Raw genomic sequence first — 117295 nt, 5'->3', positions numbered from 1 at the left:
GGAGCAGATGAGAAAGCGTTTAGAAGAGCAGATAGTGTGGAAAAACAACAGATATTTAACGGATGTATTTTAGGGGATAGAAAAGTTACACACAAGAAAGCTGTATTTCAGGGCCAAACAGAGTGCATTAGAGCTTATCCATCAGGAATGTCGATTTAAAATGGATTTTAAAAATCAAAATTGAAAAAAAAAAAGAAGGAAAATGTGAACAAGAAGCCTGCTAAAAGAACTTCATTGGATTACTCTAGAACTACAAAAGCCAGGAATCAGAGGGTTAAGATTAACTTATTTTCTTTTGGCTAGGGATTTCAGTAGTCTCCAAACACGGCGATCTCACATACCACATACTTCATGCTGCAGTAATTAGAGACACAGAGCTAAGGATGGAATTTCAGCCTCTTATTGGGGCGGGGGGGGGGGAAGAAAAAGAAAAAAGAATGAAGAAAAAACTGCCTTCTTGGCTGGTTATGCTTTTACTGGTGTACTACGCTTTTGCAAATATTTCCATTGTGCCAGCCTGATCCTTCATGACACATATTATTTATGGTTCATTTGGAAGAAGTGTAAAATATTAATTTGGATAGCCTCCCTGCTACGTTAAGGTTTTAGTTAGCTTTTTAAAGGCTCATGTTGCTTTAAACCATTTCACACATCATCTTTTTAAGATATGCTGTGTAGGGTAATTTATTCCAGCTGCTCTTGAGGGTTTGGGTTGAAGTGTACGCATATGTAGCGGCTCTCAAACACTTCAGAAATCTTCATCCTGTTTCATAGAATCACAGAATGGTTTGGGTTGGAAGGGACCCTAAAGCCCCCCCAGTGCCACCCCCTGCCCTGGGCAGGGACACCTCCCACCAGCCCAGGTTGCTCCAAGCCCCGTCCAACCTGGCCTTGAACCCCTCCAGGGAAGGGGCAGCCACAGCTGCTCTGTTCCAGTTGAGGTTCAACAAGGGCAAGGGGAGGGTCCTGCACCGAGGGAGGAATAACCCCCTGCACGGGTACAGGTCAGGGGTTGACCTGCTGGAAAGCAGCTCTGCAGAGACGGAGCCGGGAGTCCCGGTGGACAACAAGTTGCCCATGAGGCAGCCATGTGCCCTTGTGGCCAAGAAGGCCAATGGTCTCCTGGGGGGCATTGAAAGGAGCGTGGCCAGCAGGTGGAGGGAGCTCATGCTCCCCCTCTGCTCTGCCCTGGTGGGGCCACATCTGGAGAGCTGTGTCCAGTTCTGGGCTCCCCAGTTCAAGAAGGACGGGGAACTGCTGGAGAGGGTCCAGCGGAGGCTACGAGGATCGTCAGGGGACTGGAACACCTCTCTGGTGAGGAAAGGCTGAGAGCCCTGGGGCTGTTTAGCCTGGAGCAGGCTGAGAGGGGGTCTCATCGACGCTCAGCAAGAGCTAAAGGGCGGGTGGCAAGAGGATGGGGCCAGGCTCTTCTCAGTGATGCCTGGGGACAGGACAAGGGGCAACGGGCACAAACTGGAACACGGGAAATTCCATCTCAACGTGAGGGAAAACTCCTTTCCTGTGAGGGTGGCAGAGCCCTGGCACAGGCTGCCCAGAGAGGTGTGGAGTCTCTGCTCCGGAGATACTCCAAACCCTCCTGGAGACGCCATCCTGTGCCACCTGCTCTGGGTGACCCTGCTCTGGCAGGGGTTGGACTGGGTGATCTCCAGAGCTCCCTGCCGACCCCGGCCAGTCTGGGATTCTGGGATTGATTGCAACTGCAAGGATGCAATGCAGTGCCAGACTTCAGAGGCAGCAAAAAAACACCCCAAGAGAAACAGAGAGGTGAGGGAGTCCGACTGCAGAAGTGGAGGAAAGGTACCTGCCCCACAGCTTCCCTGGAAGTGCCCACAGCATCACTGGCAGAGCACAGTGCACCCCTGTACCCATCCCAGTCCACATCCTTGTGCTCATCCCTGTCTGCATCCGTGTGCCGATCCCTGTGCTCATCCCCGTGTTCATCCCTGTACCCATGCCTGTGCGCATCCTTGTGCTCATCCCTGTCTACATCCCTGTGCCCGTCCCTGTCCGCATCCCTGTGCCCATCCCTGTGCTCATCCCCGCGCTGGCGTGTCCCAGTGTGCTGTTGGTGACTGCTGTCCCACCCGTCTGCCCTGGTCCCTTTTTTGGGGTCCACGACTGAGCCGAGTGCATGTGAACGAGCATCTGCCCGAATGCACGTGGCATTGCTCTGGATCTACGGGTACCAACGCTAAATCCGACAGCAACATGATCCCACCTTTTCAGTGTGTTTTGTAAGTGAAATTACTCCATTTCTACATCTTTAAATCACTGAGGGTAGAATTGCACCTTGTGTTTTTAGCATGCTGCGATGAGGATGGTGGCGATAGGAACCGGGAGCTGCCGGGCCTTAAATTCCAGTGTTTGCCAAATGCACACGGAACAAGTCTGTAAGGTGTGATGCTGTTTGAACTCGGTGCTAATTAGTCTCCAAAGCCATGACTCAGAGCGAGTTAAATCCCTGGTTGAAGTCACAGCAGCACATAGCAATCACGGACTTCACTAATTAACAGGCTGTGAATAAACTTCTGCAGGTAGAGTTTAGCCAAGATCAGCTAAGCCCTGATGAAATAACTTGTCCTTCTCGCCTCTGAATGACAGGTTCACAATCAAAAGCGCATTAATTCCCAGCTCTGAAGGGAAGTATTTTTTTCTGATGAAAATGAGTCCCTACATGAAAAATGATTAATTGACCACAGGCGTCTCGTTACTTATCCTCAGCAATTCCCCCCACCTTACTTCATTTTTTGCTTTTGGGGTGTTTGGCTCTGTTAACACACCTGCGCCAACGTGAGCGGTCGTTATTGCAGGTTGAAGAGTCAACGAAATTTAACAACCAGTTCCCCAGATATCAACAAAATAATTGCAGCAAACTCTATTCCCGTCACCTCTGAAACTGGAAGTGCAGCAGCTCAGGACGTGATGTTCTCAGCAGGGAAAAGCTGTGCTAAAAAGGCTGCCTTTCTGTAACGGCAGGTTTCTTATCTGCGATTGTTTCACTGCAAGGCTTGTGTTTAAACATGGGCTTGTTGATTAATAACTGCTCTTAATCAGCACACAGACTAGATATTAAAAATGTCTTTTCTGCTTTCTACTTGGAAGCGATATAAACAGCGCCTGTGAACAAAACTTTCCTCTGCTTCTCAACTGATTTGGCAGATAGGACTGAACAGCAATTAAGGTGTTGATTTTAAGCAGCTAACGGGGAGAGAGCGTTTGTTTAGCAATCTGCTTAAAGAAAGCTGAGATGAGAGCTGTGGTCACAGACAGACAAAACAAAAACTGTCTTGAATTTCAGGTCTAATCACTGTTGCATCCACATGTTTGTGTCTGCCCCAGCTCTCAGCGGCAAATTAACTTCTTCAGTGCCTCGTTCAACCAGCTGCTGCGACGCCGGGGAGGAGCACGGCTTCTTGGGGCTGGATCAGGCCCTTTTTCCCTTTCCCCCATACCTCTGGGCAGAAAAGTTAAAGTTTTAGACTCCTGATTTGGGAAAAAACGCCCTGCCTGAAATTGCCTTAATGCGTTTTCCAGTGAGCAGCACCAGTTGCTGTTTTGCAGGGACCGAGAGGGGGCTGGGGCATCAGTCTGACACAGATATTCTCCTTTGTTTCCATACACTGCCGGGTCCCGAGGCAGCTTTCACGTGCAGCGAGGCCCCTCGGCTGGGCTGCCCGCGGCGAGGATTCTGGCACATGGGTGGGTGACTGTTACAAAATTTAGCATCTTGGGTTCTGGCAAACAAGCTGCCCCAAAAACCGCCTGTGGCATTCTCCTACCTGCCGTTATTTTTGGGCTAGCTTCTTCCTCTTTCAGGCAGGGAGAGCGTCACCGAGCGCTGCCATGCAAGAGCATCCGCAGGGGAAGCTGCAGCTGCACAGCTTCGGTCCAGAGCGTCGTCCCCCTGTGCTGGGCACTGGTGAGGCCCCACCTCGAGGGCTGTGTCCAGTTTTGGGCCCCTCACCACAAAAAAAGACATTGAGGTGCTGGAGCGAGTCCAGAGAAGGGCAACGGAGCTGGTGAGGGGTCTGGAGCACAAGTCCTGTGAGGAGCGGCTGAGGGAGCTGGGGGTGTTCAGCCTGGAGAAGAGGAGGCTGAGGGGAGACCTTCTCGCTCTCTACAGCTCCCTGAAAGGAGGGGGTAGCCAGGGGGGTCGGGCTCTTCTCCCAAGTAATGACTGATATGACAAGAGGAAACGGCCTCAAGTTGCACCAGGGGAGGTTTAGGATTGATATTGGGGAAAATTTTTACACTGAAATGGTTGTCAAGGATGGGAAGAGGCTGCCCAGGGAAGTGGTTGAGGCACCATCCCTGGAGGTGTTTAAAAGCCGGGTAGACGTGGGGCTTAGAGATGTGGTTTAGTGCTGGTTTTTGTCAGAGTTAGGTTGACGGTTGGACTGGATGACCTGAAAGGTCCCTTCCAACCTGGGCGATTCTATGATTCCATGATTCTGTCCATCCCCACGTCACCCGAGGACCATGGGGTGCTTGGAGCCCCAGCCATTGCGGAGCTGGGACCCTCTTTGGTCACTGATCCACCCTTGATAGAAAACAGTACATTGCTCATCCGTCCGCCCACTGCCGTGCAAAGAGCGATGCGCACACAGAGGCTGTAACGTCGCTCCTTCCTGCCCAAGGGAGGGCATGTGCAACCACACCAACGCGGCTGTGCTTTGTGTCCAGCCCACGCCTGGGTGGACATTTCATTCTGTAGTGAAACGGGATTAAAGATCCTCTCCCTCTCCATCTTTCTCCTTTTCGCCGTTCCCGCCCTGTGTCAATGGTTCAGTTGTGTGGGTACAGTTGTTCATGGGCTGCAGGTTGGAAAAGGTCAAGTAATTAACCCTGTTCCCTGGTAAAAACAGGTTATTTTTAGCCCCACTTGGCTAATTGCAAGACCATACGCATAGCTGAATAAGGAGGCGGCATCTCCATAAGAGAAGTGTCAAACTTCACTCTTTGTCCCGATCTTTGTCCCGATCAAAGTGACCCCAGAAAGCACAAAATGGGGTAGAACCAGAACCCCCTCCGTGTACCTGGTACCGACAGCGGCACACACACCCCGGCAACAGCGTGCAGGCAGATAGGAAGGCATTTTATGCCGGTACGTGTTTATTAAAACTCCTGCTGAGTCCTTCCCCTGACTGTAAGCCAGACGGTTTAAAAATAGGTGGAAAAGGAAGCTGATGGTCTGAAGAATTGCAGGGCTTCCAAAGGATGCCGGGAAGAGGCGAAGCCTACTCAAGCTATCAATAACAAACACTCTCAGGCAGGACAGAAGCTGGTAACAATGATTTTCCTAAGAAAATAACTAAAAAGCAAGATATGCAAAAGCTTCTGTTATTTAAGGAAACGAAGCCTCAGATGGGATTTTTTTCCAGGCAGGGCGTTTTATTTGTGGTCTTGCACCTCCGGCTTGTTCCTGGGCTGGCCCGGAGGGGAGGCAGGGGGGAGCTGGGGCATCACTGAAAATGGGGTACAGCAGGGGAAAATGGGGGGAAAATGAGGGAAAAACAGTGGGGGGGAGCACGCAGCTGTACTGGCTTGCTGCTGCCCGAGCCCGGCTACGCGGCTGAGTCTTTTTGTGTGTGCAAGGCAAGATTTGAAAAGCCATGCTTCAATAAATCGCAGATCTTTTCCAGCCACCTGCAGAGCACAGGAGGAGCTCCGGCCTTTCCCGGGTTCCTTCCCACGCCTCCCGGAGGAGCGCCTGCCCGACACTCCCTGACGGAGAGTTTGTGCTCGGTGTCTCGGTCCCAGATAAGCCATTATCATGGGTCACGGCTCACCGCCGGTGCCGAGTGTCAGCAGATAAGGCCTGCAGAGCCCTGGCACCCAGACGCCGCCCCCGCTCCTCGACTGCTGCCCAAGGGCTGGGCACCGCTCCGCAACAAAGCCCCTGTCCTTGTTTCCCACCAACCATCCAAAAACAATGCCCCACGTTTCAAGGGTTAACTTTTTTCTTCAGCATTTCAGTGTCGGGGTGCCGGGCACTGCAGTCCTGACCCCTGGCCTGTGCCCGCACGGGCCCTTGTGGGCCCCTTCCCCAGGGCACCGCTGGCCACAGACCCCGCAAGGGGTGGCCCCAAGGCTGGGTGGCTTTAATGTGGGTGACACAGGCTTAGTAAGTGTAAGATTTTCCCTGAAAGCGTCTTTAAAAGCTTCCACTGCATTCATCAATTGCATTATTTCTAAATTTCTTTTTTTTCTTCTTTTTTATTTTTTCTTTTTTCCCTTTTCCATTTTCCCTTTTCCATTTTTCCTTTATTCGTTGTCTTTTTTCTTTTTCTTTTTCTTTTTCTTTTTCTTTTTCTTTTTCTTTTTCTTTTTCTTTTTCTTTTTCTTTTTCTTTTTCTTTTTCTTTTTCTTTTTCTTTTTCTTTTTCTTTTTTCTCTTTTTCTTTTTTCTTTTTTCTCTTTCTTTTTTCTTTTTTCTTTTTTCTCTTTTTCTTTTTTCTTTTTCCTTTTTTCTCTTTTTCTTTTTTCTTTTTCCTTTTTTCCAAGTTAAATTGTGCTCCAAAAATCACCCATGTCTTCCAGGAGCTCTCATCCGCTGGCAGCGAGAAGTGAGGTGTGTACGCTTTATATTCATAGCTGCAAAATTCCCTTTCTTGCTGCAAGAGATCCTTTGCCCAAAAGGATGGCGTGTCCTTTCATTACAGCGGCGCCCAGCGATGCAAATCCACACCTTGGCCTGTGCCAAGGCACTGACAATAACACTGCCCCGTAAGCCCCATTCTGCAACTTTTTGGTGAGCGGTATAGGAACGGCGTTAGCATCCCCTAAACTGCATTTTGCTGTTGGAAAACTGCTGACAGTGGAATAAGAAAACACCCCTCGAGTGTAAATTTGAGAGCTCGTTTTAATACCCTGGGAACAGGCAGGGCTGGCAGGGTGCCAGAGGAGGGAGGCCCCTCCTGACACCAGAGGACACTTTATTTTTTAATAAAGAAGTGGTATTTGCTGAAGTGGATTGTGAGTGGGTCCCTGCGCTTTTGATTCCCATTTTTTAGCCTGGGATTTTACGCTCAGTTTTGCAGTTTTCCTGGAAGCGTGTCTCAAATGCCCTTCTCAACCCTGGGGTGGCTTTGGGGCCCCTCTGGTGTCATGGGGCTGCTTTCAGCTGTTCGTCACTTGTGAAGGTTCTCGTGGAAACCATCTTAAAACTGTTTGAGAGCAAAACTGTGGGAAGATGGGCTTGGGAATTGTCACTCTTCCTTCGCTTACCTCCTTTTGCAGGGAACCAAGAGGGCATGCTGATGTTTGTCTGCAGCTTTCCATCCCCGCGGCAGTACAGCAGCTTCATGATAACTTGCCCTACATGTATTTTCGTATTTTATTGTTATATAATTTATTTAATTTCAAAAAGTTGTATTTTTTTAAGGTATCTTAGGAAGAAGGATGATTCAAATTTGTACGTGGGACTTCCACAGAAAGTCACGCTGCATTAAAACAGAAAAAAAGGGCTCGTGTTCTCCCTTTCTGCTGAGATGGTGGATTTTGCTGCAGTACATCTGTGCCTCAAGAAGGAAGAAAAAGTTAAGGAAGAAAAAGGAAGAAAAAGCCAAGGCAGAATTAATAAAAAATGGTTAAATGGTTGTGGAGGGAGGACAGGGCACTCTCCATCAGGTGTTACCTGTTCACATGCAGCTTTGAACCTTTTCTGATGTGCACATTTCAGAAAAAAAAACATCCAATTATTCGGACAGCTTTTGTGGTAGCAGAAACTTCTCCTGCTGCTCTTTGATTACTTTTCTCCTTGCACTGCTTCAGTTTCCAATGCCGTCCACAATAGAGCCGACTTGGTGATAACGTGTTGTAGTCATCTCAAAACGCTACTTACAACCTCTGGCGTTTTCCTTTACAAACAGTGGATCAGCGGCCCCTTCCCACCAGCTGAGCCGCGGAGCGCAGGGGGCTCCGTCACCCTTTGCTTCGTTCCATTAATTACGCGTAATCCTGGGGCCAGCCAGGCTTCCGTGCCGCAGGGCTGGGGAAAGGCAGGGGGATAACGCGGGGCCAGCCACCATCTCCCGTCGCTGCTGTGTTGCCCCCAGGGCTGTCAGCCCTCCCCCTGTGAAACACAGGACGCTCCATCAAACCCCCTCCTGCCCCGAGCTGCTGCGCTGGCCGCCAGAGACACCACCGTCACAGCCCCCCGTCCCTGCGGGCTTCCTGTGGGTAAAAAAGAAATACCTACAAGAAATACCTGTAAAAAAGAAATACCTGTTTTATACCTAATATACAGGCTGAGAGAGTTGGGGTTGTTCCGCCTAGAGAAGAGAAGGCTCCGGGGAGACCTTCCAGCCCCTTCCAGTCCCTAAAGGGGCTCCAGGAAAGCCGGGGAGGAGCTGTTGGCAAGGGCATGTAGCGACAGGACGAGGGGCAATGGTTTAAACTCGAGCAGGGCAGGGTTAGATCAGACATTAGGAAGAAGTTCTTTACACTGAGGGTGGTGAGACACTGGCCCAGGTTGCCCGGAGAGGGGGTGGAGGCCCCATCCCTGGGGACATTCAAGGCCAGGCTGGATGAGGCTCTGAGCAACCTGATCTAGTTGAAGATGTCCCTGCTGACTGCAGGGGGGTTGGACTAGATGGCCTTTAGAGGTCCTTTCCAACCCAACACAGTCTGTGATTCTATGATTTTTCTTCTTCAGTCCCCTGCACCCAGGGGAGAGGGCAGAGATGCAATATTTGCTAGGACAGCCATTTCTTTCAGAAACTGTGAATGCAGCACAAGGATGGCGGGTTCTCACTGGCTGCCCTCGTGTCTCTCAGTTCCCCTTACATGAGCAAGGGAATTTCGAGGAGGGCAGCCGGGTGGTATGCTTATTCTTTGCAGTCTTCCAGAAATTCAGCTGTTGGCTTAAGGTTTTCTCCAAAAAAGTAGCTCAACTCCGCGGAAACTCTGTGCCACGCTGTGCATTTTTTTCTGCAAGATTCCTGCATCATGTGTTTATCCCCTATCGCTCTCAGCCACTTTTCATCTATGGAGTGTTAAAAAAAAAAAAAAAAGAAAAAGAAAATAAAACAATTCCCATAAAAATGCCATTAAGATGGAAACTGCATGCATACAGAAAATGTGGCAGAGAGGACAGTGTGTGTTTTAACATTTTGCAACTGGCCATGAACCCTTGCCAAAGCCCGAACTGGCAGATTGTGTGATTTAGTGGCACCAAAATAAAACCCCACTTTGGGGTGACTTTCACAGAGCAGAATAAACAAACGTGCGAAAACAAAAATTAAATATTAGCACTCCACGAAAAGCTCACTTGCATCCAGAGGTTACCGATGAGAACACCGAGCCTCCAAACATTATCGCTTTTGAAATAATTATTCTGAACTTAATTATGGCTTGTGCATCGCCTCGGTTAGTCCTTGCTCAGGACAGCAAATGGCTCTGGCAAAGAAACATCCCCCACATTAAACCCTTTACTCTGCCAACCTGTCCAATTTTGTACGAGCAGTCAACAAGTACCAGCACTTTCTCTGGTATTTCTTTAAATTTTTGGGGGTGGCAGGCTGCTTACAATATGGACACAGACTCTGCAGAACATTGCTGAGAACAGTCCAAAGTTTGTGGCATTTTGCCACTCCTTTTTTATGAGAACACGTTACTTCATGGCCCTTGACATTTCCGCTGTTTAAAATTTGTTTGCGCGCTGCCAGAGAGAAGTTGTGCGAGTCCAAATCTTGTACTTTCATTGGATTTTCAGTAGGAAAGCCCTTATTCCTGACTCCTTGTGAAAAGCTGCCTCTGACTTAAAGCGGTGTAATAGCAAACGTGTCCCCCAGAAAGCTGTGGTGCAAGGGGCCAGGTCCAGCTTTCGTGCTCAGACGATGAACTAATGTCCATCTCCAGTCCATAAATGATGTTTTGCCCCATAAAGTACCTGCATGTCCTGCGTGCTCTGGAGCTTCTGGAGAAGGTGGAGGACAGGCCACCCCTGTGTCCCCTCCAGTGAACCCCCAGAAGGGAAACGAGCCCCTATTGCCACATGAGAGATGAGCTGGTGCGTGCTCTGAAGGGGACGCTGGGGCCGGGGAAGGGTGTCCTGTGCAACATACGCGGTGGCTTTTCTGACCTTCACAGCAAGTGTTTCCCAACAGCTCCCCGCAGGGTTTGAAGATGTCCCAAGGACTGGCCGACTTGGCCACTTTCATCAACACAGTTACTTTTCAATATTTAATTTTTTTAAACTCACTTAAAAGTGAACTTACTTTACAGTCTAAAGACTTGCAAGGAGACAGATAATCTCAAAGACAAGTCTTCTAGGTAGTATATGTCAAAATATAACTTCACCAAATTTGGGACGATTAGTAGCAGATTCTGATAAAGTCTGGAGCAGGAGGAATGTCCCCACCTCTGTCCTGTACAGCAATGGTAGTTTTCTTTGTCTAGTAAATAATAAAATGTCTGGCAACTTTATACAAAGGGATAGAAGCACAGCCTTTCTGTAGCGTAGCAGCATTTTCTAGAAGTACCCATTCAGGGCGCTTGCTGGGAGGCGCCGATACTGCAAAACACTGCTGTACTGGTTGAATACCACGGAGCTTTGGGCAGGGTGGGAAGCGGCGGTGCCCTGTGACACGGAGACAGGAGATCACCTGCCCGTAAAACGTCGCAAACGCATGAAGAACGGGAACCCGGGAAGATTTAGCCTAGATGCGCAGCTTCAGCAAGAGCCAGCAGAAGAGCGTATCCTCGCGAGCGGGGTTTTAGCTGGACACACAGCACAACAAAGGCCAACACAGCATTTGGCACAAGGTACAGTTGTTTCTGCAGGTTAGTATTTGCATACGGCTGCTGCTTCTGCGAGAGCGGCTATTGAAGCGTAAAGGGGGAAAAAAAAAAAAAGGCATTTGAAGCTTCTTGGAGCCACGCTTCACGCTCTGCTTGGCAGCTGTGACGTGCCGGTGAGCTGGAAATGACACAGCGGGCACTCGGAGAGCTCCGTGGTTTCACAGCCGCCGAGGACCAGCGATGCGCAAGGCGTGGACGTTTGAGCATCTCCAGGATGCCCGGCGTGCGGCACCTCCAGCAGCACAGGAGCCCAAAACCATCCCCGGGGCCATGTCCCATGCCTCTTGCTGCTTCTGGAGGGCCACCTCCAGCCTGACGTGAGCACCTTCATGCATGCAGCCCTGACCATCCTCTCCCTCAGGAGATGCGAGGAATAGGTGGGCACTGGCTGTTGCAATAGCAGTCCCATGTTCGAGCTGCCGGAGATACGCGGTTGTTGCCGCGGTTCCCTGGGAAGCATCCCTGACTTACACACAAAGCAGCACTTCTTGAAGAAATGCATCCTTGTTTGCTTCTGGGCTCTCCTTGGTTATTTTTCTTGGCGTCCTGTGGAAAAGAGCCATCAGGGACTGGTGAGCTGGCGATGCATCCGCAGGCAGCCACAACACTCAGGGAAAACAGAACGTGCTTGCTAAATTGGGGAAAATACACCAGTAAAAAATGAATCTTAAGGCGACAGGCTGAGCTGCCTGTTAGTATTCACCTGGCATGAGCAAACTGCTCCGGAGCCACCCGCCGTCTGCTTTGTCCTTTGGGTACTTATTGCTACAGTTGTGCTGACGGTTGCGTTTGTCGTTGTTGCTGTGAAATAAGGATCTGCCACTCCTGGATAATACCGTTTCTTCCATTCTCAGGGTTTTAGCGGTGGTCTCTTAGCCCTGGCATGAATATCGACCTGGCGTCTGGCAAGAACCGCAGCTGCGCCCAAAGACTTGGAAGCACTTTTTATCCAATAATATAAATGTGGGCAGTGAGTCTTCCCAAGGAGGACAGATACCACCAACCACTCCTACTTTTCTTTGGTAAGTACTTTACTCAAAATATTTTTTAATTAACTTTATGACCTGTTGTTTGTACCGTATCTGTGTCAGTAGTCTATAGCACCAGTCTTTTAAGCTGATATGAATGTCCAAATAGACTGCAAATGTGGATTGATCTCCTGGAAGTGCTACAGTGCTTAAAATAAAAATCCTTACATTCACTATCCAGGTTCTTCTGTCATCTTCTCCAGCCTGTCTGCACAGGCCGATAGCAGAAGAGCAAGGGCTGTAGCCAAGTTTAACAAGCGCATGAAGAAGCCATGTCTCTGCTTATCAGCAGACGTCTCGCACAGAGCGACCGTCTTCTCTTGTCATCCTCCGCGGTGTGATAAACTGCAAGACAGCCAGGGGCAGGGAGAGGTGGTGAAGGACGGCCTCTCTGGGTCAGGACTCCTGTAACTGCATGGCAGCATTTCAGGATCTTGTTCTGCTGTCAAGGAAGCATGGAACATCACCTCCTCGTCCTCCCTCCTTCTCCTCCTCCTCCCTCCCTTGGTTTAGAGATCAGTAGACATACACACATACGTACGTACTTCCCCTCACCCAAGGCCGCGTCTCGTTTTGTCTCCTCCGCTGGTATGCCTGTTGGTGTTCTCTTTCTCGCCTTTTCGATGGCAAACGGCAGCAGCTGATGTTGAGGCCACGTGCTAATGAGGGTCTATTAAGCAGAGCTCCAGGCATCTGTTGTACTGGCCACAGCCAGCACGTACTGTATGAGCTGGAGCACTGGTGAGGTGGCCAAAATACCCTTGGGGACTGCAGTGGGGGTGGTCAGGCTCCTGCTGATGGCTAATGAACCGCCTTGTGGGGCTGGGCGCTTACAATAAGCTGCATGGACTGAATTTTTTTTGACGCGTCTAGAAATTGTCTGTGGAGAAGCAGAGGAACCACCAGGATGGATAAAACAGTGATTGGTTAAATCCAGTCTGCCACCTCGGACTATGAGCTCGTGTCAGCTGCTGGGGGGGAAGGCGTAACAGTGAGGTGTGTGATGTGAGACACGAGATGCGAGATGTGGGGTGACGTGAGATGGGGGCTGCTTGTGGGCTGGTGCTGGACCGAACTGGGGCTGGGTTCTCAGTAGGGCCTGAGGGGCAGGAAAATGCAGAGTTTTCAGATAGAAATCTCATGTTTGCTTGAAAGCCAAGCAAGAACTTTCATTACCTTCTTATTTCTCTGTGTTACAGAAGAGAGCTGAGGAATTTCCCAAGACAAAACAGACAAGTTGAGAAATGTTTCTGCTTTCTTTGTTAACAGTTCAAACATGAGATGTTTCTCTTCCTGCCTCTCTTTTAGCCCCATCCAACCCTTACTGGGGCCACTGGAGAGGGTGGGAAGGCTCCTGCAGTGGTTCCTGTATCAGCTTCTACCTCTGCTCCATTCCGGGGGTACTTCGCTTCCAGCAGCAGAAAGTGGGGACATTTGGTGGTGTTTCTCCCCACTTCTGAGTGTCTGTTTATAATTAGCAGCATTTCCAAAGGCTGCGGTCAGCTGCGACCAGGTGATGGAGGTTCTGCAGAGGTGCAGCCACCCGCATTGCCTCCATGGAAGGAGTCCCGTCCTCGGGATGGGGCAGCAGGAGAGACGAGAGGGGACCTGGCAGCTCAGGCACTGCTTTGGGTGCAGGACACGGGCACGTCGCTCCACGCTCACCTCCAGCCTTGATCCTGAGCAAACATCCTCGTCTCCTGCATTTCACCTGTCTGTGAGATACAGGTGTTATTCTGCTAATTAAATTAATGAGCAGTTTGAGGCAAGGACACATATACACGTGGGCTGGTGCAGCTTCTAGCACAGCGTATTCCGGATCTCAGCGTTATTTGCCACAGCATTGCTCACACCGGCAGTTACGCAGAGCAAAAGCCGCCGGAGTACTGCAGCTGCACGTTTTACCCACTGTTTTTAAAGCAAAGTCAAGGTTTTTAACAGGTGAGCTCTGATCCTATTGGTTGTCATCGATGAGGCCACCCCAGGGCTCCGACCTTCCCAGACCTGAGCATCTCCCAAAGCATCTTCTTGGTGTTCCTCAGCCCACACGTTAGAAGAGGCGAGGGCAGGGCAGGCTTTGCCCAAGTCCATGCACTGCGAGCGAGCGACTGGCGCTGCGTCAGATTTAACCCAGTAGTTTTGAGTGCTGTCCCTGTCGATTACTCAAATACACTTTATTCATGGGCACCCTGACTTTTCTGGAACTGGCAGCTGCTGGAAATTTGTTGAAGAATGAACTTGTTCTCACAAGAGCTCCTGCTGGTTGTTTGGGTTTTTTTTTTGTTTGTTTGTTTTTTGTGTTTTTTTCTAGGTGGTGTTGCTAAATTTGGACGTGTTATTGATAAACATCTGGATTGGTGCATTTGTCTGATCCGGACCTCTGAACCTGCTGAGTGGGTGGCACCTCTGCTGAGTTTTCATTGTAAAAATGGGAAAGATCAGCAGATTTCCAGCCGTAAAAAGAGACAGGGCATTGTGTCACCGCCACTCTGCAGAGAACGTTTTTGCTGTTCACTTCAGAATGAAACAGTGAGGAGACATCGTTCCACCCTTTTCCCATAACCCTGTTATGTCATTTTTATGTACTATGGGTTTTTTTTCCCATGAGTTCTCACAATTGGTGCTATGAACATTGTATTTTAATGGAAATTAATGGCATTTTTATTATGTAGTTGACCAGGACACCTGAACAGGAGGAGAGAACAGGAGAGTTTGGATGTTTAGCCTGGGAAAAGGCAGGGAGGACCTGTGCTTTGCTTTCTGTAAATACACAGAGCTCCACGCCAGGAGGGCAGAAGACCTGAGTGAGCTGGCGAGACTTGTGGAGATGGTGGTGGCAGGAACTGCTTTCACAGCCGGGATGCTGCGAAACGGCCTTGGAGAGGACCCAGGGGGTTCATGGATGTGGATGGTCCGGGGTGGTGTCTGCAGGGGAGGCAACAACCTTCTGCCGTCCACGGTGAAACATTCGCGGACGTTCCCTCCTCTTTATCGCTGCTGCAGGTGGAGATCGGTGGGAGCCTGGTCAAAGAGCTGTGAGATGCGGACAGGTAAAGCTGCCTCCGGGTTTCACCAGGAAATTAATGGAACAAATCTTACACCAGAGCAGTGCGCACCTTGGTAGCCAGTTCAAATGGAATATAGGCAGGGCTTGTCAATTATTTGATATTTCTTCCCTCTCAGGCAGAAACGTGTACAAGCTCATATTCTTTAATGTGTTGAGCTGATCTCAGAGTAAATGGTGCAGCTAATACTTGTTTTGCACCTCCTCAGCACTTTGTTTGAGGTGGGAAAAAAGAAAAAGGTTGGAAGTGTAGCTGCCTGACATGAAAGTTACCTCCAGTACCTGCAAACACGGACACTGCCCAGAGCTGCCTGGCTCACTCAACCCACAAAATAAACAACTAAAGGCAGGATTAATGAAAAAAAAAAGGAAAAAAAAGTGTGTCATCATTCAGAAGAAATATCAAAGCATCTAATTTTAATTCTCATTCATAAAACAATGTTTTTAAGACTACAAAGGAACCAAGTCATGTTATTCACCATTCAAAATCTGAGCAGCCTGCGGGGGGATTCATACAGTGTATTTGGAGCATGGCTGTGTCTCTGCCCCCCCCAGCACCCCCCGGCGGTGCAGGGTATCCGCAGTCAGAAGGACAAGTCATGGGGCAGCACGCAGGCCACCAGCTGAGGTGGAGGAACCTCTGCCCAGGGAGTGGAGGGATTAAAGAAATGCCATTGTCACCTCTCCCAAACCCCTTTCATAGAATCGTGGAATGATTAGAGTTGGAGGGGACCTTTAAGGTTCCATCTAGTGCCACCCCCTGCCCTGGGCAGGGACACCTCCCACCAGCCCAGGTTGCTCCAAGCCCCGGCCAACCTGGCCTTGAACCCCTCCAGGGATGGGGCAGCCACAGCTTCTCCGGGCAACCTGGGCCAGGGGCTCACCACCCTCACAGCCAAGAACTTCTTCCTCAGATCTCACCTAAATCTCCCCTCTTCCAGTTTAAAACCCTTCCCCCTTGTCCCATGGCTCCCCTCCCTGCTCCAGAGTCCCTCCCCAGCTTTCCTGGAGCCCCTTTAGGGCCTGGAAGGGGCTGGAAGGTCTCCCCGGAGCCTTCTCTTCTCCAGGCTGAACCCCCCCAGCTCTCTCAGCCTGTCCCCACAGTAGAGGGGCTCCAGCCCTCCCAGCATCTCCGGGGCCTCCTCTGGCCCCGCTCCAACAGCTCCGTGTCCTTCTGCTGTTGGTGGCCCCAGAGCTGGAGGCAGCACTGCAGGGGGGTCTCACAGAGCGGAGCAGAGGGGCAGAATCCCCCCCTCACCCCCCTGCCCACGCTGCTGGGGATGCAGCCCAGGCTGCGGGGGTTCTGGGCTGCCAGCGTGCGTTGCCGGGGCGTGTTGAGCTTCTCACCCACCAACACCCCCAAGTCCTTCTCCTCAGGGCTGCTCTCAATCCATTCTCCACCCAGCCTGGATTTGTGCTTTCCTACGTGAGCTGGCAGTTTCCGCAGAGGATCCTTCCCAGCCCTGCAGACGTGGGCACCTCGCAGGCGGACAAGTTGCAGAGCCCGTGTCAGGGGCATCTGCGGCTCCAGCCGACACTGCTCCAATGCTCAGAACCCCTGTGGTTCAGCATCCCTGGGTTTGTGCTTAAATTTGGAGCTGCCAGTTGCAGATCAGGTTTGCAGAAGCTGGGGCTGATGGTTCAGCCAGGCAGGTCGCGATCAAGATGAAGGGCTTGTTTTGTCTGCCCCTTGCGAAACTATGCTACAGTTTGGCTGAAAGTTAACATTTTTAGGACAGCTGGCCAGCACCGGTCAGCAGACAATGTAAATCTGTGCTCTTTCTCTGTGGACCTTGTGCTACATCACTTTCCCCACGCGCTGTGTGTGGTTTGTAAGCATTCGCTTGACAATTTCCATTAAAAGCAAGAGAGGAAGGATGGTGCTGGAGGTTGCGCGCAGGGTGACCCGTGCCCCTGCTCCGCAGCGGACCTCTCCACAAGAGCAGACAAGTTGTTTAGGCTGTGGGAGATTTTTTTGACGGGGATGCAGATATAAGGACATCCATTTTTCACAACACGCAGTGAGGAAAAAGTGGAAGAACTTAACTACCAGGCTAAGGTGACTTTTTCGAGCGCCGTAAAGGCTCTGTGGTGTGGAGCTGGTCGTGCTGTATTGCATCTGTTCCCTGTCCGGGTAATTGTGCTAATGTGGATGTGGGAGTCTTTGAGGGCTGATAAACGTGATTATCCACCCAGTGTTCAAAGAGAGATAACATCAACTCACAAATAGTACTTCGTATCCATTATTTTCTTTTTTTTTCCGTTCTCCAGGTTGTTTCTCAGATATGCTACAGACTCCTCACCCAGAATACGCTCTGCACATCCTCATCTTCAATACTTTTAGCACCTGCGTGATGCTCTGTGTTGCTCCCACCTCGTGGCCATGGCACAGCGGAGGCTGGTCCCTGCAGGGCTGGAGGGCAAAGGGACACGCTGCATGCTCTGGCTTCTCCTGCAAATGTCCTGGATGACTTCTCTCTGACCTGCCACTAATGTTCATCCTTCCTCATCATTAAATCTGGGTGTACTGGTTTTTCACTACTATAAGCAAGCGCAAAAGCAGTTAAGCAAAGAAGAAACTCCTTTAAGCTGTGGTACCTTAACATCCATGTGCCTCCTTTTGATACTAAATTATGTTTTAAATAACCATGGCTTTCCTTTTGACTATTTCAGTGAAAATACTTGCAAGGGTATGTTACAGCAGGGACCGGCTTTCTGTTCACAGCAGTCTGTCTTCTGCCTCCAAGAAAACCATCTGCATGTGCTCGAGTAGCGAGTATGATGGTGGGAAGAAAAGACCCTTAGACAAAAACATTTGTCACACTGCAGTGATGAAATTTGCTTGTTTCACCCCATCCCTGGCCTGGGATAGATGTAAGAGTCTCGGAAATCATTTCAGTCCCCTGAAGTTTTGCATCTTACAATCATAGAATCACAGAATCTTCATGGTTGGAAAGGACCTTTGAGATCATCGAGTCCAACCACACACACACAAAACCCCTACAATCTCTGCCACTAGAGCATGCCCTGAAGTGCCACATCTGATCGCTTTCAGAAAATTTGATGCTGGCAGTCTTTCATTTTTACGTTATCCTTGTGCCATCCTGTCTGCAGAGACCTGGCATTGCAATAACGTCCTCTTCTGAAGGCAGCAAAGGCTTTTCATAAGAAGAAAAGATAATTTTGCTGCCTGACACAGACATTAAAAGGAATATTAATTAAATCTGCCTCGAACCTAACTCAGGTACTGGGAATTGCCCTCCCATCGTCCTCCCAGTTATTGTAGGTGGAATCTGAAGTCCTCTAACTGCAATCGGAATGTGATGTGCTCAAGGAGCTGGAGAGAGGGTCCAGTTGTAGGACCAACCCCTGCTCTCCTGTCACTCCTGTGGGTAAACTCATTCCGCCTTTAGCATAGGAGTGCAGGGAGAGAGGGATCAGAGAAACTACAAAGCTTTGTTGCTCAGTTTTAATAAGGATCTAAAGTTAAACTATAAGACTTGAGCAAGCCCACGTTCAAAAAAGTAACTTAATTAGGTTTTTGCATCATTTCTGAAATATGAAAGCTCTCTTCAACCTGCCTAAAATAAACTCCATGAGCACCACACCAGAATTTGAAGCTCTTTGGGAAAGGACACTAAAATTCTTCTAAAAGGACAGATTTCTTTCTTGTAGGCTGATTTTGATAATTAAAGAATGCATGAAACACAAACTGCTCCACTATTTTGTTTTGGGGGCTCTTTGGGGGCTGTTGTTGACTTGCCTTTTATTGTCTGTGCTGTTTCTAATTTTAAGATCTCAGGATCATTCTCACAAACTTGAAATGAAGTCTGTCTCTTAAATTTATGATATGGAGAGCTGCAAGGAGACGAATGGGATTAAGTATACACATTTGGAACTGAAACAGTTCCAGTACAATGCATACCCACCCTACTCTAAAGCTGAAAAATGAAGGCAATTCTTAATGAATCACTTGACTGCCTGATGTAAGACACATCATGCTTGGAAAATAGCTCCTTGCTCTCTCTCTGCATCAGCACCGCGTTATATTCCAGATCCACAGTTTATAACCATCGGGAATGAGCAGTCTGTGCTGCCTGTGGAGGTCTGTGAGTCTGCGCGCAGAGGAGACAGGAGGCAGGAGAAGCTGAATTAACTCTGCTCTCCGATGCAGCCAGCGCTGCAGGGGCGAGAGGGGGGTGAAGCGTCCAGAGGTTCTCATCAAGGCAGACAAGGGTTACAGCTTGGGTGACCAGACTAAACTGGGGCAAAACATTGTTTTAGGAAGACGGAGGGCACAAGCCACCCCTCCCTTGCTGGCAGTGGGTAGCAGAGTGCTTCTCACCTCGGAGCTGAACTCCCACGAGACGCTTCTCCTTACACTTGGGGCGAGTAAAAGAGAGGGGTCAGAGTTTTTTCAAACAGGAGACACAGATTACACCTTAGAGATGGGAAAGCATTTGCTGATGCTTCCTGTTGCCTACATCAGTGCTACAGGAGGCTGCTGGAGCTGCTGATGGGGTTATTTCACGTTGGAGCTGCCCAGCAGGACACTGAAGGCTTCCCTCCAGAGCGGGCGGGAGTGGGCTCCTTCCCAGGAAATGCTGCATTGCCTGGATTGGCCTTTGGGTGCATCCACTTTTCCCAGCCAACAGTGCAGGGAATCACATATCTCCTCTGGCAGCAGAGAGCTTGCTCAAAACATCTGTGCTTCACCTCCATGGCATGGCGGTGGCATCCCAGGGCAGGTGTGAACCAATGGAATTTCCTGGGGAAAACGAACTTCAGAGCTCGGTCCATGCTTATGGGTCGTGAGAAATAACATAAGATCAAGAAGACGCCAAACATGACCAGGAGGACTGAGGGTGGCCTCACAGTGGGGCAGCTGCCTTCAGTAGCGTCCTAGGACCCAAGCACAGGAAAAGGAAAAGCAATAAGATGCTCCTGTCTCCCATCTGTGTTGGCTCCTACGCCTCGGCAAACAAATCTGAGTCTCCGCTTGCCTCTGTCCTGCTCTGCAGGTGGCCTCCAGGAAGGCCGTGTGTCACCTGAAGGACCAATGTGTGATTTGGGAAGAAGTGATGAATAAGATGGTGCTTGGATGTCCCATCTCAGATACAGACCTGGACCACCCGCATCTCTGGGAATCAGGAAGGAGGACACAAGAAAAGTCATCCGGTACTTTCTGAGCCAGTGACCATGTACCAAATACCATTCAACAAGTGTAATAAAACAGAGAATTTGCAAACTTTAATTTTTTTTTTCTAAAGCAGGACTGTTCAGTGCCTGGTCTGCAGACTTCTGGAACCACTGGAGTACTTTTAGTGGATTTGTGAGACATGCCTAAGTAAGAAAGGCTGTTGTCAGCAGGCTTAACTTGCTGTGCAAGGATCCATAGCACCAGCAGAAGATTTTTAGGAGTCTTCAGACTGGAAAGGGCTGAAAACTTTTAGTAGTGGCCAGACCCAGCAGGGGCTTGCTGTGAAACTTGCCAGCCCACCTGCAGCATGCATGACGTCTGCTGGTGGCCGGTGGCCAGCGTTTGCCAGCAGCAGTGACTGAGAACCTTTGTGAATCTTTGTCGTGACAAAATCTACAGCAGCGGTCGCTGAAGAAAGCATAGCATCATCTGAATAGGAACAAATTAATATCATTAACACAGTATTGATTCATTGTAATGATACATTTGTGGCAAATAATAAGTAGTGCTGTGGCCAGTTCTGGGCTCCCCAGTTCGAAGACAGGGAACTACTGGAGAGGGTCCAGCGGAGGCTACGAGGATCATCAGGGGACTGGAACACCTCTCTGATGAGGAAAGGCTGAGAGCCCTGGGGCTGTTTAGCCTGGAGAAGACTGAGAGGGGGTCTCATCAATGATCAGCAAGAGCTAAAGGGCGGGTGGCAAGAGGACGGGGCCAGGCTCTTCTCAGTGGTGCCTGGGGACAGGACAAGGGGCAACGGGCACAAACTGGAACACGGGAAATCCCATCTCGACGTGAGGGAAAACTCCTTTCCTGTGAGGGTGGCAGAGCCCTGGCACAGGCTGCCCAGAGAGGTGTGGAGCCTCCTGCTCTGGAGATACTCCAAACCCGCCTGGAGACGCCATCCTGTGCCACCTGCTCTGGGTGACCCTGCTCTGGCAGGGGTTGGACTGGGTGATCTCCAGAGGCCCCTGCCGACCCCGGCCAGTCTGGGATTCTGGGATTCTGGGCCCCACCCCAGCAGGGGGGAGTGAGTGAGCGGCTGCGTGGTCCTGGTCGCTGGCCGGGGTGAAACCACGACATGCTGCTCTAGCCTTGACAAGAACATGGAGACCTAAAACGCGTCAAGGGCTTACTTGTCTTTCATTCCTCTATTCAGAGAAAGCAATTCCACTGCAGCGCGGAAGCTTTCCTTAACACCCTCCTATCTCAGGCTTGGCCAATCCATAGAGACATGACCCGCGAGCCCACATACACGTGGATGTCGCCACGTCCAGCACCTCTGGCCTTCCTGTGGGGCTGCCACCACTGGTGGGGCCACTCTCCACCCCTGCCGGCGCCCCGAGCGTGCCTGGGCCAGGAACTGCCGCTCTGCTCAGCACATGGTGGAGAAGCAACGGGCTCCGGCATGGCTGATTCCATACCTGGACACCCCCGATGTGGCCCCTCCAGCTCTCGGGGGGGCTGGGGCTCCATACGGTGTAGGGGTGGCCCGGCAAAGTAGGTCCCCGTGGGTGTCTGGGGGACAGCAGGGCAGTGCGGGATGGGGAAGAAGAGCCCAAACACCACATGAAATTCCACAGTCTTTTTATTAACAGCTGGGAGATGCAGGCATGCCGGCTGTGCTCCACCTCCTCTACGCCCTCCGGAGCCAGGAGCACGGCGCTTGCAGGCAGAACCTGGAGGGAGGCTCTCTCACGACTGCCTTCATCATCATCAGGGTTTGAGCCGCCAGGGAAGACACGAAAATGCTGCCGTCGTTCACCGCGCCTTCAAGGGCTGGGGTGGAAAGGAAGAGAGCCGAGGTCAGAGCCCAGGTGCACAGAGACCTCTGGACCCCTCCGGCCAGGGCTCCCCTTGGCCCCCCGGCTCTTCCCGCGGCCAGGAGGGAGCCAGAGGCGTTGGCATCAGCCAGAAGGTGCTGGCCACCAGCGCCCCACGTGCCCCCGAAATGTCTCTGTGCTCTGCCCACACAGGGAGCAGAGTCCTCCCCGGCCGGGGCAGGGACCGGAGCTCCCTACCAGGGGCTCTCCTGCTCCCCGCCAGCCCCGGCAGACACCCCACTGCCCTCGCTCACCGTCGCAGATGACCTGGAGCTCCTCCTGGCGCCCATCCCTCAGCTGCCGCCCGGCGAGCCCTAGGCACACACAGCCCGTCACAGACCCTGCTGGCCTGCCCGCCCCAGCAGCCCAACTGCCCCCCACCGACCCCACGGGCCTGGCCACGCGCCCGCCTGCCCTGGGGCCCGGCTGAGCCCAGGCCGGTGCCCTGAGAGTGAAGCCCAAGGCGGCGGCCAGGGACCCCGCAAGGCTGCCAGCAGCTGCCCCTGCGTGGGTAGGGGTGGGAGAGGGCGGCAGGGAGCCCCGTGGGCGCCCGGCCCCGCATGGGGCAGTCGGGGCTCTGCAGGCGCCCGGTGCATTCGTCAGCAGCCGTGGCTGGGGCTCAGCTGCCACGGGGCAGGGAGGGACCCGCGGCGGGGTTGTGGCTCACCGATGAATCTGACGGCCGCCTCGCGCAAGGGCTCCTGTGGGCTCCGCAGGTACGGCAGGCTCTGCCGCAGGTAATCCCCCGCGCCGCGGCTGCTTTCCGCCAGCTGGAGAGAGCAGGAGGGGACAGGGTTGGCCCAGAGCCTCCCCCTGCGCCCAGGGCTGGCCTTCCCTGCCTTCCCCTGCTCGCGCGCCCAGGACGCCGCAGCGGGCAGGGGCCCAGCTGGGAGCTCCAACGCGTGGGGGGAGAGGGGCTTCTCCAGTCTGGCTGTGGGGCTTCGAGGCCGCCCTTACCAGGCACTCGCCGAGCCTCCATGGCTGCTCCGTCTCCAGCAGCTTCCTGAGCTGCCTGCGCTTCAGGAGCTTGGCCGCTCCGAGCAGGGCTTCCCGAGAGGCCTGCAGAGCAACAGAGAGTGGGAGATGGCCCTGCCGCCCAGGGGACAGGACTGCCAGGGGGTCCCTGGGCAGGACAGGGGGGTGGCAAGGGTTGGGGGTCCAAGGCCTGGCCTCAGACACCTGCAGGCGCCCCTGGGAAGCCCAGGGGGGCTCCAGTGCTTCGGTCTTCGTGGCCGCGCACTGCTGCTCTGCTCCGCTGGACCGAGCAGGGCAGGGGTAGGACACGTCCCTGCCCACCTCCTCAGCTGCTGCCAGCTCTGCGGCTGCAGGCAGCGGGGGGCTCGGAGCCCTCCTCAGGGCCCCAGGTGCGGCACATGCCAAGGGCTTAGAAATCCCCACCTGAGCCACGCTCTGGTCCCTGTCGTGCAGGTGGAAGAACAGGGGCATCATCAGGCTCCTCCCCACGTCCTTCCTCGTCTGCTTTTTGTGGCTGCTGACTGCCACCCCCATCGCATCTCTGCAGAGGAGGATGGAGTGCTCTCGCACGTCGCTGGACTCCTAGGAGGAGAGAAGGAAGAGGGGAGGACCTCAGTCCCGCTCCTCCAAGCCCACGGTGAGGAGACGAATGCTTGTGGCTCTCCCTCTGCAGTGAGGAGAAGAACTCTCGGGCCAGTGGGCACGCGCGCAGAGGGACGCGCCACCCCGGGCCAGGCACACGTGCGCCCCCGGGCATGCTATCCAAGCCTCCGCTCTCCCGCCGCCTTACGTTTTCAAAGAGGGGCGGGAGCGTCCTGAGCAGCTGCAGAGCGATGGGGCCAGCCGTCTGCCTGTCCAGCACGCGGAGCATGTTGCCGAGGACAGCCAGGGCCCCTGTCGTGACGTCGCTGTCACCGTCCTGCAGTCGTTGCGTGACCTCTGGCAGCAGGCCTTGCAGTGTCGCTGCCTACGAGAAACACACCGTTTCAGTCTAGGTGAACCTGCTCTGGCAGGGGGGTTGGCCTACGTGGTCTCCAGAGGTCCCTTCCAACCCCTATAATTCGGTGATTCTGTGGTTGTGTTGTGTGACGCAATCGAGCACCGCACCGGCCGACCCACGCTGCGTGTGGAGGGTGCGGGGCCAGTCGGGCAGAGGTCTCTGCGCGTGCGGAGCAGCCCAGGGCCTGGCCTGAAGCGCTCACGGGCCGCTGAACGGGGCAGCAGGGACAGCGGGCAGCGCTCCCGCCGCTCCCGATTCCTGGCAAAGCCCGAGCAAGCCGCTGCGCGCACCGCGCCTGCAGCCCAGCCCCAGGCGGACACCCGCACTGTGCCCGGCGGCCCCTGCCCACCTTCTTGGGTCTCCCGGACAGCGTGACGAGGCTGCTGACTGCCAGCCTGCGCAGAAGCACCTCCTCGCTCCTCAGGTGGGCCTGGAGGAGGGACAGGACCCGGGCATTGACGTGCTCAAAGTCGGTGTACTCCAGGAGCTGAAAGGCAATCGGCAGCAGAGTGAGAGCCCGGCACAGCCAGCAGAGCTCCCGGACGGCTCGGGGCAAGGCGCCAGGGCCGGACACAGCCCAGGCGGGAGGCAGCAGGGTCCGCAGAGGGCCCTGGCCGCCTCCCCTCTGCCCTCTGCCGCACGCAGGCAGCCTGCCTTCCCCCCGCCTGCCCTCAGACAGGCAGCGCGTGCCAGCAGGCCCACCTCCACGAAGACCACCATGGCGCCGACGTCCTGCACGGCCCGTCTCTGGAGGAGGCCTTTGACCGCCTGCTCAGACAAGGTGGCGCAGCAGTCCGGTACTTGATGCCGCAGCACCCTGGCCCGGGGAAGAAGGCATTGGTGGCACCGAGCTGGGCAGGCCAACCTCTCTGGGACTGCGCTGAGAGGTGGGCGTCCCACTGCCCATGAGGACGGGGATCGTGCGGGCGGCCCTTCCCTGCCAGGGGAGAAACGCCCGGGCAGGCAAGGGCGGCTGAGCAGGCTCTCACCTCGTCAGCATGGCGACGCCGCTGTGGTAGGTCTCAGCACTCTCGAGCATGTCCCAGGCCCCCTGACTCCCGATGACTTCAACCAGGGAGGCATCGCCCAGGCACTGGAGGAGCTCTTGCACGGCGCTCACTGCGCTCCTGCGGGCAGAGGCCCCTGCCAACCCCGGCCAGCCTGGCATTCTGTGATAATAGAATATATAGGCAAGGTATGTATTCATATAAACATCTACGTATATGGGTATTACCTTCTTAATTTAAGCATAGCACTGGTTTTGTCTGTGGATACATAGGAACCTGCCAAATGTACAGCTGCCATTCCCTAGGTGCGTGTTGCTGGTAGCGTGGTGCGGAGGTTCTGTGCCTGCGAGAGGGAGCACCGGGGCACCCAAACAGAGAGGAGTCTGTGTGCTGGCGGTTGCGGGGGTTCTGCAGTGCATGGGAGCTGGAACTGTTAGTGATTGTCACAGGTTTGCAGTGGATTTATCAGGATGTGAGAGTCCTCTTTGCATTGTAGTTTCCAGCAAGCCCTTTGGTAATCTCCCACTTAAATGCAAACCCCCCAAAAAAAAATAATCAAATCAAGTGCTTTTGGCACTTCCGAGACATTTTATTGTAAATATTTTTAACTTCCTCCCTTGATCAGGGGTCTTTCTTTTCTTCCACTTTCTCTGTCTTTTAGGGGACTCTCAGTGAAGGGTTCATTGTAAAATAATTTTTAGCAATAGCATGGAACTAGATGTGCTGGAACACCCTATACCATTGTGAAATAATGTCATGTTCTTGATGGGAGGGTGTTGCGTGAAACGGGGCCAAGCGGTTTTGGCAGAAGATAAACCCCCTTGCGTTCTAACACTCCTCACCGAGGCGGGAGGCCAGGTGCGGCTGGGTTTAAATTCTGAGTGATGCCCAATTCAGCACTATCAGTCCAATGGCGTTTAACATGTATTAAACTATTACGATTTGGATACACTAATAGTGGACTGCACCTTCAGTCTAGTCGTGCTCCTGAACTAGCACGGCCTCTCTCAAGTTTTGGTCGCGTTCAGTGAGAAAGCGGAACAACCAGCTACTGAAACAGTGCAGTTTATTTAAACAACAGATATACAGGTTCTTTAGGATTGCCGGTGATAAATACACTGTCTGCAAAGCACGTGCAAACAAAGATATTGCTAAGTATACAAACGCGCGACAAAATTATAAACAATACAGCCTGGCTATAAATGTAGGGTAGAGATTCTCTAGAGAAATTTCTAAGTCCCCGAGAAAGCGCTCGGTGTAATCGAAGTCTTACCCAAAGGCGTCCCTATGGGGGGGAAGAAAGGCTCAGCCCGTCGACTGCCTTCACTGGAAATCAGCGGTGGAATTCTTCACGATGGTGTCTTCCCTGACATCCCCTCTCTCTTGGGCTATTTTTATATTATTTTTTTATCTTCAAAGTGGAGTTTGAGTGACTTTAGTCATACGTACTTTTATTATGATTAATGTATTCAAGGAGGAGCGTTCACACCTCGGGGGCGGATAGCCTCCGGGATGGAGGTGTGTTTTGGTACATTGTGGTGAGCAAAGTTCGCACAAAAGGACAGCATTTCATCAACATTAGATGAAATGTTGGCTCGGGTAGCGTGTAGGCCGCTTATCAGTTCCGTAGTACCGTCTTGTCCCCATATCTGCTATTTGTCACAAGGGAAGGCCACGGAACAAGCGTGTTCCGTTCCATCCCTCGTGTAGTTTCACGAACAACCTTGTGCAGGGAATCACAGATGTGGCATTCGTCGTGTGCTAGCTGCGGCTGTATTCTACCTCAGAAGCCTCTTGATTTTATGACTTTCCTTCATGTGTGAACAATGCTGTATTTTTGTATTCTTGGCCAATTTAGTAATTATTCCACAGAGGGCAAGGATCCACTAATGTCTTTTATGGTCGTAACATCATTGCCGTAGCCTTCGTCCTTCAGTGATGGCAGACCACCAAGATCCTAACCTCTGCTCCATGCCTACTTCTGATGCTGTGCTGTTGTTTTTTTTAATTTAGTACCCTGAGGTGCCATTATTTAATTAGACTGCAATGCCTAAGCCTCAAAAGACTGACCTTGCACCTGGAAACATTGCAACTTCGTGTTTTCATGCATAATTTCAGACTTTGCGAATATTCTGTAAGTAAGCAATAATTCCTCCTACTTATAAAAAGATACTTAGTAGTAAGGCTAATTACAGCCTTTTAAATTAATTCAGACAATGCAAAAAAGAGAATACGAAAACAGGCTCAGAATGGGGAGTGAGCGTTTGAGGAATGGCAATGGCTTGCCTGATAACTCAGATTCATTAGTTTCTTTAGCTGTGTGCTCTCCTGGAGCCAAAAGCAACCCAGAGAAGACAGGCAACCCTGGGAAACCCTGACATGGAGCCAAACTGCGATTTATTTTCTCTCCATTCTTACACAGTGTTGTAGAGAATGAATGAATTTCCAATGGACGTTACAGAAGATCTTGGGTTTAGGAAGACAAAGCAATTTCATAATGAACTAAGGTTGAGAAGATCCTCTAGATAGATGAAGGTATCGGCAGTCTACTTCAACTGTAGCTTCAGTAGAATTATTTCACCTTATCAATTATGACTTATCTCAGATTTGTATAAGATACATGCAGCAGTGTCGTGCACACTCCATCATCCCCCAAAGGAATATTCAAAAGCTGTCTTTAAAATACAGTGCATCACACAGGTATCTTGCTGCACATGCAGTTTCCCATTACTCACTGGCCAATATTTTATACGACATGCAAGCAATGTAAAATATTTCACTTAAACATGGTACGCGGTTGGTGGGGCGTACTTCAGTCAGAAGACTCCCTTGGAGACAAGAATATCTTTATCACAGCAGGGAGGTACTTTCTGGCCCCCAGGCAGAAAATCATGTAAAAAAAAGACCAGTTAAAAACAGACCGCTTCTTGACAGATTAACTTTATGAATTAGTGCCCCTTCTATTTTCCTGTGTGCATATACCTATACACAAGCAAAATTATACGTCCTATAGAAATGCCTTCCTTAACCATGATGTAATCAAATCTCAGGCACTTTGAAATGTGTCTAAAGAATAACATTTGGGTATGTGAGCGAGAAGAGGAATTTTCTTTATTCTGTGTCATTCATATAAACACAAGCCAAGATTCCTTCTTTGTTTTTCAAGTGATGTAACTGACACACAAACGCAGGTGAAGGGAATGGCTGTCTGATTCACTGGCCAGACGCGGGAGCAGATGAGTCAACGCATAGTCACCTGGGCTGCGAATCAGGGCAACTCCTACAGGAATGAGCCCGATGGACGTGCTGGGTGGGCGATGAAGGAAATCAACACTTGGCTGGCTGGAACAGCCGAGCTTCTGATCTCAGTGTCTGACTCGCAGCTCAGGCTGGGAGAGGAGAGCAAGGAAGGACAAGGACAGAAATCCCTTCCTGCCTTCCAGCATCTTCCACCTGCACTTCTGCAAGTTCTGTATGAGCATGGCATATGGAAGTCAGTCTTGGGCAGCTCAAGGTCCTTCACCTTGTCCAAACCCCTTCGCACCCATCTTCTTCAGAAATTGGGCAACATCTGAACAAGGTCGGAAGGAGCCACATGGACTAATGCTATGTCAAACGTAACTCGTGCTCGGTATAGATAGGAGCGATGTGAACACTGTGAGAAGTTTGACATCTACATGTTGTAACTTTAGACACTTAGCTGCACTTTGAGACATCTACTCTGCAGCTGGTGAGTGGGGAAGGCAGCCTTCCAACTGAAATGCTTTGGATCCCTTTACATAGAGTTGATGGTCTACAGGAGTCTCGCCTCCAAATTCAGGTACCTCCTGTAGATGGCTGAGGTCACGCATCTCTGTTCATTGTCCAATCTCCACATATTTTTATAGTACCTGTGTTTTGGGGTCTCTTTAGTGAGGGGTACCTTGTAGCAGGAGATACTCAAAGCAGTTTCCCTATCCCTTCTCTACAGGATTTCTGCACTGGCTCAGAAAAAGTAAAATCAAGTAGACAGTTGAGAATAGTTGAGCCAGCACATCGAAATTCACACATCATGGACTTGTGAAGGACATGCAGGGCCACACACCGGTTCCTTGGACTAGACTGGGAGCTTCAGTGCTTAGCTGAATGCTGCCAACATCCCCATTCACCTCACTGGGCTTCTGTAAGGAGGTATGTTATTGTTTTCTCAGAGGGCTGAACAACAGATCTCAATTTGGGAGCAGGCAACTCTCATCTCCTCTTCATAGCAAGTCGTGGACACACAGACATGGGGTTACAGAGACTTGCCAAGTGTTTCTAACCAACCCTTCTTGCAAATGGCGTGATGTTACCCAAAAGCACAAGCACCTGGGTTCTGCAATATGTTGTCTTGCTGTGAGCACTACCTGTCCAACCCAAGGTGCAGTTTTACTAATTCAGCTTTTTTAGAAAAAGTTCTTCTCTTCTGGAAGCAGGGAAGTTAAGGTTCCACAAGATAAACTCTCCCAGGAGACACAAGTGATGCAAGACTCCTCATGTACTTCTACAGGATGACAATAATTGCCACATGAAATAAGATTACAAGAAACAGAAGTACTTGATGCCAGTTCTTGGTCAGTAGGATGCACTACGTCTTGGTTTCCATCCAAGGTTATGATGGTTGTCCCTACTATCAGCCTTGGAAAGATTAACAACCTGTGGCCTAAATGGGGCCATAGTAACTCACCCATCATAGTTAAATTTCTCGGGAGCAATGAGGGTATCCTGTAGGATCCAACAACTTCTACCATCTTTATTGTAAAACATATGGCTGTTGACAGAAACCCTTGACTGCCCACAGAGAGGGGGATATTCACTTCACCAGTTCATAATTGTAGGGGTTGCCCCAAGCAATCACCAGCACAATAAGAATTTTTTCACCCTCCAGTGAAAAACTGAACATCCCCGTGTTTTGAAGCACAGAAATGGAAATGGAGATTTTGTGGGGTTAGTCTTGGCCTTGCCCTTGAATGGCTTAGTACACTTTTTGCCTGATATATTAATCCATCTGTGACTAAATATGCTAATCTTTAAATAGTTTCAATACAGCAGAACTGTGTTATTTCATATTTGTAAAGAACTTGAAGGTTTTCACATGAAAGATCTTGTAAAATCTTCAGTGAGGATACCTTAGTTTGTATCACTTGAGGAACTGGTTAATACATCAATTCCTATTTATCACCAGTCTTCTGGAATGTCAGAGCTAACAACTTGCCAACATCCAGAAGAGAAGCCTAAGGAGCAAACAAGGCATCTGCAGCTGAGAAAGCACTATCACAACAAGGACAAGGTAGAGCATGCATTTTCCAGGTTCTTGTTATCTCAGCTGGCCAACTGGGGAGCCAGGAGATATGTGCACCATCATTTAACACTTTCATACTGTTTTAAAGGTGATGCAAGGGGGTTAAAAGCCCACTCATCAGCCTCACAACATCATCCCAATTGTCTTTGTCAAACTCCCTGTCTACTACTTCCTTTAATCTGTCTCCAAGATACTTGGATCCATTGCTCCATGTGTATCAAAAGGTGTACCTCTGCTCATCAAGGTGGGACATTTTTTACTAGGTTGACAGGATGGCCAGGGTACATGTAAACAAAACTAATGGATAATTTTTATTGGGTCAAGTGAAATAAATGATTCAGTTGCTATGACAGCTCTGGGTTTGTTTGGCGAGCACTGGAACAGCAAACTGTGCTCACAATAGGAAAAGGTTAAGACCAGTGGAAAATTAGACAAGATTTCTTGGCATTTCAGCAAGCAACAGTAAACATCTGGTGAAGTAAAGCTGGTGAGCGCAAGCCATGTTCTTTGGTGTAACACGGCCTTCTGTGTCCCCCGTGTCCCCGGCCTGGGACAGGGACAGGGACAGAGACAGAAGGGACAGTCCGCATCAGCCAGTCCAGTCTCCCCTCTCACTGACACCCAAGGAGCAGATGCCTGGTTCAGAAGGTTCGTACTACCTGGTTCATACTACCAAACAGCCCTGGTCGCCTGGCGAGACATGGGCTAATGGGGAGAATCACAACACCTCCTTTGGAGGAGAATCTCCTGCTCTTTAGAGGAAGATAAAGACACCTTCAAGGAGAGGGAGAAATGAAATTGTTTTCCGTCACCTGCAGAAGGCATGAAAGTCTGTCAGGCAACGAACCCAATGATCATGTTTTCAGCACACCTCCCCTCCAGCAAACTTGATGTGTTTGACCCAAAATGCATTCCATGGATTCAGAGGATTCCATGGGCTCAGGACCGCTCTTGAAATGCAGCACAAATGGGCTCAGTGCAAGAAAGGTCTTCAGCTCCTGTCTCTTGACTTGTAACCTTCTACACATGCACCATGTAGATGGGGTTTTGTTATTAAAAGGTAGCTCCTGTCTGAATACCCCTCCTTTCTGTGTTGTTTTCTTTTTTCTTTTTCCTTTTTTTTTTTTTTTTTACATTTTCAACCTGAACACTGTGATAAAATATGTATTGCATTGCACATTGTAGTTTCTGAAAAAAGTGTTCAGCTAAAAGAACCAAAATATCAGGAAACATACTGACTTTTATATACACATCTATAGAATTTCTGGTTTGCTTGGTTTGTAACAGGAAACAAAATTCCCACTTTTCCTATTGAAATTGTTGCATATTGGGGGAATTCTTTCATCGAATGACTTTAAGCTTGTTTCTAAAAGATGTGTTCTTTACTCCAGTGGTAATTACTTTTCCTTGTGAGGACCCCCAGTTTTCTTTTAAGTAAGTAGTGAGAATTCAGTGACCATAGGTAAAAGTATGTGTTGAACGTAGCCAGTGCTCACATAAAAGACGCATTCAATGTCACACATGCTCCTGATGAGTTTATAAAAGCAGCAGAAGATGATGGATGCTTTTGCAGATAGGACTTTGTATTTAGTTTGATATACTGATATGTACCTGAATAAAAGTGAGTTTAAGAATTCGCTTAAAAACACCAGTGTTTGAAAATGAGTTATTGATACCGTAAAACATTTGTGCAAAAAGAAATATCTCCAGTGCTGTAAGTAACTCATATGTGTGAGCCGATGCAGGCAGGACGCAGGAACAACCACAAAACCATGGATGAAAGGCCAAGAACAATTTTAATCTCGATACCTCGCAGATTGGGGAATCTCTGAAGCAACACCCGGGTAGAGGCACGCAAGCAGGGACCGCGGGCATCCTTGTTAGGAGGCTCCTTGCTAGCAAGAGCGCACAGGCTCCTGTTCTTGCTGGCACTTAGAAGATTCAAACAGGCATATTTTCCCACGGTGCTTTGATCTTCTTCAACAACAGGCCAGGATTCTCAAGCGGCTCGATAAGGTGACCCAGAGTCTATCTCAGACCTGGCTATCTAAGCACAAATGTTTTACTTGCAAGCACCTGAGACCGCATAACAATTAGTGTGATACATGTGTTTCCCAGCACCCCAGGTGCGAGTCACTTGACCGTGTTTACACTGCTCCTCGCCGATCTTCCGTTGCTTTCTCACAATATGGTATCACGCCCACAGGCACGTGTTTTTCTTCTGGGCTAGCTGGGCCTTGATTTTTATTGTATTATCGGGTAAACCCTATCTTCAGTCTTTTCGGGAGGATGAGAAAGAGGCATTGCATTACGATGAAATCTTTCATTGTGTGTTTTTCTAGCATGTGTTTTGTCTCCTTGACTTCTGTCTCATGCTTAAGTCGTTGGAGGTTGTCCTTCAGAGGATATCACAAAAGCCTGGGAAACATTTATCTCAGTTTGGGTGCCCAGAAGATTGCAAACACGCACTTAACAAGGTCTTGTAAAGTATTTGGTGTCTCTGTCTTACCTGGAGTCACAAAGAAAATTTCCTCTTCATGAAGGACAGCAGCCACCCAGACCTGGTACCCCCCCAGCACACACAAGTGTCCTTCTAACAAGTTACCGGTAACTTCAGGGAGCCCTTTCTGTCTACCTGTCTTCCCCAGATATTCTGCTTGTATTAAGTAACCTCTCCTAAAGCTTCTTGCTGAAGTTGTTATATTTCTGCAATTTTTTTTTAAAGAATCTGCACTTCTTTATAGGAAGGAAAGTTCCCCGCTAGCTGAATTCACAGTTTTTTGTAAGAAAATAAAGTAAAATTCTCAGAGGGTAAAGCCTAAATATAGTATGAATTAATGGTCATTATGATGCAGATGGGAGAACAGCAATATGCTATTTTCTTGCTTCAACTATGTCAGTTATTAAATAACAGAGAAGAAGCAACAAAGTATATTGAATAGCCTACACTGAAGAAACAGAAAATGCTTAAAATAACAGCTTGCAAGTGTCCCAGAAACAGCAAATTTTTTGTCAAAAATATTTCATGAAGTCGTATGACCAATGAATGGAGGAAGTGAAATCACAGCACTTTTCTGAAGGACTTCAAAGTTTAAAAAAACATAATGACTAATGCTACTATATCTGTTTGTCTCTGGCTTTCTTCTGCACTTCTTTCAAATTAAAAGAAAAGCAAACAGAAAATGCCTTGTGCTCATACATTTACAGCTGGCAGAGAGGGAACATCATAAAACAGTCAAGTGCCTGCTCTCCGACTTTCCTCATTACTCTGCCTTCTCCCTTCATGGCCCTGGAAAGCCCAATTCACAGCCAATTGTGTCCAAAGTCGATCCATCGGCAGCACAGATTTTGAGTTTCCAAATATATCCCACTGACATCTGTACTGATGCAAGAGGCTCCTCTCAAGCCCAGGGACAGACCCGTGTCTACAGCATAGCCAGGAAAGTGGAGCGACGCGCTTCAGGCCTTCAGGGTTTGCCACGGAAAGTGCTCAGCCCTGTCGCATGACTCACCAAGAAACTTGTCTCTTCATTCAGCTGCAAAATGTAGGAGGCCTTCTCTTCAGCACACATTGACGATCAACATCCCATTTTAAATCCACTTAAAAACAGAACAAACAAAAAATTGAAGCAGGGCTCAGCTGCTTGTTTGTCATACTGAAACATGGAAATTTCCACGTGGATTTTGGGCAGTGACTGGTTGTGGCCCCACTTTGTGGTGTATTTAGACTTGATAAAACGCAGGTCCAAATGAGTAAATGCAGCAATCTCCTCCTAAACCAGCCATGAAACCTACTCTGCCTAGGAGAATACTTTCAACCTTGTCTAAAGGTTTTGGACATAAACCATCTTGCATTGGCATAAAAATGTCCTTCGCCCCCACACTTCCTCTTGTCTCATTGAAGTGAATTTGCTTTGGAAGGGACATTACTCTGTTCAAAACAAGCAATGCTCCTGTAAGGTCCGCATGGGCTTTAATGAACTGCACTGTTTGTGGTGGTCAATCTCATTGTCTTGTGTTGGAATCCATGGCTGCCTCAGGGCTTTCCCCTTGTGTGTGAAATCTCCTCTTCTTTGAAAGATGGAGGAGAACCAAATCTTGGTGTCCCTGTGCCTGTGAAGGACATGGCTTCTTGCTCCCATCTTTTCAGCCCAGCATGGACACACCAGGAGAGCCACTGTTCCCTGGTGCTAGCAGAAGTCCATGCTCAGTGTCCCCTTCCCAAAAGTCTCTCTGGTATATCTCTGTCCTTCAGTATAATTAAATGCGGGTAGCTAACAGAGAAAAGACTGATGTCCAACACAAGCATTTCATGTAGAAGAGGCCTGACTTGATGCCACGTGTTTAGTGGCCCCGTCAGAGGAGATGCTCTTTTTGGAAGTCACCTAGTTATTCCCATTCCTTAGAAGTGATGTGAGGAAACTGAATGTGCTCCTTCCCCCAACAGAGTGAGGAGGTCTAGAATCTCCTGATGTGACCACCAAAAAAAAAAATTCAGTAACAGACCCAATGGTTGTGATATCAGCACAATGTTTGTGATATACGGAAACAGAAGTGCTTGGATTCATTAAAAAATTGAAAAAATTCAGTGACTAAGTTAAAATGACTAGCACCATAAATATCAATATATAATAATATATAATAAAAGTTGATGTGGCTAAAAAGTTAACTAAGCCAGTTAGAACAAGCAATAATGTCTTCCTTATGCCTTAGCAGGATTCAAAATTAAATTAGAAATTAGGAACAAGTATGTTTGTATGTTAGTCAGGTTGATATAAAATATTAAAGAAGGTGAGACAGGAATTACTTTCATCTCAGTGTCACTGGGAACCTCTTACAGGTCACTTAGCTAGATACTTAAATCAACCTTGTCAAGGTCAAAATAACCATGTATGTCCTCTGCTGATATTTTAGCCAAATAAAGTTGTGCTTTTCATTTCTTCTTGAGCAGAAAGACAGCTCTTTGTCTTTATGTCTACCAAGTACATGTTTTACAATTCTAGCACAGAGAAGGCTTCAACGAGTGCAAAGATGGTCCAGCCTTGGCCTGCAGAACACTTTCCAAGACTCCTATAAAGTTTTAGTGGGAGTGCTTTGGTCAGTGTCATAGGAAACAACCTTCCTTATCTAGGGTACTGTCAGAAGCTGGCAAATGCTGATGGAATTGCAGCACATTATCCTGTCTTTCCTGGTGAAATACAGAGGAACATCGCCATCAACATGGAGCAACAAGCAACACGTCTTTCTGGGGCATTATTAACGGTCTGCCAGTTATTTCTGCATCGCTTTCATTGGTGCCATTTCCTATGCTAAGAAGATTAGAGCTCACTCGGGTCTGCCCACCTGTATGCCCATCACACCTACATTTTGCAGAGCTCCGAAAAATGTGCTCATGTGTGTAAGATAATTTACGTTTCAATAATAAATCACGTAAATTTATAGAAAGGTAGTTTTTTGTTTGTGAACTTATACAAATCTTTGGGTATTTCTAAGAGATGGACACAAGCTGACTGGGCAAAGTGAGTTAGAAAACAGCATGAAGGTAGCAGATGCCATTTAGCAACTAAAATATGCAAAATTACATGCTAACATTGTGTAAGATTCAGCGGTCCCCAAACTGGAGCAGACTGATCCAGTCCCACGTTCTGGTGAGAACACGCCAGGAAATGAAGAGAGCACAAACAAGAAAACACAAAATTGCAAGACCCTAACTCTGCATCCATCACCCATCATCTAAGAGTGGCTACTTGGCTTCCTTTGGAGCCACTTAATGAGGACTGAAAACCATCTCGCACTGCTCTAGTAAATCCATGTGACCAAGGGGCTCATAGTTTTCTTAGGAATAACGACAGCAATACGTAGCATTATAGAACACCTGCATTTTTTATCTTTTATTGTAAAAAAATACGCTTTGGTGGTTTTTTATATTATGTAAATAGTTTTCTTGACTGAAAATTAGACGTTCCTAAAGAGAACTTTCCCAGTTGCAACACTGTGGTTGCACAACAGTAAATGCAGAGCTTTTTTCTGGAAATCAGAAATTTTCTGGAAAAAATTCTGTTGTCGTGCAGAAATGACTATGTGATAGAAGAGCCTAGGTTATTATTAAGTGTGCGCGCACAGTGGGAACTTGCTGTGCCAATACCCTGTTTTGACAACATACAGCTTTCAAAACAGATTGTTCACTTCAGTTCTTTCATAATGTCAGTATTTGTCAAACAAATTGCTCTGCTATTTATTCTGTTTCTATTGCGGTTCTTATGAGGGGCACAGAGGATTTCAAAATCTCTTTTTTTTCTGGAAATGAGCCAGCTTCTCTGCCAAATTGTTCAGCCTGGAGAAGAGCAAGCGCCGGGGAGACCTTTGAGGCCCTTCCAGTATGTGAAGGGGGCCTACAGGAAAGCTGGGGAGGGAGTTTTTACAAGGGCATGGAGTGAGAGGAAAAGGGGTAATGGCTTCAAACTGGAAGTGGGGAGATTTACATGAGATCTGAGGAAGAAATTGTTTGCTGTGAGGGTGGTGAGCCCCTGGCCCAGGCTGCCCAGAGAAGCTGTGGCTGCCCCATCCCTGGAGGGGTTCAAGGCCAGGTTGGCCGGGGCTTGGAGCAACCTGGGCTGGTGGGAGGTGTCCCTGCCCAGGGCAGGAGGTGGCACTGTGTGGTCTTTAAGGTCCCTTCCAACCCAAACCATTCTGTGATTCTATGAAATATGCCAATGCCAGCTTTGGGGGTACAGGACAGCTGGTGGGAAGAGAGGGAGCAGAAAGGGGCCTTCAGTTCACCCAGTTCCAGCATGTCTTCTTAAGTGTCTATATGCTTTTTGTTTAGAGGGGACAAGTACCACCAACTCACTTCTTAGACTCCAAAACCCCCTTTTCCCCAGCCAGGCAGATGTAGAAGAGGTTTTACCTGGCCAGGCAAAGCTCCAGACCCATTGCCCACCCTCCAAAGCATGATTCCACGGACAACCCTTCACCCACATACTCCTCAGAAGCCTTTCTCTGCATTCCTGTTGTTTTATGTAACATGAAGATAATACTTTTTTTTAACAGTGGTTTGGGTGTCCACATACCACCCTCTTTGCTTCAGTCGGTGCAAACATTTTTCTGTGGTTTTGAGCCACTCTTTAAAACAACAGCTCCTGGCTTTGCCTTTTTGTAGCTGAATTAATCATTATGCACCGTGGTAATGACCCCTGGAGAAAAATTGCGTATGAGTAGCAGGGAGCCAGGAGAGCTGACCTCTTTCATAAACATCTGACAGTTATCTGGAAGACCACCAACACCTCGATGGCTTTTAGGCTCCTCAGAAGTCACTGCTAAATGGCACCAAAGTCTACCAGAACATCCACGTGGCAGGCAAAGCATGTTCAGAGGAGAATATTGCATGAAACAGTGCACTCTGGAAAGTGTCGCTGAGTTGAAGTCACTCTGAGCTTGTGGCAAAAACATTTTTTGTATTCGCCAGAGATCTTTCCTAAGAATATACTAGACAGGTTTGAAATATTTAGGCTCTCTCTGCAATGAATGAACGTCTGGCTTCAGTTTTTATAGGTTCAGTAGTCATAACTTAATTCTGCAATTTAACCACCCAAAGAGTTTGTTGAGCACATGTTAGGCTGGAAGTAATTGAAAAACTGATAAACAAATACTAGAGGGGTTCAAAAACCCCTTTCTCTGCAATCAGCTGCTTTGCACAGACTCTTCCATGTATGAACCTGGTAAAGGCATCGTTGGTTTTTTTGTTTTCAATTTGCAATTCTGGCAACATTTTTTGCAGATTTGGAGTAAAAGTTATTGAAAACAATAATACTGAAGGTTGAAAAATTCTAATTAAAATTGGGGAAAAAAAACCATTGGCATTGGTGGTAGCCAAGAGTACAGAGTCCCAGTGACGCAGCTGGACGGGGTGAGGAGAGCAGCTGCTGAGCCCACCCCTCACCACGGGCTGGAGGACACCAGGGCGTACGGAAACGCCTGGGCAGCCCAGCCATGGGGGATGATCCCTGGCCCAAATCAGCTACTTTGAAGCCAATTTTGGTGCTTACGCGAGCTGCAGGTATGCTTTTGATGTCATCAGAGGGTCTGCCAACCCTGCCAACCAGGGTCCTCCTCTTTTCTCCAAAAGGTCATAAGCTCCAGTAGGTATGTAAAATTAACTTAGTCTATACAGTTTCCAGCAAAACTCCCTTGCCCCTTTCCTAGAAGTAATTCTCTGCGGCAGCAGTGATGTGATAACACAACCCCTCAAGCATCTCCAGGAAAAGAGAAGAACTTTATTTCTGGAAGCCCAGACGTGAAACAATTTTTGCTGTTTCTCTGCTGACATAAGTGCATTAAACTGTTCAAAATGAATGATAAACCTCTTCAAGTACAGCTGTAGGTAAATATGTCCATTACACTTCTTTTGGAAATAATGCTTGTATTAATGTGGGGGGTTTTGACTGTTAATTATCTGGGGCAAGTGTTTAATGGTATCGTGGTCCTCACTGGGAAAATCACTGTAAAGTTCCATGTATTTGGACTACCGCAACAGAAAAAGTGCTTGAAATCAGATGCTATCAGTCAGCGAGGTACGGCAACGCTCCTATTCAAATTCCAGCAAATGGCTTTCGAGGCCGCACGGCATGAGTGGCAATGCCCGTGTGGGTAAGCCCAGCCTACAGCTCCTCTCCAGCCCTGCTCTGCCAAGTTCCAGCAAACTGCACGGGCGCTGACGAGCTTTAGCAGCCAGACTGTGCCCAGCACTAAAAAAATCCCCTTGACTTCGGTGAAATGTGAATGAGGCCAAATCGCTGGCTTTTTTGGTCCTCTGATCTGAACTTGGCGGTGATTAGAGTAATTCCGCCCATGAGTAAGTGAACTCGTTACTTTTAACCATGCTGAATGACTGCGTTTCAATGTATGTACGTGTTTCTCTCTGCTTGTGAAGTTTTGTGATGGCACCCAGAATCCTGCTGCCTACAGATGGTATAAAAATCAGCTTGAGAGAGAAGATGACATTCAATATTTTTCCTATAGATTTTTCCTTTCTTTTTTTAGTCTATCTTCCATTTTATTTTTTTCTGTTTGTTTTTTTTTTTTTTTCTTATTATTTTTACTCATTTTTCTGGGCCATCAGAATCGAACACATCATTGTGGTTAAGGAGGTTGATGGCACCTGTGTTTTTTATTGGCATGATGCATCTATGTAATACTCACCATCTCTTTCAAACTCCCAAAAAGGAGGTTAAAAGAATCCTCACATTTTTAAAAAGCTGCTCACCTGATGGTAAATGCACTGCAATTTGATACTGCGAGGGATTAATGAGATCGAGCTGGGTGTGGAAGGCGGAGGGAGGGAAAGCCGCAGCCCATGGGGAGAGCGGGGCTGTTCTGGAGGGCCAAGGGGGTTGCGTGGGTGGTGTGTCCTCCAAAGGCACTCGCAAGCGCCCCAGAGACGGGGCAAAGACAGTTATGGAATAAATTCTCCCTTAAACGGAGCTTCGTCCATACCCTGTTTAATGGCTACGTCGTGACATGAGGCATTCTTTAATTTTGTGCATTGTAGCTACGGATTCAGTGTATGCCTCTCTTACTCCCAGACTTTAAAGCCCTTCGCAGCACGGTGTATTTTGGCTGCGCGAGTTAATACTGCACACATAGACCCACCTCGCTACAGCACGAGCCAACATCCATTCCCCTGTGTCGCCCCGAGGCAAAAGCAAGCCCTGAGAGAAAAGAGTTATTCTCTGGGCCCTGACAACCTGCAACATTCCTTTTTTTCCTCCCTTTGGAGACTCTGAATAACAATAATCCCACTTCTCTGCTACAGAGGACTGGATGTTCCCTGAGGAGCTGGAAACAAGGAGATTACTGATAGATCATAGCCTCATAGAATCATTTAGGTTGGAAAAGACCCTTGGGATCATCGAGTCCAACCATCAACCCCACTCTATAAAGTCTCCCCTACACCACAACCCCCAACACCACATCTAAACGAGTCTTAAACACATCCAGGGATGGTGACTCCACCACCTCCCTGAGCAGCCTATTCCAGTGTCTGACCAAAGATGGCAGAGGGTGACCAGCCAAATGCACTCCATACCCATAGCTGAGCTGGGAACTGGAGAAAAAGTCTGGGATTGCTCCCGGGATGGATCAACGTACTTGGACTCTGTTGGAATAAATTCCCTATGCCTTCCCAAACAAGAGTACAAAATACTGATACCGTGCACACAAATCCCCTTTAGCAGGGGAGTTGGACTAGATGATCTCTAGAGGTCCCTTCCAACTCTGAAGATTCCGTGATTCTGTGAAATCAAAACACCTTCTGCATAACCAGCATTTTAATAACCACATTGCACCATCGGAATTGTGTGATGTCGGGCACCAACTCCTTCTTAATGCAGTTTCACGCACAGAAGTGTGCAGCTTGATGGAATGCAAAGAAAAGTACTTACACACCATTTTTCTGTGCAGATGGATTTTCACAAGTTAATTAAGTCAGGTGTATGCTCAAAAGATGGTTTCCAAGACTCTAGTACATAAGAGTTTATATATGCAAATTGAGGTATGCAAAGCTGAGATCCTGGTAGGCTTATAATTTCCTTATGAATGTGCGTTCACCTCAATATATTTTTAACTCCCTGGGGTAACAGCAATGTGCACATTAGTGTTCACAACATACCGATCTAAATTCCTTTTCCTTTTTTTCCTTTCTTTTCTTTTCTTCTTTCTTTCTTTCTTTTTTTTTTTGTTTTTTTGTTTTTGTTACACGTACAACAGATGGCAGAAAGTTCTTTGTCCTGATTTCTGAAGTACACCTGCACTCATTTACAGCGGCAGTCAAGCTGTGTTAAAAGATTTCACTTCTCCTTTGGTCTGCCTGATTGGCATTTATCTACCTTGGTGGCTGATAGAAAGGGAATACAATGGGTTTTCATTTGTTGTTGTTGTTGTTGTTGTTTTTTGTCATTTGGGGTTTTTTAGGAGGACACTTCATATATACAAATAGGCTTAGATACAGCTAATAAAAAGTGAAACCTCATAGAAAACTGGAAAACAGTTTTTGAGTTCTGAGTTACTGTATTTCATGGACTCTTTAGTAAAACATACAGGGAAAAGAAGTTAATCTTCTCACGTGCAGTTTTCCACTCACCTTGCTTTGTAGAGTGAAAATAGAACAGAAAGGTCCTAAAAGAAATGTTAATCATCCTCCTCACCAGCTTTAACATGTACCACACTGCATTTGGCAGGTACAGCGTTAAAGCAATAGTTCTCTAAAGAAGTCAGCACATGAGTCGTACTAAATCACCTTCTGCAACAGCCAAAACAGGTTAATCCCTAATTTGATAAAATTCATTCAGGGCTATTCCCAATAATGATTAAAATTGTGCTGAGCAACTAAAAAAATTAATTTCCTGTTTTAAACATACTGAGCAAAACCAGGGAAGCCCACCGCCCCTCACTGGCTGCAATATTGATGGATTATGCAGGAAAAGGGGTTGGGGCCAAGGCTTCCCTTGTCAGTGCCAGAGAAGATGGAGTTCCAGCAGGCCGTGGCGAGTTAAGGGCGAACCATGGAGTTCCTAGTTCTGAGGGTCTGCGGTGACCACGGGGGTGGCACAACGGGTTTGTCCTGGCAGCGGGGGTCGGGACGGGAGGGTTTCGCCAGCATGGACATCTCCGTGCCAGGGAGACACGTATCTGGTGGGTGCCTCCTGTGCCCTCGTTAATGCAGTAATAGGCGTCCCGGGTGAAGAATGGCTGTCCTGATTTCCTCCTACAGCAGCACCCTGCCCGTCTGGGGACATGGGAGAGTGCTCAGGCTGGAGGGGACCCACCTTGTCGAGCTTTTCCCCAGCTGGTGGGAGCAGCAAAACACATGGGTCATGTCTGACCTGCTGTTGAAGAGGTTTCACAGCACGCCTTGCCGCTAGAAAGCTTTTCCTGATGCTTAACCGGAACCTCCCTGCACTCCAAATCCAAAGCTTCTTACCCGGACCACCACAGACAGAGAAATCAGATTGCTGTCCTTTCCTCTGCAACAGTCTTGGAGGATATGGAGGCTTTTTGACCATTTCTCCCTTCTCTTTCCTCCAGGCTAGACAGACACATTTCTTCCAGTCTTTCCTTCTAGGTCATGCTCTCTATATTTCTGACCGTGCTTATGGTTTTATTGTGTGACCTCTTCAGCTGGCCCATGATTTGCTGCAGATGCAGAAACTAAAACCACAGAGGGTTCTCTAGGGGAGGAAAGATCACTCCAGGTACCTTGCAGGCTACGTCCCTACCTGTGGAACTCAATGAGGACAGCCGTGTTTTTTTCATACCGCGTCAGACAGCAGTCTTCAAATTGCCTGGTAGCTGCCGTATCCACCTCCAAATAACCGTATTCCTGCCAGAACTGAGGAACTCTAGCTGCCAGCTCTCCTGGGACTCACTCACTAGCAGTAAGAAAAGCCTAAATATTTGTGGTGGCCACAACCCTGGCTTTCCCAGTGCTCTGGTCTCTGACAACCCTAGGGTCAGCCCCAGGCAGGTCGGGCCATCTCCATCCTTGGAGACCTTCAAACCCTAATGGACACAGCCCTGAGCAACCTTCTGGAGGTGACCCTGCCCTGATCAGGGGTTGGGCTGGGCCACCTCCAACCATCCCCACTGAAATAAGCACCGCACAGTCCAGGCTCTCAACAAGCAGCACCTCATCCCAGCAAGTTGACAGGGAAAGGAGGGAGCTGCCTTGCTTGGGTGACACATGAAGCCACAATCCTTTCGCTCACCTCAAGATGCTGGAGAAGACGAAGTAAAAGAAGAGCATCTTCACTCAGGCAACACCCAGCATGTGCCACCACTTCACTGAACAACTGCAAAATGCATTCCTGCAGCTCCGGCATGATGCATCAGGTCTAAGGAGATAAAGGGTGGGACTAGGGGGAGGCAACACAAAGAAATGCTTGGTAAACTTTTTAAATATTTTTTTTTTACTTGTGTTTGGAAAAATAGATAGAATCATAGAATTGTTTTGGTTGGAAAAGACCTTTAAGATCATCAAGTCCAACCATTAACCCAGCCCTGCCAAGTTACCACTACCCCATGTCCCTCAGCACCACAGCTCCATGGCTTTTATATCCCTCCATGGATGATGACTCCACCACTGCCCTGGGCAGCCTCTTCCAATGCTTGACAGCCCTTTCTGTGAAGAAATTGTTCCTGCTATCTAATCTAAACCTCCCCTAGCACGATGTACAGGCATGGAAGATCTAAGCCATCGCATTATCTTTACTTCTTGCTGCTAAAACCCTCGTTAAGGTGTTAGATATGACACTTCTATACATTTGTATGCAGCATGAGCTTTTGCCAGACTTCACTCACGCATGATGTTAAATTTGTGCCTATTTGTAAGTTCTGTACATCAGCTCATAAATGCTGTGACATATGCTGATCTGAAGGACACAGGATGAAAGTTGCAATGCATTATTCATCTAAGCGAAATAAACAGCCTCCAGGGTTATGAAGATGAAACCCAAAAGATGTGAAAACATTTCATTAGGTAGTTCAGTGCAAAAATATGGAGTGATCCATGGCAGCCTTCACTGAGTGGGTGTTTTATCAACAAACCACTTAAACATCTCGTTCATATGACAGCTTTGAAAGTTACAGTAACCACACTGGAAAAATAAACAATTAAATTTTCAAACCCAGCATTTCTGTACATAAGAAGTTTTTGTAAGGTAATTCTAAATAAACTACTTAATTTTCAAGGCTTTCCCTAACCAGTGGGTTGCTTACTGTCATCTTGTGATCATAGAATTATAGAATCATAGAATGTGTTGGGTTGGAAGGGCCCTCTAAAGGCCATCTAGCCCACCCCCCCTGCAGTCAGCAGGGACATCTTCAACTAGATCAGGTTGCTCAGAGCCTCATCCAGCCTGGCCTTGAATGTCTCCAGGGATGGGGCCTCCACCACCGCTCTGGGCAACCTGGGCCAGTGTCTCACCACCCTCAGTGTAAAGAACTTCTTCCTAATGTCTGATCTAACCCTGCCCTGCTCGAGTTTAAACCATTGCCCCTCGTCCTGTCGCTACATGCCCTTGCCAACAGCCCCTCCCCGGCTTTCCTGTAGACCCCCTTCAGGGACTGGAAGGGGCTCTAAGGTCTCCCCGGAGCCTTCTCTTCTCCAGGCGGAACAACCCCAACTCTCTCAGCCTGTCCTCACAGCAGAGGGTCTCCAGCCCTTGGATCATCTTCGTGGCCTCCTCTGGACCCACTCCAATGGGTCCGTGTCCTTCTTGTGCTGAGGGCTCCAGAGCTGGACACAGTACTCCAGGCGGGGTCTCGCCAGAGCAGAGTAGAGGGGGAGAAGGCCCTCTCTGGATCTGCTGGCCACGCTTCTTTTGATGCAGCCCAGGATGCGACCGGCCTTCTGGGCTGCAAGCGCACGTTGCTGGCTCACATCCAGCTTTCCATCATGGAATCATAGAATCATAGAATTGTTGAGGTTGGAAGGGACCTTTAAGATCATCGAGTCCAACCTTTAGCCTACCCTGACAAGAGCCACTTCTAAACCATGTCCCTCAGTGCCCCATCTACCCTTTTTTTAAACACCTCCAGGGATGGTGAATCCCTTTAAAATCCCTTTAAATCCCTTTAAAAAAGTCTAACTTGCAATTTCTGGGGGTACATCTTGTTGCTGTTATTTTCAGGATATGTAGAAGTGTCTAAGAGTGATACTAACACCAAGGGGCTGCAGCTGAACATAACTGCAATGGAGATACAGATCACTGTTTCTTGATATATATGCAAAATGACAAGGAAGATTTGCTAAGGTTACCGAGCACTCACAGAAAATGTTTGTGAAACATTTGGCTGCATGGGAATATCTAAAGATTGTTATAATTGGTTTGAAAGTCTGTGATTCCTGTTTCTTTTCTGTACTTTGCACAAAAAAAAAAAAAAATTGAAATGGCCCTAATTCCAACATGCCTATTGCAACCAAACTGTGCTAAAAGACTTTGTAAAAAAAATTGCCCATTGTCTCCCCCCATAAAAGCAGATGTGTAATGGCTGCAATTCACACAGGCTTATCCTTTTAGTGAGGAACCTTTGGCTTTGACAGAAGACAGCAAGCCGTGATCTGAGCAGTCGGGTAGAAACCCAGCAGCAGAAGGATGTGTCCAGCCTCGGGCAAAGCACGTCTTCAGGAATCTTCAGGATTCGTATCATCTGCGTGTTTTTATCCTAATGTAAATGGTAATGTAATACTACACATGTACCATTTTCCTTCTTCTTGCAGGTTTTTTCTTGATTGGTATCTCGTGGTAATTAGCTTCATAGTTTGTTCGTTGATTGCTTTACAAGGTTTTTACTTCTAGCACGGTAAACCGTTTTTTTCTTTGCCATTTATTTGAAAACCTCTAGGTTTTGAAATACAGGAAAACATAAAGATTTACCTATTTTTTTTTGCTTTGACATTCCTTACATTTTTCTATCCCCTATCCTTTATGCCCAGTTTTTAACCAGCTGCTTCTCAAAGAATACTTTTTGGAGTAATTTCCACACTGAAATATGTAGCGTATGATGTGCTGAGCATGTCTAAGGGCAAAGACCAAAGACCAAAGACTAAAGACCATCCTGCTTCTGCACTTGCTGAATGAAGATTTCTCTTCCCGTCTAGTTTACTCCAGCTCCACGATTTGTTTCATTCTGAGCGTATCTACCACTTTTTTTCCAATTACTTACTATTAAAATGAAGATGCAGAAGCCCTGCAAGATCTGTCTTCTTGGAATCTTATACTCCATTTTGGAGAAATGCCTCTATTTCATTTTCTTCCAGTGTCTGAAGCATTGTCAGATATAAGCATTGCACCAAATCAAAACAAAACAGTTCAGGAGAAGATTGGAAACCTGTTTAGCCTCATGCAAGAGAGTTTCAATTTCACACCTTGGAATTCACCCTGATGAGCGGTTGTCCCTGTGAGGGCGGAGGGCTCATGCCCTTTGTGCACCAAGCACATTATTATTTCCATAGGCAGCTTTTTTCGCTATGTTTCCCATGGCTGAACCTATAATTTTTCCACAAATTCCCAGGTCCCTCCTGGCCGTTGGATCTCTCACAACACATTTTGCTCAAGTTGCTGTTGCTGGAGAAGGTGAGATATGGCGACTGTATGGACTATGTGCATTGTCGCCTCCTGGACGGACGATTTCAAATGTTATTAAAATGCTGTTGTTGATGAGGCTGTCTTGATTCTTGACAGAATAAGTAATTCCATGTGAGATGTACAGAAATGACAGTCATGACTTTACAGTGGAATGCATGAACAGATGAGCTTTCTATAACATAGGAAGGGATTATTTGGTCTCATTGGGACCGAAGTGCCGTATTTTGGGCAGCAAATGCAAGGATACGTACCGTAAGAAGAGACTTTTCACAAAATCGATGAGGATGGTCAGAGGTTTGTAAAATACGTAGCTTTCCCATGCCTGTCTTCAGAACAGCATGTCCACGGCAGCCCCCGGAGAGGCATCCTGTGGGGGAGCCAACGCTGGGAGACTCTCGAGGTTCTCCCAAACCGTGTTCACTAGTATTTCTCTGATACGAGTGATATTTCAACCAAAAGATGAATCCACTCATTTAAACGTTAAGGCAGCTATATCACCATATAATTCATTACCTTCACTGTTCATGTAAATAAAGTGTGTCAAAGACATCGAATTTTAAGTCTGGATTCCATGAAGGACCAGTTCTTGAACTGAGCTGCCCCCAGGAAATCATTTTTCTTGTTATGGTTGCTGTAGCATTAAAATTGTACTAAAGTGCCCTTAGCCTGCGAGTACTCACTGGTCTTACACAGAGGTTATACAGTAAGAAAGAATAAATATCTTAAAGTTTTCTTCAAAGAGTGTTAGAAGGTGGTATAGATTTTTAAAAAAAGGCCTCATCCTTCCCAAATAATTCATGCTTGTGTGCCGTAAAAAATTTTTTCTCCTGAAGTTGCCTTTTTTTTCCAATGCGGTTGTAGTTCTGGGCTAAATCCAAGCAAGACATGGAATTCCTGAGCCAAAATACACAGGGGAATATCAGACTAGAGTAATTTGCAATCCAAATCCCTTTTTTCCTTCTTTATCAGAAATGTCTTGCTGGTCACAGGCCATATACTTCAGGGAGCGATCCCAGTATGTTGCTTTCACAGTTAAGCAAGTAATTTTTTTTCCCTGTGCGAAACCTGAGTTGATCTTTCGGCGGCGGGAGGTGTCCTCTGCCGGGTGGGGGATTGCGTGCGCCTTTGCACCCCCCGGCTTTGCCAACCCCTGGCACGTGGTTGATGCAATCTGGCAGAATCCTGCTCTACGGGTCACCTCCGGCATGGTCGCAGGCAGCGAAATAGCCCCCCCCAAGCCATCCAATTACTGAAGAGGGAATAAAAATTAACCATTAAATCATTAAGGCAGGTTGCCGTTTTCATCCCTTGCTATTGACTTGAATTGCCTGAAACTGCAGCCTAAATTCCAAATAGATCTTCTGGGTATTTATTGGGGGAAAAAAAACCAAAACCAAAACCAAAACCAAATTATTAAGCACTTTCTAAAATTAGTACTTTAAAATGGCATCCAGGCCCCAGTAGTTAGTGCTGAAGTAAGTATAGTGCTAATAATAAACGAGTCAGTTGGAAAAGTAAATTTTGGCACAAAACCATTATTAAATAGACAGGCCAAATCAGTTTAAATAAAGGTACATCAGTATTGTTACAAACTTGCGTCTCAGGGACTTTTCATCAGTTTATAGATAGTGATCTTTGAAAATTACCACCCCAATAATCTGCATCATTAAATGACACAGACTTGGGGAAATAGCTGTATTTAGTCTTGTTCCAGGAGAAGGTATTTGCTGTTTGGAGGGAACAAGGGGGTGTTGCGCTACGAGAGACAAGTCCCTGGCTCCAGGAGGGACACACGTGCCGCACACGTACACGAACCTGGGCAGCTGCTCGTGCTGCCCTGGAGTCAAACCATTTTTTAAATGAGTGAAGCATAGGATAGCTGTTTCCAAAAAACAACTGGTTTTAGCTGTTTCCAAAAGGAAGAGCTGTCAGCAGCTGGCGCAGCAGAGTTTGCATCAACACCCTCCGCGTTTTGTGGCTTCGTGGGTTTACAGCTCCCCTTGAATACTGGTGTTGGCATCAGGCCACATTAATTATGTTAAATACAGTCATTCCTTCCTGAGGCAAAAATCACCTTGAAGTTGTTTAAAATTCTTGTGGGTACTTAAAGAGATGCAAATTCTGCTGCAGAAGGGCAGCTTGGGCAGGGGTGGGGAGGACGGGGTGGCTCTGGGGTGGACAATGGCTGTTGTGGCGGGTGGCAGGGGACAATGGCTGTGGTGGTGGTGGCAGGGGACAATGGCTGCAGCGCCAGGTGGCAGGGGGAAAATGGCTGCAGTGGCAGGTGATGGTGGGACGGCTGCGGTGGCGGGTGGCAGGGGATGATCACTGTGGTGGTAGGGGGACAATGTCTGTGGTGGCATGGGACCATGGCTGCGGTGGTGGTGGCAGGGGACATGGCTGCGGTGGCAGGGCCAGGGTGGCTGCAGTGGCGGGCGGCAGTGGATGATGGCTGTGGTGCTGGGGGACATGGCTGCGGTGGCGGAGGCGGGCTGTCCCTCCGCGGCAGCTCTGCTGACACACATCTCGCGCAGCAGTGCCGCAGCACGATGCCAGAGCCACCAGAGACCCCGTTCTGGTAGGCGAGGTGCAGAGTACAAGGTACAGCCCCAGACTCCTACAGAAACCCTGTCAGCATCAATTCCTCATGGATCTTCACCAGATCCAGTGTGCAGGAACAGCCCCTTCCAAACCTGAGGGGGGATCTTATCAACGCTTATAAATACCTAAAGGGTGGGTGTCAGGAGGATGGGGCCAGGCTCTTTTCAGTGGTGCCCGGGGACAGGACAAGAGGTAACGGGCACAAACTTGACCATGGGAAGTTCCACCTAAACATGAGGAGGAACTTCTTCACTTTGAGGGTGGCAGAGCCCTGGCACAGGATGCCCAGAGAGGTGTGGAGTCTCTGCTCTGGAGATACTCCAAACCCGCCTGGAGACGCCATCCTGTGCCACCTGCTGTGGGTGACCCTGCTCTGGCAGGGGTTGGACTGGGTGATCTCCAGAGGTCCCTGCCGACCCCGGCCAGTCTGGGATTCTGGGATTCTGTGACAGGAATAGGGTTGGTGGAGGGTCGTTTACTTCCTATGGCATCCCTTCAGGAACTGCTTTATGAAAAGGGATGTATTGTATCACAAATAAATTATTATCACAAATACAAGTCTTGCTATGGCACATCACAGAGATGCATTGACTCTTCTGGGATCTCTTTTTTCATTTCTCCTCACTGCTGCTTCCCTTTTAAACACTGCCATTCTCCCTGAGCAGCTTTTCAACTCCCGACAGTCGAGGAGAAATAGAGATTTTCAACTTGCATCTTCTGTCCACAAAGCCTGGAAGTTTACCAGGATTTTCCAAGACGTAAAACCTCTATCCAGAGCTCCATTCCAGTTCCTGTCCTAAGAAGGTCTCACATGGGAAAGCCTACCACTTCCTAAGACCCAGAGAGATTCACCTGCCATTCAATTTACCTGGCACTATGTCTAACCAGTCAATCTCTTAAAATAAGCTTCCTGCTAATTATTGGGTTTTTTTCAGACACTGCCACAGAAAGAAATAGGCTCTTCAGAGAATAAATGACAGAAAGCTAAGGGAAAATTCAGCCCAAGATAACAACTCTAGACTGCGTAGAAGCCAAGCAAGACAGCTTTAATTGTGTGAGAACACAGCTACCACGAACAAAGCACCTGCCGCTAGTGAATCAATTGGAAATGACTGTTCTTACAAGTCAATAGTTCAACTATGGGCCAAACGACAGAAAACTGTGTGGACTCAAATAATGTAAGAGCCATTTTCATAATGTGTTCCATTTCTACCCCATAATTCCATCCCAAACAAACTGTCAAAGCAACAAGTTGACTTCAGACACTTGTCTAAATAAACCTCGTGGAAGCTGGAAACTTGCTTTACTGCCTGGACTTCCATCTCCTCTGAGACTGAGACACCAAATCCCGGCGCTCCACCTGCCTATTGCCTTCTGCCAACCACAGAGTGCAAAACTCATGTCTGCACCATGGAGAAACAATGCAGACTACTTTTAACAAAATTATTTGTGCTTTTTTCTGTGCCACGGTCAGGGACAGGGCAGGAAACAGAGATACAGCATGAAGATACCATTTGAAGCCCCGATGACAGCACTTCTCCCCAGACAGAAGTAGGAGACAGCGTGGTGGGGGTCTGAACAGGGGAAGTTCTGTCAAAGAGAAGAAGCCAACATTTCATTTTCCATTGAACTTAGGTAAACCCTGGTCATGCAGAAGTCTCTTCTTTAAGGATATTCGAAAAGTAACTGCTAGTAGTTTGAATTGAGGGCCTGGCTACTTATATATGAAGAAAACAAAAAAATGAGGAACGGTTCCCAAAATGCCTCCAGCAGATTCCAGTTGCAGGTTTCTTTGGAGCTGGTTCTGCCTGCACTCATCTCAAGAGGCATCTCCTCTTCTGCCAGCCAAGGCGTGGACCTCTAGTGTGTGCTCCGTGAGAGGGCAAGGGCGTGGGAGAGCACAGTGCACCCGCATGGAGGTGGGAAGGTGTCCACCCCAAAAAGCACTCCCTCAGCTGATGGCTCTTCCTTCGTTAGCACACATTTGTATTGATGTAAAATCAGTTTTAGTGTTAAAAGTCATAACTGCACATACAGTTTTTGCTGTACTACTCGCCTTTTAAGGGCCCACAGGGAGCTGAAGTCTTTCAGGAGGAAGGACTAACGCCGCCTCAGCAGTGGGGAATCTCCCCAGACATCCCGAAGGAAGAAGCGCAGTTTCAAACGACAAGTTTTGCAGCCCAAGAGTCCTCTGCGCAAAGGGGGACAAACGCCGAGGTACTCTAGGAGGACGGTGCCCTCTAGAGCATTTGGGCTGAAATAGGTGTTGAGTTCAGATCAAGAGTTAACGTCTGGCGCTAACCCCTCACCGAGAGTGTGACCGACGTTAAAAAGTAATCTGCCAAGGGAAACGTATCTGGGACTTCTGCGCATCAATCACATCGTGCTGCCACACCAGTTCCTTCGGAGTTTGTGTATCGGCCCTGGGTTTTGCATCAGCAGAGTCGATGGTCTCTGCCAAAACAGCTGCCAGGTGCAGGTATTTTCACTCCCAGGTTGGCTCAGTGGAGGTGAAGCAGGGATTGCATCCAGCGCATCAAAACCTGGGCTTTCAGATAGCGGTGAGGTGGCCTGACTTGTCAGCTCTCTGCAAGTCAGCCAACTCGCTCACCACCTTTTGTGGCTGAGAAAATGGCTGTTGAGAATTCCCCCCCCCCCCAGAGGATTTTGCACATCAGTTCTGCTGTATCAGACCTGTTAGGAGCATCTTGGAAACAGTCCAGCTGACTGTTCAGCAAGGGCTTTATTTAGCCCTTGGTCTGTAGCCATGCTCATCCATATGACATGGCAAAATGAGAGCTTTGCGTTCAGAGAGCACGCGGGCTTTTGTGTGTGAACTTCTCTCCAGCACCTTCTCCAAATGCTGTGGTCTAAAGGGCCTTGTACCCAGGGAGCAGCCGCCAGACACTGCCAGGTAGATCTCTCCTACGCATCTCCCGTTATTCCATTTTTTCAATTAAAACCTTTAGCTTTCACATCCCTGTCCGTGCTGTAGAGGGATGGCTTGGTACTCACTGCAAGGTGTTCTCTGTCCAGAGGATTAAACGTATTTTCTCCAGCACAAGGTTTCTTCACTTTCCCCTTAAAGCTCACAAGTCCTCATTTCTCTCTTTTTAATCAAAAGATTTCTTATTTCTACAGACTTCTGTTGTCAAGTTTACCACATTTCCTGGTGCAAACACAGCACGCAGCTGTGCCCTCTGTGCAAGTGTTGTTCCCTCACCTCGAGGAGCCCCAACAACACAAACACCCTCCTCTGGTTCCCCAGACATTTACAGAGGTGGATCTCGCCCGGACTCAGTGCGGCCGGCGTTGCCGGCTGGTGAGGGTGAGGATGGTCTGCGCCAGGGCTGGCACCACTTCCCAAGATGCACAGCAGAAGATGCACTTTAAACAGTTCATTATATGCTGCCTTCGCCTGACAGCCTTCTACTGACTTCTTCCCCTGTAGTGACTGGTGCACAGAGCTGGTAGAGAGGTTTTTACACTCTCCAATGACTTTGCTCTAGTTCTCTCTGAAGCAAATGCTATAGATTATGCTAGCATATGTCACAACACTGCGATGTATACATTGGGGTGTATTTCATAGCTGACATGTGGACACAGCACATCTTGAAAAGATCGCAGGCAGCCAAACGTGTCTCTTGAAGGATGAGGGCAGCACCTCAGTTGTACATTAACTATTTTAATTAGGCACAGCACCCCCTTTTGGTCCAGCTGTTTATGACATAGCAGAAAGAGTTAACAGACGAACCTCCAGGACATGCAGGTAGGTCAATCAGTAACTCCAACGTGGACATTTAAGATCGATTTAATAGCACCTGCACTGCATTTATCGGCATTAAAAACTAATAGTAAAAGACGACTAAAAAGTGTGACCGTGGCTCTGGTAGCCTCGTCCAGCCCCAGCTGCAGAGTGGTTTCGGTGGACCTCAGCATCTCGGTGCCACCATCCACGAGGTGGAGCTCCAGCCGCTGCCGAGAGCCCTGCAGGGACACCGCGCCTTGCAGGGTACCCCGGGGTTTTTTCCTCCTCCCTCCCGCAGACCTGCAGAGCTGTGGCTGAGTAATCCATTTTCTTATTAAATGAGAGCTTATTTCAAAAGCAGGCTTGAGGCGTTTCTTTTCCATCTGTTTTTCTGGCTCCAGCAGACCTTCAATCGCAGGACCTCTCAGATACAAGATACAAAACCGAGTGCCTTTGTAGAAAACGGGGCGTAGTTGTGAACAAACGGCGTTAGGTCAGCTTGGCTTTCCCCTCGCGCTGAAATATGGCAGAAGGTAGAGATTATCGGTAAATTCAGATGGTAGATAATGACTGTGAATGGTAATTGACACAGGGAAGACACATGTTCAAGAATTTCAAGTGTTTTGCTGAGCATTTTTAAGCATTTTCAGCCAGCCAATTTCTGTAATTGTGGCAGGAATGTAAATGTCTTTCCTGCAGCCCTGGCACAAACAGGTCGTGGTAACTTTAGACGATTGGAAACAAAATGAGTAATTAGAGTAATCTCACCCACCTTTACAAGGGACAGTTTGTTCAGATTTTTGCTTGTTTTTCTCATAAGGCTGAGATTAGCAGAGCTGATGTCACCTGAGGCAAGCCAGGATCCTCAGGTCTTCACATGTTGCTTTTCCCGACAACTATAATTGCTATCAAACAAAATTAGAGACGGTTTGGAATCTAGTGGGTAACCACCACCCTGTGCAGCTCCAGCACCCCTGGGTGGCCAGGATGAAGCCGGGCGGTTTGAGGGAAGCCCCTTGTGGGCTGCTGGGCTGTGGGGATGCTCAGTGCCAGTGGCGCCCTGGGTGCCACCAGGGACCCCCTCATTCCATGGACACGGCAGAGGCAAGACCCTGCGGCGGTGTACGCCCTACCAGGCGTGCCTAAATTCCTCTGCTGCTGTTTGGATGGAGGTGATGAGAGACAGAGGCTGCGGAGCCTCCTGCTCTGGAGATACTCCAAACCCGCCTGGAGACGCCATCCTGTGCCACCTGCCCTGGGTGACCCTGCTCTGGCAGGGGTTGGACTGGGTGATCTCCAGAGGCCCCTTCCAGCCCCTGCCAGCCTGGGATTCTGGGATTCTGTGAAACACTGTGTTTCTGTCACCGGGCTTTGACCTCCCGTTATGGGAGCAGTGACTCAGTGAGGGAAGGCGATGCCGTAACACATGAGGCTGCAGTATTACCGGCAGGGTGACGTCCCCATCAGGGCTCATCAATTAGCCTGCTAATTCACTTCCATTTTCAACTGCTGGAAAACATGACAATTTATTTCAGCCTGTGCAGGAGGGCACATTCTGCCCTCCGGACAAGACCTGCTGCCTCCCGCGCCCTGGCTCCTTGTCCCACCTAATGACCTCTGCTCCTCAGCTGGTGTTTCAGCTCTCACCCCGCATCCTGCTGCGTGGTCCAGACTGCATCACTGGCCGCTATTTCACCCTGACCCCTGTCATGGCTCATGGTAGACCTTTGGCATCTGTTGTGCCTGATCCCAGACGTTCTCAGGATTGGTTTCTGGCCAGGGAATGGTAACTCACACCTCGGCAGCTCCTGCTGAAGCCTCTGGCTGAGACAGTCCTGAAGGACCCAACTCACCCACTGCTGGAGCCCAGCTTTTGGTGCACCAAGTCCTGCCGGACCCTGGCTGAACGCGCCGGCAGGAGGTGTTCGGGCACCTCTGCAGTGCGAGCTCCCCCGTACAGCTGTGGGACCAGGTGGAGCATTTTGGGAAGTAATGCACCAGAGACTTGTGCCTCTGACCTCCCAGAGCTGCTCAGCGCAGGACTACAAAACTAAGCAAAGGGATGAAAAAGCCTCCGCTGAAACCCAAAATAACATCAGCTAGATGGGACGCTGGAGAAGGAAGGCAAACACCTAAAAGCATGAGTATAACAGATACTCATGTCTCCCACACCTGTACTTATATCTTACATCTTATAAGATGCATATCTCAGGATCGAGACAGGTGAAACGTGTTCTAAATAAGGAGTTACACTATGTGTTCACACATGAAGAAGTGTTGCTTGAATTTCAGTATTGATCAGTGACATTTAAGCAATGGTACTGAAAAGCTGCCTCTGGCTGCCTGACCAAATCCGATGGCATCTTCCTCTCCACACCTGTACCCGTACCCCTGCCCATGCCCTGCTATGGTGTCGGCGAGGGCGGGCTGGCAGGCAGGGCACGTTTTAGGAAGCAGAAGAGCTCGTCTCCCCACGCGCACCAGGGAGACTGAAGCTGGGCTGAATGCCCCTGAGACCCAGAGCCACAAGAGGTTTAATCCCCATGAGCACCATTGACATAGAATCATAGAACCATAGAATCTTCATGGTTGGAAAGGGCCTTTGAGATCATCGAGTCCAACCATACACACACAAAAAACCACAAACCCCTACAATCTCTGCCACTAGAGCATGCCCTGAAGTGCCAAATCTAGATTTTTCTTAAATACCTCTAGGGGTGGTATTTAATGTGCTTGGACGAGCCAGGGCACAGTCTCTAAGGGGTGGTGGGACAGAATAAGGGTTTTTCCTCCTGTCCCAGGCACGAACCTCCACTTTGTACCTCGGTCTGGACTAAGCAGATCCCTCCATGAGCCAATTCAGCAGCAAAACAACGATATTTGTGGCTGCTCCTCCCCAGCAAGGCTTTCAGATGGGAAGGAGGGACAAGAGGTTGGTGGGTTGAATCACGGCATGGTTTGGGTTGGAGGGGACCTTAAAGGCCACCCAGTGCCACCCCCTGCCCTGGGCAGGGACACCTCCCACCAGACCAGGTTGCTCCAAGCCCCGTCCAACCTGGCCTTGAACACCTCCATGGGGACATCTTCCTTTCCAAAAGCTGAAGCCTTGCCACCTTGGAGGAGTCGCTTTCTTTGTTGCTATTTTTTATTTCAAGTTTTGGTGTCTCAGCCCCAGAGAGCAGAGGAGGAGCACAGCACTGATGCGACCCCATGCTGCCAGAGAGCTGAGCCACCCTAAGGGCTGTTTACGTCTTTTACTCAAGGACGTTGCACCTTACATCCATTTATTTATTTCTGTGTGTTCTGATACAGTTTTTAAAATGGGATTCTTGCAGGTCAGTGTCCCCATTTTCAAGGCAGAAGGAGCAGCTGAGTCCCCATCGTTGGCACCAGGTTGGGGATGGTCGAAGGACCTCATCCCACCTGCAGAGAAGTTCTCGGTGCCAAGTCCCAGAGTTTCTGGCCAGCATCGGGCACTTCCCTCTAAACCAGGATTCAGTGGCTTTGTTCCCCAGCAGCAGGATTTAAGGCTAAACCCTCTCCATGATTTTCTGCTCGGTGTAACGACCCCAAGACACCCAACCTCTCTGCCCTGATTCTCCTCCTGCCTCTAATTTGATGCTGTGGTTGTTGCCTTGGGAGCCGGCTGATGGAGAGCGAGCCGCTGAGCATCTCAACGTACAAATTCCTAGGATCCAGCCCTAATTTATCCAGTTTATAACTACCTTGTTTTCATGAGGATTTCTCCTCCTACCACCTAACTAACTAAGAACAAAACAAATCATTATTTTTCCTACAGACTTCAGAGCGGCACAACCCTCTGGAAGAAGATGGTTCTTTCCGGCAGGTTTTTTGAGGGATGCACTCAGTGTGATATCAGGGCATCTCACTGCTGAGCTCCAGCGTAAAGGTGAGCCACTGCAAACGGAACAATTAACTTTCAAATTCTCAATAACTGGGTCTTGCTCTGGAAACAAAATCTCCTGCATGTTGTATGCAGCACGAGTGGCTATAAATTTTCTGTTTGTTTTCTTCCTTGTTGTTTGTGGTTGTGCTAAATAGCAGCACTTTTTACCTAACTCCATGTATAGAAAACTTCCATAAACCTCTAATTCTCCTTACTTATTAACCTATTTTTGATATCCCAAGATGAAATTTTGAGAAGATTGATATTAGTTGAAGAGATCACCTCTTTAGCAAGAACAGGTTGCAGGGCAGAGATAAAAAGGTTATTAGTCCCATCTTCACGCCTGCCATATTAGTCAGCAAAACAGAAGTTTTGATCCAATAAAAGTATGTTAATACATGCAGGGACAAAGTGTTTTGCATGCAGAAAAACCTGCTCAGAGGATGAGCCCACTTTGTACGTGACATACACACACAGTTCCTTCGTACCCCATTAACTGACGAGCATCGCCTCCTCTCTCGTGCAAGTCGGGTTTTGTTTTAACTGCTGCCCTGATTAGTCAAAGCCTTTGAAAGTCTGGCACAACCAAGAAGTTGCAAATAAATGTGGGATTATGGCATTGATTCAAAGGTAATTCACTTTCACACTTTCTTACACAGTAAGGCTAAAAAAAAAAAAAAAAAAGAAAAAAAAGGCAAGCCTGCAAGTTTTCTATCAATTTTACCATTATGTGGAGGGAGCTCCCTTGGGAACGGGGCACCAGAGCCCAAGGTACAGGGAAAAATGTTTCAGCTGGCGGGAGACTTGTTCGCCTTAGAGAAATATGGAAGGGTTAACTAAATCATGGTACTTATGCACGTAAGGAAGTCGGGAGGAACGCTTCGTGCAGCTAATGAGGAGGCGGCAGTCATCCTCATTGCAAGGTCACGCTTTAACTAGAAACAAAACATATGGTCTCGAAGAGCCGAAGGAAAACGTGCGATGCTACAGAGCAATTCTTTCCAAGGGTCACAAGGCGATATGAAAATTAAAAAATGATTTTGCAGTTCTTCCCAGCAATATTATTTTTTCCTCCATTCGACTGACGGCAAAATCGAGACTACTATTGAATTTGTATGCTGTAATTATTACATCAATACATAAGATGATTTAGTAAATAAAAAGAGCAAGAGGTTTTCATGCTATTAGTACTTTATCGTTGACTATTTCAAGCTTTTATCAAGTAGTGGTAATCAACCTTTATTTGCTTAATAATTTCTTATCCCAAAGTGTTGATTTTATCAAAATTACCTTCTCAGTAAAGGGTGTAATTTTCTGGTGGTAAAATGAAGGATGTTCTCAATACTGGTAATTGTCCAATTATTTTGTACGACTTCTATGTTTTAACAAGCTCAGTATGTTTCAAAGCAGCCTGAGCACTCTGCACGGTTTGTAAGCATGCTAAATAGGAAGGCACCTGGCAGCGTTTTAATTATACACGGTCCTCTTGCTAACTAGAAAAATAAGACCTGAGAATGGGTTTGTTGGTTGTTTTTTTTTCTGAGTGTGAAAAAGACATCACATTTTCACACCCCAGATCACAAAACAAACATTATTCAATCCACTTTCCACTCCAAAAAACATGTCATTTATTAGTGCCTACCAGAGCACAAAGGAAGTCTGGTGAAAAGAGCTCCATGGGGACGGCTACCACCAAAACCACGATGATTCTGGGTTCAATGTTAAAACTGGAGATGTGGTGCCACCAATACACTGTGTACATGTGTATCCACGGATAGATGCTCTGCTGATGGAGACGCCTACCCTGGGAAGGCTGGTCTTCCCCTCGGGCAGGAGGAACCATAGAATCACAGAACGTGTTGGGTTGGAAGGGACCTCTAAAGGCCATCTAGTCCAACCCCCCTGCAGTGACCAGGGACATCTTCAACTAGACCAGGTTGCTCAGAGCCCCATCAGAGGAAGAGGACTCGTGTGTTGCTTACAGCCTGGTCACTCCCACCATGTCGTGGACATCCCTGAGCTGTGAGCATCGGGATGTCCATGTGCGTGGACAAAACCTTCCTGCACTTACTCATCCTGAGCCACTTTTTTACCCTTTCTCCACTCCCTCCATGGGATTTTTTGCACTGTTACGTAGAATGGCAAGGAAGACGTGTAAGGGTTTGCAGCTGAACGTGCTGAAAAACGAACAGCCATCCAAAATCCTTGTTGTCCTCTGCTCCCGTGCTTCTGTGAAAATACTGCATCTGCAGCAGGCTGGGCTTAGGAAACAGTACTGCGTGCCGGAAAATCGTCACAGAGGATCTTTGTCGCTGGAAAGACGGGATGAGTCTTAGCACAGAAGTAAAACACAGACTACACACAGTGATTCCTGCCACCAGCGATTTAGATGGCCAGAACCTCCTGAGCAGCAAGAAATAAGTGCTGCCTGACAATATTATTGATTTTCTTATTTTGAAAGTATCACCGAATAAGCACTAGAGGGCAAGGTTGAAAGAGAGCAAAAAACAACCAGATTTGGACTGCAGTGGAATACTTGACAGACTAATGAAATTTCCTTCTGATAAATTAATGTAAATTGGGCTTGGAAGGAACACTCTCATTTTAAAGTTGGCTGAAAGACCGTAAAACAAAATGATAAGTGACAATATAGCAAACTGAGGAGGGTTTGTTTAATACGACGGCAAAGGGATAGGTGTCAGGGCTCATTCTATTTAACATTCTCATTAATGATCCAGAAGAAGAAACAAGGAGTGTGTAATGAGATTTGATACTTGGGAGGATTAGTTAGCACTGGTGAGAGCTGGAAATTAATGCAAAGCAAGAGAGAGCGGAATCATGGGCAGAAAACAACAAAAGGCACAAAGCACGCGGGCGGAAAACAAATTTAATAAAGAGAAACCTGAGGAAACTGCAGCCAGAGGAAACAGCACTGCGGTGAGAGGGAACCGAGGAAGCGGTAACATGGGGAGCAATTGCATGGAGAGGAGGAGAGGAGAGGAGGGGAGAGGAGAGGAGAGGAGGGGAGAGGAGAGGAGAGGAGAGGAGAGGAGAGGAGAGGAGAGGAGAGGAGAGGAGAGGAGAGGAGAGGAGAGGAGAGGAGAGGAGAGGAGAGGAGAGGAGAGGAGAGGAGAGGAGAGGAGAGGAGAGGAGAGGAGAGGAGAGGAGAGGAGGGGAGGGGAGGGGAGGGGAGGGGAGAGGAGAGGAGAGGAGAGGAGAGGAGAGGAGAGGAGAGGAGAGGAGAGGAGAGGAGAGGAGAGGAGAGGAGAGGAGAGGAGAGGAGAGGAGAGGAGAGGAGAGGAGAGGAGAGGAGAGGAGAGGAGAGGAGAGGAGAGGAGAGGAGAGGAGAGGAGAGGAGAGGAGAGGAGAGGAGAGGAGAGGAGAGGAGAGGAGAGGAGAGGAGAGGAGAGACCAGGCTGTGCCAGGAAGGGGCTGCAGCCGGGGACGCGCAGGGAGCTCGGCCACCTCCACGCCTTGGGGAGCATCGTGGTGCTCAGCTGCCCTGTCCCCCTCTCCTCGGCCGCTGCTGGGCTTCAGGAAAGGGCAATAAAGGTGGTGGCAAAGGACCTGCGCGGCTCGATTCCCGCGGAAAGCCTGGGAGAGCTGCAGCGTGGCTGCTGTAGCGCAGCTCGGCAAAGCCACAGCTTGTGAAGGACGGGGGGCACGGCCATCACCCACGTCGGGGCGGCCGTGGGAAGGCAGGACGCAGCTCCAGGACGGCAACCGCGGCTTTGCCTGTCGGGTGAGGGAGTCGCAGCTCCTCCCAAATCACGGGGGCCATAGCATGTGTGGGAATTCCCACACCTGGCAATAGGAGAGCAACCTGACTGAATTCTAACAAAGGTGAAAACCTACAAAATCTTGTAGAGTTAGCAAGATGGCAATGATGTGACATTAATACCTGCTTGAAAAAAATCTTCCTTACACAAATAACGTTTCTAATTAATCTGGGCTCAGAAAGGCAGAGTGACGGCGTGGGAAGAACGTTTCTGAGCAGGTTTAGGTGGCTACAGACGCTGGTCATACAGGTCAGGTCATGCAGGAGGCAGAGTTAATGCCTGCGGACGCCTTGGAGGCAGACTGCAGCCCCTCGCCACACCAGATGAGCAGCTTTCCATTAGCCAGCACTTTCTGAATCCCCTGGAAAACCTGAATCCTCTGGAAAACCTTCAAAGCGAGCATCCCTCTGTAACATGGGTGCCGTTCTTCAGCTTGTCTGCCACCACCTCTTGCAGGGTCAGACCTTGCGGATTTGCAGACGATGGCATCTCTCAATGCAGTCTCGTGCATTGCACGCTGGTTTTCACAGGCACGTGGCCAGCACTGGCGGCTGCGGGGCTTTAATGAGCTGTAAAAGGAAGGGCATTTGGGATACAAAAACTCATGGGCGGTTTGCTCGTTCAGGGTTTGAGCCAAAGCAAGAGTTAGGTGTTGTTTTCCCATTTTATTATCCCTACCCCATCATTAAAAACTTTTAAAAAATTCGGGAAAAATTCAGTAACTTTTTCCTGACGGGGCTGTTGGATAATTCCAGTGAATCACAAATTCGTCTCCAGCACACCCTGCTCTGAATTTCAGCAGGGCCATAGCAGCTCAGCAGCATGAAGGGAGCATCTCTCCAGGTACCCCACGTGTCCGGGCAGCTGCAACAAGACTTTAAAAATTCCTAAAAACTCAGAAAAGAAGGCAGGAAGCCCACAGGGTATTTTTTGTCTCAACAGAGCCACACAGAATAGAAATTGAAGCCCATAAGAAGTAATCCATTCCAGTTCACAGGAAAAATTAGGCACCACAGAGTTAATTCCTACACATAACACAGGCAAAGAGGAATCCTCTGGTGCCTTTGACTATTTGTAATGTCAGAAACACGTGGCTGACAGTCTCCTGTCCCGAGGCTCGGATCCCGCCAGGACCAGCTGGGAAGCTTTGGGGTGGTACCGGAGCGGAGCCTGATGCTCTCCCAGGCTGGATGGGCTGAGACCGTCAGCCCCAGCAGAGCTGCCCGGGCAGAAGCCCGAGAAGCTCAGCAGACCCAACTTCTGCTCTCCCACCCATCCCTCCACTCCTGGGCCTAAACTCCCCTTTTGCTTTCCATTGGGAGCGGGACCCTGCTGCAGGGGGCAAGGCGTATCGCCCCGCAGCTGCTGCGCTGCACGGAGGTGAGCTGGTTTCTGTCTAGCGACAGTCTGAGGGAGGCTCTTGGGGCTTCTCCAGCTTTGGCATGAGGTCTAGGACTCTGTGCAAAGGAGGTCCTCGCAGACACCCAGCCGCAGGCAAAACCACTGCTCTGGTGGGCTCTGGGGAAGCGAACATCACGCTACCACCTTCTTCTTCCCCAGTTTACTCTCGCTGCGGGACATGCTGGAATCCCTTTGTCCACGGTAGGTGCTGCACAGCACTGGCATGAAGCGCTTCCCACAGGTCATCAGAAGCCTGTAGCTGTCCCCATGTGTCCATTTTCAGATGATCTCTGGACAGAAGAAGGGACTCAGGCAGTGAAGGAGCTGCCCATCCAAAACCTCCGACTCTGCAAGGTGGACCCTGCCCTAGCAGAGGCGCAGCAAAGGCAGTGATCATCTTCCCGTGACTGGACGTTGGTGGGATATGGGTTCCTCTGCCTGTCCTGAGCAGAAAGCAGAGCTGTGTTGAGGAAGGTGCTGAGCAGCATCCAGGGAGCAGGAGCTCTGGAGGCTGGCAGCTCCCTGCAAAGCTTGCAGCCTTTCGGCTCACAGCAAAAGAAAGCAGGTCATTCTTGCCAAGAACATTCCTGAGGCTGATTGTGATTCTTCAGAAAACAAAATCATTTTCTTTGCACATGAAGGATCATGACAAGAACACCAAATGTGAATGCCATAATCTTTGCCACTCCAAATTGTAAAGAACAGCTGTTGGGTAACAGGACACAGACGAGGAGTTGTGATTACTGAGATCACTGCCAGACTGGCTAGGAGCTATGTGCACTGAGAAGACTCTCCCAAAGCACCCCACTGTTGTCTGACACCTGTATCCTGCTTCACCCTGCACGTCTCTGCATTCTGCTCCCCTCTCCAAGTGGGGACAGTCATGCTCCACCTCTGCTCTGCCCCGGTGGGGCCACATCTGGAGAGCTGTGTCCAGTTCTGGGCTCTCCAGTTCAAGAAGGACGGGGAACTGCTGGAGAGGGTCCAGCGGAGGCTACGAGGATCGTCAGGGGACTGGAACACCTCTCTGGTGAGGAAAGGCTGAGAGCCCTGGGGCTGTTTAGCCTGGAGAAGACTGAGAGGGGGTCTCATCGACGCTCAGCAAGAGCTAAAGGGCGGGTGGCAAGAGGATGGGGCCAGGCTCTTCTCAGTGATGCCTGGGGACAGGACAAGGGGCAACGGGCACAAACTGGAACACGGGAAATCCCATCTCGACGTGAGGGAAAACTCCTTTCCTGTGAGGGTGGCAGAGCCCTGGTACAGGCTGTCCAGAGAGGTGTGGAGCCTCCTGCTCTGGAGATACTCCAAACCCGCCTGGAGACGCCATCCTGTGCCACCTGCTGTGGGTGACCCTGCTCTGGCAGGGGTTGGACTGGGTGATCTCCAGAGGCCCCTGCCAGCCCCGGCCAGTCTGGGATTCTGGGATTCTGTGGGGACTGTCCTGCCCAGCCTATCTGTCTCATCCAGCACAGCTTCATACTGGGCAGGCTGTGTTTATCTTCATGAAGCCAGAGTGTTATTAAGCAGAGAAAAGCATTGCTGTGGAGTCACACATTACCTAAACCTAAAAATGTCACAAATAACATTTTAATCCTGCTGAGGGGCTTCCAAGCAACCTTTTTTGTCAGCAGTAGCAGCCAGGGCATGCCAAGAATAACCCCGAATCGGAAGGTTTTTGAACAGCAGTCACACAGATGGCACAGCAAGCTACTAAACATGCCATGTGTCTGAGGATGACTCAGCCTTCCCTTTTTTCAGGGTAAACAAAAGGTGATCTTGCCTCTCCTGTGTTACTTTTCCGGTTAGCTGAAGTGATAGTGCTCATCCTTCTCCTGGCCATCTGCAGGCTGGAAAAAATGAAAACCTGGGACAGCTGGTGGAACAAGGGAGTGGTGTCACTCTGCTCTCCTTTGCTGTCTACGAATATGTATGAAACATTGTCACTGAAGGAAAAATAATGCTACCCAAGAGAGGAGTTAGTGATGCTCATCTTTATAAGGTTTATGTTGTTTCATACAGAGATCCATGACTGCTGGTATGTACATGTTATAAGTAATTCTAGAGGAGAATGACCATTACTTTCAGCCTGGGTAGTTCTCTTTCACATCACACAGCTCTTGGCTCATTTACAGCTTTCTGGCCCTGAGGACGCCCTTGTTTCAGGTTGGGGACACTCTGGAGTCTTCTTTGGTACCTGCAAGGGAACCAATACATTCCTGCATGTTAGGGGACCTGCCAAGCTGGCACACAAAGTGTAGAACCTATTGACAGTAACGGGAATTAAATGCATGAGAGACTGGATTTTGTCGTTAATTTCAACGACAACAATGTGTCGTTGCAACAAAAAATGCACTGAAATGCAAAGCACAATGTTTCTATTTTGTATGCAAAAGTGATGAGAAATGTTTGGACTGCTAGAATGTCTTGGTGAAAACATATACCAGTAAAAAAGACTGTACATTTAGATTGGATCTCAGGAAGAAATTGTTTGGTGTGAGGGTGGTGAGCCCCTGGCCCAGGCTGCCCAGAGAAGCTGTGGCTGCCCCAACCCTGGAGGGGTTCAAGGCCAGGTTGGACGGGGCTTGGAGCAACCTGGGCTGGTGGGAGGTGTCCCTGCCCAGGGCAGGGGGTTGGAACAAGATGGTCTCTAAGGTCCCTTTCAACTCTATCCGTCCTATGATTCTGTGCAATATGGGCTGGGGTTTAAAAAATCCTCAAGGATTTAGGTACTTGGATGCCATTGAAAGGTGAAGGGAGTTGGGCCCCTACATCCTCCTGTTTCCTTTCAAAGTTTCAGCAATGACATGCTCCTCCATCAGCACACCTTTGCTAGAATAATCTGCTGTGGTCACGCTACAGGTAGGTGTGTGTAGGGTTTGTGAACAGTGCAACGCGCCGAGCTGGCACAGCGGCCACCAGCTTTGCTGAGAAAAGCAAGCCCTAAGCATCTCTAAAGGTAAGCACATGCTGACAAATGTTCCTAAAAATGCATAATGGCTTAGGTTCCCAATATAAAATTACGGGGGCAAAGTCAAGGAACTGAGCTGATTAACACAAACTGCAGAGCTGATGAACCCTGGATATCTGCAAATGCTGGGCTTTGGATTCTATAATTAGAATTCTGTTCGGAAAGGGAGACATGAGAGATCAAGAAAGCAAGGAATTTTGTTACAAAACAAACCATATCTGACTCATCAGCATGAGCAGCAGAAAGATCTTTAAAATTTGTCCTTTGAAGCCAGGGTGATGCCACTGAGAACTGCTTGAATAAAGAGAATGGAAAAGCACAAAGTTCACTCTTTCCTGCCTGGATTTGTTTCCAATCTGTCATCTCTCTCTCTTCCTTTCCACTGCTATGGAATAACACCCAATTCCAGTTATTTTCAGCTAGTTTCATTTCTCAGGTACGTGAGACCATTTGGAGTGAGCCTACAAGGACAGCAGCGTTATTAAAAATGTATGCCCAAGTAAGTAACAGCACGTGTCTTCAGGCTGTTCTTCAATCCCAATGCATTTGTACCGCACCCTAACATGAAACTGAATTAATTATTACAATATGCTGTGGTCTAGCTTCTTCTCAAATGGATAGCATTCTCTGACCTTCCTAAGAAGACTAACGTCACACAGATTCGAAATGTCCCAACATCTGAAGCGTTTAGTGAGAACATGAAGTTACCCTGTGCGGAAGCAAGGCTCCAGACGTGCAGGGCTTGCTCGGGGCTCTGCGGGCCTTTGTTTCCCTGATAAAGAAGGGCTGGTGTGCACTTCCCCAGGGAAAAGTGATTCACCATGCCAGGCAGAGACCTGGTAATACCTTGCCATGTGAGCAACTCATGAAACCCAGCCGCACACGGTGCAGAAATCCAGGCATGACTCACGACACTTAATATAGAACGGCAAGAGGACCTTTGCAATCATGAAGCAGAACTTTCACATCACGTACCCCTACTCCCTGCAGAGGTACCAGGGAGGAGGAATCATTTCGACTCGCTCAGTCGGGTACTTGATCCCATGCATAGGCTTGCATGGGACAGCAGAGTGATTCAAGAGCGGGTAAGATTAAGCACATGCTTAATGGTCTTACACCACTTGCAGCACGTGCTTAAATGACTCGCTAAACTCAAGAATCCCCATGGTTTCCTGATTTGATTTTCCTCGAGCCTGGGGGGTGACACACAGTCTTCATGGAGAGCAACCTTGGACTGGAAGGGGAAATCCTTGTAGGTTTTCCGTAGTGACCACTGGCCTGGCGAGCCCCGTCCGTGGGGATGCTCACCACGGTCAGCCCAGCGTCCCACACGCTGCTCCCGCTGGGCTCGGCAGGGCTCAGCGCCGACGGGAGCAAGGGACGAGGACGGCACTGACACTCCTGACTTCAGAGATGTAACTCCAGCGCCCGAACCAGGCGTGTGACTGGGACGTGAGCTGCCGCCCGCCCCTGAGAGTCTCCTCCCCAGCGTGACTCAGAATCACCTCTGAATCCTACCAGTGCTCTGAAGGAGACTACTTCTATTACTTTTATTGGAGATCCACAGAAATATTCAGAGTACTAGGAATACTCTTCCCTAAAGAATTTCGAATTTGACCCTCACAGCCGTGAAGGAACTTTGACTGCAGTGTTTTCGCAAGACACCACGAAGATCCAGCATTTACAGTGTGTGATACACCACTTACCCGTTGTCTTACCAGGCCAGCTTTATTCAACTGTCTAAAGCTCCCTACAGAGTCACGGCTATTTTTTGCATAACAAGAGCAGGACTGTTTTTCCACTAGTGCAACTGCAGAAACACAGAACTCTTTGGCAGCGTGCACCCCAGCTGTTAAAGGATTATCAAATGAACAAATCTCCCTTCCTCCTCTGCCCCTCCCCAAAACAACCCGCACTATCAACACTGCTGGGATCCAAAATCTGAGCTGAAATTCTGCTTTAAACTCTGTTCTAGCAAATTAGCACTGCAGCTTCTTGCTGTTCCTGCCGAGAGTTGCTACCTTCTGCCGCCAAAGAGAGCTTACACGGAGCCATGTAAACACATACACAGTTTTTTTTTCACGTAAAAGTATAAGCAATGAGTTGCATTGACTTCAGAGAGCCTGACGTAACTCACCAGTTAAGCGGTGTTTTTAATATTTACAGGCATTTTCAGAAAAGCTTCATTGAAGTATGGTGCATCGCTCTAAAGCAGGGTAACGGAAATCCACTGTGAAAGAGGTGAAATTAGCAGTTACGATTTTTTCTAAATCCTCAGTTTTTAGCATGTCCCTCACAAACTGTGAATTAGCGTGAAGGTAACTGAGTTCCCCGTGGAGCGGCGGTACCGAATGTTGCCCTGACTTCGCGGGTGCCTGCGATACTCTGCCATCACACCGTGGCTATTGTTGCGCGCAGGACTAATTGGCTGCGCCTAATGGAGCTGGCATACGGCTCTGCTCCCTGCCTGAGCTTTACAGCGCGCTGCCGCGGGAGCGCTTCGTGGACCAGCGCACGCAAAGCTGCACGTCCTTCGTCCTAAGTGCATTTCCTTATCTGAATATACGGCACCGCATTATGCCGCGTGTTTATGATTGGAGACACCGCCTGGTAACATGGGCACAGTCAAACAAAATGGTACATGTAATAGCAACCAATTCATTTGTTTTAGGGAAAGAATATGACAACAGAAAGAAAGAGAGATATGCTCGGCTACATTTGATCGGAGGTAGTCAAATAGCTGAAATGATACAACCATTAAGATATATTTTCCTGATAACTACCCATATTCATATATTATCTGTTTATTCTTCTGTGGTATCTTAGCAGAACTTGGAACATATTTGACCTATTTTTTTCACTGGGCATTTACTGCTTTGCTGGAAGCAAAATTTCTCATTCTTTCTGGTTACGTTATCCTCATAAACTGCAATAAGAGAAGCAATATTTCTAATGAGTCTTTGTGTCATTAAATCGAAAAATGTTTACTGAAATGATTCCTCTTAGCTCCTAGTAGGGTTGCAATTTGACCCTTTTCGGTCTGCAGTCAGAAATACTAGCTACCAGAGTAACGGATTCAGAGCAAAACACGCATTTCTGGAGTTGTCCCTTTCTGAAACGCTGCTGTGAACGGCACGGCTCTGAGGGGCTCTGGAAATGGACCTCCCGAAAGGAAAGATTCGGGAAACAGAAAGGCTGTGCAGATACTCTGTACCTGCATACACAAAGGTGCTGTTGCATAATAATGGCCATATTTTTTCCCTGTGATTTTTAAACTATAATTACTTTCAGAGCGCAACTAAGCGGGGGCCCAGCTTCCCCTAGGTTTGTAACGCACAGAACGCTGCAGAGGTCGGTTTGCTGTTGCAGGAGGGATGGCACTGCTCCTGCTGTGGCTCTGAGCGCACGGAGCTGAGCGTGGCCATCACCGACGCGCGAGCTGCAGGAAGAGACCATCATCAGCACTCAGACCTTCCCCTTTCCCATGAACACGCTCCTTCCATAAGCGGACTACATCCACTCCTAAGAGTGGGTAAGATACTACTAGGATAATTCTAGTATTGTGTGTGCAAAGTCCTCTTTCCTCTCTTAAAATAATTTTCCTTTTACTGAAAATGTTTATGATTGTGTCCAGATTGAAGTGACTTTGGGAGAGGTAAGAAATAGGACACTTTTCAAAACTAACTTCCCAAGTTTGGAGCGACAAGATATGGCCAATCAGAAACTCCGCTTGGGCAACCCAAAACAGCTAAAGCTAGAAAGCTCAAATGCAGCCTGGCATTTAAAAAGCAAGCCAACTTGAGGGAAAATCCATTGTTTAGTGTGGAACCTTGTTAGTATTGCTTGAATGTGGACTTAGATTTCTTTTTTTATGCTCCTTCAGAATTCTATTTTCTGGCGCATTTACTAAAAGCATTTCTTCTATGGAAATGTGGCTTATTGAAAGCACAGAAAGTGTTTTGATTATCCTTACAGCATTTGACAAAGCAGGTTTTGTTAATTGAGCAGTACTTAGTTGAGACTTGAGAAGCAAACCAAATCGGAGTAGAAGTGTGATCCGCAAGCCCTCAAGAAGTTACAAGCTTTGGCGAGCAGGCTCGTTCACCTCCGCACAGTTTCTGACCAAACACAAGGGGTTTCAGAGAGACAGGCGCATCTTCCCAGTCACGTTGGGGCATCAGCGCAGGTCGGAGCAGCCCAGGGAACACCCCGAATTGGGCTCACGGTCCCCACAGAACCCGCTCCTCCGGGCGGACCAGCAAACGGCGGCCCCTCAAACACAGTCCTCCACAACTATTCCAGTGTATAAGGGTATACAGGGGCTTGTTTCCTCACTGGCTTGGAATGCGAGTAGTAGTGGAGAGAAAAAAAACCCAAATACTTTAGCTGCTGTTGCTTTGATGCAAGGAAGTGAAGACCTGTGCATTCAATATGACCCCCTGGCCCCTTCTGCTGTATTATTTCATTACAGGGCTTTGGACACAGACATCTGTATGTGAAATAGGCAGAATTTTGTAATTCAGAGCCACTTAGTCTGAATTACAGACAGTGCTGCCGTCACTGACGGCCACGGCAAATCTTACTTTGGCTGCAGTTGGGAGCGGTAAGGACTCCCGTGCTCCTGGTGAAGAAATCCTCTGCAAGTCTTCATTTTCAATAAACCACGCATTTTGTCTACCCAACCCCTGGTTATTTCCTCAAGACATTTTTAATTCTAAACTGTATTTCCCGGTCCTTTTAAGTCAACAGCTTGACTTTATCTTACTGTTTTCTTTACAAATGTTAAGACCACACACTGAGCTCTGCTAACACACTGTATTATGCTACTAGTAGACAAATTTTAACATCACATCACATACATGTTGCAGTTGCTGTTGGAACATGCCTTTTAAAAAATACCTTTATTGGATGAAATTGTCTCTTTCGCAAGAAAAATCTGGTTCTTCAATATAATTTATTATGCCTTTTAAAATTCTGTCTGTTCAATAAAATCTTTGCTATATTATAAATACCTGTAACGAAAATATAATTTAAAATTCTGAGAGAAAACATTTTTTTTTCCTTTTACATTTTTCACAAAACCCACACAGGCACCAAGGAAAGACTAACAATAAAAATAATTTACTCCTGTACAATCTACTCTGGGTTGGAAACATTCAAGAGAGAGATTTTAAACTCGTCCTCTGATGAGACTTTGGCTACAACATGGGAACTGATCTCAAAACAAAGGTGGGTCCTGTGTTTTCCACCCATTTTACCTGAAAACTGCTGTCAAGGGCTGACTGGGTGTTGCTAGTACTTTCCTCGCTGTAACATACCTGAATAGCACTGGCTAAAAATCGCTGTTATCTGAGGGAACCAGACTCTCAGCTTCACTGCACAGGACTGCAAGTGGTCCCACCTCACCAGATGGGAATAGTTATCACGGAGATTAACTCCCAGTTCTGAAAATTAAACATCGGTGGAAAAAAGTTAGTGCTCTCAACAGCGGCAATTACAAATTTTTATGTTTTGCTTGTTCAGTAGTTCTGTACTGCCAGAAAGCTTGCGTGTTGACGGGACGGCAGACGAAAGCTTTCCGATTGGGACCACTTGCAGGGTTTTTTTAATGACTTCTCATTCTAAGCAAATTTCTTAGTAGAGAGGGAGCGATTCAGTATAAGAGACATTCAATGGTGGCATTGTTATCTTTGAAGTATAGACTAGAAATATGGAACAATTCTTCAAATCAGCTAAGCTAACCCTATCTAAAGCTAGCAAAAAAGCAGACTAAGCCCAAGATAGGCACGAAACCATCGCAAAGAATGAAGAAGCAGGGATTTTTAAACCTTAAGTTTGGCAAGACAATTTTCAAAGCTGTCTTTAGAGCTGTCTCTTTTTCCATAGAAGGAGACTTAAGTACTGTTACAGTAAATAGACATACCTTTAAAATTACAGAATTTAGTGTGAAGTTTTAAAAATCTCATTCCAAACTGATGAATTATGAGCAGAACGCTAAATTCCTGTCTTAGAGACACTTGCATCGTTTTTCAGTAATAGACAGTGAAGGAGAATCAAATGTTTCTAGAATGTCTGAAACACACATTTCAACAGCAGATGAGACAGAAAGAAAAGTAAAATCCAGTCAGCACTTGTTTGAATTATCTTTAGCACTGCAGTGTGGCATATATCCCCTGGGAATCTTTATTTTCTTGTTCTAGATCCCCTTCAGTTTTTGAGTATCCAACACTGCATTGTTTGGTTTTTTAATTATGAAAAGCAAAATAATATGTCCATCTTGACTGACTTTTACAGTATGGGTGGAAAACTGTTTGTCTAGTACACTGCTAATGTCAGGGGGCTGCCCGCCCTTGCTGCTTTCTGACAGCCAGCTGTTTCCTCCTCTTCCACCTTCTCCTTCCTTCTGTTCCTCTCCTCCACATTCCACACACTCTTTCCCTTCATTCCAAGTCCTTCCTCAGGGTGGGTTTGGTTTTTTTATCTCACACCTCTCCCCATCCATTTTGTCTTAACTTCCTAGATACTTGGGAAATGTTGACAATCTACCACAGTCCCTCCAAGATCCAGTCTTTAGGTGGACTTTGCTGGTACAGTTATCCTTTCTGTTCCACTTTGGTCACAGCTCAAGGAAAGGACAAAGGGGTCTCAGTTTTGTTGTCCTGACCGCTGCAGACATAGGCATCTCAGAAAGCATTTTTATTATTTAAATTCAGACATTTATCTGAGGCTCCATAGGTAGGAGGCTCAAAGCTCATATAGTTGACACAAATAGATTAGTACTCCGTCAGGTGATTCAGAAGCTAGAAGACTAGCCAGGCGCTCTGAAGTGCTGTCTATGGGAGCTCTGTCTTCATTAACTCCATACAGCCTAGAAAGAACAGGCTCATAATTCAGGCACCGCGCCTAGGTAGTTACAGTTAGGTGGGGAGAACACCACCCTGTGGTCTGGGATGCCTCATTTGGGGCTCTTCTATGTTAGTGTATGTCTGTCTGTACTCTAAATTTGTTAATCACTTCTGATGCTCCAATCCAGCTGCAGCCTCCCAGCTGCTCCTTTGTGGGAGAACAGAAGGGTAAGGGAGCATTGTTGTTTGGAGAAGGAACAAAAAACCTATGACGGAAGCAGTACTGGCTGTCTGGAATAAATGCCAAATGTAAGACAGACTGCAATATTCGTTACAAATCCAGGGATGAGAGTATCTCCCCATAGCTTCAGCAGTTCGGTTCAAAACTGCTTGGTAATTCAGGTTTTGAATCCTACTGCATGCTAAGTGAATAGGGTGGAAGAATAAGTAACATGAAAATTGTTTAAAATAGAGCATTAGGGTTTCCAGGGGAATACTATTGCCTTTCATGCCTGAGGGGGCAAATCTAGTCTGATGATAATGAAGAAAGGCTTTGAACAAAGCTATTACTAAAAAGCGTCAGTTTACTGCCTTATCCTCCCACACCCATTTTTTCCCTTCCTTGATATTTGTATTAAATATGAAGCAATCAAAGCAGCAATCACACAACTAGAGCATACAACAGACTTCTGAAAAAAAACTACAGGTGGGGTGGGAAGAATGAATATTTCCAACTCAGTGCCATACCCTACAGTTTAGTTTCCTTCACTTATAATATCAACCAAGGCTTGCAGCAGTCTATCATCTCTATGCTTGTACGGTTTGGCATTGTAAAAAAGATCAACGTAGTCACTGTACAGACTTTCTTCTGAGTCTCTTAACTGGGACGGCTTGTTTAACTTTTCGAGGGCTTGATAGAAGTGTTCATATGGAATATTTGACTTCTCACTTGCTGTCTTCTTTGGCAGTCGCTTCTGAGCCATCTGTCTGTTAAAAGCACTTCGCAGTAAATGTAGCATAGCCTCTGACGGGATTTTGTCTTCTGCTTTGTCACTGCTACTGCTGGTATCTTCTGTGACTTTGGGTTTTTCACTCAGGTCCTCTTGTGTGGTATGGTCCTAGAATACAGATTAGCATAAAAAAGGTTATGTGTCAACGAAAAACTGACTGGATTAAGATACAGCCTGGCTAGTGATTTCCATCTACGTGTGGGTAGATGCTATTTTTTCATTTAGGAGCCACTAGCATCTAGAAAAGAACTAGACCATTATACACCAAAACAGACCATCAAAAGGACTGTATCGTATAAAATATCAAATCCCGCCACAATGTAGGAAGTTACAAATTCAGATTCTACACTGTCAGGATACATCATGTCATTATACAGCAGGATTTGTCACAGTCCTAGGAGGTATTTCTGGTTGTACTATGGGAGACAGCTCCTCAGCAGTCTCACCGAAGGAAGTACATGCAGTGGTGATGGCAGCTCTGATTGCGCTGCACACCCTTGTGAAAAGGACTGAACCAGTGCTTCTGTACAACCTTCTGTGTAGATGCTCTCACCTGAGAAAAGACTGTGAAGCATGGCTATTGGGTGGCCATGACATCTGCCTTGGAAGCTTTGGAATACGAATGCCAGATAAAGATGTACAGAGAAGCTGTTGAGAGGCATGATCTCGTTTCAGCAGTGCCTATTATGCCTCCCATGCTGACACGGTAGTATGTGGCGGCATAGCTTCCTCATTTACACTAGGATTGTCTTTCTAACTCAACACTCATTTCATCTTCATTTGGTTTTCACTATGCCCACCAATCTTCTCTTACAGTACCTCCAAGTTATTTTCTTGCACATGGCTGCCACACCTGCAGACGCTTATTTAATGTATTTAAAGACCATAATCATGTCTCCCTCAGTCGTCTCCTTCATAACCTGGGAGGAAAGTTAATCTCTCTATACTTTACGGCCTACCTGTAATTGTGCAAAGAATCTGACACCGTCCCACACAACATCCTTGTCTCTAAATTAGAGAGATACAGCTTTGACAGATGGACCGCTCAGTGGATGAGGAACTGGCTGGATGGCTGCACCCAAAGAGTTGTGGTCCATGGTTCTATGTCCAAGTGGAAACCAGTGACGAGTGGCGTTCCTTATGGGTTGGTACTGGGACCAGTGCTGTTTAACACCTTTGAGTGCACCCTCAGCAAGTTTGCTGATGACACCAAGCTGTGTGGCACAGTTGAAACGCTGGAGGGAAGGGATGCCATCCAGAGGGACCTGGACAGGCTTCAGAGGCGGGACCATACCAACCTCATGAAATTCAACCAGATCAAACAGAAGGTCCTGCGTGTGAGTTGGGGCAATCCCAAGGACAAATCCAGGCTAGCTGGAGAATGGATTGAGAGCAGCCCTGAGGAGAAGGACTTGGGGGTGTTGGTGGGGAGAAGCTCATCATGAACCAGCAATGTAGGTTCATAGCCTAGGAAGCCAACTGCAGCCTGGGCTGCATCCCCAGCAGCGTGGGCAGGGGGGTGAGGGGGGGGATTCTGCCCCTCTGCTCCGCTCTGTGAGACCCCCCTGCAGTGCTGCCTCCAGCGCTGGGGCACCAACAGCAGAAGGACACGGAGCTGTTGGAGTGGGGCCAGAGGAGGCCCCAGAGATGCTGGGAGGGCTGGAGCCCCTCTGCTGTGGGGACAGGCTGAGAGAGCTGGGGGGGTTCAGCCTGGAGGAGAGAGGGCTCCGGGGAGACCTTCCAGCCCCTTCCAGTCCCTAAAGGGGCTCCAGGAAAGCTGGGGAGGGACTCTGGAGCAGGGAAGGGAGCCATGGGATGAGGGGGAATGGTTTTTACTCTGGAAGAAGGGAGATTTAGGTGAGATCTTGGGAAGAAATTCTTTGCTGTGAGGGTGGTGAGCCCCTGGCCCAGGCTGCCCAGAGAAGCTGTGGCTGCCCCATCCCTGGAGGGGTTCAAGGCCAGGTTGGAGGGGGCTTGGAGCAACCTGGGCTGGTGGGAGGTGTCCTTGCCCAGGGCAGGGGGGTTGGGAATAGATGATCTTTAAGGTCCCTTCCAACTCCAAACATTCTGTGATTCTATGACATCCTAATTACTTAATGGGGAAACAAGTTGATGTGATGTGATTAATAAAGTATTCCGAAGATGTGGACATAATCAAGCATTGTGAAAATCTACAATACTACCATTCTGTGCATCCAGAAACCCCTGCCACTCTCAGAAGCCTGGAGTATGTTTAGACCACCCTACCTGAAAGGTAAAGAAGGGGTGACAAAGGAGCTAGCAGCAACAGATCCACTTAACAAAACCTTCTGAATCAGTGAGTCCCTGACTCTTGCCACGTCTTTTGTTACAAACTTCCTTCCAAACTCCCTGGAAGCACTCCAGCAGGGAAAGCTTCTTTTGGATGCGACACTTATTCTCACTAGAATTATATAAATTTAGTGTGTCTGCCAGAGATGTCTTTCTCACTCCCTGTACCACTCAACTGCATTAGCTATTGAGTTCACTGCTCTAGTAGCAATAGCCTCTTACCATCCTAAAACCCTTAGATGTTAGCATATGAAAACAGAGACTAACATAGAAGTCCCTTGTTGACATGGACAAAATTACAATACACAATTCAAAATCAGTCAGGGGCTAGATGAAATGAATACTGAATGAATATGTGTCTTCTTTCTAGGAAAAAATACCATTTTCTTCCTAAATGAAAAATATCTGAGGAAAAAAATTAATGGAACACCACCTCTACAAAGTCTGTCATCTTCTCCACTCCTCTTCTGTCATTTTGCACAGCATTGTAGGATGTGTATACACGTGGCTGCTCCATGTGTTCAGGCCGGCTAGCAGTGCCATGCAAAATCAGTTTCCAATTTACAATCCTTCCTTCATTTTGCATTCTTCGGGACTAGAAGACAAGCATGACATTAGCATATGTTCTCAGGCCATAAGAGGAAACAGGACACCTGACCATAAAGTAGACAGAAGTGACTAACACAAATCATAAGGCTTTCAACATCTGAATTCAGAAAATTATTTATAAGCACCAAAAGGCTAATATATTAGACACAAGATATACAAGAAAGCGGGATTTAGTAGAGTGGCTTAACTACTCCAAATATTCACATTTTGAGGCAACATAATTATTAATTAATCATGTAAGCATCAGTGGAATTTTGTCATAACACAGAATATTAAAAATTACTGAAGCAGTACTTTGTGTTATTGGTATTTGTTCACTAAGCTATTCCTTGGCAATTTCCTCACAAAAGTTAACATTGGAATAGTAATTTGGAATAATATTCTGTAGCGGTGTACAACAGCAATCTGAAAAACAGCTTGTGGAAGTGAGCAACAAATGCTTTGTCCGTTAGTTTTGGCAGCAGTATTTAAATAGTAGAAACGGAAGAGACTAGTACAGACAACAGTAAAACTTTGTTTTACTAAACCTTCTTTCAGAATTTTTCCTCAGTCATTTAGTGACTGAAGATAGCTGCTGAAACTCTTCTAATAGAAGTCTATACCAAAGTTTACATACAGAACTTAGACAACAACTAAGTCATGAGTAACTCTGATGGGAATCTGTGATTTCAGCTAGGGTCATTAATGGGAAAATTTATTTCAGGAATCACAAGACCCTACAAGCTGAGGAAAGAGTGCCTTACCTCTTGAAGGACAAAAACCTTGGTTTATTTAAGTTTCAGCAACCTCTCACTTGAAAATGGAAAATGAGAGATAATTACAAACAAAATGCTCTTCTTAGCTTCATTCCAAAAAATGCATTATATTAATTACAAAGAGCAGGATATCTGTAACCACGGGGTTATCTGTAAGCCTGCAGTATTAACACTATACTCTTGATAATAATATTTACTTCTACTGCCTTGTTCATCTGCTTAGTACTTGGCATTATCCTCCTGTTTACAATTTCAGGCCAATGGGGGTTGGAGGCTCAGTGTCTGATAGGAAGCATTCAGTTTCTGGCAGGATATGACCCCTAATGACAAGCTTATTAACAGACAACTTCGGTGAAACTCTCCAGAGATGAGTGTGCCTGATCACTCTGTTTGAAGAGAATGATTTTTCAGTTGCCTATCAAGCAGCTTTATTCTGGTGTCTTGCTGTTGTAATCCATATTCCTGGGTGGTTTTAGTAAACTTATTTATTTCTCATCTGTAGATTTCTTGGCTTTAATCCTTAAACATTGTTCAAAAGTAATTACTCTAAGAAAGAAGTTAGGGAAAGGTATAGATCAGAACAGTTCTCTCAGGTCACTAGGAATTCATTAATTCAAAAGGTTTGGAGTTAATGACAATTATGCATATGCACCAAGAGAAAACTAGATCTGTCCTGTGTTCTTTTCTGCAGAAAAACCTAATTTGCAGTTAATCATATGTTAATTCGATTACATATTTCACTCCATGAATCACAGAAAATTACATTAAGTGATTTCCTTCAGTGACATATAATGTGTGAGAAACATAGGCGTGAAATTTTTTTGACAGGTACATGTCAGTGAAATGAGGATGGTCCTTCGCATTCATGTAAAGAACAAAAAAATCTGACCCTATCTTTAATCTTTGATCCAGACGGATATTTAGTGTAAATAAACTCTTGTTGTAACTTCCTTAATGAGAAGACTCACAATTCAAAATCCTTTGTAGTGGTTAGTGATCATTTTATCCGCGTTAGCTTCCAAACATAGCTAGTTAACATACAGATGTACTTACCACATCAGTAATTCTTAAAACCCAGGTGCCTGTTGGATTCTCTCCCCATGTGTGCACAGACATGAAGTCCCAGTTCTTAAAGCCATTGGGAGATTTGTCTCTCTCTCTCTCAGCCAGCAAGACAGTGCTGGTCCCTGTGTTAGTGCAAGATCAGTATTAGTGACTCTTCACACACGCCCGATTTTATGCTTGCGCACTACCTGCCGCACAGGCAACCTGGAAAATACACTATTTAACAGTAGCTCATGGAACGGGAAACGTGCGATTTCTGATCAGTGGTTACTTTAATTATTTTCACAGCAGCACTTAAGACTATAAAAACTATCACATTAGGTGCCACTAAAAAGGTACATCTTGCCTAGTGTTCAATCTTTAGCACAAAAAAGTAGTGGATGCACTAAACAAGCACAAGAAACAGAGGTCAGACACAACCAGTATTTCCCACTGATGAACAGCTCAGGAAACTTCTGAGGTGGAAGTTCTGAAGACAAACCAGCTCAACACAGTGTTGTGAAACCAAAGCCTTATCCTGAATTCATCACTGTATATTTTTTTTTTTTGGTGAGGGGATGTAAATTGTTATAGCCTGGAACTCCAACGCGGTGAAAAGCATTTGCATTGTTATTATTATTACAGAAGTGCTGCAGTTCACAAAGTATTTCTGCAGCAGAAAAGATTCTGCTGCATAGTAGGAAATCTGTTGTGTTTGCTTCCACGTAAGCAGAGAGCAAGGGAGCTATATTTACATAATAAGAAGCAGAGAAGCCCCAGGGAGCCTGATCACAAGCTATAAATATATTTAAAGGTAACACCACAAATACAGAAAAGGAATGACATACATCTGGTAGTACTGTTTTGCAGGAAAGCGTAAAAACAGCAAGAATTAAGGGAAAGAATAGTTTAACCATGATAGCAACATGATACCACTGTGGAGGCGGCAGCACTTGACTACTGCTACCTCAGCTAAAGCCACAGAAATACATTCAAAGATGAAGAACATATTACTTTGTCATCTTTCAAAATGAGGGTGTTTTTCTAAGATGAAGCCATGCTTCCTATGTATTAAGAGTAGAAGAGTGTCTTGGGAGGGAAATACCTCTATAAAAGTAGAACAAGAGCTACTATTGCTGTAATCTCCGGGTGTACCTAGAGACAGTCCGCATATGTAATCCTAAACTAAAACTTACCTGAGACGGAATTAAATTTGAAAATACCACCAAGAGTCAAGGGTAAAACACCTCACAGCAACACTGCTCCCGTAAGACAAAAGGTAAACTCAGAAAAGGAAGAATTATAGCTAGGCTTAAAAGGAACCCCAGACAATGGAGGGTCTGGAAATAGACTGTATGTACAGTATCTTAATGCTGCTCTCTAGTGAGGGACTGTAATAATTATATGAACAAGGCTCTACTGGCTTATTATCTGTGAAATACTGCATTAGCCTTTAATATCAGTAAATTAGATTAGCCTGATGTTTAAATTCGTATCTGAAATCTTGTCTGTTTTTTCTAACAGTATCCGTTGACCTAACAGATCTTACTGTCTAACAGATCTTACTCTCTACTCAACTCTGCAAGTTGTTTACTCTCTACAAAGTTGTTTATACTCATTCTCCTTTCTTTTTTTGTCTCCTTATGGTGTTATTTCAGGGCATTGTCAAGATAGCTTGCCATATCCTAGCATGTTCTAGTATAGCTGTACTAAGGTGCCTATCAGAGACACTGTGTTTTTAAATACAGCAACGGGGAGACAGTTACATGAAATCTTGGGAGTCAATTATCCTGTTTTCCATTAGTTTGTTAAGTCACAGGGAGGCCAATAAGCACTACTGAACTGTAATTTGTTGTCTGCCATGAACTCTCAGTTTTTACAGTTCCTGTTGCCAGAATGAAAACGCATCAGAAATGGTGCTTTCATTTCCTGAAGTATGATTTTCAAACCTCTTCTGACAAAAATAACCCAGCACACATGAAGGCTGGAAAGGGGTTTCAGGGAACCAGTTCTTTAGTCTCCAGAACGCTTTGTCCTCATACTCACCTGCTGGAGGTGACTACATTTGTCTAACAATCTATTTAGCTCTTTTAATGAAATAGATGTTACACACCACAGCAACACAAAGAAAGCGCGTCTTTGCCTCCTGTACCTGATGGAGATACCAGAGTGACATGAAGATCACCTCTACGGGAATACTCAATCGTTGCCTCAAGCTGCACGTGCTCCAGAGACGCAATGGAGTTTTCTTGACCCTCGCAGGCTTTTGTGGGAATTTCAATGATGACTTCCTCATTTGCTCTTAATAATCTGGCAAAGTTACAGGAGTTCATTCATTAGTCACAGAAACTTTTGATTCTGGATCGTTATGTGAAGTGTAAATGGCACACTTAACGCCCATTTCAGAATGATGAGAAAGGATGAAGTAAAGACAAATGCTACGTTCATTTTTTTTTTGAACGCTCCTGTAGAAACCATGGGAAGTTCCGGAAGCACAGATCATACTGAAGCGGACCAAGTGGCAGGCGCCGCATAAGACAGACTTGTGCAACACACCCTGGAAGCAAGCAAGCAAGAGTTCTGATAATCACAGGTTTCTGTCAACACTTCATTGACCCACAAAGACTACAAAAAAACCACACTTTGCTGTCAGCTACATCACGGGACTTTATCAGGCGTATACTTAGTTCCCTCATTCAAATATCCAGAAGAGCTGTTATCGTGGAGTTAAAATACTGCGGCAGGCACAGTGGTTTTAACCTTTTGTATTCAATACCATCTCAAGAAAAAAAAGCGTACATCTTCTGTATATTCTCCGCACAGACAGCTACTCCACACAGCTTTCTCTGCACAATTTCCATTACTTCTAATGAGAATGGGGCATCTAAATCTCCACATAAATAATTCTAAACTCAGAATCCCGGGATCTTTGTTTCTATAATGTAACATAGAGGACTGCAATAAAAATACATAAACAGCAAAACTGCGTACATCAGTACTGGATCGGCACTCTGTGGAATAGAGAGCACTCATAAAAGCAAATTGACAGTAAAATAGCATAAATAATAATGTTACCCAGCACTGACACTCCAAAACACTGTAACCTGTTTCTACAGATTTTTTTGTGCGCTTACACAGTGTAATTTTGATCTTTAAAATAGCTGTATTTTTTCTAGACAACAAATCCATAAGTGAATAAGTAGAGACAAAATGGACTAGATTCCTTATTCATTAACCAGCTTAGTAACTAATTATAACTTAGCTGTGTGTTGAGCTCACTTTAGGCTCATATACTGGGAGCGGCTGTGAATATGACTGCTAAGCCTCTTCAGTGGGCCTTTGAGACACTTGAGTTTTGTAAGAGATGTCCTGTGGATGTGACTAAAGCTCGATATATCACCTTGATTTCAACATATACTGTGCCTGTCATAGGAGAAGAATTGCTAAGACCAATTACAGATGTTTTTTTTTAAAAATCCCCAGGAGACTTTGGTATGTTTTTATTCATCTTCTGATAGTGCTCTAAACATTCATATCTTATCTGATTGGGTTCAGTCTCACAGTGTCATCCATCCATATGCTGGCTGCACAAGCAGACATAATAATCTTATTCTTTGTAAGGCTTCATGCTAGTAATTTCCATCAGTCTTACAGCAAAAAAGGAAGAAAACCAACGGTTCTTGCCTGCCCCTGAGGAATACAGTAAGGCAAAATCAAATGAATTAAAAAGAAATCTCTGAGTCTGGTTCAGAGCAACCTGTGCAGAATACTATCCTTCCAGCTCTACTAAAATAGACGTAAGCTTAGTTACTGCTAATACAAATTCTTACCTTGGTTCAAAGCTTTTGTCTTTAACAATACACTCTCTCTTTTCTGGTACACCTTTCCACCTTTTGGGATCAGCTAAATCTACCAACGCATTGGCATTGAGTAGCCCAAACCCAAATCGGCTGTTGACCATCAATCCCGCTCCATTCTTTTTCCATCCTGGATTTCCAGCCAGTGGATCGTATTCTGAGGTCCACACTACCAAGTGTTGCATATCCCTCCACGTTAGATTTGGGCTGTTGAGAAAATATTCCTGGTTAGTTGTTTCAGGGCTATCTATCATTTTTCTCTCTGTTACTGGTCTGCGCCAGAACATGTTTGAATGTATATTGCATCTCATTATTCTAAAATATAGAGCAGATCACATGCTTATCCTCACAGTACTTCTCTGGGTAGACAAGATTTCTGTGTAAATGAAGAACAGGTATGTAGGAAGATTAGTGTCCAATTCAAAATTATTCAGGCATATAAAGTTACCTAGCAAAGACAGTTATTTGCCACCAGTCTTCATGGGACCTAGACTTTGAAAATTCACTGGGTATTTGATTCTACCTGTCATTAACTCTACCCTTTAAAATACGGCCCCAAGTATCTTGGCTTATGTCATCAAAGGAGTATGCAACAGAACATGGAGCTGTACCTACACCATTCAAGTACTAAGCCTACGCCCTAATGCCTGCAGTGTTTTCTGTGAAAAAGCCATTGTCCTGTACTGTCCTTTTTTACCCTCTCTAAGCCATACATTCTGACTACCAGCTCTACAGGATCTGAACCTGCCTGCTCCCTGCCTGCTCTGACAGTCAAGCTTGGGTACCTTCCATTTTACATCTCATCTTTGGCAGAAAAGGTTCTGTAAATTTACTCAAGACTTCATTTAAGCTCCTGCAACCTATTGTCTTCAAATTATGTTCTCTGATACATGTGCAGCTTCAACGTTTTTAAGTGCAATTGACCAGAACTCAGTAAACAAGTGCTGCCAATGCACAAAATGGACTAAAATTCCCCAGTCATCACGTTTTACTTATGTTGGTTCTGCTTTGCTAGGAGGATGCTGAGGCAAGAAGCTGCTTATTTTTGTCATCAGGCTGAGCAAGTCTGACAGACAAAAATGGAGCTGCAGCATGAGATGGTGACACTTTCAAATAGACAACATTTTGGGGAAGATGGGGAGGGTCTGAGAGAGAGGATTCAAAGGTAGTTGTGCGACATCTTACTTTGCTTCCAGCGCTAGAGCAAAAATTCCTGCTGCCAGTGGTGCAGATGCAGAGGTGCCAGTGTGAGTCTCTGTACACTCATTGTGAAGATCAGCACTTGTCTGACAGAAAAAGACAAAAAGAACAGATTGCGTGAATAAACAGTTGTAAATAGTCATATCCACGCTCACAAATATAACCACGTATCCTTTATTTGGTGTGTATTAATACATTCCTCACCAGCAGAAAAAGTGATGGATGTTTAAATCCGTTCATATTTCAATCCTCTCTTTTTACTTCAACTATAATTTTTGTATCAAAACGCTTTGTGTCGGAACAAAATACTCCCACACTGAATATCTTATTTTATTCTAAGGTTTCACAATAAGTGTTTCAAGCTTACTGGTGAATCATAAAAACAGATCATTGTGTTGGGCCTAGAACATCTAAAATTACTGCTTGCTAGAAAATTACTCATAGGATTAGTATTGGTGTTCTGCTCCCTCTTCGGCAGAAGAACTATAATTTGCAATGAAACACGTGCTTTATTTGGAAATTAAATACCAAACTCATCTGCCCATGTATCTTCATCTTGTCTTTGAGGAGAAGCCACTTGGAAGGACTGATCTCCTGGCTAACTTGGAATGACACTGTTTTAATCAATGCAGTTTATTGTAAAATTAGCATCCACCAGAGCTGAACAGAAATTACAGGTACTTCAACATTATTTTACCACAGCAATTTGCTTCAGTACAAGTTATTTCTTGCACAGTTAATGAAGGCACACAGGCTGCTCCGCCTGCTTGCTGAGTACCTTCTACAGGTTTGGAAGCACTATTGTTGCTGTCCTAAGTGGGAACTCGGGGGCTGACAATCTTACAAAAGCTAATGGCAAGGTCTGTCAGAGGCACTGACTCATACGGTACACTAACTCCACAGGCGCCTTTTCCTTTGACTCTCAATTTCTCTTCTTCTGCCCCTTCTGAAGAGTGGGACCACACCAAAACTTCAGGCAGAGACCTCTGACATACACAAACAACAGACAAATTCAGCATGCTGATTTTACCGCATCGACACAATGACTTTGTTTAGCCATTGCTTTACAGGAGAAGATGTTCCAGGAATACAACCACCTTTTGGACTACAAATGCCGTAGTGTTTCAAGGCAAAAGCACTAAGCACGTAACACACCATGCAAAGCAGGCACTTGAAACCAAGCGTTTAAGAGCTCTCACTTGTTATCTGCATATATAGTACATTTCTATGTTTGTTCTGAATCTGGTAAAAACAACGTACAATTCTTTGGTCTGTATAATCCCCACTGCTGTATGCTGTGGCCAGAGTTGAAGAGCACTTCTCTGCATACCAGGGAGAAAGGCCTTGCTGGGAAGCACTGCTAATGGAGATCGTGTAGATACTATCGGTGTAACCATCACAGTCACAGTTGTCACCCTGACGGCCTCCGTTCCCAGAAGCCCATACGAAAATGGAGCCTTTCCCATTTCGGCCCTGGAGAAAATGGAAATGAGCAGTTAACAGAGATTCCAGTCTTTGGAATGTATCCTTAACAACTCCTCCCCCCCCAAAAAAGCCTAATATATCAAACCCTTTCACATAGAAAAGCACAATTTTCCATAAGCACTGTAGAAGACAGAGACAGAAGAAACCAGCTACTTGAAGTATCCTGCTTCTCATCCTACAGTACATCTCTTAATTTGACCGGTCTGGGTTTAGTGTTCCTCTGAATAGGTTTTTAAGAGAAAAACAGGGTCTGTGTTCAACAGGTAAGTCTTCCCACATGCTGATTGATGTTTTGGTCCCAAACATTTCTAAGAAAAATGCCATTGCTTTGGGGTTTTTTTTAAGAAATTGCAAGTTTATCAGCGTTTATTTCACTTGCCTTTCCTGTAATCACAGAAGTGTGGGTAAGCAGTATGAATGATGTACACGATATGACTTTTCCACCAATTTCTTTTTTGTAAGGAAGCCTTTCACAGTTTGCATTCACTTGCTGAAGCACGGTGAACAAGCAATAACGTCTGACTGAGAACCCTCCCTTCTCTCACGAGTCTGTGGGCCAGCACCACCAGTCTCCAGACACGACCATGTCCATTCCCTGCTCTGGCTCCAGTGTGTAATGAGGGAGCAGCAGCTCACAGCTGGCAGCCGACAGCACGTAAACCATCGCAGCTACCATAGAGGAAACACCTACCACCCTATCCAGCCTTAAGCTGTGCCAGTCCTTCAGAGGAAAGAAATCTGTTTTGTGTGAAGAGCAAAAGTTCGTATGTTGTTCATTATTAACAGATGTACATCCAAGGGAAACAGCAGCTGAAACACAGATTTTTATCATCCCACTCAGATGAGATTTGAAGTTATGCATGCAAGTGCTAAGACATTTGCATCACTTAAAACATTAAAAATAAAGAGAAGTAAGCTGTGCTCTTTGTGATACATCTGCTAAAATGGGAAGGACAAGCCAGGTCAATTACAGAAAATGAGATAGTATCTTCCTTTGAGAATAAAGTCCAGAAAAGCACTGGTATATGTAAACACCGGCTTTGATTTCACTTAGAGTGCTACTAATGCCTCTCAGATGCTTAAGGCTAAGCATATGCTTAAGTGATTTACCAGCCCAGCAATGAAGGCATCAGGGATGAAAAGTCGGTGGCAACCCCAACTCCGTCTGACTTACGGAGGCCATACAGATCCTCGCAAAAAGAAGCCTGACAAATTAATGGGTAAATTTGCTCCCCTTAAGAAATAAAATAATTTGTCAAAAACAATATATCCTTTACCAAATAACCTGCTTTTTCAGAGTAAGAACACTGAACGTTGGTTCCCTCGTTATTGCCTCTAATTCTCCCTCTTCTCTTGCTGCCTACCTATGGACTTAGGTCTCTGTGTATCACCAGTCCACTCCTCTTGGTCTCCATTCTTTCCTCAGAGTATATTTATTAGCTGTCAGTCTATTCTTTCTTGTTCTCTCCTTCCGTCTGCTAATGTTAACTGCCCTTTTTTGAAAAATTCTCCTCTTTGCTTCTGTCCTTCAGGCTTTCCTCCATTTCTCTCCTCTCCTGTCTCTGATTCAGCCTTTCTCACTGTATTAGTACATATCCATCTTTAGGAATCTTTTCACCTCACTGGCAAAAGCAAGAGTAGTTTATCAGTACATCCCCAGTAGCTCTCAGTTTGCACTCTACTTATCTAACCAGATCTGAGGAGGATAACCTAAAAAAGAACTGTAAAAACATTGTTTCCAATACTCTTCATCATGCATTTTACTATCCTAATCTTAATTGGATGAAGATATGCACCAATTTATAAACTAATGCAATTAACATAATACAAGCCCATCCACAGGGTGCTAAAATGCATCACTATTTCACACAGCAAAATATTCGCAAAGCAGAAATTTTGTATTAAATTTTATAGGCTTTCAGTTCAGAAATCCAATTACTGTTCAGTGCAAAACAAGCAGCAGAGAAGGGTGGGGGCAGGGCAAGACAAAGGCAGCAAAAGTAAGGATGGAAAAAGAAAGCTTATCTGTGGAGAATAGCAGCTTAAAATCAGCTGAGAAAGCTCTAAGGGTGCTTTTTTAGAAGTCCTGTTCTGGTAATTTCTCTGACCTGTACTATTAAAACCTACCTCCTCCTTTTCAAATATGTTTGAGGAAAGGGAGCACAAACCATTTTCATTTCTTCCCCGGTATCAACTATTTTAAAGTCCTGTTCTTTGCCACATTTTATTGTATCTTTAAGTATCGTACCTGTTTTATCCCATACTCAAAAGCCTTCTGTGCCAGTCTCCCTGGTCCCTCCACAGTTTTGCCATCATCGTTAGGGCCCCAGCTTGCACTGTAAATGTCCACGTGTTCTGGATTGAAACCGATTGAACTGGCTTCAATAGCATCGGTGACTATGCCATCCAGCATACGTATACCTTCACCAAAAAAAAAAAAAAAGGCAGGTTGGATTTACTTTCTGTTCCCTCTTCTTTGTCTTTATTAACTGTTTGTAAAGTTTCCGGCAAAATTAACCCATAACTATTGCAACCACAGCCTACCACTGTTCACGTTAGCAATTCTCCGGAGAGTTCATGTCAGTGCGAAACAGTACGCTTACCCTTTATTTGCAGAGCTCAGTGCTCTCTACAAACAGTAAAAAACAAAATTCTTTCTCTCTTTCTGCAGAGTGCAGAGAAGATGATGTTTTGCCGACTGCTCCTGCTTTTTCTTACTTCATTGAGCCCCTTCTTGACTCTTTCTTCCTCTCTGTTAAATCTGTAACAAAGACTTCTCAAGCTGCTAGGACGTCACTAAAATTAAATACATTTATCAACGTTACTTCTATGTTTAGGAGTTCCAAGAGTTTTAGTTCAAAGATGTAGTTCTGAATGTTCTGACTAAAAACACTTTGTCCTCGTGTTCATTAAGGCTTTGCTGTCTTTGTGATGCTGATATTTCACTAGCTCTTCAGTCTTCACCACAAAAAATTCTCACTGTTCTTTTACTGCCACATTTTTTCTACTGCGAGCGATCCAGGGATGCTAGAGATATCTAGCCATTAACATTTTATTAGGAACTACATGATCTAATCTCCTCCAGAGCGAGCCTGATCTCAGTGATACTTAAAATTCAGTGGCAGACAGCGGTTCCCTGCACTGGATCTCTCGTTCTGCAAATTCCTAGCTCTGCAGCAGGATTGCTACCAATGTCCATTGCTGGAGGAGGATAGAAATAGCAGAAGTCTGGCAAAATTCCCACTGTGGCACGGCTCTCCCAGCAACAGCAGCAATATATGAGCCACAGCAGTCAGGATTCAGCCTGTGTTTTCAAGCAATAAAAATGTCTGGATTGTCTTGAGCTTGCAAGTTAGTAGTACAGCAGCTGCACCATTACTGGCAGTTGGTGAATTATGAGTACCCATCTTCTAGTATTTTCCACAAAATGGGGACTTTTCCAAAGCATGGCAGGCAAAATGTGGTTGTTCTATTTAAAAAAACAGTAACAAAACAACAGAAACCGCTCCCCTCCCCCCCACCCTTACAGCTCAGTGTCTTGTTCTTTTTTTATACTATTGAGCAGGTAAAAAGCTTGTAAGCATAATTCTTTTCCCAAAAGGCTGGCCTCTAAGACTCATAATACCACTGAGATATGGCTGCGCTTTATTATTTGATACTAATTAGTGGCAAAGACAGACAAAGAGTTAATCCGCTCAACCACTGCTACTCTGCTATCGCTCACAAAGCTGGGAAAAGAGTCAAGGAATATCCTGTGCCTCAGGTACTAAGAACACCACTTGCCCTGGATAGGCTTAAACTCGTAACGTTTTCAATACTCATTTTTCATTTGGCTCAGAACTGTGATATTCTCTCATACCAGTGCGCTGTGAGCAAAGATCTGCCTGTGTGGAAATGACTGCGAGCTCCGGGTGCTAGCTTGCAATGTATAACGAGATGCTGGGAATGCAGACAGTCGTGTACAGATATTTCCCACAGAAGAAGACAAAGCCAACTCTGCAGATGTATAATGTAATACGGTAGAAAACAAGAACACTGGCAATACACCGATGAAAACGATTCAAGAAAAAAAAAAAAACACAGCAACCTGCTGTCTTGTCTTTGTGATCTCCAAAAATCCTGCTTGTTTAAGTCAACTCAGGGATTTGATGACTGCAGTGGCATTTCCCTAAGCAGACGCCAATTATGCCCTTTTGCACAAACTCTTTCCTCTTCTCGCACATGCTCAGTCTCATCATCAGTCCCACAAAATCAAAGGGCAAAGCCCAAGGTAATTTCAGACACATACATGGATCTGCCTGGCAGAAGGCTATTTTTAGCAACACGTCACTGTGCGGGAACTCTCAGCCCTGTCCTTTGTAAAATGGAGCTTCTTAATCATTTGATTTCCATGGCAGCACCAGAGAAATATCGTAGCACAGTGCTATGGTTAGGTATGCATGAATATATATATTCACCCTGCTTCGCTCCAAAGGCGATCAACACTTTGTGCAGAACAAGAGGTGACTGTTAAAGGACACTGAAAGGTGTCCCTTTGAAAACTGGCAGTAAGAAGCACTCATTTTTCACACAGTGCACAGAAAAGCCTACAGGATTCACAACCTCAAAGTGCTGCAAAGACTAATCAAGGTTCCAGAATAGGGGCAGGCATTGATGTGACCAGTGAGAACACTCAGAATTACTTAAAGTCAGTATTTTCATGGAAAACAAAAAATTTCAAATGGAATGTTTTGTTTTACCTCTCAAAGCAAAGTCAAACCAACCTCTGATGCTGAAGGTTAGAGAACAAGGTATCCCAAATGCCAGGTTTTCTCTCCCTAAAGCAGCTATTGCTGGCTATCAGAGAGAAAGCACTGGCTGCGGACCACTGGATTTATCCAGTGTGGCAATTGCTACAAGCAAACAGCCACTTAAAGAAGTCATCCTGAACTAATGTCAAATAGAAGTGTGTAATGCATCATTTCACGGATTTAAAAAAAAAAAAGGGGGGGGAGGAAAAAAAAAGCCTGTGAAGAAATGAATCCCTTTATAGCTTGGAACATCAAAAAAGCCTTCCAATGTTTAGCCTCTCCAAATTTATCCGCATCTTTTGAAGGCTTCTCCTATCTTCCATTGCTGTTTGAATATAGTCTTGTTACTTCTCTATCTTAAGTCAGGCTGGTCATATATAACGGCTTACGATTTCTTTCAGCTTTTCTGTTCTTTCTCCTTCCCCCGCACAGGGATAAGCAGCTTTCTGGGTAATTTGGATTGCTGGACTGCTTTTCCTTCTATTATTTTCCTTTTCTAGACAAATCACCTCACACAGATCTGTCGTTTGCATTTGCAAATGAACACAGAATATGCAAATAACTGTGGAAGAATCTTCTTCTGTAGACGCAAGTGCCTTAAAATATGGGCACAGCGGGAGTTCAGACATCTCTGCAGCTTCATCCATTTTGCCCTGCTTTGAAAATTTGGCGTCTTCGCCTTATGAGTGAGATATTTTATTTAAACAGAGCATGACAGCATAATGCATTATGGCAAAAGCAGACTGCAAAGCTGACATCTGTGACAGCTCAGTAGAGTAAATGGGAACCTACAAACGTAAGACTGAAATGGCGGGAACAGCAGTTACAGGTGTCAATTGCCACTCATTGTCCCTTTGTTTAAAAGGGAAAAAAAGGGGTAATGGAAAAACTAGGACTGTACAAGTATCTTCCTCTGAGCTAAATAACCATTTGCAACTGATACTTTGATCATGACCATTTCATAAACCTCTAATGGATTAAACTTTTAGTCACCGCTTCAAAAAAAAATGGCAGTAGTGATTGACAGGCAAGCAAGACTCTACTTATTTTCAGAATTAACTTATGATGATAGTGAAGAAGTAAGCTGTTGAAACAAAAACCACAGCAGCTTGAATATCCTGTCGTGACCTTTGAAATGTAATTATGTAGATGTAAACAACACGCTGCAAGCAAGGGTGGGTATAAACTTGTACACTGTTATCTTCACTCTACTCGAGCCCTCTCCTCCCCCGTGCCACCTCTTCCACAATAACCAATCATAAGAAGTGAGTCCATCATTCCTTAAAAGATACAGTCTTATCTCTGGATACAATATAGGTTATTGCTATTATTATTATCATCACCACCTATATTGTTGTTGCTGTTGCTATATACTCTACCGATTTTCAACTGGCAACCGAGTTCCAGAGAGTGTGCTGACATTCAAGAAATGCTGTCATACAGATGCAACACAGTGCACTATTGCCAGATGGGATTTTGTAGCCTAATACCACAAGAAGAACCAATCATTCCTGTTTCATATTAATGGTAGCTGAAAACAGCGCTTCACAGAATCTGTCAGGTTCCCACTCATATTAGACATCTGATTATCTTCATTTCTTACCGCCAACTTTGGAATTGTAGGCCACTCCAACTCCACATTTTCTGTTGTTGGCTTGCATGGCAATTTCTCCTGCACACCGTGTCCCATGCCTGAATAAATACAGTAAGAATAAACAGCATCTCATAACATTTTTGCGTTATGTACACAAAGACTCATCAATGACCTTCTTAATTTGGGGGAAGTCCTCATTTAAATCAATGCAATGCAGCTGTTGAATAGCTTTTGAGTTACGTCTACATGATACGAAAGTATTTGTTTCTCTTAGGCTTCAATCAACATTATTTTAGCTACTTAATGATCAAAGGACCATTGTGATGAGATGATAAATACCTAATGTAAGTCACACTGAAGTCTGTAGACCTATTTGATACCAGTATTTTAGCCGAGTGCAGAAGTAGCATGAAATTATGGGGCTAAGATGCTGGCAAACTTGAGACAAAAATATGATACAAGCCTTTATTAATCACACATTTAGGTACTCTCTTTTTAATGACGGCATTTATTTAGGATTTCAGAAAGTTAGCCTTTAAAGTATCCTCACCGTTGCTAAATTTTTCTTGTAACCAACTATTTTCTAGGCAATTATTTTTTGCCATAGGTGATTCTTATATGAAGGTTTTCTGTATTGTGGAATAAGTGTAATTGTAGAAGAGTTGTATTATTTAATAGTACAGATTGTTATTCAATGAAGCATTTGAATGCTTCTGGGCTGAATTCCATTTACTTTATTAATAAAGATTAGAGGTAATACAGGTAAGATTTAAAAGATATTGTCATCAGAATGACCAAGATAATGGCTTCCTGCTCTTAAATAACACTGTACCAAAGTAGAAATGTAATTTTTCAAATATCTTATTCATGGGACATTTATCCCTTGATTGATTGGGTTTTTGTCCATACACTGATTTATGTTGTGGATGCTATTGTATTTTCTGATAGACAAGAGGGAACCAGCGCATCAGTTTCTTAGTCTATCTTTATTGAGTAGCAGCATTCTAATTGGTTTAAGAAATTGACTTCTTCTGTGTACCGGCTTTTAAAGAGTTCCATTCTCTTCTTTCCGATATCCACTGAACTACCCTGGATGTGCCTAGGTGTGACAGACCCATCAAGATGTTCCATGGGCTATCAAAGATGTAGCTCTGGAGAGGGCATCAGAGAAAACTCCACAAGTCCACTAAGTGAACTGGCTGGTTTTCTTGTGTCCAAGCCTTTTGAAACTTCCTAGGTTATTACCTTGAGGACATTTGGGCCAAATCTGATGTAAATAAAGCTTTCATATGTCTCAGAAGAGACAGAAAGGTTGTCCCAGGAGTAACTGTAACCTCCTCCTGTATCTGACCGTGTGACATACCCATATGAGAGGAGGTCAGAAGCATGACTTCACCTGTGATTGCCTACACGCAGTCAGAAGCTATTCTACTGGTCTAAACGGTACTGTCAAAACCGGTAAACAGCATCCTTAGCTACAAAAGCTAGCCTGAAGGGATGCATTTCTTGGTAGGTTCCTCTAAGACACAGTCTCTTCCAGAGCCTTTCATAGGAGACATTCTTTTAAAAGACTTAAGCTGCATCAGGGTAGGTTTAGACTGTACATCAGGAAAAAATTCTTCCCAGAAAGAGCGGTCAGACACTGGAATAGGCTGCCCAGGGAGGCGGTGGAGTCACCATCCCTGGATGTGTTTAAGACTCGTTTAGATGTGGTGTTGGGGGATGTGGTGTAGGGGAGACTTTATAGAGTGGGGTTGATGGTTGGACTCAATGATCCCAAGGGTCTTTTCCAACCTAAATGATTCTATGAGTCTATGATTCTAAGACTTTCCAGTGCAAAGCAGAGAACTTAAGTCAAAATCTGCTTTAAGAGGTATCATTCTAGAAACACACATGGTGATGTGAACAGCTTGCTCCCTTCCGCTTACAGAAACAAATCGGTACCTTCCATGTACAATGATATGAAGAAATTCAGGACATTATAGAGAGATTAACGATTATGAAGCTCTTCATCTGGGAATTTAGTTTTCTTAGTTTACAGTGTTTGTGCCAAGGTTATGTGCACATCTTTGTGCAAACTGAAACGCAGGAGGTTCCTCCCAAACATCAAGAAACTCTTTTTCACTGTGAACATGACCAAGCACTGGCTCAGGTTGCTAAGGAGGTTGTGGAGTCTTCCTCCTTGGAAATACTCAAAAGCATCTGGATGTGGTCCTGGGCAACTGGCTCTAGGTCTCTGTGCTTGAGCAGGAGCTCAGACCAGATGACCCTCCGGGGTCCCTTCCAACCTCAACCATCCTGTGATTCTGTTATACAAATGTTTCCTTCTATTCTATAATTGTCATAGGGGACATACATAGGTATTTCTACATTTGCATGTTCTAACACAAAAACTAATCATGTACTGCTTTGTTCTCTTCACACAAATGGGAAGCTACTCACTTGTTTTCATTTGTTGGGTCATATCTAGGAAAGGGGTCATGATCATTGTCATTGAAATCGTAACTTGCCTGTGGATCCTACATTTAAAAAAAACACAGAATTAATTCAGACAAGTAGAAAATGCATTTTAAAATGTGTAACAAAATGAGTTCTAGAGTCTGCATTTATTTATTTAGTGTGGCTCCTGTTGTCAGCAATCTAGCTGGTAGAATTTGATGGGCATTAACAATTCCATAAATTTTTCACAGAGCTTCAATAATTCAGCATTAAACCACTGTCTACAAACATGCCTGGGAACTAAATCCACTGAGGGGTAAAAAAAAAAAAAAAAACCAACAAAAAACCCCCACTAAGTAACATTCAGCTTCCTGTGACACAGACCAGGTTCCAAAATATGCCTAAGGCAAATATTTCAGTCTCTGTATTGTAGGAGCTGACTTAGAGAACAGGCAGCAAGCTGGAGAAGAGTGTCTGTATATCAAATTTACAATTGATTAATTTATTCCATAACATTCTAATATCCGAACTTACATAGTTAGTGTGGATGTCAGTGTGATTCCACTCCAAACCATCGTCTAGTACTGTGATGACAACACCCTTGCCTGTAATCCCTTTTTGCCATACAGGAATTACATGGAGATCCAGTTTGGGCAGGGACGGAGTTATTCTTGTATCTTGCTGGGGAACAGAAAGGAATACAATATGTCAACATTTTTTATCCATTTATACTACACAGATCCAAAGTTGTATTTTAAAGGTGCTCTAAATCATCCTAGCATGAACTTGTATATTCCATTCAAATTTTGCAAAGATATAACAAAAATTAGTTTCTTCAAATACTTGTAGCACTGGAGGATTCACCCCATTACTTGAAGATCCCTGAAGACCACCTCTGAACAAAGAGCATCTTGTATTTATTGGAGGTAGGCACAGGAATACAGGAATGGTAGGGATGTATGGATGAACCTTGGAATGTTTAATTAATAATCAGACCTGCTAACGTTTGTTCTTTTCACTTGATGAGAAGCCAAGAGAGCCCCACAGTACAGTGAGCTGGTTTTTTCCTTTGACATTCAAGTTAGCCAGAGCAAAATAATTAATGGATAAAACAATTAAGGTAGTCGTTTGGTTAGGAACAACTGTGCTGAATCACAACTTTCTGTTTACTACCCTCATTCCTGTTCCTGTGGTAAATCAACTGGAAGCATGAATCATCTATAGCCTTCTCTTCCACAGCAAGTTCTTTGAAGAGTAGCTCCTAAATGGGTCATTTTTCCTCTCTAACATTAAGCGTGCAGTACATACATGAAATGTAGAAAACTTGCTTACAACCCCTATTAAAAACACAGATGTTAAAAAAGCATTTTCTTCTGTTTCTCTGTGCATAATTACATTAGTTGATCGCAGGTTTTTCATTTCTTTGTTTCCAAGGGAATGTTGCATACAATATGAGACTTAGAAAAAGAAATTTGTTATGGGAATGACCTTTCTTTCATTTTATGCTTTATTTTCTGACTGCTGTTGTTCAGAGAATTATTTGATGTTTCAAGTTTTGTTCTCTAAAATCCATCAAATAATCACTTTTTTCTGGTGATGTGTGAATGTATACCAAATAGAGATAAAAACTGTTGCCATCAAGTCATAATAATAAGGTAATAATAAGTTATTTACTACAAGGCAAGGAACATATTTTGGAAGAAAATATTTAGCACATTTATGCATTTAATCAGAAAAAAAAAAAAATCAATGTGCACTGCAAACAAGGCTAAGTATCATGTTTCTGTTTCTCATGTGGGAAAACTAGAAGGAAAAGAAGTGAAAACCACAGAACAGTGGAAAAAGGAACCATGTCACCTGGACAGTAAGACATGGCTTTTTTCACAAGACTGCTTTTTGAACTCTCTCTGTGTTTGTGCATTTGTCCAATACAGATATCTCCGAAATTTCCTGCTTCCTATTGGAAACAGGCAAAGAAGCAAACATACTCAGCTTCAAAGAAAAGTTAAATCATGAAAGTTAACCATTTTTTATGTTGAAAATAAGTTTATAGGAATCTTCGCGGAAGTGTTTTATGCTGTGTGGTTTATAGCTTTTTTTCCTAGCTTAAACAAAGGAAAAAGTGGGCAAAGCATTACACAAACAGCCCACAGTTTGGTCTGTTTTCTCCAAGCTGAACTGGAGAAGAGAAAGGTATTTCCAGCCACTTGGGCCACATTTGTGCTTGACCTTTCTTCTCAATTTGTTATATCCATCTTTACTCCCATCCCTATACCGAGTGAAAGCATCGAAGCCTAGACTGAAGGTACAGCTAGATATATAGTGGAAATACAGACTCTTGAAAGAAACGATATAAAAAAAAAATAAATGATCAACTGCATTTCCGAGTTGTTGCATGCAGACAGAAACTATAAAGTTAGGAAATTTCTTTGTAGAGACTCTCTTCTACTTAAATCCTAGTCCAAGAGGCTGAAGGTCCTTGTCACATGCACGCACATGCTTTTGTTTCACCTAGAGTATGCACTCTGCACTGCCGATTTTAATAAAGAAATACATATCCAGCTTCCAACAAGGTAAGGGACTTCTCACATGCCAACAGCAAGTATTTTAAAAGTATCATAAAGGCAGCTTTAAACTGTTACACTGCTTTCTAATACCAACCCCCATCCCAGGCAGCAGCCTGAACTGGCTTTTAGAATCTTTGCACAAATGACACGTCAAAGAAAATAGAAGGTTGCCTGGAAATATTATCACCAAGATATCTCATTTTTATAGCATATGCTAATGAGAGGGACTCTTCATTTAATCCCTTCAGCACAATCGCTCTGATTGGAGTGAAAGAATACAACTGAAAGCACAACTGAAATTCACCATCCCCGGTTCCACAATGAAACAAATTCTTACCAGATACCACTGCTGATTCCACATAGGATCATTGAAAAGATTTTCTGCTGTATCTCTCACGATGGCACGCTTAGTTCGCTTTTTTTCATATTGCTGCTCTGCCCATGACACCTACAATTATTTGCATAAATATGACAAGTAAGCCTCTATAGGTTAGGACTTTTTTAGCCTAGAGGGTAAGGTGTTTCCTAATACAGCAAAATGTTGATGCCTAAAGCAAAATAAACCATGTTTGATGTAAAGAGGAGGATTATTTATACTGTAACACAGTGTACTTTGAGGAAGAGGACTTGGTGAAATCACGATACTATACAATCAGTTCACAGAAAATCATTAAGTACAGGTTAACAGGAGAACTCCCGGGAGCACCACATAATGTAGGCTTTTATATCAAATGCGCAGTATAGTTAGAAGGGTATCTAAGTAGTGGTGGTTACTGAAACAAGCAAAACCACAGCCTGCTCCTTTCTCCTACCTTCATTTTAATGGCTATCTATTTCTATCGGGAGTTAAAAGAAAAGAAGAAAGATTATTAGCTTAAGTCTAGCAATTGTAATGACGTTGTCCAATATTCATAGCCCAGCTAGACCTTCAAGTCTCCTTCCCAATGGTGTTTTGAAGTGTGATCAATTAGTAAGCTATGAATATTGGACTAACTTCATCACTGGCACAATTCCACTTAAGGCAACTGAAAGCCAAAATGCTTTGGTGTGTTTTGCTAGAGCATCGACACAATGAGTTGCATGACATTTGTGCACAGGCACAGCAATCTCTTAAGTCACCAGGCTGGATTTTAAAAGCCCATCGCACTTTGTTGCCTTGAATGCAGTACTAAACCCAATTCAAATCAAATCCTAATTCTGACACCTCTCTCTGTGCCATGTGCTCCTTTTGCAAATGGGAACAAAATGTTATTTATTGCTAGCACCCAGACGGGCTCCCTGACACAGACCAAGGTGGTGGTTTTTATCCCAATTTCCAGGCGACCAAGGCAAACTCAGACTGCCAAGATACTGCTATAAGCCTCAAGTGGAGGATGCCTTGGATCTAACCTTTTGCCTTAAACATCTGAATGGATTTCATGATTTTTCTCTATTGTGATACAATGGTTTTATGGTCCTTACATCTATCACCATATATGAAACAATAATAAAAGTGACTCAGAAATTATAATGATAAAAAAAGTACTGATTTGATTAAAATGCGATTTTCTATCAAGAGTCTAATGAAAGTTCACTACCAGAACATAAACTCTTAAAAATGGTAGCTACAGCAGGTACATTTACTGAAAGCTCTCTAACACTATCCCCTTTGCTATATATATAGTATTAAAACCCCTAGAAACCATAGTTAGTCACAGAAGGTGAGTACACTCATGCAGATATAAGTATTTTAAACTGCCCTACTGATATCCAGAGCCATACATACTTGTGCACAGGTTAGAGCAATTACCTTTATTTCTCTTCCCTGCCCACAGCAAAGTTTGGCCTCTTCATCACCCAACAGTAATTAACAATTGACAACTTCCATGCTTGTTATTTTTTTCAAAGTGGACAACTGCACTGAGGGAAATGAGCTGAAACTACCAAGCACATATGTCAGACAAACAAGCCAAATATTTGTCACTCAGCAGCTGGGTGAGGTTCCAACCATCCATCTACGGCAAAAGCTGAAGGCTCTGTGCCAAATCTCCAGTCACTGATACATAAAGCAGTGAAAATAATCCTGACTCGGGTCTCTTGCAAAAAAGTAGGTTTGGAAACTAGTGCAAATACTGGAAGAAGGTCGGGAACTGGATAATTCTATCCTTTCAATATATTCTCAGCCTTTATCTGTTTTACAACAAACACTGGGACATCTATAGGAAGCAGATAAATACTCAGATTACAGCCAAGTTTTACCCCAGCTTTCACACTTAACATACCGTAAAATTCGTGAAGGCGTTATACAAACAAAAGCAGGATTCCCTTCTCTCTCCCTTTTTAAAGACTGAATTTAAATCTTTTTAAATAGGCGGTTGCTGAACAAGAGCAGCTCTTTGGAGCAAAGGTCCATGTATAACTACACAGCATTACATGATTGCTCTGTGTTTATATACTTACATAATGACATAATTACATCTCATTCATTCACATAGTTAATTTGCATACTAGATGGTAAATAAAAGGGAAATTGGAGTAAATTTAGCAAATCACCTGCAGCACTTTGAAGCTCTGTTTTGGGATTTAAGTATGTAAGTCTGCAATAAAGTTTGGCAGTAATGTGTGTAATGCAATTGCTTCCATTCTGCTTAAAACATTAGAATTTGGTATATTAAACATGGTCACGCTTCCCTGTGTAAGAGATCCATTCGATGTAATAAGGCCAAAAAAAGGGAGGAACTGCAACCAAAACTCTGTTCCTGAACATTGTACTATGATGGCATTGAACATTTGATTATTGTTATAATTGGGTATTATTATTACAAATATTGGGTATAAATTAGAACACTAATTCACACTAAAGCTGTGGTTTTGAACATCCCCAGTTTCAAATGATTTCACCTAGAAGACTTTAACTGTTAAACCAACATTTGCAAGGAGATAGATGGGGGATAAACAGAACAGGCAAAACAAATACCCTGTCTCACCCCCTCCTTTAATTCTTCTGGCTAGGCAGAGAGTATTTCCTCCTAGATGACATTTGCATCTAAAATCTCCAGATAACCAATTCCCGGTTCTCAAGTGATTTGTCCTTGTATGATAAATAGCTGGTTTTCACAACTAGCCTACTTCATGTTTTGGACTGCTTGTATTTTCACAATGATTGCTGCAATAATGCCGATTTGAAATGCAAGTTTTGTTGTTCTGAAATTTGCCAGAAATCATTTTTAAGAGGGGCCAACAGCATGCTGGTCTGTTCCTTAAATTCGCCACCCACCTCATTTTCTCTGTTTACGAACAGGAATGCTTCTATCTTAAATAAAGTCAAATAAATGGGGAGTCTGCTTCACCAGTGGATCATGCCTTAGAGCCCTGGCTCTCCGGTGTGCCTCTTCTCTGATTGCAGTGGGATCCCCGCACACCAAAAGACTGCAAGTCTGGAATGTGTGACGGATCCTTTGAGAAGGGGTTTTAGCTCATCATAGAAGAAGCGAATCCAGCAAAACCTCAGCTCTTTTCCCCTGCCCTTTTTTTTTTTTTTTTTTTTAAATATTGAGTCACTTTCAATCAAACCTAATTCCCATGGTAATTGCACAGACGTGGCCTGATTAAACTTACTGCATCTATGGATTTTTACTTTGAATCGAGCCCTGTGGTTCCTTGTCCATATTTTCATCAGCAGCGCATCAACATCTGAAATTCCAAGCCTCTGCAATGCTGCATATCTTAAATCTTAATTTGGAAAGCACTTGCAAAAAGAAAAAAAAAGTATGGCAAGAGAGGGTCAGATTCTGCCGGTTAATGACAGAATAATAAAGCATTATTCAGCATGAGTATGGATGGCTGAATATATTAGACTTGCAAAACAAGGAAAGCCTGCCTGTGACCTCATTACAAAGCTAGCAATAAGGAGACAGAATAAACAGAGGGCATGAAAAGGAATAAATGTAATACTCACCCGCTCATCATCAGAAAGTCTTTTAGTGATATGAATGGCACTTCTTCGAGACCGTCTTGGATGGCTTTTATGTCTGAATAGGTAGTGATTTTTGAGTGATCCAATCTGTAAGACAGAGGCGTACTTTAACTATCGAGAGATATTTCCCCACTGCAAACAAATATCAACACAATCACAACCCGACCAAATTCATTCTATTTAAAAGAGGAACGAAAAGAGCAAGGAACTAGCCTTTAGAGATTTTAATCTAAACCAAAACCCACTCTTCAAGTAAGAAGTGCTTATCACAGCCTGCGTGCTGCTAGAAGAAATCGGGGGAATAATTTAATTTAAGCTAGTGAAGTAGCAGTCATTGCTACTACAGTACTCTGTGATGCAGTACTTGTAGTAGTGACCAGCGTACTCAGGGAGATACCTTGACACGGCCTTATTTCAAAGAAGAGGCTTTACGTATGGTCACGCACCAGTTTTATCTGCTCTTCCAGGGGTCCAGCTGAACAGGTGTAAAAAGCCTCAGAAACCTCACTGCAGGGCTTGTTTGTGCGGGCACCTACTGAACCGGCACTTTCTGTTGGGTCACCCAAGGAGCTGGGTGCACCCCACTGCCTTTTTTTGTGGTTGGACTCGATGATCTCAGAGGTCCCTTCCAACCACTAAGATTCTGTGATTCTTTAAACACCCCTCTTCCCTGAGGAGGGGCTGTTCAAAACCAGTGGGGGTGAATCCACTGACTCCAAAGGCAGAAAAGACCGAACCCGCCCACCGAGGTGGGATCACACCTGGGTTTTAGAGTCTGAAGAACTCAACCGGGGCCAGGACACGGGGCTGGGAAGGGGCTGCCCAGAGCACCAGGGCCAGGTGAGGAGAGGTGACCTCCACGGCGGCAGAGGGCTGCGGGCCATGGCACGGGGGGGAGCTGGGTGCCCAGGACTGCCAGACACAGCGCCTGGCACAGGACCCTCGTCTGGAGGTGGGACAGGCTGTTACCTCAAGGCGGTTACTCATCCCTGACAACACTGACGTCACGGCATCCCAAAAAAGCCCCAGGAGGGCCTGCTGGAGAGAAGCCCCGCGATGGCGACGGAGCCTCCGTGGGGGGAGCGGGCTGGCGGCGGGGGGGGAGGGGGGCGGGCAGGTCGGGGGCGGCGCGGGGTCGGAGCCAGGGCTGCCCGCGCCCCTCCTGCCCGGTCCCCGCAGGGAGAGCGGGGGCGCCGTGTCCCATCTCCTCAGGGACAGCGGGGTGCCCCGCCTGGTCCCTGCCTTGTCTCCTCGGGGAGAGCCGGCGCGCTCTGCCCGCTCCCCTCAGAGACAGCGGGGGTGCGCAGTCCGACCATGCCCGGTCCCCCCAGGAAGAGCGGGGTGCTCTGCCCGACCTTCCCTCGTCCCCTCAGGGACAGCGGGGTGCCCTGCCTGCTCCTTGCCCGATCTCCTCAGGAAGAGTGGGGTGCCCTGTCCGACAGCGTTCGGTTCTCTCAGGGAGAGCGGGGTGCCCTGACCGATCTCCTCGGGGAGAGCCGGGGCGCCCTACCCGGTCCCTTCGGTGACAGCGGGGGTGCCCTGTCCGACCATGTTTGGTGCCCTCAGGAAGAGCGGGGTGCTCTGCCCTACCCTCCCCGGTTCTCTCAGGGGGAGCCTGACTCTGCCCGGTCTTTTCAGGGAAAGCCCTGCCTGGACCCCCTCAGGGAGAGCCGGGCCCCCTGCCCGACCCCCTCAGGGAGAGCGGGGCGCCCTGCCTGCTGCCTGCCCGGCCCCCTCACAGGGAGGGCCCCGCCGCCCCGCCCGGTCCGCTCAGGGAGACCCGTCCCCGGCCGGCCGCCGCCGTGGTGGCGGGGCTCCCCGCCAGGTGCGAACCCGGAGCCGGGGGGCGGCGGGAGGAGAAGGCGCCGCCAACTCCCCGGGGCCCCGCGAGCGGCAGCCGGGCACAAGTTTCGGCGCGGCCCCGAGGACCGAGGCAAGGACGGAAGGGAGCTCCCCGGGGCTGCGCGGCGCGGCGGCCCGCCCCCCGCCCGGCCATACCTGCCCCACGAGGTCGTAGTCCAGCTCCTCGGCGATGGCCCTGGCGGCGTCGGGGCCGGCCGGGATCTCCGCCGCCCACTCGTTGAGGAATTGCCGCTCGGCGCCGCCGCCGGCGGGGCACAGGCAGCAGGCGGCCAGCAGCGCCAGGGCCGCGCACCGGCCGGCCCAGCGGCGGCCGTCCATGGCCGCGGGGAGCGGAGCGGCGCGGAGCGGAGCGGCGGCGAGGCGGGCGAGCTGCGGCGGGCGCCGGCGTTGCCAAGGCGAGCGCTGGGGGAGCGGGCGGCGGCCCGGCGCGGCTGCCCGGGGCTGCGCGGCGCCCAGACCCTCCGGAGCCGAAATGGAAATGAGTGTTTACACGTCAAAACGACGACAGCCATCCTTGACGTCAAAGTGTACCTGGCCCCCGAGCCGAGGGGAGGGGGGTAATTCCCGGGGGGGGGCGGGAAGGGGCGGGGGGTCCCGGGGGCGGGGGCTGGGCCGGGCGCAGCGCTGGGGTCGTTACTCTCATTAGCGATAATTACCACGCTTCACCCCGAGCTGCGGGGCAGGCGGGAGCGCGGAGCCCGCCGCCGGTGGGGGTTCGTGTCCGTCCCCCCCCCCATCCCCGGGGAACTGGGCGAATAACACGGGTTTGGGGTGGTTTGGGTTTTTTTTTTTTAATCGTTTTTCAATTAAGCTAATAACCCGGGACCTACTGCGCGGTAGTACTTGATTAATGCGCATCATCCCCCGGTGCTCCCGACACCACACCGTAGGTATGCTGCGTTAATTGGCACCGCCACCCCGGCTGATTGTATAACAAACGTCTCTATCCTGAAGTACAATTAATCATTTTGAAATAATATTTTTTTTTTTTAATCACATCCAGTGGTCTGCATGTTGCACTTTCTCAGCAAATACCACAATTTGTTAAGTACTCGTTTATTTCCATATTTTCATTTTGCATCCGTGTTTCCCCAGCTCGTCCTGTTTTATTTAGCTTTCCTACTACCATTTCATTGTCTTTCCTCAAGTGCCAGAAAACGCCCCTAAAAATTTCCTAATGTTGCCTAAGTGCTCTTGCATCTGCCTCTGAAACCGAGCGTCGTGGTTTCTGAGCTTTTTAGCAGCTTCAGTTTGTAGCTAACTGTATTTCATTGCTTGATTCTTCCAACTTTTAAACTGGAAATTTTAATAAGCTGCTTTTAGGTATCAGCTATGATTTAATACTGCTTCTCTTTGTTAGAGAGTGACAGGCATGCCTGCCCTATTCTTTGTTGGCTTCTAGAATAGGAAGATAATGGAAAACATAAATGCCAAACAATGAGGAGTGGAAAATATTGTAAAAGCCAGCGTTTTGGTGTCTGAAATCTCAGCCTGAAGTACCGCCGTGCCAGGATGGGGAGCGTTGTGAGAGCCTCCTGGGGGCCCGCGTGTTCCCATGGGGATGGGGAAGCTGCAGCTGAAGGGCCGGCTGTGACGTCTACAGAGCCCAAATTAATAGGAATATGACTTGATCAGGGGAGGGGAATAAGGATGAGTATGTCATAAGTGTACCAGAAATGCCAATAGAATAGCAATAAATATCAATGTAGAATAGAATGCCAACAAAGTGACACTGTAGCACCGTCCCGGTACTCACTTTCTGCAGCATGCTCCAACGACAGGACGGGGTTTCTCAAAGCCAAGCCAGTGGCTAGGACGTGTGTTTTCTGTTCGTTTTAATTTATTGTATTTGCTGCATGATTTTCTCAGTGCTCACTGCCAAAAATGTGTTTTCTTCACTTTCTTGGACAGATGCCTTTAAGATCCCTCTGTTATATTTTTAGTAATGTGTTTCTGAGGCTTTCTTTAAATCTGGTTGTCTTGCCAAGCAGTTGTGGGGTCCACGCGGGTTTTTCACATGTCAGTTTTACCGCTGCTGTTCTAGTCAAAACAAAAAGGGCTTTTTACCTCTCGTTTCTCATCACCAAGACTGCAACTTGGCTTGAATTTTACGTTTTTGTGTAAACAACTTGCAGAGACGTTACCTGCATACAGAAATGAAACAAGAGCTATATATGTATATGTATACATATGTATATATGTATAATGACAATTTATATTCGCAAGTCTTAAGTAGTGGTTGGAACATCTACATCCCTAAGACTGTTTTGAAAATCTCAATACTCTTTTCTAAGTGATTCATTAATTCACGTGTGTTTATTTATGAGGATTTCCTTCTGTGCAGGACTTCAGCTAGATGGGCTGTGTACAGAGTCCTGGGCTGTGCTGGGAAATGAGCGATGTGCTACACAAACTTGGGTGTCCCATCCATTAACGAAGGATGCTGCCCAGCGCACTACAGCCCCATCTAATAATAGCACGATAAAAAGGAACAACTTGCTCAGCAGCATCAGGTGGAGTTAAAGGTAATTGTTTCACGCTCCATAAGCAATTTCGGTTTGTTGTTTATCAGTGGAAGATTTATTTAGCCCCTAGTGCACCCAGTGGTACTCTGCCTGAATGTAAAATCAGAAGCAAATGCAAGACTAATTATAAAAATATTATTTCTAGTGTATAAGTTCATTTTAACATGGTATTTAAGGTTGATGTGCTTCTGCAGGATCTACGTTCTGCTAAGGACCTCTTTGCACCTGGTAGAGAATTGTTAGTAAAGCAGCTCTTGAGGTTTTTTTTCCGTGTGTGGCAGTGAGTGGGAATCATTACATTTTCCAAGCCGAAGTGTCTTCTTGTAGACCAAGTGCAATATGTTTCCTTGCGCGTAGGTAAGATACCCATCAATACAGTGTGTAATGCTGAGTATGAAATCCCAGCCCGCAAAGGATTGCAGCCACCAGTTGCAGGAGAGCTGTGAATGAAGCTCCTCGGTCTTGATTTTGAGCTAATGAGGGCGTAACTCATCAGTAATTCTATTAAAATATTTTTTATTCAGAGAAGTATGTTACAACAGTGTAAATGAACTTGAAATCAGAACACATGGGGCAGGAGTCTTTTCTCAAATCTCATATTTCTTCAGCAATTCTAAATACATACCTTCACCCATTTACGTTCTGGATGCCTCCCCTGTAGCACACGTAGCTCACAGGGGCATTTTGAAGAACTTTGTGTTAATGTTCGGTAACTTGTTCCAGGACACCTGGATGAAAATGATACTGGAAATGTCCTTACACACCCCACATGAAACCTTAACTCCGTTGTAGCCACGGGCAACGTTCCTGCTCTCTCACGGTTAGGAGTTTAACTGATTGGCTTTTTCTTACCCATTGCCAAAGGTTTCAGGCCATGGCTGTGTTTTTGTACCTGCAATTCTCACCCTTTAAAAAGATGTCCACGAAAAAGGGAAGCACAGTGGTTTTGAAAAGCCGAGCACTTCCATGCAACACCCTATTTCCTTGCTCGTTAGTAGGGTCAACGCATTTAGACCTGGCAATTCTCATATTCAAGGCTCAAGTCCGTATTTTTGAGCCCAGCTCTCTGCTTAACAGCTGTGGCATCACTCCAGATGCCCGATCCCGACTGCTGCGGCGACTCGGGGGCCGGGAGGAGCCACCAGGCTGGGGCTGCCGTAGGACCTGCCCTTGGCTCCAGCTGGTCCCGTGTGGCTTCGCTGCGTCCACGCTGGCCACCGACCCGTCCCGTCAGTCAGAACCGCGCCGTCGGGCAAAACCTGTCCTGCGGGGGGGGAGTTCAAAATCTTCACCGCCTCTGAACGGCAGCCAGAATCCTGAGAAATATGTTGATTATGAGGTGGGAAGCAGAGGCACAAAACCCTGCAACCGGTGAAGTGAGAAAGCTGTCACCAAAATGAAACCACCCCAGGAAGTTATAAAGAAATAAAGTCGCATTCTTTCATCTTTGTGTACCTTGCAGGAGAGGAGCGATTGTCTTTCTTACCAAGGAGAATAACAAAGGAGCAGAGGTAAACAGATACAGAGCGTAAGGAAAACCAAAGGCAGGTAAAAGAATTAAGTTTATCTGCAGAAAAAATGAAAGGGTTTCTGCAGAATGTCGTCATTTTATCATATTATTTTGAAATAATATTTTTGAAGAAGAAGGGTATTATGTAATGACATTTCATTTCGAATCAGTCACAAGGTAAAAGCCAGACAGCAAATACATCTCTGATGTCACTTCATGAAGTCAACCCATTTGATTTTGCAAAATGAAACTAAGCATTTTTGTCTCGACCCGCAGAGCTTTCTTTCAATGTGTGAACTGAATTAGGTTAAAATATTGTTCATCCTTCATGGGTAAAGGACAAGCCCTGTCTGGGAAGCCAGAAAAGGCACATTTAGGAAAGCGAGATTCTGGACATGTCACTGCCTCCCTGCACCCTGCCGCGGAACTGGAAGAGGAAGGTGGACCCATGTCTTGGTCCCAGGGATCTTCCGCCACCACTGATGGCCGAACCGGAGACCCGTCCCCTGCAAGCCTTGCCCTGGAGGAAGCAGTGATGCAGAGTTGGAGACACAGCAAGGGGGAAGAGGTCAATACGGGGGGGGATCAGACCCCACCCTTGACTCAGTGTTTTGGCTCCTGCCCACCACCAGCGTTTGCAATTTGAGGGTGGCTCTCGCACTGTCCTGCCAGTTCGCTGCCAGTTGTGCAGAATTTTGCAGAAAACCTCTGGCTTTCAACCTGACGGCTGAAGACCTGCTCTGTGCTGGTCCCCGTGGGGAGCAATGCTTTCCTCCTCTTTTTATTTCTCCTCCGAGAGCACTACCCAGAAGAACAATGCGTTGCAGAAGACCTCTTCTATAAAGTGACCGCCGGCATTTCTGCCCGCACCTCATTGTAAAAATCTGTCTGTTTTTGACACTGCGGGGTCAGTAGGTCTTACACAGCCGTTGGGGGCTAAATGCTTCTGCAAGACAAAACTTCAGGTTGTAAAGTATAAAACCAACTGGTTACGCAGGTGTCGATACTATTTTACTGATTCTATTTGAAAGGTCCAATTTGAGAATGTTAACACCATTCAAATGGGAATTTGTGTGATATGTAGCTTTAATTTGCCAAGTCAGAGCACCGCATTTTAGAATGAGAGTCGCTGGAAACGCAGTTTGATGGCTAAAGTGGATGTGGTAGCTGCTGTAGTTTAATTATTTAAATACTAAAAAGGGCTGCGCTGCTTATATTTCATTTGGCCGTGGACCAAAGAACACTCTTGAAACCCACTCTTTTTCGGTAACACTATTTCTTTTTCTGCAGGAGCCGACACTACCAAGTAATTGAAGGATAGTATAAAAGAAGCCATATGTGTAGGCAATCACACAGAATATGGGAAACACCTGTTTTTCCGTCGATTACTGCCTGCAAACTAGTGGGGCATGTTTATTTTCGGGGCATTACATTTGCTTGGGTAATAGCGCATGACACATTTTCAGTTTTACGGCGGACGAGCACTGAGAACAGCTAATCATATCTGTATAAATGAAACACAAACATGCCCTCCCAGCCATACATGCGGTTAAATAGGGGCCTAATGACACCAGGCATTACCCGCCGCACGCTCTCCGGCAGGCAGGAAGCAGTTGGTGAACAACCGTCCATTTGTACCAACCTGGCTAATTCTGTTTACTCTACAGCTCGAGCTAATTCAAGCAAAAAGCCTGGAAAATGCACGGGCAGGGCTGTAGGAGAGGTGGAAACCCCCAGAAAAACAGCAATAATGTCATTATTTGGCAGAGACAAAGGCCCCCCCCCCAAAGTATTTTACTGCTGGCAATAGGAAGAGGCACAGTTGCAAGTTCATGTCCTGTTTGTTCGTAGTCCAGATAACAGAGATGATCAAAGGAAGGAAATATCTTAGGGAAACGCTTTATCAACTTCAGCTGCATAGATACAAACCCCATCATTTTGAAATTCTACATCTTTATAAATTATACTGTGGGTTATACTTTTAATATTTTACCTACAGTAAAGGACTTCGTTGTCCTCCTCACCAGCAAGCTCTTCAATAAATCCCTAAGCAAGGACTGATAAATTCATAAATTGTTGACGTATTTTAATAACACCATAAATAATATTTAGCATTGATGAAAATGCTGCTGAGAATTCAAAATTACTGTTTTCGTTACACTTTTAATTTAAAGGGGGTGGTTTTGTAGAGGTCTTTTTAGAAGACTGAGTACACTGATTAATTATTTTTAAATGGCTCTCATACAGTGTTCTTCCTCTTCGTGTTCCATTTCAAGTGTGATGAAAAAGAGAAAAGACCGGAAAGAACAGAGAGTATGAATACATGAGAGGAGAGTAAAAATACACGGGTAAACAGATTAAACCCCACTCAGAGCAATAGAAAAAGCTAGGGGAAAAAATATTTTTTCTTTCTCTCTTTCTTATTTTTTGGAACCTCTGAGTAAGTAATAAAAAGTGACAATAAATGATGATTTTAGGATAAAATTTCAAGTTTTCCTGTGTGAGAAAAGGGTAGTTTCACGGAAGAAAACTGTGAGAAACTACGTTTCAAGTGCTTCCTACCAAAGTCAGTGCGGGGCCCATAACGTACACATGTAAGGGAAAAGAATCATAGAACAGAATAGAGTCACTGAGGTTGGAAAAGACCTTTTAGACCATCAAGTCCAACCATAAACCCAGCACTGCCAAGTCCACCACTAACCCATGTCCCTCAGCACCACGTCTGCATGTCCTTTAAGTACCTCCAGGGATGGCGACTCCACCACTGCCCTGGGCAGCCTCTTCCAACGCCTGACAACCCTTTCCATGCAGGTAGCGGCAGATGTTAGGTGGTCAGCCCGTCACAGAGGGGAGAGCAGTGCCTGTCACCTACCAAGTTGCTTTTGTTGGTGACCCCAAGGGGAGGTGAACACAGCATGGAAGCAGCGTGGTTTTTTCACCTCCATCTTCCCAGGGTGTTTCTTTGTGTTCCACCTGACCGGGGGGGGATGGTGTCCCACTGCCCTCCTGAGGCCATGTCAGTGTCCGAGGTCACCTCGCCAGGAGATGCACCTACCCTCTGTAAAGCACGCCTGAAATCAGGCTGATTTGTTCAAACAGGGAAAATCCTCTCATCCTTGTTTCAGCTTAAAACGCCTAACTTTGCATTAGGTCAATGAAGATTAAATTTAAGTCTAAACGTCCTTAAACTGAAATTAAAATGTCCCCGTGTTGGTCTGAGCAGTACAGCCGAAGCAGCATCAGGCTGTGGATGGGCAAGGCTTGTGCCTGCGCTTGCTCCTCCTCGGGGCGGCATTTCGGGTGCTGGTGCTATACATCCCGCACCGCTGAGTGACACTCCGCCGCGCGTTCTCCTTTCGGGTGCTTTCGAGGGCTACCTGTGTACTTCTGTCTAATGAGTCAAGTGCTGATTCATATCAAATGATTAAAATCCAGCTTGAAAGGTGCAAGTGTTTGAGCTACTGGAGCAGCACTGACAGTTGGAAAAGAGTTTTTAAATATTCTTTGAGCTGAGGTTCAGCGGTGATAAAGCAATGGCATTTCAGAGGAAATCACTCACCCCTGACCAAAGCTGCTGTTTAAATACAGAGCCATCCCTTCTGGGCACGCATGTCATGTCTGTTATTGGGGGCATTTTCACCAGTGCCGAGCAGTGCGGCAGCCAAAGCAGATACAATTTTTAGGGATAGGGTATGCATTTTAGAAGATGCTTTAAAGATGCAGTAGTAAAATCAGAGGATTTCCGCAGCAGATTCACACAGGTACACACCACCTCCATCTAAAACTGCCCAATATCAGGTCTGTCTGCCTACCTCCGTGCCATGTGGGACCACACTGTCTCCTCATTAGACTTCACAGAAAGGAATTGCCGAGTAACATCTTTCTCTTATCTCCTGTACCTACTTAGCCCACTGAAGGTGCCTGTGCTAGGCTCTGCATCTGTGGGACTGATGAATTCTTCCCCCAGAGGATTTTTACTGGGCTTTTCAAAAACCCTCTGCACTTCAGGAAACAGAATTCCAAAATAGCAAAACCAAGATGTTGCCCTAAGTAAAAAGGGTATTCAGCATTAAGGGTACAAAGTTATGAAGTATCTCCCTGTGTGTGGTGGGTTGCCCTTGGCTGGCTGCCCAGCACCCCCCCCCAGCCGCTCTCTCACTGCTCCTCCTCAGCAGGGTCGGGGGCAGAAATAAGCTGCTGCAGCTCACGGGCCGACATAAGGACGGGGAGATCCCTTGTCAGTTACTGACGCGGGCAAAACACATACGACTTGGGGAAAATTAATTAAATTTTATTTAATTAATCCAATTTCATTGGCAATAATTAAATGCTGACTCAAAATAGAGTAGGACGGTGAGAAGCAAAGGTAAGAAGTAAAACAGCTCCTCCCCCCTCCATGGGCTTAAACCCGTGGCCCTGTGGTTGAGTGTCCCGTGCCACACCAGCTGAGCTGCCCTGGCCCTGCTGACTTCAGGGAGACCCAGACTTCCGACCACTCTGCTGGGCTTGGGCTGTGCCTGCCGTGCCTCCATTCGTCACCATCGGAGGAGCGTGGTTGGGACAGGCACCCAGACCACCTCTGAGCGTGCCATGGGTGAGATAGTGGCCCAAGCCCCAGCTACAGTCATCACCCCAGTAGTCACAGAGAAGCGCTGGGCACAGTGGTGGATGGATCCATGCCATCAAATCATAAGGAAGAGGTAACCCCCTCTGAGCAGCTGTCTTCCCCCTCAGCTTGTGTTTGTGGGCTTCCAGCTTAGAGGTGGGTTCACCGTCTCACGTCCTCACGTCCTCCCACTGGTCAGGGAGAACCAGAGGATGGCACCTAGGTGCACCAGGGTCTCCCTTTCCCTCTAGTTAGGAGGAGGAAGGGTCTGATCGGGAATTTCGGATAAAGAACAGCAATTGAGAGAGGCAATGGACAAAACTTGGACTGGATGGACATCTCCGGAGAGTGGAATAACTGCAGGGAATCTTTTGTTGTTGTAATGTTGTGAGGGGTCAGGTGGTGGAGTTTTATTGTGTGTGTAAATTGTCCACCTTTGTTGTTGTGGTGGTGATGATACTTTGATTTTGGTATGGGGAATGTTTTGGTTTGGGGAGAGGCACCCATGCAGGAGCTGGTTCTCAGTCAGGAACGTGAAGAGGACCCACACTGGCATGGGTTTTTCCTGAAGGCCTGCAGGGATCCACGCTGGAGCAGGAGAAAAGTGTGAGGAGGAAGGAGTGTCAGAGAGCATCTTATGAACTGACCACAGTCCCCATTCCTCATCCCCCGACACCACTCAGGTGGGAGGAGGGAGAGGAGTCAGGAATGAAGGAGTGAAGTTGAGCCCAGGATGAAGGGAGAAGATGTTATTAGCTTTCATCTTTGTTTCTAACTATTCTCCATTTCTAGTCAGCGATGTCAAATTAATTTTCACCAAGTGATGATCGTTTCGCCTGTGATGGTAAACAGTGAGTGACGTCTGTGTCTTTTTATCTACCGATGAGCTTTTCCATCTTATTTCTCCCCTGCCCCGTTGAAGAAGGGGAGTGAGACAGTGGCTTGGTTGGCATCTGGCAGTCAACTGAGGTCAACCCGCCACAGTCTTTTTTGGTGTCGGTACCAGGTCTGGCTGGGGTGGAGGTCAGTGTCCTCATAGCAGCCTGTATGGTGCTGTGCTTCGCGTTTAGGGCTAAACCAGTGTTGGTAACGCACTGGTGTTTTGGCTATTGCTGATCGGTGCTCGCACGGCATTGAGGGTTTCTTTATGTCTTCCGCCCTGCCCCAAAGCAAGGAGGCTGGGGCTGGGATGGAAGTTGGGAGGGAACAGGGAGATATTCCAGCTGACTAAAGGGATATCCCGTGCCATATAACGTCACGGTCTGCAACAAAAGCTCAGGGAAAGGAGGAGGAAGGGGGGATGTTAGTGATTATGGCATTTGTCTTCACAAGTAGCCGTTAACCGAGCTGAAGCTCCACTTCCCAGGAAGCAGCTGGACATCTGCCTGTCGATGGGACGTAGTGAATGAAGTCTTTATTTTGCTTTGCTTGTGTGCGCATCTTTTGCTTTTCTTATTAAACTCCATTATCTCAACCCGTGAATCTTTTTGCCTGCCTTTGATTTTTTTTCACCATTCCCCAGGAAAGGGGAGCGAGTGAAAGGCAGGATGGATGCTTGGCTGCTGGCTGGGGTCAGCCCACTACAATATCCCGTCAGCATATATAAATGATCACAAAGGTGTTGTGCATGTCAAGATTTAGGACATTCAACACTTGCATTAAAGACAGGGGTGCCAGGAAGAGAAACGAGACCCCTTCCCCACCTTTACCGTCTCAGCTGGCGTATGAGAGTGCTGATCCTGCAAGCAATACAGAACCAGCGGTCTCCTGAGGAGCCATGAGCTGGGCCGGTGGGGCACCGAGGGGGACGCTGTGCTCTTTAAACAGGCAGGAAAACTACCGCTGGGCACAAGTATTTGGATTACTGAACTGAGCATGTAAGCTGAGCCCAGCTCTGTGACTCTTCTTTAATATTAAATGCCATAAGGTGACTTCCAGCTATCTGAAGAACTATTTCCTTTATAATTTATAAAAATACCAGCTTCAAATGTCACTGGATGATTTATTCTCATCCTATATTTGCGGGAAGCCACAAAAGGAGGAGAGGAGTGTATGTCTTAAAAGCAGTCTTCCCTAAATCACCTTTCTCATGCCAAACAGTCGCAGAAATTTCTTGCTCCTGCACACAAAAGGCATGTTGTGATTTCCCTAGCTACCACTGCGGGGTCCAGGGAAGAGCAATCTTCCAGCCTCTCCTCTAAGAAAAGACAGTTCAGGTAGGGCACAGTGCCATGGGATGGGGGAGGACCACGTGGGGCAAATGAGGCTGATGGCGTAAGCGAAGAAAATGCAGCTCCCAACAAGGCAAACTTAATTCCAGTGACAGCTGAAAACGTTAAGCATCTTCCAGGATGATGGTGTCTAGCCACAGGCAAAAATGTGCTTTCTGGGGAATACACTCAATCGAGTATGATTAGAAAGGAGACACAAAAGGTTAGTGAAATCAAAGCAAATGCATTTGAAACTTCAGGCCAATCGTCTCGAATAAATGTTTCAGCCGTCCTGCGACAGCCATCAGATTGGGCGTTATTTATAGCCAGAACAACCTAGGCCAAAAGGTATAATACCATAACATTGCTGAGAAGCTGCGTGGAACTACATAAATAGAAATAATTGCTTTATCTTGAAGATTTATATAATGTTTAATAAACCCTCTTCTCTGAAGTATGCCATCATGGACAGCCCGCTTTTCTGAGCTGCTTTCCTCCTCCCTGTCTTCTTTGTCTTCTGTCTTCTGTTCTCTGTGATATGTTTGAACAGGACTCCACACAAAGATTTATTTAATCAAATTAAAGACAAAGCCTTTTGCAGACACAAGCAAGTGCTTCCAGTTAGTTCCCCACAGATCAAATACCTGGGTCTGTATTTTGTTGTTTGAATCTTCCAAGTTAATAACAATTCCATCTAAGATTAATACCAGCAACATTTCTAGATCAGGTTATCATAAATAATTTTGTTGCGTGTTTTTGCAACAGCAAGATAATCTTTGCAGGTTTCTCTGTATTTTTATATAACCAGCATGAAATCCTGTTGCTAAGCAGAAAGCAAAATCAATATAGAAGGCAAGCCATACCAGCTCATCTTTGGATTGCTGTAGACGTTTCACTTTCTTGTAGCCTCTTCTAACGGTTTTCTTCCGTAAAAATCTGCCATGACTTTGTGACTAGTATTTTCTATTTCACCATATTTCTAGAATATATCACCTAAAACATTCTGCTATTTGACTAAAAGGTACCATTTTGGTGAAACTGCCAAGACAGCCTCCGCTGTTAAATGCCCACCCTTTGATAACGAGTGAAACAGGTGGAATTTTAAGTAGAGATTCCTTCCACTCATCTGCCAATATCTGTATGACTTTCTCTTCCAGTCAAATCACAGTGACTGAAACTTTTGCTGAAATGCTGTATTGTAAAAAATTCCTTATGTTCACTGTTGCAAGAAGCACTTAAAAGCTTACTCTCCATGTAAAGAAAAAAATAATTAAAATCCACTTTTACTTGCATTTGATTTCATTTTATTTAGGGGGAAGGACTTGGTGAATGATCAGCCTTCTGCTTCGCAGCTGCAAGAGAGCAGCCGTGCCCCGGGTGCCTGGCAGGCGCCTGGAGGGGTGATGGAGAGCAGAGGGGCTCTTTCTCGGTGGCTCCTCCTCTCTCCTTGTGGTGGCTCTGGCAGAGGTGCCCTGCTCGGGTCTCCTCACCACACATCAGGTGTGCTGGCCAATACCCCCAGTAGCTCCAGTGACATCTCCTTTAGAGGCAAAGCTGAATTGCTGAATTTCCTACAGGCCACTGCACTTCTGGAATTGGGTATTTTTTGTGTGCCTTTTCCCTCTCATCCCAGGCAGAGCCGCGTCCATGTCAGCGGGCTGAGACATACACCCCTGGTTCCCACAGCAGGCCGGGAGGTCCTGTGGCATTTGCGCACTAGTCAGATGGCATTGCTGCCTTCCCTCTGGCAATTGGGCTGCTATCCCGGCACAGTTCGGGAACATGAACCAAACGGGCACCTGCACGCAGCACTCAGAAACCCTCTTGAGAAGGTGTGCACCACCTGCTAATGGCTATGGAGAGGGACCAGATGTCACCGGCTGCGCCACGTGCACCTGCCTGGGTCACCCTTACCCACGGCTCTCTGCGCTGCTCTCTGCGCTGTAGACCTGACTAAAATGACCTGCCAAAATTCACACCAGCACGGCCAACTGCATGACCAGGACGGTCAACAGCATCCCACCACCTGGGCTGGCGCCTGCGTGGGCGAACTGCTTGGTCTCAGCCACGCCAAGAAGGAGACACGGTGGAGTAATACTGGTCCTGGCTATCTGGTGTGTGCATCCAAACTCTGAGCTGCAGGACACTTGTGCTATTGTACTTGTGAGCTTCGATGTTGTGTGAAGCTCTGGATTGACCCAACCGAAGAGAAGCGGCCGCAGCCTGCCCTCTCCCTGGGACAGCCATTCTGCTAAATCTTCTCTGCATTGCTGATCTGTGCGAAAAATCAACTGCTTTACTTCTTTAAGCTGGAAATTCCTCTTGGCAGTTGTGGAAAAAAAAAAAAAGAAAATACAAAAATATTCCATCCTGAATATCCAGGACAGAAATAAATATCTCGTGATTGAGCAGATATAGCACAGCTTTTGCTGGATTAAAAGGATGATTAAGTCATACACTTTATACTTACAAAAGTTATTTTGGAAAGAGCGTGAGCAATATATGCCTGGAAATTCCCAATTAGATTCAAGAGCATGTTGGAGTGAGTAAGCGCACACCCACTGGAGCAGATGTTTGTTTGCGCTATCGCAGTGCGTGTATCACCCTCCCAACCGACTCTGGAGACGAGAGGGGGTGGGTAAAAGATGCTGCAGAATTCAAAGTGACCGTGTCATTCGTTTTATTATTGCACTTCTCAGAATAAGCAGTTCTTGGAGAAAATTTCAAAACAAAAGGAGGACGACAGAGAGAAGACAGCTCTTAAACCGTTTCAATGAGTAGGGGTTTCTGGGCTGGCACCTTTCTCTAAGATAAAAAAAAAGGGGGGAGGGGGAAGAGAAGGAAACAGCCCTGGATTTCTCCAGCAGCAGGGTAAAGCGTGAGAGACATTCAAGCAATCGAGCAGGCTGCCAGACACCTGATATTTTTCTAATTACCTCTGGGATTCGCTGTGCTGCTGCTTTCACGGGTCAGAGATGGTCACTGCTGTAATTCCCCAACCTTGCTGCCCTTCTGGATTTGGGGTGCTGTGCACCGCTTCGTCCTTCCCCTTCCCCTTCCCCTTCCCCTTCCCCTTCCCCTTCCCCTTCCCCTTCCCCTTCCCTTCCCTTTCCCGTCCCTTCCCTTTCCCTTCCCAAAATCTATTCAGACCTGAGGTTCCACCACCGTTTCTGGCACCAGTTCGTCAGCTCTTAAGAGAAAGAAAACCAAAAAATCGTAGTTCTGTTTCAGCTGAAGAAAATAATGACATGTGTTCCGATTTTACAGATGCAAATAAAATAATGAGAAGAAATCCTGGTGTGCTTTTTTTTTTTTTTAATATGTACTCTGACGCTCTCACATAATTTCCTCTGGGAGAATGGTAAGTTAACAGATCTAGCGCTAATACAGCATGATTCATCAGCTTACACTTTACAACGAGGAACAGAATTGTTATTTTTTTTTATGCAGAGGGAAAGTGGAGGAACAGGGAGATGCAGTGAGTTACCAGGCGCCACGTGGCAAGGCGGACAAAGTCTTGGCATCCCAAGCGCCGGGCCAGTGCTCCATCCAGATGGTGCATCAACATAAGAAATCCAGAGTCCTTTTCACTCCTCGTATCCATTGGAAGTCAGTTTTCAAGCACTGAAATAGGTTACTTAGGATGTTCTTAATTTTTCCTCTTGGAGCAAATTCTCTTTGCCCTCCAAAGGGAGGAGGAGGTGGATGAGGTATTTACTGATAAACAACAATCACCATTGTTCAGAACTTTTAAATCCCGTTCCCTACGGTGCGCTTTGCTGATACCAAGTAAAAGTGAGCGTGTGTCCACAGTACAGCAGCAATACATTCCACTTAGGGCAAAAAAAGCATTAGTACCTACTGAAAGTGTTAAGAGATGGTTTAGTTTGCAGAAAGACACAACATTTGTTACAATATACAGAAAGCTTGTACATAATCTGGCTTTGTTCTTATTATATCACGTCTTCAGCATTAATTGCACCGACAACACCGCATTTGCCCTGGGCTTTACTTGTGCCAGGGGTGGGTAGTTTTGGTTATTATTTAAGTACCTCTGCATCCTAATGTCCATGATTCCTTACAAATCTTCTCTAAGCTTTATCGAGGGCAGGAGATGAAATACGGTAGATACGTCAAGTCCCATCTCCGTCTATGATCCTGTCGGCATCATTTCAGGGAAAAAGTGACACTGGATTTGCTTTACCCCTCCACATGTGTGTGTCTCTTAAACCAAAGAAAGCAGTCACCTAAAAACGGGAAAATTCAGGGCTGTGTCACTCTGACATCAATCCTGCATGTTTTTTCCTGGTGGCCCCAGGCACTGCTGCCCATGAGGACAGAAACCCCCTTCCCCATCCCCTGGGGAGGCAGCAGCGAGGATGCCAGCAGGTTTTCGGGAGTGCGTGTCCCCCTGCCTGCCCTTGGCACCCCACGTCCCTCCGCGGGGTCTATCCATGGGGATACTCCCTGCAGGCCACAAGGACAGCAACAACCGTTCTGCGTCTCTGCTTGAGGCATCTGCGTAAGTGTGAGCCCATTTTCTATCTGCCGCACTCCTCTAACACAAAGAGGTGCTTGATCCTGGCTTTTTTTCTTTTAAAGGACCCATTGTGCTCCGTCCAGACGATGCTGTTATGTCTTCTCTTTCTCTTCCCTTTGATCTGAAATAGATGTGAATCAAGACTGTGGCTCCTCGTCTGCGAGTGGACCCAGCGCTGCTGTATTAATAAGGGCTGGAGAACAAGGCACAAGTAGGAAGAAAGAATAAAAAATTGCACCTGGAAAAGCAGAAGCCCTGAAGGCAAGTTTTGCATGTCAAAACACTTGTTGGCTGCTTGTTTTGAGGGTTTCAATTTAAGCAATATACGAAAGGCAGTGGCCTGAATCCTTCCAGTTGGAGCTTTGGGCAGATCAAGGGAAGTGCCACAGCTGCTGCTGCACCGAGATGCTCTCACGATGCTCTTGTTTGAATTTATTTTTAGAGATGGAAACCTCTGCTTTTCTACGATGCTCAGCATTGCTGCACCAGGAGGGCTGTCAGAAGGAATTCAGCTTCTGTGCTCCCTTCTGCTGCGACCTGAACGTCTGCAGCTCTGAGCCCAGCTCGACATTTCCAGCAAAACCTTCTTCTCCAGATCGTCTTGATTATTTTTCTTTAAAGCATTGACGCCACTCAAAAAATTTCAGAAAAATAAGATAATTAGTGCTGCTTGTAAGTAACTTTCAGGGAAATGTCAGCTGCTCTGCATTCAGCATATGCTGAAGCGGTATTCTTCAAATGCTTGAAATTTCATCTCCAGCTTCCTGTGGATGAACAGGTCACATCCAAGCTGTG

At 46.5% G+C, this 117295-nt stretch overlaps 1 protein-coding gene across 1 annotated transcript; it reads right to left on the bottom strand.

The window, feature by feature from the left end:
- Positions 1-69582: 69582 nt before the first annotated feature.
- Positions 69583-101568, bottom strand: PCSK1 (proprotein convertase subtilisin/kexin type 1). The gene is made up of 14 exons (XM_063320442.1): positions 101245-101568; positions 99229-99333; positions 95629-95739; positions 93259-93405; positions 92728-92804; positions 90295-90383; positions 86150-86322; positions 83677-83889; positions 82402-82502; positions 81190-81423; positions 79512-79669; positions 77369-77502; positions 75385-75546; positions 69583-72749 (listed from the first exon to the last, which is right to left on the bottom strand). The coding sequence occupies exons 1-14, from the start codon at positions 101425-101427 to the stop codon at positions 72387-72389; spliced, it is 2250 nt and encodes a 749-aa protein (XP_063176512.1). The 5' UTR covers positions 101428-101568; the 3' UTR covers positions 69583-72386.
- Positions 101569-117295: the final 15727 nt, after the last annotated feature.

The sequence above is a fragment of the Chroicocephalus ridibundus genome, chromosome Z (genome assembly GCF_963924245.1).
Source record: "Chroicocephalus ridibundus chromosome Z, bChrRid1.1, whole genome shotgun sequence".
NCBI lineage: Eukaryota > Metazoa > Chordata > Aves > Charadriiformes > Laridae > Chroicocephalus > Chroicocephalus ridibundus.
Note: the sequence above shows the minus strand (reverse complement) of the source record. Positions and strands in the feature narration are given on the sequence as shown.

Bases quoted from the DNA above. Each gene is read 5' to 3' on its own strand.
- PCSK1 (XM_063320442.1), bottom strand. From the start codon at position 101,427: ATGGACGGCCGCCGCTGGGCCGGCCGGTGCGCGGCCCTGGCGCTGCTG. The intron at 95,740-99,228 runs GTGAGTATTACA...AAATAATTGTAG, and splicing joins GACTTTCTGATGATGAGCGG to GTGTCATGGGCAGAGCAGCA. The intron at 83,890-86,149 runs GTACGATACTTA...CATTTTCTCCAG, and splicing joins TTGAGTATGGGATAAAACAG to GGCCGAAATGGGAAAGGCTC.